General features: G+C 37.9%; 5 protein-coding genes across 8 annotated transcripts in view; 2 read left to right on the top strand and 3 right to left on the bottom strand.

Moving 5' to 3' along the window:
• The window catches only part of LOC121384171 (QRFP-like peptide receptor), a 102,130-nt gene extending 84,468 nt beyond the window's left edge, over window positions 1–17,662 (top strand). The window contains exon 3 of the mRNA XM_041514435.1: window positions 15,278–17,662. Coding sequence (XP_041370369.1) covers window positions 15,278–16,053 — 776 coding nt within the window. The 3' untranslated portion in view covers window positions 16,054–17,662. The remainder of the gene's footprint in view (window positions 1–15,277) is intronic.
• Window positions 17,663–37,668: 20,006 nt separating this feature from the next.
• On the bottom strand, window positions 37,669–78,677 carry LOC121384356 (WD repeat-containing protein 6-like). 4 transcript variants are annotated; one of them, XM_041514717.1, is made up of 26 exons: window positions 78,607–78,677; window positions 77,427–77,541; window positions 76,675–76,773; window positions 75,097–75,178; window positions 74,490–74,556; window positions 73,734–73,846; window positions 72,597–72,744; window positions 71,713–71,940; window positions 70,462–70,524; window positions 70,240–70,287; window positions 69,700–69,804; window positions 66,680–66,753; window positions 65,683–65,828; window positions 64,175–64,302; window positions 63,454–63,639; window positions 62,270–62,434; window positions 61,436–61,510; window positions 58,276–58,455; window positions 55,195–55,258; window positions 53,659–53,724; window positions 51,687–52,671; window positions 48,658–49,097; window positions 46,877–47,023; window positions 44,084–44,181; window positions 39,650–39,717; window positions 37,669–37,940 (listed from the first exon to the last, which is right to left on the bottom strand). In XM_041514717.1, the coding sequence occupies exons 2-26, from the start codon at window positions 77,521–77,523 to the stop codon at window positions 37,856–37,858; spliced, it is 3,957 nt and encodes a 1,318-aa protein (XP_041370651.1). In that variant the 5' UTR covers window positions 77,524–77,541; window positions 78,607–78,677; the 3' UTR covers window positions 37,669–37,855. The 4 variants fall into 4 exon arrangements, 3 of the variants coding, with proteins under 3 accessions (XP_041370651.1, XP_041370652.1, XP_041370653.1); XR_005959378.1 differs by lacking the exons at window positions 37,669–37,940; window positions 39,650–39,717 and having other exon boundaries at window positions 48,654–49,097; XM_041514718.1 differs by lacking the exons at window positions 73,734–73,846; window positions 74,490–74,556; window positions 75,097–75,178; ... (1 more) ...; window positions 77,427–77,541; window positions 78,607–78,677 and having other exon boundaries at window positions 71,713–71,957; window positions 72,597–72,696.
• Window positions 78,678–78,774: 97 nt separating this feature from the next.
• LOC121384358 (estradiol 17-beta-dehydrogenase 8-like) lies at window positions 78,775–97,107 on the top strand. The gene is made up of 8 exons (XM_041514720.1): window positions 78,775–78,842; window positions 82,159–82,278; window positions 83,735–83,922; window positions 86,520–86,615; window positions 89,576–89,661; window positions 91,390–91,517; window positions 94,094–94,168; window positions 94,793–97,107. Exons 1-8 carry the CDS (start codon window positions 78,797–78,799, stop codon window positions 94,807–94,809), a joined length of 756 nt encoding a protein of 251 aa, XP_041370654.1. The 5' UTR covers window positions 78,775–78,796; the 3' UTR covers window positions 94,810–97,107.
• Window positions 97,108–105,233: 8,126 nt separating this feature from the next.
• On the bottom strand, window positions 105,234–122,343 carry LOC121384613. Its single transcript, XM_041515072.1, has 6 exons — window positions 122,208–122,343; window positions 120,720–120,786; window positions 118,960–119,020; window positions 115,784–115,947; window positions 113,563–113,760; window positions 105,234–105,555 (listed from the first exon to the last, which is right to left on the bottom strand). Exons 1-6 carry the CDS (start codon window positions 122,265–122,267, stop codon window positions 105,320–105,322), a joined length of 786 nt encoding a protein of 261 aa, XP_041371006.1. The 5' UTR covers window positions 122,268–122,343; the 3' UTR covers window positions 105,234–105,319.
• Window positions 122,344–129,570: 7,227 nt separating this feature from the next.
• Window positions 129,571–136,365, bottom strand: part of LOC121384827 (tetranectin-like) — a 9,694-nt gene continuing 2,899 nt past the window's right edge. The window contains exons 4-6 of the mRNA XM_041515416.1: window positions 134,799–134,962; window positions 132,188–132,376; window positions 129,571–129,878 (exon numbers count right to left, since the gene is read on the bottom strand). Of these exons, the coding sequence (XP_041371350.1) occupies window positions 129,640–129,878; window positions 132,188–132,376; window positions 134,799–134,962 (592 nt within the window). The 3' untranslated portion in view covers window positions 129,571–129,639. The remainder of the gene's footprint in view (window positions 129,879–132,187; window positions 132,377–134,798; window positions 134,963–136,365) is intronic.

The following is a 136,365-nucleotide window of genomic DNA, read 5'->3' as shown; positions in this document are numbered from 1 at the left end:
GATGAAACAACATTTTAGTAGGGCCCCGCACATGTTTCAGTGCTGGTTCACTGACACTAGTTCATCTTAATTATAGACATTCAGTGGTAGATGAAACAACATTTTAGTAGGGCCCCGCACATGTTTCAGTGCTGGTTCACTGACACTAGTTCATCTTAATTATAGACATTCAGTGGTAGATGAAACAACATTTTAGTAGGGCCCCGCACATGTTTCAGTGCTGGTTCACTGACACTAGTTCATCTTAATTATAGACATTCAGTGGTAGATGAAACAACATTTTAGTAGGGCCCCGCACATGTTTCAGTGCTGGTTCACTGACACTAGTTCATCTTAATTATAGACATTCAGTGGTAGATGAAACAACATTTTAGTAGGGCCCCGCACATGTTTCAGTGCTGGTTCACTGACACTAGTTCATCTTAATTATAGACATTCAGTGGTAGATGAAACAACATTTTAGTAGGGCCCCGCACATGTTTCAGTGCTGGTTCACTGACACTAGTTCATCTTAATTATAGACATTCAGTGGTAGATGAAACAACATTTTAGTAGGGCCCCGCACATGTTTCAGTGCTGGTTCACTGACACTAGTTCATCTTAATTATAGACATTCAGTGGTAGATGAAACAACATTTTAGTAGGGCCCCGCACATGTTTCAGTGCTGGTTCACTGACACTAGTTCATCTTAATTATAGACATTCAGTGGTAGATGAAACAACATTTTAGTAGGGCCCCGCACATGTTTCAGTGCTGGTTCACTGACACTAGTTCAACTTAATTATAGACATTCAGTGGTAGATGAAACAACATTTTAGTAGGGCCCCGCACATGTTTCAGTGCTGGTTCACTGACACTAGTTCAACTTAATTATAGACATTCAGTGGTAGATGAAACAACATTTTAGTAGGGCCCCGCACATGTTTCAGTGCTGGTTCACTGACACTAGTTCAACTTAATTATAGACATTCAGTGGTAGATGAAACAACATTTTAGTAGGGCCCCGCACATGTTTCAGTGCTGGTTCACTGACACTAGTTCAACTTAATTATAGACATTCAGTGGTAGATGAAACAACATTTTAGTAGGGCCCCGCACATGTTTCAGTGCTGGTTCACTGACACTAGTTCAACTTAATTATAGACATTCAGTGGTAGATGAAACAACATTTTAGTAGGGCCCCGCACATGTTTCAGTGCTGGTTCACTGACACTAGTTCAACTTAATTATAGACATTCAGTGGTAGATGAAACAACATTTTAGTAGGGCCCCGCACATGTTTCAGTGCTGGTTCACTGACACTAGTTCAACTTAATTATAGACATTCAGTGGTAGATGAAACAACATTTTAGTAGGGCCCCGCACATGTTTCAGTGCTGGTTCACTGACACTAGTTCAACTTAATTATAGACATTCAGTGGTAGATGAAACAACATTTTAGTAGGGCCCCGCACATGTTTCAGTGCTGGTTCACTGACACTAGTTCATCTTAATTATAGACATTCAGTGGTAGATGAAACAACATTTTAGTAGGGCCCCGCACATGTTTCAGTGCTGGTTCACTGACACTAGTTCAACTTAATTATAGACATTCAGTGGTAGATGAAACAACATTTTAGTAGGGCCCCGCACATGTTTCAGTGCTGGTTCACTGACACTGCTCATCTTAATTATAGACATTCAGTGGTAGATGAAACAGTTCATCTTAATTATAGACATTCAGTGGTAGATGAAACAACATTTTAGTAGGGCCCCGCACATGTTTCAGTGCTGGTTCACTGACACTAGTTCAACTTAATTATAGACATTCAGTGGTAGATGAAACAACATTTTAGTAGGGCCCCGCACATGTTTCAGTGCTGGTTCACTGACACTAGTTCATCTTAATTATAGACATTCAGTGGTAGATGAAACAACATTTTAGTAGGGCCCCGCACATGTTTCAGTGCTGGTTCACTGACACTAGTTCAACTTAATTATAGACATTCAGTGGTAGATGAAACAACATTTTAGTAGGGCCCCGCACATGTTTCAGTGCTGGTTCACTGACACTAGTTCAACTTAATTATAGACATTCAGTGGTAGATGAAACAACATTTTAGTAGGGCCCCGCACATGTTTCAGTGCTGGTTCACTGACACTAGTTCATCTTAATTATAGACATTCAGTGGTAGATGAAACAACATTTTAGTAGGGCCCCGCACATGTTTCAGTGCTGGTTCACTGACACTAGTTCAACTTAATTATAGACATTCAGTGGTAGATGAAACAACATTTTAGTAGGGCCCCGCACATGTTTCAGTGCTGGTTCACTGACACTAGTTCAACTTAATTATAGACATTCAGTGGTAGATGAAACAACATTTTAGTAGGGCCCCGCACATGTTTCAGTGCTGGTTCACTGACACTAGTTCAACTTAATTATAGACATTCAGTGGTAGATGAAACAACATTTTAGTAAGACCCCGCACATGTTTCAGTGCTGGTTCACTGACACTAGTTCAACTTAATTATAGACATTCAGTGGTAGATGAAACAACATTTTAGTAGGGCCCCGCACATGTTTCAGTGCTGGTTCACTGACACTAGTTCATCTTAATTATAGACATTCAGTGGTAGATGAAACAACATTTTATGACATCAAGCACCGTCACATTTACCACCAATGGGAGGACTGGTAGCGTTCACTGTGCTATGAAGAGTTGAGGGCATTTCGAACTTTGAAGCAGTCGGATATATTTGATGTACTGCTAACTTGAGCATTAGCGAGAGGGATTAAAAAAAAAAATGAAACGTGCAAAGAATATTCACAAATAAGAATGAAATAATTTAATTTAAAAGAAAAAAAATAGAATGGCATCTGAAAATAATTTTAGTGTACTTAAATTCAATTTGCGAAAAAAATAGACTCTTGTTGACACAGATTAAACAAATTTAAAATTGTTTTCGTTTAACAACATTGCTAGAGAACTTGTTATAGGTTAGTGGATGTCAAACATTCCGTCAGTGTGAAACCTGCTACATTTTTCTTTTATATGCATTTTCAATAGACAGAACGACTGATGTAGTTCCAGCCGTCTACTCGAACAGTGCGCTAGTGTGTCGTTAAACACACGTGCATTCCTTTCTTCTTTATTAGTCCTGCATGACGAAACAATGTGGGCTTTTATTCTAACCCAGTCTGTGTTATTCCTGACAGTGGCCATGAAACGAAGAATTCCCCAGACTCGCGCTCACAACACGGGCCAGACTCGAACAGAATGTGATGTTGTTGATTGTAATTCACAGTCTCACTAGACTATATATTTTATATTACAGAAAGTCAACGTGAAATACTGCTTGCTTTAAAAGGGAGAGAGAGAGAGAGAGAGAGAGAGAGAGAGAGAGAGAGAGAGAGAGAGAGAGAGAGAGAGAGAGAGAGAGGGCGGGAGGGGATCTAATAACAGCACTTTATCATAGACATGGCAGTACATACCACAGCCTTTCATGTACCAGTCGTGAGGCATTGGTTGAGATCCCGCGGCCATCGAGCTATATCCCGTTCCTGCATTCATGATGACAAAACCAACAAACCTCTATTTTAAACGCAAATATTCGCTTGCTCTTCCTCTTCCGGAGGTAGTACATGTAGTGTAAACCAGGGCTGAACAAACATTATTTGGTTGGGTCGTACTGTTTGTTTTGTCCCCCCCCCCCCCCACACACACACACTGCCAACGTCCCTTTCTTGTCTTTGAATTCCATTTTACTTCTGCTCGATCTGGCAGTTTCAGCCAATCTGATTAAAACCATCTCTACTGGTCCACGTATACTATAGTTATAGACCAGTGTAGCTGGTTTTAATCTAGTCTGACCACTTCGGAGAGTGATCACTGGTTACGTCTGTCATTGTTAAGAGGCACCACCTACTATACTTCACTACTACCGGTGGTCATTGAGTAGTGCCGTGGGACAGACCAGTTGTGTTAACGACAGAGGTCGAGGATGTCTGTTGGGTGCAGGAAAGTACACAGGGGGAGACTGCACCCGTGGAGGACGTTGAGACGGGTGGGCGACAGTGTCGACAGCTTGGACGTCGGAGGAGACTGACAGAACAGGGTCTTACGATAATGAAAAAGATGCATTCATCAACAAATCAAACGTCTATTTTAAACATTACAGAAAATTATCACAATTTATTATTATGGAATGAAAGGTAAATATTCGATTAGCCTATCGGACAAGGTACAGGTAGATTGTGCACTGTAATGAAGTGTTTGGGCTGGATCCGACCATTTGTGACATACATGACTATGATGCCAACTCATCCCGGTGCTTTGACCACTGTGTATGATTTAGGTATAACCCAACCAACTTCTAAAAATCAACATGGCTTACTATATAATGAAAAAAGCCCCCCCCCCCCCACCCCACCCCCCCCAAAAAAAAAAACCAAACCCAAAAACAAACAAAAACAACAACCCCAAAACCCCACAAAAACAACAAGAACACACATACCGAATCGAAACATACCAGGGCCATATCGAGCGGGAAAAGCACGGGCGATATTTGTCTCGGAAAATCATACAGAAAAACTGTAATTTTCAGTTTAACGGTGTACTTTTTGTCAGGATGGAGAAGATCCTATAATATTACATTAATACTGCGCCCCGGTTCTTTTACCTAGCTGTCCCAGCTGGTTTAGCCTGGGTTTGGCCCTTCCATACATGTTCCTTTTCACAGTATAAAATAAAGCAAAATAAGTGGTTAGATAACTGTAAACCAAATCAGTTATTAAGGATAGCCTAGACTACAGAGTGACCAAAAGGCTTTTGTGTGAACTCGTGTGGGTCTAACCGTGATAAACCATGGGCGGATCCAAGGGGGGGGGGGGGGGGGGGGGACCAGGGGGACGCGTCCCCCCAAAAAAATTTTCAAGTGCCCTCAAAATGTCCAAGTGCCCTTTTTGTTTGTAGAATTTTTTTTTTTTTAAGTAAACAATAATTATATTGTAGATAAATGAAATCAAGATTTTCGTGTACATGCGCAAGCTTGCAGATATGTGTCTGTGTTATTGAGTCTCAATGGGGCCCCATTGAGGTTCTAACGCGAGTGACGCCAATTTACTTCATTATTGCTAGTATATTATGACGTAGAACTGTAGGAATTCATATTAATTGTAAATATCAAAACTTGTAGTAAGGTGCCCTTTTGACGAGTCAATGTGCCCTTCTTTTTTGGCCCCCCCCCCCCTGAAAATATTTCCTGGATCCGCCCATGTAAACGTACACCCGTCGTGCACGGCCATTTTGAATCACGGTCTTTACTTGATGCCTGTACTCACTTGTTCATGTGCGTGTATGATTGTCAGCGTGTAATTGCTAACGCTGCGTGACATTGTCGGCAAAAAGCTTTTCTTTCCAGTCCACCACTTTCGATTATAGATTGGAAATAGTCATTGCCTTGCAAACACCTACAAGGTGCGACGAACACGCAAGGTCCTCTTTGCAGTGTGTAATTAACAGAATTTCCAAAACAGAAGGCCAAAAAATTAGAAAACCTCAGTAGCAAACATATGTCATTCGAAAAATGTTTCAACCTGTAATCTGAATATGTTAGGACTACACATATACACACTCAAACATATAAGCGCACGTATCGTGTGAGCGCACACTCAATTTGTTTATTTAAAAAACGTTTAATCGAAACAGCTATAGCTAGAATGCGCTGCGTATCAAATTAATGGCTTTTATGGAAAGGAGTGTTTTTGTTTTATTTTTAAATGACAGAAAGCATTCATTTTATTACGACATTCGGCGAAAAAAGTTTATTTTGTTTAACGACACCACTGGAGCACATCTATTAATTAATCATCGGCTGTTTCAAAGGAAACCCGCTACATTTTTTTCTAATGCAGCAAGGGAACTTTTATAGGCTTTTGTCCAGTTGTGGTGCACTGGTTGGAACGAGAAAAAAAAACAATCAGCTGAATGGATCCACCGTGGTGGTATTCGGCGAGTGCAGAAAGAATATTGGGGGGGGGGGGGGGGGGGGGAGAATGTTATCTACGAAAAAAGAAAAAAAAGAAAAAAAAGGCATAGACACTGATGACGGCAGACGCAAAATGACGTCCCTGGCTAATGAAAGACAAAAGTGGTTAGCTTTACAGTATAGATATAACTAGAGGGTTGCTGCTATTTTAGTTTCCGCGTGTTCTGATCATGATGAAGATTTCTTAGTTGATCAATACCAACCTACGGTTTAAATGGTTCTTCACCCGAAGAGAGCTTTATGGGGTTCTCTCCGTCAGTTCCCCTCATGGGCATTAGTTTGACCAAAGGGGCGGAATCTAGCTCAGTCGATCGAGCGCTTGCGTCATAGGATTGAACCACCTCAGTGGATCCATTCTTTGATGTGTTTTCCCCGTCCCAACCAGTGCCCCACGACTGGTATATCAAAGGCCGTGTTATGTGCTGTCCTGTCTGTGGGTAAATTCATATGAAAGATCCCTTTCTGTTAATGGTGAAAATGGAAAGAAAGAAAGAAATGTTTTATCTAACGACGCACTCAACACATTTTATTTACGGTTAGACATATGGTTAAGGACCACACAGATTTGAGAGGAAACCCGCTGTCGCCACTACATGGGCTACTCTTTCCGATTAGCAGCAAGGGATCTTTTATTTGCACTTCCCATAGACAGGATAGCACAAACCATGGCCTTTGTTGAACCAGTTATGGATCACTGGTCGGTGCAAGTGGTTTACACCTACCCATTGAGCCTTGCGGAGCACTCACTCAGGGTTTGGAGTCGGTATCTGGATTAAAACTCCCATGCCTCGACTGGGATCCGAACCCAGTACCTACCAGCCTGTAGACCGATGGTCTAACCACGACGCCACCGAGGCCGGTTTAGTGAATTAAGCCCCTGACCTAAATTAAAGTTGACTTTAATTAAATTATAAAGTTTATTATAAACTACCCACGTTTACGATGTACTGGTTTTGCATTGTGACGGTAACTGCCTTTGTCTGACATGGGCCAGGGAAGTCAGACTGTGCAGTGACATTTTATCTCCCTGTGGGGTCTGCAATAACGTTTACTAAATTAAAGTGCCGTATTAGTTAATGGATTTATTTGAGTTATTACATACTAGTATTTGCAAGTTCAAATACTAACGTTCAATTCCGGGTATGTTACTGAAGTTCGCTCATGTTATTGAATTTGATTTTCACGCCGTGGTGTGCATACTCTCTCTGTATCTCTGCCCCCCCCCCCCCCCCAACTCTCTCTCTCTCTCTCTCTCTCTCTCTCTCTCTCTCTCTCTCTCTCTCTCTCTCTCTCTCTCTCTCTCTCTCAGTACGTATATTTACATACGTCCAGCTTTTGAGTGCGACCAACACCATGACCCAATTTTTCAACTAATTTCTTTCCTTGTTTCAACAAAACGACATTATCTCTGTACATCTCTTGACTTATCTCCGAAAGCTTGGACATTCATCAGTCTTATGTAAGTCAGTCGGCGATGGGATATACATGGTGACAGGAAAGGTCGGTACTAACTGCCGGCCACATAACATGGCCGGTTCGTAATGAGCAAATAGAAGGGATGAAATTGATGTTATTGAGCCTGCAGCGAACAGAATGTATCAAGCTTTTCGGATTTTCGTCCAGATAAATATATAATCAGGATGGGTTTTAAAGCATTCGGTCCGATGGGAGGATTTTGATCAAGTGTCGACATGATCAGACGCAAGATGGTGGTGAACGTGAATATATTCATGCCATGCAATACGTATAGCTATCATCATACCCTTCATCTATTTACGACGAGAGACATATATGCTAATGGCCAGCTAGACCAGTGATCCTGCACATTGACTTGTCGATATCCACTTTGTCACAGGGTTGAGGCATCAGTATCCTCACTTAGCGCTCATCTGATAAAGACTTGGTCATTTTTATCGTTTAACTAATTTAGATTTTTGCAGCATATCATCTTTTTTCTATATTTTGTTTGTGTTCATTTTAAGAGGTTTAGTTCCAACACCAACAGAGCATTTTGATACGTTTGTTGCCGAGTATCATATCACATCCATGCACAGCAAGATCTTCAACGCAGCAATTTCCACCGACTCTGACATCTTCTTGCTCCAATGCCCGCGTGTACGAAGCACTAATTTGCATTGTTTGTCCAGATTCAAAGACAAATAGCTTAGCTTGCTAGAGGGTGTGCACCACCATCGATTTCGACAGACAATAATACTAACATGTGGACATAACTGCTACATTCAATGTTTTAATCAGCATTAATTAGGGCCTTAAAGAAAATCAGAAGACAAAATAGGGGTTACGTTAAAGTTTGTTTTGTTTAGCGACACCACTAGAGCACATTTATGTGTTTATCATTAGCTATTGGATGTCAAACATTTGGTAATTCTGCCTTCGGAAAGAAACCCATTACACTTTTCTGTTAGTAACAAAGGATCTTTTATAATGTGCAGACAAGATAGCACATACCACCGCCTTTGATATACCAGTCATTGTGCACTGGCTGGAACAAGAAATAGTCCATTGGATCGATCCCAGATGAACCGCGCATCAAGCGAGCGTTTTACCACTGGATTACGTCCCGTCCATAACGGGTTAAGTTTCTAGTTTCAGAAATAACGGGAAGCATCTTTAATTTGACTAGCCTAGATCCGCACACATATTGTTATCCTGTTTTCAGCAGTGCCCCGCACCTTCCAAGCACACTAGTAGCTGGGAAACTGACAGTAGTTTACATTATTTTAGAGAAATGTACTGACTATGACAAGTTCTGTCACGTATCTCTCTAGCAGCCGGCGTGGCCCTGTGTAATGCGACATGCAGTTCGGTGCACTTTGACCTCTGTCTCGGTGACATGCTATTTGGTGCACTGCTATCTGGGGAGGAAAGATTCAGCAATTGATATCAGTCAGTTAGAGATTATTCGAGCGAAAAAATCGACTATGACAGATCTAGGTCTTTAATTAAACTGAAGTGCGCTATGTTAAGTGAACGGGACTGTTCAATCACAGTTTCACAAGTCCAGTAACGCTGTACAACATTAGTGTTATAGGTGACAAAAACTGAACCGTTGTGAATACTACTGCTGCGTCGTGAATACACGTACTTTTTTCTGTAATAACAGAGAGAGAGAGAGAGTGAGAGAGAGAGAGAGAGAGAGAGAGAGAGAGAGAGAGAGAGAGAGAGAGAGAGAGAGAGAGAGAGAGAGAGAGGAGAGAGGGGGGGGGGGGCGGGGGTAAGAACGAGATATCGAGATCACAGCACAATGGTTTTTAATTCAGTAATATATGTATTAGACATACAGAAATTTATCATTCTCTCCAACTCACACATTCTTTGCTTACAAAATGTTTAATATTCAAAAAAAAAAAAATCCTAATTCGTACGAACATATTACCCCCAGTCACGTTTTCAAAATCAAACAGTCAATGGCTTTGTGCAAAATAAATATACACATTGAAATTACGCACCAGAAATTAAGCTTTGACCATGCGACTTTTACTTCGGAAATACTTGTGACCATTTCGTGGATACAAAACAGTTAAATTAATATTATGCACGAAACTGTATGATAATTAACCATGGAGATGGAATCTAACTGATGTACCATTCAGAAGCAACGTATTCCATGTCATCTATCTTGGTGAATACCCAGTAGATACAGAATATGTAAAAACTCTATATATTTGGTTTAAACCATGTCGGCACGGTCACCTACTTCTAGGCGCGGTTGTGGCTGCAATACAATCCAGGTGGTACCTAATTTCTAGGCTACAGATTTTCCAAGCTATCTTAGCGCTACTATATCGTAAAACCGTCATAAGCTACGACGTTACTACGAGGCATGCCATAGAGTACAACGATATGTTTTACGATATCGGAGCGCTAAGATAGCTTCGAAAATCTGGGCCGTAGCGTATATATTAAGTAGCTAATTTATTGCTTTAAGCAAATCCCAGTAAGCTAAAAACCTTGTATTCAATCCCATGATTGTATTAATAAGGAATATCGTTACATTCTCTAAGGATGGCAGGTCTGAGTGGAGACCGATGAAACCTGTAATCTTTGACACGGCCCCAGACGCTTGGCGGTGGAACACTCGTCAATATTATTACTGGCACCAACATGATTAGGTTACTGGTTACAGAGATTCCGGTTTGGATACACTAATGGTTTTGTTGTTCATGGGAGGTGGAGAAACAAGATGGAAATTTGAACTACGATAAATTTCATAAACGCTATGATGTTTTACCTGAAATATAGAAATGTGATTTATCCCGAAATATGCGAGTTGTGATAAGTAGCGTTAGCACAGTTTGGTACATTAATGAACTATGACCAAGTCCGTTAGCGTCAAAAGGAACCGATGAATTTGGATGTAACTATATACTTTAACTTATACTAAATCAAAACATACTATTATGTTTTAACCCATACCAACTGTCATAAAATAGTTTACCAAAAAAAGTGAATAAAAACAATCTTAACAAATTACAGTCAAATTATATGATTAAATCTCACTTTTAATACAGAGGTGAAGACAGAATGTTAGAACAGCCAAGGTATGCAGCCTCATCTGCATTGTTTCTGATAATGCAATTTGCGTGTGCTTTACCTTGGCTGATCATACCTTTATAAAAAAAAAAAAGATTTAACCTTTGCACTTTGATAGTAATTTATAAAGAAACCTTTTTATTTATTCCTATTTTTCTTTCTTTAAAACATGTTATTTGAGTTGGTATGGGTTTAAAACTTACAATGAATTGACGAAAATGAGACTATAAACAACTTTAATTCGGGGAGGGGGGCAAAAAACAACCACCTAAAAACATGATTGGAGCGAGAATGGAGTGTTTCACTTGATATATATTATTAACGTTTTTCTTATCCGTGAATACGGAAATTGATAATCTAAACCATCAAATCTAAGTAGAGTATGATTTCAGTTAAAACGGTTATAATAGTCAAAAAAATATACCTTAGTGTATAAAATCTAGGGTATGTCCCTTTAAAAAATTGGAAATTAAGAAAAAATACTATATGTTAAAAGTATTAAAATCGGGATTTTGTGACAGCCATTTTGATTTCTTTTCCAAATAAAATGCATTGGGTTTTTTTTTACAGCAAGTTGTTTCTATTTGTTTCTATTTTATATTACATATGTTATAATAGCTAACATTAAAGAAGCCGCATGCCAATAAAACATTTGTAAACCGGCTTACTGAAGATGAACGAATACCTGTGTGTGTGACGTATTATATTTCGAGCTTCATAAATTTGAGGAGAGTATTATTAATATCATCTACACCTCGCGGTGAAAACAAAAGTGGGCAGTGATTAATTGCTCCCCTAACTTAGTTTTTGGAGAGCCATTTGAGATATTGCCATATTGATACCATATAAATTCACACGCTAAGGGAAGGTACATATTATTTACAGTAAATTAGCCTCAGGGGAGCGAGGTCCGATATTGTCTGCTGTAGAGCAACGGAAATGTGTTGGACTGTAGTTAATAGTGTTTGCTATCCCACGTGAATACAATTAACATTTACAATCCATTCATTATTAGACACACTTGTAGTCTGTGGCACTATTTCATAATAAAAACTAAATTCTCATTTAATTGTGGCCAAAGAGTAGTCATCATAGCCCCATCTTCATAAATCAAGGCCAATATTCGTTCCTCGTATTCAGCCGTGATACATGTAGTCAAGATTACTGATATCCACTACTAGCGCCTCTATTGGCAGAAAATTTGTAACACTGATTATGTCTCTTACACGTTGACATCGCTGACCAATCACAGCATCGGTAACATGTGACAATCTTGAAAGCAATATCAGTGTTCGCCCGCCAACATGGAGTTTACATAACAAGGGAATCTATAAGGAGCGTTGCGATTCGTTGCAATCAGATCTCATCGCATCCAATGAAATTTAAGCATTTTGTGGCACGATTTCTGGACTACATGTATCAAGGCTGAATTCTCGGAACCGAACATACGGGTACTTCGACCCCTGGCCGCCATTGTTTATCACGTGACGCGGTGAAGCTTCTCCTTAGTTACGTATGGTTTGATAGTGAAATGAGGCAACTTTGGTCGATCATTTACAACAGTTAACGGTCACGATGCCTAACACATGTTGTGCAGTTGGCTGCATAAACCATAACATGATGTTAAAAAAAATATCGTTTTACAAATTTCCAAAAGAAGAGACTAGGCGCCGCTTGTGGGTAGGGTCATTAAAACGACAAACCTGATGGAATTCCATGGCTTCCCTCACATAATGTGACTACGTTGACTTTAATGTTGTTGCTTGTTGACATCAACAGAGATTAATTTAGCAAACAAAATGGTTAAAGCATGTGCAGTAATAAAAATCCCACATTATACTGTAAATAAAATACACAATTCCATCGTCTTCCATGACCCCCCCCCCCCCCCCCCCCCCCCCCCCAAAAAGATGCATCCAGTTCTTGAATAAAGAGCATATTCCTTTATCATTAAATTTGTGTGGTCTTTATTTTTCATTTAATCTTAGTTGCTTGGATATTATCTATACTTGTATTTATTTTGCCATACCACAGCTACTACATCTTATTTTTTATTTTTTTTATTTTAAAATAAAAGTTTATACTGCTAAATTACACACATATAATAATAATAATATAGGCCTAAATTCTTGTTTAAACTTTAATATATATTTGGGGGGGGGGCAAATGTGTCTGTAGCAGGCCTGCAGTAAGAAAATATAGGTCGTCCCCCCCCCCCCCCCGTGTGTTTACTTTGGTGCAGAGGGTAAATGTGTGCGTGCCTTTGTTTCAGTATATATATATATATATATATATATATATATATATATGTATATGTATATGTGTGTATATATATATATATCTATATATGTATACATATACATACATACAATATATATATATATATATATATATATATATATATATATATATATATATATATACATACATACATACATACATACATATACATACATACACACACACACACACACACACACACACACACACACACACACATATTAGGCTAGTGATTTCCCTAGAAATTTGTCAAGGCATGGTAGACCAAACACTTGGGGCATTTTCACCATTTTCGGGGCACTTTTTTTCATTAAAAATACACAAAAATTAATTGAAATAAACATTAATGTAATATATGTGCTTGCTTTAATAAATGAATGGCAAAAGATGTAAAAGGCATATTTTATTAATTAATAATACCTTTTTGGGTGTTTTATAAAGGCAATTTTAGAATTAATTAGTGAAAAAGGCTTATTTAATCTCAGGGCAGCATGGTGCTGATTAAGGCAAGATGGTGCTAGACTATTGAGGCATGGTGCTGCACCGTGCTTAAACAAGCTAGGTAAAACACTACACATACATATACATAAATCTAAAAATACATAAAAATCTATTCTATTGTGGATTAATGTAATTTGGTGGTTGTGGTACATTTGTAAATTTTACTTGTTCAAGTTAGAGGACTTACCTTTTTACATATATATGTAGTTTCATGGTATTCTACAGTTCAGTGTGTGTTTGTGTGTGTAATCTGCTTTAGAAATTACATGCAATAAAATGAATGGTCAACTGCCATATCTGATATTTGTTTTCCATTTTGAAAACACTGTTTGACATGGAGAATATAGCATTTAACCGTCTCATTCATATATTTTCCTTGAATATGCTACATAAGTGCATCTACATGAGGTAATTTAACCCGGGTTAAAAGCAACTTAGGTTAAATATGTGTAGTCTAGTAGAAGGCATACCGATATAGATCAGTTTATTAACAACCATATTTGCATCCTTTCTCCAGCTGTATACTATTAAAAATTAGTTTTGTAGATATTACTTAAATTGAACTGCAATAACAATTCCAATACAGCACAAGACTGAACAAGAAAATATCTGCAATATCCATTGTGACTAGATATAAAACACCACCAATATTATATATATATATATATTAACCATTATTTACTCACGTAAGTTTTTGTGTTTTATTACTAAATATACCAGGTTAAACCCTATTATTAAAACATTTGCATGTTTGTTCGACGAGGTAACACTTACATGTATGTTTTATTAGGTTGTAGACCTCGACATGAAAATAACTGAGGGAACTGATTATTTGCTCCCTAATGTAGTTTATGGGGGGCAATTTAAAATATTACCATATTGATACTACATGTATATAAATTCACATGCCAAAGGAAACTATATATTATTCTCCTTGAAACTAATCTCAGGTGTGATGGGTAAGTAGAGAGAGATATTGCTCCCCCTAGATGTCTAGGTCTGAGGATGGCTATATTTTATTATTGCTATTTTTTGTTGCCTGCATTCAACCGGTAAGGAAGGTCAGCATCATGTGGTAATTTTGCAATCTGTAAAAACAAAAGCATTTCATTATTTCAAGAAACTGTATTTTGTTTTAAGAATAAAAGAATGTATTCAGTGGAACATTATACTGTTGCCAATACATCTATATTTAATAAGATATGACAATAATACTATTGTAATTTTGAACTTGTAGTAAAGTAACAACTTTGCCATTGTTTAATTATTACATATTATTTGGAAATAAAATAATTATTAAATCATAAAAATAATTAACTTAATCATGCATACAAATTTTATTATAAATACAAATTATATATTTTGTAGCCCACATCATAATTATTATATTAATAATTATCTTATCATTTCAAAATTGTTAAATTTATAATTAACATTACCTGAAAATTGCATCAACAAAAATTATATTCTGCCCAACCTGCCCTGTCCCCCCGACATTCAAAGTACACGGAAACACATCGGTACTAAATATAGATTATACTAATTCAGATTCCCGTTGTTCGTTTCTCTTATATGGCAACCCAAGCTGTTATAATACACATAAGACGTATTGCAACTATGTGTTAGCTACAGAAAATAAATGACAATATGTAAGGCATGTAAAAAGTTAATATGATAACTTTACTCTATGTAAACCAGTAATCACTAAGGCTTTGCTTCACCCCCAAAGACCCGGATGATCGGTAACTAGGCCGTGTGACGTCACGCCGGTTCCGAGAATACGAGGAACGAATATTAGCCTTGATTTATGAAGATGTCATAGCCCTTGCTTTTTGCTTTTGTAATCTTGTCAGACCAGTTACGTAAACTGAATTTGTGTGTTAATATCGTTATACATGTTCTTTTTTGCAGGTAAACTGGTGACGTTCTCTGAAAATCTGGTGACCCACGCCTCCATCACTATCATCGTGGCTGTTAGCTGTGGCCGATACTACGCCGTCTGCGATCCGCTGCGCACCTACTCCACCGGAAGTAGGTCGAAAACCATGATCACGATGATCTGCGTGTGGGTGGTGGTTATCGCCGTGACGTCACCCTTCTTATTCATGGCGTCCACGCGGCAGACACTTCACCACGTCGACCAGGAAATGGTGGACGTCTGTGAAACCCCGATCATCTACACCTGGCAGAAGATCTACACAGTTTTCATCTTTTTCGCTTTCTTCGTCATCCCGCTCGCCATGCTCATGTACATGTATTCGGTGATCATCCACCACGTGCTCAGAGAGAACACGGTCGCCGGGAACGACTCCGGAAAACTCCAGGCGCACAAGTCCCGGAAGCAGCTTGTGAGCATGCTCATCGGAATAATCGTTTTGTTCTTCGTGTGCATTCTCCCGTTTCGAATTGTGGCGCTGTGCATGATATTCACCCCCGTCAATCTTGTCGGCTTGATGGGGATGGAGGCTTTCCTCAATCTCATCGCGTTTGCCCGCGTCCTGGTGTATATTAATAGCGCTGGAAACCCGATTATTTATAACATATATTCACAAAAATTCCGAAATGCTTTCAAGAAATGCCTTGGCCTGCGGGCGGCATCAAACCGCGGATACATGAACAGAAATGCTACCGTGACCAGCTATACGTTCGTAAAACCGACTGCTGGAGTACAGAGCGATTCCGTGTAGGCGCAGGACGGTTGCAGACTGATTGCTCAATAAATGCTAACTTCGTCATGGGCACATACCATCGTAACAGTCCATTATTATGACAAGAAAAACTCAGGAGTGTCAACAGCAATAGTGGATCTAGCACAGCGGGTCTGGAACTGTCCTGAACGGCTGGCCTAAACGGACCCCAAGGGCGTTACCGGTGTCTTAGTTGCAAATATATATACACGGTGACGATATTAAACTAAAGGGTCTGCTTATCTAAGAAAAGGCTGAATTTCATGAATCCCCGATAAAACCTACAACAACATTCTTCATTTAAAAAATGATTAAAAACCGGGATGTTTGGACCTGGGCACAATCTGGATCCGTCAGAATATTTAAATGAATGCTATATCATGCAACGATATGTACTATCTGACGATCTTAACATTCGTGAAATCTCAATTGTATTCGTGAACTCTCGTAAACCAATCACCGTACAAGATGATCCTCAAGACATGACATTGTCTCCGTGGGGTGGGGTGGGGGGGACGGGGGGGGGGGGGGGGTGAGAAATCATTTATATTCCAGGCCACATGTGAGCACACGGCAGATATTTCATAATGTGTCGTGCATTCAGAGAAACTGTCACAGCTTACTTTGGAACAGATCGTTTACAAAACTTACATTTAGTCGATTCCGGATCGACATTTCCGTTTATATGTCGATTGTGTGGTGTAATATCTCCGAATGACAGACGTGACTTCCTGTAAGCGAAACTGTTTAAGCGAGTGCGCCTCACACACCGCAGAAAGCCTGTCACCAATCTAATTTGGAGCCCTGCTTAGGTCGGAAGATTAGCAAGACTATGAATGAAAAAGTGATTATCTGGCGAGTCCTGAGACCATTATCTCAATCCATCATTAGATAGGATAAAGCTGGCGGCCATTTCCGCAATAGATAGTTCTAATAACGTTTGATGACTTTCCACGTCTGTATAACGCTACCGAGAGGTCAAATTGTGGCGGTGCAGTTCTAAAATGTCTCCTTTTCACACTTAGACGTTTAATGTGATATTTTAAACAGATACGTTGTCTACGATTTCTCAGCCTCTTTACATTCCCACGAAAACGATAACCACTACTGTCATGATGCTTCTATATAACAGCAGGCTTCCTCTTTGCGATCGGTTTTAGTTATGATTTTAAATTTGACATAAATACTGATGGAAAGAAATAGGGGATCACATCATCACAAACAGGAAAGAGTGACTGGAATCAAAACACTCATCCATAGTTAACGCCACCACTAGAGCACATTGATTAATTAATCATCGGCCACTAGATGTCAAACGACATCCATAGTGTCAGGAAGTTTTGTTCATTGTTACTGACTTTCAATCTGACATTAGTGTCATTCAGTTTCACGTTAATATTCTTGTTCTTTATACATACATTACAACGATAATAGTGAATTGAAATTCGGTCTAAACTTTGTTTTTATTTAACCACGAGAGCATATTTGGTCCTCCCACTGAACACATGTTCTCATATGCTGTAGAATACGGCATGGGTGTAATAAATTATTGTCTTGTATTGTCTTGTCTTGTCTTGTCTTGTATTGATTAATTAATCATCAAAAATTGGATGTCAAACATTTGGTAATTCTAACTCGTAGTCATCAAAGGAAACCCGCTACATTTTTCCATTAGCAGCAAGTGATCTTCTATATGCACTTTCCCACAAACGGGAACGCACATACCACGGCCAGTTGTGGTGCACTGGTTGGAACGAGAAAAAACCCAATCAGTTGAATGCATCCACCGAGGTGGTTTGATCAGTCGGGAGTTCAACCGAATGAGCTAAATCTCGCCCTCGGTCTACAGTACCAAGTGATCCGTTATTTGTTTCTTCCGGTATATATTTCAGCAATACTTTCTGGGGAGGTCATTTAGATTTGTCTGCATCCAGGCCCGTCGGATATAATTTTGAACACTCGGAGTATACGTATGGACACTTAATTGTTTTTGTCGGTGTAATTCTGCACTGAGCTACTGATGTGTGTCCGGGTCATGCTGTTTCCCCGGAAGGAGGTTGAATTGTAGATGCCCTTTGGTGCTTTGTGGTCATAAAATGGTTCCGACAGCCCTGAGTGTTGTAAATAATAAATTCTGTGTCGGGACATCTATAAATTTTACTTTCTATTTATTTACTTTCTAGCTTTCTTTTAAAGGTGTAGTGTCGGCAATATTCGCAATTAATAGTACCTACTATAGACTGATCAGTCATCTTTATGACAAAGTAATAGACAAAATGTCCACCTGTCATACAGGACATTCTCAGGACATGAATTCTGACATCGATTTGAAATATGAAAAAAGTCTTTGAGTTTACTGAACCTGAAAACGTTTAGTTAAGTTTTATTTATATAACAATACAGGTACCTTTGTCAGTAGATATACTTACATTATATACATTTCATTATTAATGAGTAAGATTAATTTTGGTCAACTGTCGTACAGGATTTTGTTGTTGTTTTGGTCACCAGTCATTTTTTACTCATGGCTATAATATGTGAATATCTTTATAAAAGTGTTTTTCTTTGCAATTTCAGCTATAAAATGTTCTGGTTTGGTTGGTAGGTAAGGTTTTTGCAATCACGTTATTTTTGGTTAGATACTCAATAAAATGTTTCAAACCTCTGTAAATATGGCATTTATTAAACTGTAAACCATACCAACAAAATTAAGCCATTTCCAATGCACTTCCCTAAAATAATTAACTAATAACATAAGCTTAAACAGAAATGGTCTTTTTGATGCCATTGACGTTTGAGAAGAGATGAGATCCGATTTTAACTTTTGAACCAACGGCTCATTTTCTTAAGTATGTCATCTTCCGTGTAGTAAATCTTGTCCGGGTTGTGGGGACTACTTGAAATAGTTACCTGCATCACCTGCGACTTAATTTCCTGGTCAAAGACAATTGTATATCTCCTTACCCATGGATATTGTTCACCATCGTACAAAGGCTGTGATATGTGCTATCTTGTATGTGGGAGTTGCATATAAAAAGATCCCTTGCTATTAATGAAAAATGTAATGGGTTTCCTTTCTAAGACTATACGTCAGAATGACCAAATATTTGACATCCAATTGCAGACTATAAATAAATCAATGTGTTCTAGTGGTGTCGTTAAACAAAACAAACTTTAACATTCTAGGTGGAACTGTTTTGTTTCCTGTCCCAGTCAGATGTCCTGTATGGTGCCAATAAAAGAATCATCCCTGCTCCTCTGTAGAAGCAGTGTAAACTAATCTGTCTTAAAAAGACACTTTCTAATACTCCCTTCCGTTTAATACAGGTATGACTGTATATACAGCGTAATACATTGCTCAAGACAATGGTATCCGGGCCACTGCCACGTGCTATGGACTTTAACACAATACCAAATCGAAGTTTCGAACAATACACATCGAGTGCACATTTCATTTCAACACGATTGAAAAGCAAAATGCCGCGAATGTTACAAGATGATAGAGGTAGGGCTATTGCTCTAAGTATGCAGAGGCAATAGCAACGGCGGCATCGCCCAGCAATTTGGGTACATGAATCAACAATAGCTCATTTAGTTGGGCGTCTCAGAGCCACAGGAAGATTATCTGACCGTCCCAGGAACGGATGTCTACGCGTTACGTTACCACGTCAAGATAGAAGCATATGTCTCACACACCTCCGTAACCGATTTCAGACGGCTACGGAGACGATGTGTCAGGTTGTAGCCATTGATGGTTGCCCAGTGTGTCCACGAACGGTTAGGAATCGGTTGCAGGAGTTCAACTTAAGGCCACGACGTCCCTACTTTGGTCCGCAACTTGCACCTAGGCGACATCAACGTCGATTGCAATGGCTGTGTGCACATGCACCAGATCGGTTTCACTTGGTCCACTGAAGTCGTGTGCTATTCACTGATGAGTCTCGGTTTTCGCTTTACGATGGACGACAACGTGTATATCGACGTCAAGGTGAGCGATATTCAGACTCGTGCGTTAAGGAAAGCGACAGATTTTGGGTACGGTCTATTATGGTTTTGGGGAGAATTTCTCATGACACGAAAACACTTCTTGTGGTCATCCAGGGCAATCTTACAGCCGTAAGATATCGGGATCAAGTCATCATACCTCACGTCCTTCACTTCATCAACGATAACAATGTCCCAGTACTCGACAGATCACCCTACAGTCCAGATTTGAACCCGATCGAGCATTTATAGGATGAGCTGGACAGGAGGGTCAGGAAGCGCGTCAACGTCCTAAACAACATCGCTTAGCTCATGCAAGCCCTTCTTCATGAGTGGAATAACATCCCACAAAGGACCATAAACAACTTATCGGGTCAGTAGTAAGGAGAATTAGAGCAGCGACTGCAGCCGGGGGTGGGCACACACACACACACACACACACACACACACACACACACACAAACACACACACCACGTTTTTGGACCACAACAAAACTTGTCAAATTTTATTCAGTTATGAAGACATAACCTAAAAATCTAAACAATGAAATAATCATCAATAAAACATTTGAAATATTTATCACCGAAAGATAAACTTGCGTTTTTTTTTTTTTCGACAGTGAGGAACGAGGTCGAGCTGTTGGTGGTTAGTGAAAGAGATGTCGGTGTAATGATCTTATACTTCTCAAATGAACATTAAAATTGTCTCTGGGTATTAGCCGATACCAGGTTGCGAACCCAGTATCTACCATCATCACGCGGGGTGTATTAACCACTCTACCACCGAGGTAGGTAAACGTGGTGTATTCTCATGCGCCAACAGTGGGTTCTGCTACTATAAATAACTTGATAATGGTGTTGCCTCTTAAAACAGATGGCTGCTTCATAAGTGATCACTTGAGAAAGTTTGACTACAAACTTGACGGCAAAGATTAATCGAACTGCAATGCATTCATGGATCAGTGTCATTGAATGCGGTAAAACACCACTCGGGGAAAAACGCACGAAATGACTATATTCTTAGCCAGTCTGAATATGCAAAGCTTCGAGTATTTAAAACGTTTTTGTTTTCTACTGTAAGATTGCACTTTTGCTCTTTTACATGAAACAAGATTCTCAAATGACCTATACATATGTAAGAACAAACGATTTGACAGCTGGAATTATAAATTCCATGAAACAAGACTTGCACATACATCTGTACTTGTACTTACAATTTAATGTCATGGCATTATTTAAAGGGACAAAACCACGACGAACCAACAAGGGTCTCTGTACGGATAAATCAATGAAGGAATGAATGAATGTTTAACGACACCCCAGCACGAAAAATATATCGGCTATTGGGTGTCAAACTATGGTAATGCAAACAAATAAAGTGACGATCAACATAAATATAAAAATTCAAGATTTAAACAAAAACACAGTTTAAAGAACTGTGGGAAAACACAAATATCACAGATAGATACTGACTTTTACTCAAAACTGTTGTGCTGTATTGGCCATTCTCAAAGAGAATGTTACACCCCTGCACCACGGTGAGGTTGCAGCACGCACAGGGGCTGTACGGATAAAGACAATATGATATATATGTATGTATACATAGACGTGTGTCATTAATGTAAATTCATTACAAATATATCCTACCAACTTATGTAACTAGGCCAAAGGAGGCTAAATTACAAGGGGGTGGTAGTGTAACTTTAATGTGATGTAGACGTACAGATGTGATCCTTCTGTAAGATGGATATGAATGACAGTTTGACAAAGCTATTGCAGCATGCAGTTCTAAACCAGTCACATTACCAGATGTTTCACAAGTCCTTGACGCCTCCTAGATAGCAGTCATAAGCGCAGTTTTAACTATCAGGTCCCCAGAATGAAAAAAGCTAATGTTTACGGTCAACAGAATGTATTGCACAAAACCTGGATGAAGAGCGACTGCTGCAGTGTTAACGTTTATCATCCTTTCTTGCGATCATTTCCATCGTTATGTGAGCCGTAATCTGGACGAAATCCTTCTTTAGCAATGTCGCAGCACGTTGATTTATCATGGACTTTTAGGTGCTGAACATGTGAGTGATCTTTGCATTATCATTTGCACAGGCAAGACAGCACATACCACAGTTTTATATGACAACCAACACATTGATTGGAATGGGAAATAAATCTACCGTTTCACTGGGGGAGAGAGCATGCGGAAGGCTTTTGATTGAAGTAGAATCGATTGCCGTCATTTAACCTCGTACTCATCTGTCTTCGACAAAAGTTGTCTATGTGGCGGTAACGGGTTTCTTCTTTAATTGTGTAATCTAATGTGCTACGTGTTGTTAAATAGAATTCTTCCTTGACAATGAATGGGATCGACCCTATGACTTGTCGTGTGTGGGATGTGTGGGAAGGTCAGTAGTAGATCAACATCAAGATCGTTGTCGATGGTCAGGCAGTGTAAACGAATCCTTAGAAGATACATTGTATCAATAAGAGAACTGTTGAACATTCAGATACTTCAGCCATCAAAGTCAGCAATAAGTAGATTATATTACTTCTGTATTTAATCAGTGGCATTTTAAATTATTTAGTACACCATCTAGGCGTCAGCTGGATTGTTTAAATGTCATTCGCGATGTGTAAATGTCTTTTTTTCGTATGTTTTTCCCCCACACAGACGATTTTGTGAGTAACAAATTAACAAGTTTGTAATTTAACCTTCGGATGTGTGGCAGAGAGTACAAAATCGGGTTCAAACAAATATATCTTGACAAATCTATTTTCCTCTAAGACGTTTTACATATTTCTGAAGCTTTGCTATGCTATAATTAACATGTACTGTTGTTGTTGTTGTTGATGTTGTTGCTGTTAAAAAAGAGTTTCAAATGAGTATGGAAAACCCATAATAATAAGCCAAAAGCATAGATCTAATAGTGCTGTCTTTGTATATCATTGCTATAAGCACTGTAACATTTTTCAGTAGCAGATCTAATTGTGAGCAGGGGGTGGATGGTAACGGAGGGAAGGAATGACAAAAATATCCACATATTCCTATTAATGTGATATGCAAAATACCGTGTATTTAAGATAGTTGAAATAAAAAGAATTTAACTTCGGAGTAAAATACTCATAAAGTGAACTCATACAATAGGATTTCAAAGACCCAAGGAATCCATAATCATTTTCAGTTCTTTCTGGATCTTATGTTGACCACCAAACACCAGAGACGACCATGGATGTCCTACTGTTGTAGTATTGTCAATCACAGCACACTGTTGTTTACTGATATGTTTCGGGTGGTTGTCTCTTCTTTTTTTTTCCTTTCTTTTTTAAACGTTGTTGCTGTTATAGTTGTTGTTTTGGGTTTCTATTAAGTTTGGTTTAGCAATAATAACATGCTCATGTTTTTGTATAACAAGAAATGTGACTAATAAATTAACTGAACTAAACTGCAATTCAGTGTTTCGCTTTATACAGAAGCATATTGGGCTTAAGATTTGGCGCACTGATCACGTCATCCCGTTTAATATTGAGTTTAAATGTCTAATGTCGATGCCAGCTCTATCTGAGCGAGCCCACCACTAATTTCTGTGACAGGGTTCCGAGACGAGCTTCGACCAATGAATACTGTAATTATCACAACTGTTATATAGATTGCTTTGACGAGCTAAAGAAAAACAAATCAAGACAACAAAGAGATGGCTTTTGGTAGAAAAACCAAGGATTTATTGAAGACTAACATTTGTCGAAGTGGGAGACGGGGTGCGGAGATTTTTCGTTTTAATGAAGTGACAGTTTCTCATTACATGACAATTTCTTTTTTTCAACATCCACTCCGTAAATAGAGCAGTATATGTCACTTCGTAAATCTGAAGACGTGGCTATTTAGCCTTACGTTTTATGCGCAGTGTCGACTTTGGCGATAAACATTGGCTTTTGTCAATCTAACAGTCGCTTAGTTGCTTGCCGTTAGCCTGCAACAATCTACAATTCAGGGGTTCGTACAAAAACACCTGCAACCCTGGTTGTAGTCCGTAATACATGTAGTAATTACCTCATTATCAGGTGATTTACTCGAAACTAACCCTGCATGGTAGGCTTCGTACACCCATTGTAAGATGTTTCAGCCTAATTACATATTTTAACGAATAAAATTGCGTACTAAATGTAGTATCTTTTTTATCAGTGTCTGTATATTTGGTGTGTTTTTGGTCGTTCTAACGTTTGCAAGTATCCCAAATACTGGATATAGTCTCCCAGTCATTTCATACGTATGAATGACTATATATATATATATATATATATATATATATATATATATATATATATATATATATATATATATATATATATATGTATGTATGTGTGTGTGTGTGTGTGTGTGTGTGTGTATATGTATAGATAGATAGATATTATGAAATAAAATTATGTTTGATTTGGTACAAACACTAGGACGATCAGAACACATTAATGTACAACCACTGATATTTTATGCCGAATAAAAATGTATTAAAGTGGAATTTAGTCATTAAAACATCTTTGTTAGTCGGCAACATCTTAATAATGGCACCAAACTGAGGACAGTTCCTTCAATAAATCAATGTGCTGTAGTGGTCTCGTTAAAGAAGATAGACGTTATACCAAACGAAAATTCCTTTCTTTTTTAACCTTGTAACATTGGGTTGTTCATTGAGCACTTTTCTTCTTATTAGCCTTAATCAACCTTCATAATCACTGTCTGTCAAAACATTTACAAAAGCTGCCAGGTTTTACATATGGTAATGGTTCAAATCAACCACTGTTATGGAAATAAATTTATTAGAAGAATGAAAATGACATTAACTTGACGTTCATCGGCATACTAAGATGTCAGTCCCTCGACAGAAGTCAGAACATGCTCGTATTGCCTTTGATCTGTTCCGCCATTATTCCACATCTCAAGCGATTCGAAAACACGTCTGTGATGCTGGAGAAATCTGTTCGCAGTTATTTCAATCTGGAAAATAATTACACTAATACAGCTTCTTTTGTATCCTAAGTTGATACGTATGGGAAGTTGTATGCTTGGGAATGAGAAGACTGTCTTTTTATTCCGCAAAACATTAGCACAACCAAGAAGCGAAAAAAAAGTATCTTAAATTAAACTGAATTCCAAGAAATGACAGGCCATATATGAAGGAAAAAAATTGATACAGCTGAACCACACATGCATGAAACCCACAAAAAGAATCACTCTGACAGATATGCTGCAGTCGCTGTCATTCATCTGATAATCTGATCTTGGAAACAACTCGTCTAATTTCAAAACATGAGCTTCTTCCATTGATTCAATAAGCATTGAACTCCATTTACTTGTATTCTTGTTTTACTAAAGGGCGTTATCAGTACAAGTTATGCAGAACGAGAAGTGGGAGTAAAACTAGAGTATTACAAATCGTTGTTACAAGATGTACAGAGAGAACGTGCCTTAAAGGGACATTCCTGACTTTGCTGCATTGTAAGATGTTTCCGACTAATAAAATATTTCTACGAGTTAGCTTACATATTAAATACATTTTCTTGTTTAGAATATCAGTGTCTGTATATTCAATCTGTTTCTGGTCGTCTTAATATTTGTAAGAAGCCCAAACTGGAATTTGTCTTCAAATAATTTCGTACGTACGAAAAAACTATATTTTAGCAAATAAAATTAAATTTAACCTAGTACAAATATTAGAACAATCAGAAACACATTTAATATACAGCCAATAATATCTGATGCAGAAACCTATATTTGATATGTAATTATAATCGTTAAAAAGTCTCTGTTAGTCGATAACATCTTAAAAATTGCAGCAAACTCGGGAATGTCCCAGGCGAGATATAGCTAAGTGGTAGAGAAATCGCCGGATTTGAGTATCTACACCATACCTATTTATATCATGTGTAACAATTACCGGATTTGAGTATCTACACCATACCTATTTATATCATGTGTAACAATTACCGGATTTGAGTATTTACACCATACCTATTTATATCACGTGTAACAACTACCGGATTTGAGTATGTACACCATACCTATTTATATCACGTGTAACAATTACCGGATTGGGATTGTCAGTGTTTGGTATTGTCAGTCATATAACACACATATTAGGAACGATGTAGTCTTGTGGCGTGGCAGTTTTCTACAGACGACCGAAGCACCTGTCAGTGATTTATGACAGCGGTCTAGGTAGTGACAAAATCTTCCTTTTACTTTATCTTCAGTAGGCCTAGTTAATGGTTAAATATAAAAGTGTGCCCCCCCCCCCCCCATTACCCCCCCCCCCCCCCACCCCCCCACACCTTTGGAACCTTTCTACGCCACTGAACATGATTTTAAAAGACACCCACCCCCGGATTTGTACGATTTTAATATAATGGAGATGAATTTTAAGACCTGATTATCGTAACAATGGCAAATTGAAACAAATGAAACATCGATTTCTGAGTACTGTTACGTTGATAATGATTGTAAATTGTCTCGCTAAAATATTCTGAACTAAGTTAACTAAGTTACATAAACGTTCATTAATTTATATTCTTCTTTGATATCAGTTTATTAATTGATTTTTTTATATGAAACAAAACAATTACTGTTTTACATTGTAACACCAATCTCAAGAGGGGGTGCCGTATTTGTTTAATCCTGCGCTCTCTATATGTATTGGCAGGATTTGGTGACTAAGTAAATTTCTGTTTGGTCACTGACAAAACAATATAGCTTTCTGGGACGGAACTACCTTTACACTAGTCATGGTCAGCGAAGGAATGTTGTATTGTTCAAAGTTACTTATTCGTTCATTTCCATTTGATTATTTTGATTTTTAAAACCGTTTTGAAGACAATTATTATTAAAGAAATAAGAAATAAATTGCTGTTATTTATTAAGAACTATTTTGTTTGTGTGTATAGCTATTGTAGGCGAAAAGACATTCAACACGAGTGGACATGTGACTGTGGAAAACGGTAAAATGAAATAAAAAAGTAAAATGAAATAAAACGGTAAAATGAAATAAAACGGTTCATTTCATTTCAGGATTGCATTATAAATAAAATAACTGGTTACTGTCCTAAAGGGACATTCCCGAGTTTGCTGCAGTTTTTAAGATGTTTTCGACTAACAGAGATTTTTTAACGATTGTAATTACATATCAAATAATTAAAAAACATCTGCATCAAATATTATTGGCTGTATATTAAATGTGTTTTTGATCGTTCTAATATTTGTACTAGGTTAAATTTCATTTTATTTCCTAAAATATTGTTTCTTCGTACATACGAAATTATTTGAAGGCAAATTCCAGTTTTGGCTTCTTACAAATATTAATACGACCACAAACACATTGAATATACAGACACTGAAATTCTAAACAAGACAATATACTTAATATGTAAGTTGAATTGTAGAAATATTTTATTAGTCGGAAACATCTTACAATGCAGCAAACTCAGGAATGTTCCTTTAAGTTATCGGTCTCGGATCAGGTCGAAATTTTCATGTCGTCCTTCAAGCACACGAAGTAAGAAAAAGAAACAACGCTCTCTAAAGACAGTGGGTAAGCTGGGACCTCACAAACGAGTTCAAGAGGATCAAGCGCAACTCTAGACAATGCAGCTTGTGTTTAGAAGAGAAGCTGATATGACCATTCTCCGCGGAAAAGGGGAACACAACTCACCAAAAAACTAAATCTTAACGTATCTCCAAACGTCATAACAAACGCTCTTTAACGTCATTGCAAACGCTCTTTAACGTCATAAAAACGCAAGATAAACATTAACGACATCTTAAAGCTATATAAGCACCGCCAGTGGTGTATTGGTTAAGCCACAGGGTATAAGGTACTGGGTGCGCATTTCGGTACCGGCTCCCACCCAGAGCGAATTTTAACGACTCAATGGGTATGTGTAAGACTATACCGACCTTCTGTCCTAGACAGACAACCCAGATACCGGAGGTGTGTGCCTAGGACAGAGTGCTTCTCTTCAAATGTTAGCTTAAAAACCAAAAATTGAGAATGTTATCTACCATATTTGAATTCAGCGTACCCAAATTATGTAAAATCAACCGAATAACAAAATCTATCCTAAAATGTCATTCAAACGTTTTTGGGGGCATTTTCTGTAGATTCTGTACTATACTAAGTTGAAATTAAATGCTATAACCATGGTGCAATATGTATATTCATAAATATATTATCGCCAGGACCATTTAATCAACCACGATATTACCCCCAACACACACACACACCCACACCCACACACACACACACACACACCTAAAATAAATAAATTTATTACACTGAATTTTCGAGGGGGGAGGGGGGGTACACACGTAGCACAAAACCTTTGATATATATACATTTGAGTGTTTACATTGTGTGACTATTAACAATGCAGCATTCTGTGGTCGCTAAGACTGATGGCACATAAAGTCATCAGTTCACAGACGACATGATAATCGAATAACCTCGTTACCGAGACGTTCTATTATTATCCGGGGTCCAATCAAGGGAGTTCAGTTAAGATATATGTCTGACCATGAACGCATTTATTATATTATAACAATGAAATTGAATTATCAAACGTTGGTGTCGGGATGACAACGTCCCGAAAATAGTGCAGTAATTATACGGCTTATAGTAACTTTAATACACAACACACTGTCGGCTCCATTGGTTGCTTGGGGTTATCACTCCTTCAAGCTGCAAGATCGCGTGTATTACTATAAAGCATCGACGTTTATATATATATATATATTATTCCTCTTTAGTAGTGCTGGGATGTAACCAAGCAATACCCTAGTATATTGTGCCGTTATGTTTTCTAACCGACGCGAATATGGTTGTATGTTGATGGAGTCCATTATATTGTTGTTATATGGTTGTAAGCTAATGGAGTTCTAGTAGAACAATACCCCATTGTATTGTTGCTATATGGTTGCATGCTAATCGAGTTCTAGTAGAACAATACCCCATTATACTGTTGTTATATGGTTGCAAGCTAATCGAGTTCTAGTAGAACAATACCCTAGTTGTTATTTGTAGAACTCACACATATATATAGTTGTAAGCTAATGGAGTTCTAGTAGCCTATGTAATTGTACACCGGCCTCGGTGGCGTCGTGGTTAGGCCATCGGTTTACAGGCTGGTAGGTACTGGGTTCGGATCCCAGTCGAGGCATGGGATTTTTAATCCAGATACTGACTCCAAACCCTGAGTGAGTGCTCCGCAAGGCTTAATGGGTAGGTGTAAACCACTTGCACCGACCAGTGATCCATAACTGGTTCAACAAAGGGTTCGACAGCGGGTTTTCTCTAAAAAAAACAGTGTCAGAATGACCATATGTTTGACGTCCAATAGCCGATGATAAGATAAAATATCAATGTGCTCTACTGGCGTCGTTAAATAAAACAACAACTTTACTTTATGTAATTGTACATTAGTTAAACACTCGCCTGGTGCGCGGTCGGTTTACGATCGATCCCGTTGGACTATTTCTCGTTCCAGCCAGTGCACCACTATTCGTATACCAAAGGTCGTGGTATGTGCTATCCTCTCTGTGGGATGGTGCATATAAAAGATCTCTTGATACTAATGGGAAAATGTAGCGGGTTTCCTCTCTAATTAGTCAGAATTTCCAAATGTTTGACATCTAATAGCCGATGATTAATAAATTGATGTGCTCTAGTCGTGTCGTTAAACAAAACAAACAAAAATCTTTGGCCTGTTAATTCACATACCTACTTCTTTAGTTTTAGGCTACCACCATCAGTTTTTTTTTTTCTGAACTGAAAAATCTGAATCAGGAAATGACTGTCGCGAGTAATGTATTCCACAGTAATTTTTAAGAAAACCTTTAAGTGCATTTGGTGACACCTTATTTCAGTAGTGTAATTATCCCACGACCTGTGATGTAATTAGGAATAATTTAACGAATTCATGCCGACTTGAATTAAAGAGGGAGCTGAGAAAATTGTGTGCAGACATTTTGACAGCAATGGGTGGAAACTGAGGTTAATTGAAGTTCCGGTTGTAAAGTACTATAGCCTTCTCTGGGGATCTGTATGCTGATGACATGGTACTTCTTTCCGAGACGCCAGAAGGGTTACAGTCTATGTTAAATACCCTTGAATATTACATCACAAAATGGGATCTAACCATTGATACAACTAAAACGAAAGTAGTAGTCTTTAGAAATGGGGGATAAACTTAAAGATAACGAGAAATGGGATTATGAGGGTCACCAGTTGGAAGTAGTAGACGAATTTAACTATCTTGGATTGTTACCAAGTTATAATGTTAAATTTAATCGGGCACAGAAAAGACTGGCAGAACAAGGACGTAAAGCACAATACTGGATCATGAATATTTGTAATAAGAACTATTTTAACATTGAAACGAAGTTAGCGGTATTTGATACCTATGTAAATAGTGTTCTTAATTATGGATCGGAAGTCTGGGGTTTTTTCTCAGCACACGACATTGAGAAAGTGCACATACAATTTTGTAAACGTTCATTGGGTGTACATAATAGAACTTGTAATTACTTTGTTTATAGAGAACTGGGACAATTTCCACTAGCTATTATAAGAAAGCTGAGAATTTTTAAATATTGGATAAACCTTGGTAGTACCAGTAATTGCATTCTAAAAGCTGTGTACGAGGAAATGTATGAGTATGGAGATATTTGGCTAACGAATATTAAGCAGGAATTAGATACGCTTGGGCTAAGTTATATGTGGAAATCGACCTATACCCATATCAGTTTTTATTACATAATTAAAGAAAGAATATTTGATGTATTTAAACAAAAATCCTAGTTTAATAACAGCGTCGCCAAAAGGATCACTATATAAACACTTAATAAAGGAATATCAATTACAAACATATCTGACGAAGCCAATTGATTCACGTAATATAAAAGAAATAACGAAAATGAGAATTTGTGCACACAGGCTAAATATTGAAGCTGGTAGGTACACAAATATTGAGAGAACACAAAGAGTATGTACATTATGTAACATTAATGAGATTGAGGATGAGTTTTATTTATACGAAAGAGCATTAGGGCCACTCCGTGCTAAGAAAAAGTAGTATTATATCTCGAGATCTCGAGATAACAAGTCAAGATCTCGAGATAGTAAAGCGAGATCTCGTTTTATTATCTCGAGATCTCGCTTTATTATCTCGAGATCTCGCTTTACTATCTCGAGATCTCGACTTGTTTTCTCGAGATCTCGCTTTATTATCTCGAGATCTCGCTTTACTATCTCGAGATATAATACTACTTTTTCTTAGTACGGAGTGGCCCTAATGCTCTTTCGTACATTTTATTCTTCAGTGTCCAAGATACGAAACTTTAAAGCCGCACACCCTAGTTCCATTCAGCGAAAATAAATTATAAGTTGGTTAATCTACAAACCTGTAACACACTTAGATCACGTTTTTATCAAATGGAGTGAAAAAGCAGGTTTTATATCGATAAATACCATGGGAATCCCCATGTCCCAATTGCTTGAAATAATTTTGAAAGTTAGTATTCTGATGTCACCGGTAGATGTCGCTCGAAGCACAACAATGCCTACTTCACGAAAAATTTCACAGACTTGGGGTGCGTTTCTTTCACCTCCCCTGGACATGTTCCAACTGTTCTGTCCTGGTTGTATCCCCTCTCCAGATATCGTAAGACTTAGCAAAATTATTGGTTTTAAGGGTTTGTAACGTTTTGTATTGAGACACTTACTTGTCTGAACTTTATTGTTACTGAAAATGTTCACGAACTGTGAAGAAAAATCTCACAAATGAACAACAACAAATCGGATGTTCATTGCGCGAACCGTGCACGAGAAAACAAACCGAATCAAAATGATAACGGTCACGTGATATACCAACGTCTGTGACATTGAAATGGAAATATCCCCTCTAAAAATAGATTAGACCTGGTCTGCTCAACGGTTTTTTCTCAGACGTGCGTGCGATTTATGAAATAAGAAAAATGCATTTTGTGGTATTACAAAAATCAGGATTACCAAAAAACACTTCAGGTGAATGGAAATGTATATTCTAAATAATAAACGGTAAGTAAAGTGCTATTTTATTTGTGAAAAAATGGGTTTAATAGCGAAAAACAACGCCGTAATGGTTAACAACTAGCCGTAACTAGGGTGTGTCCCTTTAATGATATCTATATTTGTGTAACCCATATTGCCGATTGTTTATATATAGATATAGATGGATTGTTTTATCGGTATGTGTATGTATTTATGCAAGTCATTCTCCACCATTGTTCCGCACTATTGTACATAATATTGTATTTCATTGTTATAATGCTGATAAGTTGGAAAACTTAACGCAATAAAGAACTTGAACTTGAAGCCATACTAATTAACCTCCCTCAGAGGTTGGAACCAGCAATGCAGTCCAACTTGTTACCTAGTCACCTAATATGACAGACAAAGCAGACATCGCATTCTAAATCGTATCTCGGATGTCAAGAGGCGGATCCAGGAATTTGTAAAAGGTGGAGGGGGGGGGGGGGGGAGGGTCACAAGTTCTAAACTGGGCAAGTTTGAATTTGTCCGATTAGAGGTAGACCGTGTGTGTGTGTGGGGGGGGGGGGGGGGATACGGAGTTAATCAATCTCAATAACCATTTATTTTCATATACGATTCATATCAGAAATACATAAACTTATAATTACACAGTCTGTGTAATGTGTCAAATATTGAAAATTATTAAAGCCCTTATGGTGATAAGACTGACTTTATTAAGATCAATCGACTATAATGGCTGGATTGTTATTATTATTATAATTAAATGGTATTAACTGCTCTCTTACTCTGAACAAAATGTTGTGGGGGTTGAATTATTCTGAAGAAACGTGTGCAGTGTATAATTCCCATGAATTTGATTTTACTCGTATGTATATTTTGTTACAGATGTACAAAGCTGCACTCGGGTATCTACAGTTATACCTTGTACAGAAAAGCTCGCATTCTTGTTAAAATTAGTACTGCAGTCGCATTCACTTTGTTCGCTGGTCGCTTGTAATCACATACTTGACACACTGAACACTCCAACACGAAATAAAACAATGTACACTTATTTTTTGTAGAAGTGTTTGGTAACAAAATCAATTAATCGTGCGATATTGTGAAACCTTGTTCTTGAAAAAAATCCCTAGCAACGTTTTATATAATATTTTTTGTTGTTTCTACTTTAAAGGCCATCTTTATATAGGGACAAAAAGTAAATTTTAAGTAGGTTTTTGTTACGTCCCCTCCCCCCCCCCCTCTCTCTTCTCCCCTCCCTCTCTCTCCCCCCCCTCTCTCTCTCTCTCTCTCTCTCTCCGTGTGTCTGTGCGTGCATACGTGCGTCTGTATGTGTGTGTTGTCGCTGTTGCTGCTGTCGTTTTCAAACAAAACTAGATTAATTGTGAGTTTTTCATAATGACGTTTTTAAATTTCATAAAACTAATGGATATACAAGATATTTTATTCTGTAAAAATCTTGACAAAGATATTTGGTTTTTAAAATATTTTGTAGGTATAAATTATGATTTTATTTGCCGTTTTTCAAAACAAATATATATTTATTACAATTTTTACTGTGGGCTACACTATTTTTATAACCCGGTGGGCCATCACTGGAAAATGTTAATGGCATACTGTCACGGATTTAAAGACCTTATTTCTCTAAAAAAAATTAATAAATAAAAATTACATTAGTTGTTGGAACCAAATATAGCTATTGCATCACCTTAACTGAACTATGATGGAGTGAAATCCATGTCAACCCTCTCGGCAATTTTAGTTTTTGCATTATGGACCATTGCCATAATTCAATTATTTTTACAAAATATCATTAATAAATGGAGTATAGTGGTTATGACGAAAGATGGCTGAATAAATTACATTTAGGGACAAATCAAATTATTTTTGTTCAGGTAATACTTTGTTAGACCATTAAATAGGTCAGTGGTCTGTGACAATATATCTTTAAGGTCAAGGCCTGATTATCCATGTTACGGCTTCTGTTATATACACTTTTAAAATGTTACTTTATGGTGTATTAGATTAACGCATATTACCGTCAATTTTCTCGGGGAAATGTCCTTCGTTTTCATATCTTTAATGTGTATGGGCAGGGGGCAGGACCTAGCCCAGTGGTAACGCGCTCCATTGATGCGCTGTTGGGTTTGGGATCGATCCCCGTTGGTGGGTCCATGGGCTATTTATCGTTCCAGCCAGTGCACCATGACTGGTATATCAAAGGCCGCAGTATGTGCTATCCTGTCTGTGGGATGGTACATATAAAAGATCCTTTGCTACTAATGGTAACATGTAGCGGGTTTCATATCTAAGACTATATGTCAACATTAACAAATGTTTGACATCCAATAATAAATCAATGTACTCTAGTGGTGTCGTTAAACAAAACAAACAAACAAACAAGCGTATGGACATCGAAGGTAATGTTCCTACATGCGACAGAAGTAGAAAATGTAAGTTGGCTTCTCATAGTACTTGCGATATGCCGACACGCGACACAAGTCGAAAACGTACTGGCTTCTTATGGTACTTGTGATATTGAAACACGCAACAGAAGTAGAAAACGTACTGGCTTCTTATAGTACTTGCGATATTGAAACACGCGACAGAAGTAGAAAACGCAGGTCCGTACGCGGGAATGGGGGGGTGCGAGGGGTGCCGAGGTCCATCCGTGGATGTGTAAAAAAAATAAAAATAGTCCGACGATGTGACAATTTTACTTCCCAGAATGCAGGAAAATGCATCTCCTGCATTCTAGATTTTAAAATATTTCATTTTACCCCCGGACCCCCCTAGCAACTCCGGCACTTTGGGCCGTCGATTACGCCCCCCCCCCCCCCCCCCCCCCCCCCGATATAAATTTCTGCGTAAGGGCCTGAAATGTCCTGGCTGCTTATAGTACTTGCGATATGCGACAAACGATTAATGAATTGATGGATAATGTAATATGACATTAATGACTGGTATTCACGATACATTCACATGGAAACATGGCCAGTTATCATCAGTAATCGAGTTGCATTCGTAATCGAAAAGTTCACCCCCCCCCCCCCCCCCCCCCCATATCAAGGTCAGTATCTGGTGTGTCCACCATTGGCCCGTGAAGACGACGGGGAAAGGAGTACTCTCCTGTGGAAAGTGCATATAAAAGATCCCTTTCTGCATTAGAAAATATGTAGCGGGTTTCCTCTGATGACTATATGTCAAAATTACCAAATGTTTGACATCCAATAGCGGATGATTAAAAATATCAATGTGCTCTAGTGGTGTCGTTAAACAAACCAAAATTCTTCTTCTCTAGCTGAAGAAGATGCTACTTTACTGTGCCCTGATGACAGTTTTCTAAAGACCCTACTGTTGAAGAAAAAGGCCCGAGAATGGGTCTACCGATGGGTGGGTTCGATCATACCATCAACGCACCTCAGGCGATCGCGCTACCGACTGAGCTCAGTCCCGCCCCTCGTGTTGTCTGAAGCGAGTGTTAAATCTATATATTATATTCTTATTTTACTTGTGTGTAATATGATTTCAGTTATGAGTCGTATGACCTGTTATCAAAAGACTGGAGTCTTGTAACATAATATTAGCTTCATTGGCATTTATTCCAAATCTGTATTCATTCCCATGCGTCAAAGAACCGTGGACAGCATTTCATGAGCCTGCAAGACGTCAGCTGATTTTGGAAAGGAAATGAAACAAAGGCTATGAAATCGGTCTCCCGACGCGATTTTTAAACGCCCTTTGTAGGTTCACACACACACACACACACACACACACACACACACACACCTGCCCCTCCTCCACAAAAATGGGAGCCCGTACGTACACACACACATACACGCACATCAGAGAGAAAGATACAGACAAAGCAGGATAAACAGACACAATGGGACAAGAATACTTACGCACTTTGCATGAAAAAACCACAATAACCTAATTTACGAAAGGCGTTAATATCTAAATAGACGCGTGGGTAGGATTTTTTGCGGATGTGGGTCTAGACAGTAGTGGTGCTTGAGCAGGGGGATCCGCCCTCCAACCCCCCCCCCCCCCCCCCACACACACACACGCGCCTGAAACTTCCCTAATGTCATTATAAAATAGATCTTAGAATTTCATCCTCGCCCGCCCTGAAGATAAAGGCATGACCCCGTCTTTTGTTTTTTTAAAGGTTTGTTCATTTGTTTTTTTGTTTTATGTGCGGTATTTTTAAGTTGCGCACCTTTCCCTCGAACTTAAAAGTACCATGAAAATCGCCTATGTAATGCATGTTAGTATACTTTGGAATACCGTAGGTTCCCTTTTTGGACGCGACACCAATCCCTAGACAACCCCTGTATCCTCTCCTGTGTTGGTTTACATCAGCTCTGTTGCCTCTTTTCGTTACAGTTGACCGCTGTGCAAAAAGCAAGTTTTGTTACCAAGTTATTACTTGATTAATAACACATCGCTGGACTGTAATGGCCTTATGTCGAACACCGTTACTATTCTAAATTTGTGTTTTAAAGCAATATTGATATAACCTTGATCATTCATTGCAAGTCTCCCGGGGAGTTATATCGGTCAGTCTGGTATCAAGTTCTTTTAACACTTATTAGTTAACACTGGGAGGCAAATGAATTTTCTCTGGATATTGATTGAAGAATAAATGAAATCTATTAAATGATTAATATGTTCCATGATTAGAGCTGTTGTCCAAGGTCGCGAGTATTAATTTCAAACTGATTTGATGCTTTTTGACAGCATGTAAAAAAATAAAATAATAGTAAATAAAAAAAAATAAAACAATAATAGAATTTTTTTTTCTTCAAAGGTTTGAGTAATGACGCGAGTTTGTAGCTTGGTGATAGCAGTACTGCATATAGAACTGTGAGTCATAACATTAAGTTACCCACTCCGTCATTTATTGGCTTACTTTGGAAATGCTATGCTGCAATTTGTTTTCTTTGCTGAACTGGCCTCAGTGGCATAGTGGTTAAACCACAGGCATTAAGATTGCACACCACCATGCAATACTTAATGTATTTTAATGCAAATATTGCCCCAGAACAAATTCTATGTAAAATAGCATGATGTCACAGGGAATAAGCGACTACCACCATCTGAGTTTGACCTGTATATTAAAGTCTGTGGTATGTCCGGTCTGCAGGAAAGGTTTACAGGACCAGGTCTAAAACGTAATACCTAAGGTTCGGAGATTGCTAGTATGTTTTACTATGAAAGGTAAAGAATATTTGTCTAACAACACCTTAGCACATTTTAAACTACACTTAAACTAAATTACACATATATTAATTGCTATTGTCATAATTGTATTTTATTATGGTTTAGATAGAGAGGAAACCACACAGGTTATTCTTACAAAATAGCAGTATGGAATCGTATATTTTCTCTCACTATGTTTACTGTGTTTGAAATGAAGGATTCTTAATTTAATCTTAGCATTATCAAGTGACAGTACGTTCTTCAGACAAAATGATGTCATGAGCTCCCTTCCCAAATCCACATCAAAATGGTTTTTAACATACCCTGGTTACTAAGAAAATGAAGATAAGGCTTGATATACCAGATGTATATTTTATTAAAATCATTCGTCTTCCGTCTTCCGCTGTGTCAGCGAGCATAGGGTTCACGTTTTCTCTCCGTCTGATAGATTCCGTGACCTATGCCTCCACTGACCTCAGGGGTCAGGGGTCTGCTACTGTAACAGTTTTACATTGTGAGATTAAACATGTCACATCAGCAATAGATCAGGAAGCTGAAGTGTCGCTTTTCACCGAGTCAATGGTTAAAATGCTCAGACCTTCTCCACAGATGGCAACCTTTATTTTCCCCCTGTAATGAATGAGACAAACCAAAATTGACACACTGTGTAAAGGCAGTGAAAGTTTGAATTACTGTCATTGCCCGCTGTTAACAAGACTAACACTCCTCAAAACCTCAACGGTCTTCTCAAAGATGGAATGGACAGGAATGTTCATACTGTCCCAGAACATTGTTTAGTCAGCTGCTATTAACTGAAAGTCAGACATTTGGTGAAACCTAGTTCATTGTGGTGGAGCAGAAACCTGAAACTATTCCTTCTAATACTACACTTTATATGAATATATAGTTTACCACACACACCAGTGGTGTAAGAAGGTGCCAAAAGAAGGAGGGGACACATACACACACACACACACATATATATATATATATATATATATATATATATATATATATAAAATATATATAAACCATCGCTGCTGCTACTGGATCAAGAAAAGTGCCCCCCCCCCCCCCCCCCCACACTTCCTACGCCAATGCACACACAAACGCATGCACACACACCCACACACAAAAGGCACTTACCCAAGAGGGAGTCGATATAGGTTGTAACAACCCTCCATGAACTTCGAAGTGCCTTGAAAATCCAATGTTTATCAGATGGAATGTAACAAGTATATTTCACTTTAGTGGGGCAGTGGTAATACATGGGTCAGCTGGTGTTTTCCGGGGAGGACTACCTATATGCACCTAAATTCTACATGACACCTTTTTTTTGGCTGTGGACATTATTTTTTACTTTTTTCCCTACTTTGTGTTTTTTTTGCCATAGACATTAATTGTTAGAAATGCAAGAGTTGAAAACTGTAGGTGTCCCTTTTTAATGTGCACCCCTCTGTAGAAAGTCCCTGCATCAGTCTAGCCTCTGTACAAACACATACACACCAGCTGCAACCTATGGGTCACTGTGCCTCGGGCATACACACTCTGCCATCTTTATTATCTTATATAAACTGCAATGTAGTTGAAATAAACTGAATAACACTGATATCTGAAATATAGAGCACACTTAAGATAGCTGCTACTGGACTGCAATCATGCAAATCTAATATTTTTGTATAAAAAGAAGAGAAATTCATATAGCACTCTGCCTAAACCAGTATCAGTGTATTGTGGAAATCTGTCTAAATTGTATGGATTATGTTGGTCCAGACTGAGTAATAAGATTACAAACGTAATGTGGTTCAGTAACAACATTAGAAAATGTAATACTGTCTCAACTACACGAGCGCTATATGCCACAGTGGAAGAATGCCTGCTTGAGGTACAATGGGGTGGGGTGGGGGGGGGGGGGGGGGGGGGGGGGGGGGGGGGGGGTGTAAAATTCATACAACCCCCTCCCCGCCCCCAGTGTATATATTTACTGTTTCAACCACAGCTGCATGTATCAACCAAGGATAATTGTAAATGGTAAACCATACTCAATTAAGCCATTGTTCAGCATTTCTGATTTAATGCAGTCTATTTTGTGAAACTCATTTTATGCAAAAAAGAGCTGAAATCAAATCACTTCTTGTTAATCTTGTTGCAGCCATATATTTATACATATATGGTATTCCTTACAGAAGGGATTTTAATAAGCACTTCTTCAGAGAGGGCAGTACATACCATGTTTTTTAAACAATAAATCAGACCTTGAATAGCTGCAATGGAAAATAACCCACTGGGCTGACAAAAGGGGACGGACTCCACTATAACAGGAATATAATAAATCTCACCTGTCCTGCCATATGTCAATGTTGGAAACGTCAGAGACATGAATATATTTCGTGTCAATCAGTTTCACCTGACAAAAACAAACATTTTAAATTTACATAAATAACAATTCAAAGCTGATGTTTTATCAGAGTATTATATTTTAAAAACAAATGTGTTTCCGCATACACTTCATATTAAATGTTTTTAAAAGCCTCTATTCTTTTTAATTAATATATTCTTAGTGTTTGGTGTCCTAAAAGCTGTCATTTTGTAACTTAAAATGTTTTAGGATCATACTTCTTATTTTTTTTTACACATAAACCACATACCTGTACAAAAGAAAAAAAACTATGTGTATGTATATCCATATGTATTGATGCATGTTGCATACACCCACCCATACATCAGAAAGAATTATGCCTCTTCTAAGTTCTTTAATAAATTAAATTACTCTTTAAAATGAGCCGTTTTCCAAGCTAGTATACTACTCAAAAGAATTTAAGGGTCAAAAATGTATAACCAAATAAGTTTCAGAGTGTATTAGATTGAGGATGTAAACTACACCAATTTTTTTTTTTATTGTTCCATATTTACAAAAAAGCACAAATAAACGTCACTGTATACAAGAAAGTCACATGACATGCTGTCAAAGTTGAAGGTTGTCAAACATGGATTTTACACATTAGAACATTTGTTTAATAGTGTGTGAATCCACCCCTGGCGCGAATACACTCGACACATCGTTGCCTCATGCTGTTGATCAGACGTCTGAAGAACTCTTGGGGAATGGCCTGCCACTCTGCCATAAGAAGTTGACCCAGATCATGAAGGTTCGCCGGAGGGGCATGGTTATCCCGAACTCTCCTGCCTAATTCGTCCCAGGCGTGCTCTATTGGGGCCAAGTCAGGCGAATATGCTGGCCAATCCATCCTGGCGATACCTTGTTGTCTGAGAAAGTCCGTTACCACCCTGGCGCGGTGGGGTCTGGCATTGTCATCCTGCAGAACTGCCCCGCCGCCAATCTGCTGAAGGCCTGGGAGAACCAACGGCCGGATAATCTCATTCAGATAGCGGATTCCATTCAGATTGCCATCCACCACATAGAGGGGGGTCCTGTGGTGGATAGAGATGCCGTCCCACACCATGACACTGCCACCACGGAACCGGTGACGTTGTCTAACGTTAACGTCAGCGAAGCACTCCCCAGGACGTCTGTAGACACGAACCCGACCGTCGTTGAACTGGAGACTACACCTGGACTCATCAGTGAACATCACTCGACCCCACTGAACACGTTGCCACCGCAGATGAAGCGTGCACCAGTGACGTCTGGCCGTTCTGTGACGTGGTAGGAGTGGTGGTCGAACAGCCTGGCGACGGCAGCGTAGATTATTGGCTCTCAGACGATTGCGTATGGTTTGATCAGACACTCGAGTTCCAGTCGCAGTCCGCAGATTGTCACGTAATCTGCGTGCAGTGGTTGTGCGTTGACGTAGAGCCATATTGGTGATGTAGCGGTCCTCTCTATTTGTAGTGCTTCGGGGTCTTCCCGAACGTGGATGATTTCGAACAGAATTCGTTGCTTGGTACCGTTGCCACAGTCGGCCAACGACACTCTGACTGACACCAAGTCTCAGAGCAACTTTTTTTTGCGTATTGCCATCCTGAAGCCAAGCAATAGCCCTTCCTCGATCTTCGATAGTCAGTTGAAGTCGTACCATTGTTGAATTTGGAGTGTGCACCGTACACGAACGCAAGCTCCAATTATACGGAAATTCAGCATTGGGAACATGGAATACACGTGCAAAGCGTGCAAATGAAGTGCTTTGTGAAAAAGCAAGTTATGGGCACTTAGCAGACCTTTCGCTTTCGCCCTAATTTACGTGCAAATGTAAGCATGTTTTCGCCATTAGAACTAGTCGACAGTGTCAATGACAGTGGATTTTAATTCATTTATGGGTTGCTTAGACCCACTTTCGTTAAAATGGAACAATACCATGCGTGACATTATGGTCTAGCTAATATAATTGACATTCAGAAAATAATGTCGAAAATATCGTCTGACCCTTAAATTCTTTTGATATTTTAAAAAGCCATATATATTACACAGTATAGAAGGCACAGCAAAATGCAGACTGATAAAAAAAATAATACACAAGCCTCCCAGGGACAAGTTTATTCTTTGTAACAAATTCGCATTTCGGAGAGAATTCTCACACTTAACCCATTCTATGTTAAATATATCACAGGATTAGACAAATAATATTTCTCAAAAAAGTTAATAAAGAACTCACCTAAAATCAGAAGGAATATTACCAAAACTAATAACCCCAAATAACAAAATCCCTTTCAGTCTTCGCTTGAACAATTCAGTCAGTAAATTGCTATTTGTGTTATGGTGAAGTTTCATTCTAACTTCAACAGTGCGTGGATAGAATTAAGTATGTTATTAATGGTTGCCAAAGAGTATTTGAAAATCCTCAGGCTGTATCATGCAGTCAGAATATTTAATTATATCCTGCAATCACTCTATACATGTACACTGGCATGATATGATACCCATCTATAATTTATATATACTCGACTCAAGTATTTCAGACTAGGTAACCGGCCTCGGTGGCGTAGTGGCAGGCCATCGGTCTATAGGCTGGTAGGTACTGGGTTCGGATCCCAGTCGAGGCATGGGATTTTTAATCCAGATACCGACTCCAAACCCTGAGTGAGTGCTCCACAAGGCTCAATGGGTAGGTGTAAAACCACTTGCACCGACCAGTGATCCATAACAAAGGCCATGGTTTGTGCTATCCTGCCTGTGGGAAGCGCAAATAAAAGATCCCTTGCCGCTAATCGGAAGAGTAGCCCATGTAGTGGCGACAGCGGGTTTCCTCTCAAAATCTGTGTGGTCCTTAACCATATGTCTGACGCCATATACCCGTAAATAAAATGTGTTGAGTGCATCATTAAATAAAACACTTCTTTCTTTCAGACTAGATTTTTAATAACATTTTGGGTTATGATAAATATACAAAACTTGTGTTTGCATGTGACAAAATGTAGTTATTTTGTATGATGTCATTCTATAAAAGTCTTGTGAGGTTAATGGTACTGAATTTGCTTTCAAAAACGTCAATAAATAAGATTTTCTAACTATTCTTGTTTGAATGGCCATTCTAAACTTCACAGGAGAAGGTTGGTATCTTAAGGCAATAACCGGTTATTCTTTATAAAAATAGTAACAGATATTTGTCTTTATAAAGCTATTCAATTATGCAATATAATTTGTATTGGTTTAATGCTAAAAGGTTCTGTGCAGCAGAAAACTATGCAAATAACCAATTTATGTTATAAACTGATATGCAATAAAGTGGATTTGACTGTACATTTACCAGGGTTATAAAAAGGATTCTTCAATGATTTGTAAATGTGAATCCAAAAGGTGATATATCTCCAATGTTTGTTATTCAGAGGTTGGTGTATACATATATCCTGCAACAACTGCCTGTTTATATTGACCGATAATGATGAGCAAATGATCCTGCCACTAGCAACACAGGTGTGTCAAATCAACAGACATGTCACTAAACCATTCACTTGATCTACATAATCATACATTGTAACTGACAAAAACAAGCAGAATAGTTTTTGCCCTCAATTTTTTATGGATTAAGATAATAATCAGTTAATGACATAGGATATCGCAGGCATTACGCAAGACATCCCTATTCTTATGTTCACAAGATAAGGCACATCCAAATGATTAACTAGTTATTCTCTGTATACATGTAGCACTTACGATTGGCACAATTTATGTATTTTTGTTTTCGAAATTCAATATGTACAGAATATTCCTAAGTTTAGATAATTTTATCATCCTAATGTAATAAAGCCAATTGTTACAAACATGGAGACTGTACCTTTGGGTTCTAGTGTACGTCGTAGGTTAGCAGTCATTTAGTTAACACAATAAGTGTAAATATACATGTAGGTTAAATGTCATATATCCACTTTTTTTTTTTTTTTTTTTTTTTTACATGAAAGAATAAAATAGAATAGAATAGAATAGAATAGTATACACATGTAGAATAGAATAGAATAGAATAAAATTGAATAGAATAGAATATACATGTAGAATAGAATAGAATAGAATAGAATACACATGTAGAATAGAATAGAATAGAATAGAATAGAATACACATGTAGAATAGAATAGAATAGAACAAAATAGAATAGAACAGAATAGAATAGAATAGAATATAATAGAATACACATGTAGAATAGAATAGAATAGAATAGAATACACATGTAGAATAGAATAGAACAGAATAGAATAGAATTGATGTTTAATGACATCCCAGCATGAAAAATGCATCAGCCACTTGGGGTCAAAGTATGATATTACATGAAAGAAGTAATTTGGTTTATGTGTGATCAGGTAGAAACCAATTTACATGTACCTGCAATGATTTCCCAGTCTCTGTGATCACTCTCCAGACACAGACACGCTGGTCTATTGACACAGTAACTATGTGGTCGTCACTAACTATCCACGTGCCTAAAAACAATAAAAGTAATACATTCCCATGCCCATATCCATTCCTGGTTCACCCTGAACACATCACCTGACCTCACCAGTGACTGGGTCCTGAGCACAAGTACCTAAAACAAATACAGTGAAATTCCTGGTTCACCCTGAACACATCACCTCTGACCTCACCAGTGACTGGGTCCAGAGCACATGTACCTAAAACAAATACAGTGGAATTCCTGGTTCACCCTGAACACAACACCTGACCTCACCAGTGACTGGGTCCAGAGCACATGTACCTAAAACAAATACAGTGAAATTCCTGGTTCACCCTGAACACAACACCTGACCTCACCAGTGACTGGGTCCAGAGCACATGTACCTAAAACAAATACAGTGAAATTCCTGGTTCACCCTGAACACAACACCTGACCTCACCAGTGACTGGGTCCAGAGCACATGTACCTAAAACAAATACAGTGAAATTCCTGGTTCACCCTGAACACAACACCTGACCTCACCAGTGACTGGGTCCAGAGCACATGTACCTAAAACAAATACAGTGAAATTCCTGGTTCACCCTGGTTCACCCTGAACACATCACCTCTGACCTCACCAGTGACTGGGTCCAGAGCACATGTACCTAAAACAATACAGTGAAATTCCTGGTTCACCCTGAACACAACACCTGACCTCACCAGTGACTGGGTCCAGAGCACATGTACCTAAAACCAATACAGTGAAATTCCTGGTTCACCCTGAACACAACACCTGACCTCACCAGTGACTGATTCCAGAGCACAGTACCTACAGTGAAATTCCTCGTTCACCCTGAACACAACACCTGACCTCACAGTGACTGTCCAGAGCACATGTACCTAAAACAATACAGTGAAATTCCTGGTTCACCCTGGTTCACCCTGAACACATCACCTCTGACCTCACCAGTGACTGGGTCCAGAGCACATGTACCTAAAACAAATACAGTGAAATTCCTGGTTCACCCTGAACACAACACCTGACCTCACCAGTGACTGGGTCCAGAGCACATGTACCTAAAACCAATACAGTGAAATTCCTGGTTCACCCTGAACACAACACCTGACACCTGGGTCCACCTCAAAACCAATACAGTGACTGGGTCCAGAGCACATGTACCTAAAACAAATACAGTGAAATTCCTGGTTCACCCTGAACACAACACCTGACCTCACCAGTGACTGGGTCCAGAGCACATGTACCTAAAACAAATACAGTGAAATTCCTGGTTCACCCTGGTTCACCCTGAACACATCACCTCTGACCTCACCAGTGACTGGGTCCAGAGCACATGTACCTAAAACCAATACAGTGAAATTCCTGGTTCACCCTGAACACAACACCTGACCTCACCAGTGACTGGGTCCAGAGCACATGTACCTAAAACAAATACAGTGAAATTCCTGGTTCACCCTGAACACAACACCTGACCTCACCAGTGACTGGGTCCAGAGCACATGTACCTAAAACCAATACAGTGAAATTCCTGGTTCACCCTGAACACAACACCTGACCTCACCAGTGACTGATTCCAGAGCACATGTACCTAAAACCAATACAGTGAAATTCCTCGTTCACCCTGAACACAACACCTGACCTCACCAGTGACTGGGTCCAGAGCACATGTACCTAAAACAAATACAGTGAAATTCCTGGTTCACCCTGAACACAACACCTGACCTCACCAGTGACTGGGTCCAGAGCACATGTACCTAAAACAAATACAGTGAAATTCCTCGTTCACCCTGAACACAACACCTGACCTCACCAGTGACTGGGTCCAGAGCACAAGTACCTAAAACAAATACAGTGAAACTTCTCTAAACTGGACATCCATGGGACCAAGTGAAAAGTCTGGTATTATGGGGTTTCCAGTTTAGAGAGGTTCTGTTGTGTACTGATATTTAAAAACAGACCATGAAACAACATATGGTTTTGAGGAAATTCTGATGAACTGAGGATCCTGTTTTTAGGGGGAAGGGAACAGGATGGGGGATGGGATAGCATAAGTAAACAAAATCAATAGAACAAATATTTGTGCCATTAATGTCTCATTGAAATAAATATTTATTAAAGCCTTTCTATTAAACGTAAAGATTATATTCATGATCAGAAAAGCAGGAAATTGCATGGAATGAGTTAATGCTAATACAATGGAAGGGGTTAAAACTAACGACACAATCATCATCATATATATAAACAGAATGACTGATGAACCAGAAAATTATATGAACAGTTATATGTGATGACAGTATTGATAATAATGAAAAGAAGATATGACACACTACATGTATGTTTTTGAAGATAAAAACGGTACCACAATACAGGGCTCGAACTTAATGACGGCACCGACGGCAATTGCCGTCGTTGAGATATACATTGCCGTAGGTAGAGAGCATCACCGACGGCACTTTTGTGCCATCGGTAAAACTCCCCAACAATGGCAAAACGTATACACCGGGTGTACATTAACTGCCAATATTCAACACTTACTCGTTTGAATGTCTATATACAACAAAATACCCTTTCAATTATGTTTATTTGCTGCAAATGTCACGTTAAAAAATATATTGCCTAAAGACAGGCTCAAAATTGCCATCAGGTGGCCATTTCAGCCATGGCGATTATTTTTAAAACTGCCGTGGGAGACAAATTCTTAAGTTCGAGCCCTGACAATATTAACCTGTAATCTGAGCTGCGTGAGCACTGGGTTTCCAACACACTTGATCAGTTGTCATGGTAACGAGCAGCCCATCAACACCAGTGACTGTCACCACACATACAGACAGACAGTTGTCATCTCCACCACTGCAAATCATATACCGGTTGTCTGCAGGCAAATCAAGATAAATAATTTAATACCATTCAAATCATATACCGGTTGTCTGCAGGCAAATCAAGATGAAAAAGTTAATATGATTCAAATCATATACCAGTTGTCTGCATGCAAATCAAGATGAATAATTCAATACCATTCAAATCATATACCGGTTATCTGCAGGCAAATTAACATGAATAATTTAATACCATTCAAATCATATACCGGTTGTCTGCAGGCAAATCAAGATGAATAATTCAATACCATTCAAATCATATACCGGTTATCTGCAGGCAAATCAACATGAATAACTTAATACCATTCAAATCATATACTGGTTGTCTGCAGGCAAATTAACATGAATACTTTAATACCATTCAAATCATATACCGGTTACCTGCAGGCAAATTAATCAAGATGAATAATTTAATACCATTCAAACGGGGTCTGAAACACAACACTGTCTTGTAAACAGAGACAATTTTGATAGACATATATGAATGAATGAATGAATGAATTAATTAATTAACAGACAAATCATTGTTTTGAGGGAGGCTAAGTTTTGCCTCAATTTTAAAATGGTAATGCCCAAATCTGGATAACAATGTTTATTCATATTCGGACCAGGGTTTCAAATGAATCGCTAGGTGTGGTTTTTTTCCCCAAGGATTACAAACTAATATTGTGACCAGCATGATGGAAATACATGGTGAAATGGTTTCAGCCAGCTCATTTGAATGTCTAGATTTCATCCAGCACTGGAAGGGGGCAGTGGATCCCCTTGATCATCCCCCATCTCAGATGATTATGAGACAAATAAATGGATACATGAATTCAAATGAATGAACCATCAAGCAAATGAACGAATGAATATGGACTACATGTATTGGACATGAATAACGTAAGTATCTTAATTTTCAATTTATTATACAAGATAACAACAATTTGCCCACATTCCATTAAATGAGCCAATAAAGTCCACCATACACTAGATAACATATATGTACACATATTTATAATGGGACGAACATAACTGAAGAATATATTTAACGTATGGTTGTTATACAAGGTTGCCGTTAAAGTAAATTGTACAACAGTATTAAAAGAAAACAAAATCCAATAAAATCTATAAGGGAATAAAATGGCTTTGGTATTCACCTACTTTTCAACTCTCTCACATGTACACCATTCCCTCACGAATGCACTAAAATCTATATCAGTACAAAACAGCTTTGGTATTCACCTACTTTTCAAGATTCCACTAAAATCTATATGAGAATATAGTGGGTTTGGTATTCACCTACTTTTCAAGAATCCACTAAAATCCATATGAGAATATACTGGGTTTGGTATTCACCTACTTTTCAAGATTCCACTAAAATCCATATGAGAATATACTGGGTTTGGTATTCACCTACTTTTCAAGATTCCACTAAAATCCATATGAGAATATAGTGGGTTTGGTATTCACCTACTTTTCAAGATTCCACTAAAATCTATATGAGAATATACTGGGTTTGGTATTCACCTACTTTTCAAGATTCCACTAAAATCTATATGAGAATATAGTGGGTTTGGTATTCACCTATTTTTCAAGATTCCACTAAAATTTATATGAGAATATAATGGGTTTGGTATTCACCTACTTTTCAACTCCCGCACATGCAGACTGTTCACTCCCGACTGGTGACTCTTCAACACATGTACTGGAGTGAAATCTTCACCCACCAAGTGAGTGCCGGCTGGATTGACCGAGATCTGCACGGATCGGTCTGGGTGCTGGGTCACTCTAGACTTGTTCCTCGTGGAGTGACGACCAGGTCCAAGGCTGTTATCAGGACCACCAGCAATGTGTTCCTCCTGGTCGTGTCTCACATTCACGTGATGGATGTAACCATCACAGAGGGAAGTGACGTCCCAAATGGCAACTCGGCCATCTGTTGCTGCAGACAACAACAGCATCTTGGTGGAATGGTCTTGGCCGTGTCGAACAGGAAAGTGATGAACTTTTAAAACACAGCTTCCATGGTAACCAGACTGTTGCAAAAGGCTTAGAGATCTGGAGGATTCATTAAACCCCAAAAATCTGAAACAAGAAATAGAAATACTATTTGAGTTCTGTTAAGACTTGCATGATGAGCTCTAAAAGTTATGATCTCTTGCCAGTTATCGTAAAATCCACAAGCCAGAGGAAGATCCAAAAAGGACCCGTCCTCCTAAAAATATTCAAATTTGGAAAAAAAGCTAATTTACATATGAGATTTGTGTGTGTGAGTGTATTGTGTGTTAGTGTATTGTGTGTTAGTGTATTGTGTGTTAGTGTGTGTGTTAGTGTATTGTGTGTTAGTGTGTGTGTGAGTGTATTGTGTGTGAGTGTATTGTGTGTTAGTGTATTGTGTGTTAGTGTGTGTGTTAGTGTATTGTGTGTTAGTGTGTGTGTGTGTGTATTGTGTGTTAGTGTGTGTTAGTGCATTGTGTGTTAGTGTGTGTGTGTTAGTGTGTGTGTGGGTGTATTGTGTGTTAGTGTGTGTGTGAGTGTATTGTGTGTGTGTTAGTGTATTGTGTGTTAGTGTGTGTGTGTTAGTGTGTGTGTGAGTGTATTGTGTGTTAGTGTGTGTGTGAGTGTATTGTGTGTTAGTGTGTGTGTGAGTGTATTGTGTGTTAGTGTGTGTGTTAGTGTATTGTGTGTTAGTGTGTGTTAGTGTGTGAGTGTATTAGTGTGTGTGAGTGTATTGTGTGTGTTAGTGTGTGAGTGTATTGTGTGTGTTAGTGTGTGTGAGTGTATTGTGTGTTAGTGTGTGAGTGTATTAGTGTGTGTGTGTGAGTGTATTGTGTGTGTGAGTGTATTGTGTTAGTGTGTGAGTGTATTAGTGTGTGTGTGTGAGTGTATTGTGTGTGTTAGTGTGTGTGTGTGTGCTTTAGTGTGTGTGTGTGTATTGTGTGTGTGTGTTGTTAGTATGTGTGTGTATTGTGTGTGTTGGTGTGTGTGTGTTGTTAGTGTGTGTGTGTGTGTATTGTGTGTTAGTGTTAGTGTGTGTGTGACTGTATGTGTGTGTGACTGTGTCTCTGTGTGTGTGTGTGTGTGTGACTATGTGTGTGTGTGTGTGACTGTGTGTGTGTGAGTTTATGTGTGTCTGTGTGTGTGACTGTGTGTGTGTGTGACTGTCTCTGTGTGTGTGTGTGACTGTGTGTGTGTATGTGTGTGTGTGAGTTTATGTGTGTCTGTGTGTGTGACTGTGTGTGTGCGTGTGTGAATGTGCCTGTCTGTGTGTATGTGACTGTGTGCATGTGTGTGTGTATGTGTGTGTCTGTGTGACTGTGTCTATGTGACTGTGACTGTGTGTGTGTGACTGTCTGTGTGTGTATGTGTGTGTATGTGTGACTGTGTGTGTGACTGTGTGTGTCTGTGTGTGTGTTTGTGTGTCTGTGTGTGTGTGACTGTGTGTGTGTGTGTGACTGTGCCTATGTGTGTGTGTGACTGTCTGTGTGTATGTGACTGTGTGAATGTTTGTGTGTGTGTGACTGTGTGTGTGTGTGACTGTGACTGTGTGTGTGTGTGACTGTGACCGTGTGTCTGTGACTGTGTGTGTGTGTAACTGTGTGTGTGTGTGTGTCTGTCTGTGTGTGTGTGTGTGTCTGTGACTGTGTATGTGTGTGTGTGTGTGTGTGTGTGTGACTGTGTGTGTGTGTGACTGTGTGTGACTGTGTGTCTGTGTGTGTGACGGGGTGTGTGTGTGTGTGACTGTGTGCATCTGTGTGTGTGTGTGTGTGTGACTGTGTGTGTGACTGTGTGTGTGTGTGTGTCTGTGTGTGACTGTGACTGTGTGTGTGTGTGTCTGTATGTGTGTGACTGTCTGTGTGTGTGTGTGTGTGTGTGTGTGTGTGTGTGTGTGTGTCTGTGTCTGTGTCTGTGTGTGTGACTGTGTCTGTGTGTCTGTGACTGTGTCTGTGTGTGTGTGTTTGTTGGGACTATAATGCTGAAACTGTTATCAGGGTGCCTTATGTTTTTACGAGTTTGTCTATGTGTCCTTTTTCCCTTAGTCCTCCGCCAGTACTTACTGAATCTGTCTTTGTAAGCATATGAAAATAATTTGTACACAGACAAAGTCCTTTGCAATTTAGCATGTCTGCACTTATCTGCATCCGAATCTTTCAGCTGCTATTAATTACGAGTCCATACAGCCTCCAAAGGCACTACAGCTCCCAGGTTTGTCCTCTCCATGACAGGTGACCAGTTACTCATGCGAGATTTACACTTGCCCAAAAACAGAAAGTGGTGTTTTTGTGATTGCTTGTAATTGCTTTTCTTTAAAAAAAAAAAAAATTAAATTTGGGGACAGCTTGTCTTATATAAAATGTCTCACCAGGAATTATTTTCAGCAGTGCAATGGATTGCACTCCTGATATTTCCAAATGGAGAGGTCTCAAGATTACACAACAACCCCACCCCCACCCCCCCACCCCCCACCCGAGGACACACGGATATGTATCAAAAATAATCCAGTCATTTGGATTGCATGGGAGGGTAAAGATGTGTCTCTCTGTTTTCTAAATATGACATAGCAATTGTGAATTCTGTCTGTTTTATGACCAGTTATGTTATACATATGTTATATGTGAAAGCAAGTAGACACATTATTCTGACTTTAAATGATGGTGGTAAAACCTACACTACCTGACAAACCCATCAGAACATGCAGCTGCCACAAAGTGTAAGCCCAGATGGTTGCCTCTGTGAATGTCATCAGCAGAGAAGGCAGTGAGATCCAGTATTCTGGTTTCTGGGTCTGCTTTAGAAAACATCACCTTCCACGGCTTGTTCCCTCTGCTGTGTCTCTGATCCCCCAAGAAACAGTTTGCCAAATGTTCATACAAACAACCACCAGCATCATGTGACTTCGTGTGGATATCTCCATGGTGATGACCATGTCCTTTCAGTGTTGTTAATGTCGAACTTTTAAGTGAAGTTCTTGTACCCTGTGAAATAGTTTGATCAGGAACATTGCTATCAATTTCTGGTTCCTGTATTTCTGTTGGTGAAACACTGTCACAGAATGAAAAAGTCCTTTCAGGCACCTTCACTAGAGCTTCAACATCATCACCTTCTGTGCTGCCACAAACCTGTGACTGTCCTAACAGTGTTGGTGATGGATCATCAGAGTGTGTGGTTGTTCTATCAGGGGTCATGTCAGAAGGTCCACAGTCACTCAGTGAACTAGTCTTGTTGTGAGCATCACCGTGACTGAATTCCTCCTCCGACTTCACCGACAACAAAGAATTAATAACATCATTCTGTGAACTGTAACGTTCAGCAGGAGAAGCCATTGACGTCTTCTCGTCTATACAAGAACTGGAGTCGTCGAAATGTGGAGTTTTGAACAGACGATCTGTATAATTACTGTTGGCAATGCTGTCAAGTGACGCACATCCAGTCCGGAAGTGGACGCACCAGACTTGGATCTGTGCACGTCCGCCACCAGAAAACATGATCTTCTGTCCATAAGACTGATCATCTCCACATGTTACTGAATGTACTGATGACTGCGAGTCACGAGTGTCTGATTCCTTTCTGCAGGATGTACTCAGACAAAGAGCTCGAACACTAGACAGATGGCCCTGTAATGTGTGATCAACACGGAGCTCTGGAATGCCATTGTTATCTGCTATAGGTTAAAGGAAAGACATGCTCAAATTTTAAAACATAACTGGCTTATGAAAATCACCATACGACTGCAGACAATTTCACAGAACATCGTAAATTTATGTCTGCGATTAGCAGTTATACCAGTCATATGTTTACATGTGTTTCACATCTATTTTATGCAAAAAATGTCATCAATACGGATCTCTGTAATATTCTATTGTTCTCTTTAACAATGTGTTACAAAACATGGCTGAAGATCAAGGCAGCCGACCATGATTATTTGAAAGAAAAACATATTTTAGTGTATTTATTAAAACAATAGCTGTGTTTGTTATTTTTGCATAAGACAACAACGTTATATAATGGAGATGAAAGAAAGAAGTGTTTTATTTAACGACGCACTCAACACATTTTATTTACGGTTATATGGCATCAGACATATGGTTAAGGACCACCCAGATTTTCAGAGGAAACCCGCTGTCGCCACTACATGGGCTACTCTTCCGATTGGCAGCAAGGGATCTTTTATTTGCGCTTCCCACAGGCAGGATAGCACAAACCATGGCCTTTGTTGAACCAGTTATGGATCACTGGTCGGTGCAAGTGGTTTACACCTATCCATTGAGCCTTGCAGAGCACTCACTCAGGGTTTGGAGTCGGTATCTGGATTAAAAATCCCATGCCTCGACTGGGATCCGAACCCAGTACCTACCAGCCTGTAGACCGATGGCCTGCCAAGACGCCACCGAGGCCGGTATAATGGAGATGAGATACTGGAGCTTTAAATGCCTACGAGTTGAGTTTCAGCAAACAGAATTTCACATATGGTGTTAACAAGTAATAAACATAAAACCTCTACATCTGTTCGACATCTCAATATTCATACACATACATGGAAAGGTTGGGGTTTTAAATAATGATAAACAATTTTAAGTGAGTGATGGAAAAACCCAAATCCAAATGTGGTTAAAAAGATATATATATTGATGTCCAAAAAGGATACAGGCAACTGAAACAATGTTGATAGTAGTATCCTCACTACAAGTTGCCATCAAATAGACAGGAACACCTGAACAGAAACCAGAACTCAATTCAACTGAATACAAACATCCATCCAATTAACATATCAAACATACATGTATATGGTTACATAAATCAATCTGCACAATATTTCATGATCTAACTGAATAGTTACATGTGTAGGCGGTCCTTTAACATCGATGGCTGTATAATGTAAGTCAATTTCACGAGTATACAGTTGTCTTTTTTCCCTACCCATCCCCCACCTATAGTGTTCATAAAAAATGTTGACATTTCATTTCATTTTAAAAGCTTACACTAATTTTCTCCCTCCTTACCCCACCCCCAGTGTATGGACTGTGATTATCCCCTCCTTACCCCACCCCCAGTGTATGGACTGTAACTATCTCCCTCCTTACCCCACCCCCAGTGTATGGACTGTGATTATCCCCTCCTTACCCCACCCCCAGTGTATGGACTGTAACTATCTCCCTCCTTACCCCACCCCCAGTGTATGGACTGTAACTATCTCCCTCCTTACCCCACCCCCAGTGTATGGACTGTGATTATCCCCTCCTTACCCCACCCCCAGTGTATGGACTGTAACTATCTCCCTCCTTACCCCACCCACAGTGTATGGACTGTAATTATCTCTCTCCTTACCCCACCTCCAGTGTATGGACTGTAACTATCTCCCTCCTCACCCCACACCCAGTGTATGGACTGTAATTATCTCTCTCCTTACCCCACCTCCAGTGTATGGACTGTAATTATCTCCCTCCTCACCCCACCCCCAGTGTATGGACTGTAACTATCTCCCTCCTTACCCCACCCACAGTGTATGGACTGTAACTATCTCCCTCCTCACCCCACACCCAGTGTATGGACTGTAAGTATCTCCCTCCTTACCCCACCCCCAATGTATGGACTGTAACTATCTCCCTCCTTACCCCACCTCTAGTGCATGGACTGTAATTATCTGCCTCCTTACCCTACCTCCAGTGTATGGACTGTAACTATCTCCCTCCTTACCCCACCCCCAGTGTATGGACTGTAATTTCATAAAATGCTGATAATTGACAATGGTACATGTATCTTAAGACAGGTGGCTGCTTGATTGGAATTCAAATGATCACATTAAATATTTTATGAGTAGGTTTCATTTAGGATACATATCCATTATATAAAAAACAAAACCCACCATTATATCAAATAACAAACTAAAACTTAAAATATTAGTTTAAATAATGGAGGACAAAAACAGAATTATAATAATTCTGGTTGTCAACTTTATATTTCGTAAAAAAAAAAATCCATTTAATAATTTTAATTTAAAAAATAAGAGCAAACGCACGATTCGGTGGGGGTCTGTGTGTAATTTTTAAAATTGAAATTCACCAATGTTAAAATTAACTCAGACCTACTACATAAATGCATTAACTGTTTTTACAATTAATTTAAAATTAAAGATACTTTATCAATGTTGTTGTAAACAAAACAAGATATCTCCATTCCACACCTGTAGAATCAGTCAGCGTTGCGATATATTTGACATCACAGAGTGCTCTGCCATGAAAAGCAGGCTGAAAATAAAGTCCAAAAGCTATTAACTCAGATGCTATCTTCATGCTGAGACGGAGAGCGCAAAGGAAAAAAGTCACTGCTAATCTATACATGCATGTAGGTGTAACTATAAACCAAGTTTCATTTATAGTTTGTGTAAAAACTGATTTATGTTTAACTTTAATATTAACCTTTAATGTTAACTTTAATGTTAACTTTAATGTTAAAACTTTAATACAAATGTTGACACCATCGCCTTCACTGTCGGAAATGTAATATTTATATGTCGTCTTTTTACTTCGTAAAGGCAAGACAAAAAACAGTAGCATCAAACTTTTTGTGTGGGTTAGTCACATTAAGACAGTATCTAGAGATCCTGTTGAACGATGTTGAACAACCAAGAACTCACTGTATGTGCAGAAATTATTCTAAGATTGCAAGAAACTAAGCTGGAATCAAAAGTACCAAACGTTGTTTTTATAAAAAAAAGTAAACTTTTGTTTTATTTAACGACACCACTAGAGCAAATAGATTTTTTATCTTATCATCGGCTTTTGGACGTCAAACATATGGTCATTCTGACACTGTTTTTTCGAGGAAACCTGCTGTCGCCACATAGGCTACTCTTTTACGACAGGCAGCAAGGGATCTTTTATTTGCGCTTCCCACAGGCAGGATAGCACAAACCGTGGCCTTTGTTGAACCAGTTATGGATCACTGGTCGGTGCAAGTGGTTTACACCTACCCATGAATTGAGCCTTGCGGAGCACTCACTCAGGGTTTGGAGTCGGTATCTGGATTAAAAATCCCATGCCTCGACTGGGATCCGAACCCAGTACCTATCAGCCTGTAGACCGATGGCCTAACCATGACGCCACCGAGGCCAGTCCTTGTTTTTATAGGTCTACATGTAAGTACCTTGAACAAATTTTGTTCAATATAAATGGAATTTTTGTTGCTGTTGCTAATAATATAGGCTAGTGCTTTTTAATAGCAGCTATATACTGTTTACATGCTCTTTCTCAAATCAACAAAGGACAACAAATACCACATATGTGTGGAACCCTGTTAAACCTGACAGTATGTTTTTTTCTAAAAGTGTCTGGATTAATGGTATTTCTGTTGTTCTGAAACTGTATATAAAGAAATATTTGCCTTGATTGGCAAATCAGTACAAATAATTAAACAATAAATGCAGATTTAAATTTTAAAATATAAAGGTTGTTCTATGTGAACCAAACAGTAACCTACTGTAGATCAGTGCACCCTGTCAAGTTTAAGGAGAACTATCAAACGGGACCTACAATTAAACCTACTCAGAGGTGTGAGACCTTAATTTGTCGCCATTTTGGAATGTGTTACATGTAGTTGTCTACTGATGTTTACTGGCCATGGTTGAATGAACTCGGAGCAAGCATTACTTTTGTTTCTATTTAAATGATCTGTTGTATGAAATTATGTTCAATCAAGTGAAGTAAATTGTCTTTGTTTTGGATAATGGCCGTCCAGTTCCAGGAGCTGAATATTTGGATTAACAAACACATTTACAGAGTGTACAGTTTGTTTTGTACTTCGCTTTCCGGACTACAGGAGTCCACATTATCGAGGTCTCAGTGTACTAGATGTGGACTAACAGGTCCATCTAAGGGGCGTGATATCATTACTCAGTTGAAAACTCCAACCAATGAGCAATATCACATTTCTTAGCTTAGTAAAGCAGATAGACATGATTATTATTACCCACACACTTCAAAACATCTTGGTTCATATCATAATGACATGTCTTAATATGACCTGATAGCTCTCACCCCAGATGTTCATGTAACACACTATCATCTGATTTCAACATGTGCTTTGTCAGATTCATATTCTTATTAAGATTTCTGTGGGCCACACATCAATATTAAACTTTATCAAGGCAAAACATTTCACAGGAATTGTCATTCTATTTAAGTGTTAGTTATGCTAGTTTAAATTCATGCAAACTGCTAATCGGTTATGTGGTGAATCTTTACTCATTCTGAAATCACTTTACCAAGTAATGATTTACAATAATAAGAAAAACTATTTCAAACTTACAGTACCAGCTGGAAATACTGCCATTAAAATTTTAATTCATTGCAAGTATGAGTTCATTAGGTTACACAAATTTAATTCACATAACCTAACAATTGGTTACCTACCTAAACATTACGTGAATCGACTTCTGGTTACCTAAGATTCTGAAATATTGTCCCATTTAACACCCCTTTGTATCAAGCGTATGTGCCTAGTGAAACAATTTTCATTTCTCACTTGTAAAAGCTCATGTCAAATAAAACATTATGTCACAAAGGACATAAATCACACAAAAAGAAACCTGTTTAATATCCAACAAATATGTACTCTCTGAGAGGAAACTGACCTACTTATAATACTGAATACACCAGTCTTAATAATAAAACATTAGCGATAACGGAGAAACCACGTTTTACAATTACTTGACATTAATATAGAAAACATCAAAACAGAAATTCACAGGTAAATGTCATAAGGCAAGATCAATAAATATTATGGAATTATTAACTTAGCCATTACAGCAATACTGATTTTTAACCTTTAAATCAACCCAGTATTTGTTTTTCTGTTACAGGTGCAGCCACAGATCTAAGGGAAGGGCACTGGGTGTGTGAACTTTGAAGTGCCCACAATCTCCAGTGTATAACGGATGAGTACAAGGAAGTTTCTCTTTAGTGGCCAAGTGTTATAGTATGTTGATCATCTGGGTGGGTCGGTTCACAACGGCCTATATATTGTGCATGTTAGACCATTGTTCAACCTTGCCAACCTTTAAGATAAAGACTCACTCCATTTGTTTACGGTAAAAAAAACCTGTTTGTCTTTTAAACATATATGAGCAGTATTTTTAATGTCTTGAAAATATAAAATAAAAAATAAAATGTAACACTCCCCAAGCCCCCATTTAGAAAAGAAAATGGGTTAAAATCTAGCATTTAATGTACTTTGGAAAACTGATTTGCTTCAGAGATATACCTACCTTCAAGATACGTTGGCTTGAAGTGAGTTTTTTCTCGAACAAGATCACGTCTTTTGACTTGAGGTAGACAAACCGTGCGAGTGAGTTATCAATCAAACAGTCCCATGACCTATGACCTCCGCCACACTCCACCTCTATGACCTTCTCATTCTTCTTAACACTCCACACAGTAAAATAGGCCTGTCACAGGAAAACACAAACCACAGTGCAAACTTCAAGACAAACATTACTCTCAGAATATCGGGAAAAGTGTCAAGAATGGGAAAGAATACCTGGTGTAGTGAGGTGCAAGTAGAGATCACAAAAGCTGGATGGAGCTGGATAGAACTAGATCACAAGTCACAACAGTATCAAGAGGAAGGCTGTGACTCACTGATGACCAACATGTATGATGATCTACCAGGGTGAAACAATTTTAAGACGAAGGTGAAAAAAACGAAAAACAAGAAGAAAATGAGTGATTGTTTGAAGACAAAGTTGTTGTTTTATAGACAGCTGGTGGCAAATTGTGACTACAAGTAAATACCTCCATGTATTAAACAGATATAGCCACCTACTTTCATGACTACAAGTAAATACCTCCAAGTGTTAAACAGATATAGCCACCTACTTTTCATGACCAAAACTAAATACCTCCATGTGTTAAACAGATATAGCCACCTACTTTTCATGACCACAGCTAAATACCTCCATGTGTTAAACAGATATAGCCACCTACTTTCATGACTACAAGTAAATACCTCCAAGTGTTAAACAGATATAGCCACCTACTTTTCATGACCACAACTAAATATCTCAATGTATTAGCCACCTACTTTTCATGACCTCAATGTAAACAGATATAGCCACCTACTTTTCATGACCACCAGCTAAATACCTCCAGCTAAATACCTCCATGTGTTAAACAGATATAGCCACCTACTTTCATGACTACAAGTAAATACCTCCAAGTGTTAAACAGATATAGCCACCTACTTTTCATGACCACAAAAATATCAAATACCCACCTCCATGTATTAAACAGATATAGCCACCTACTTTCATGACTACAAGTAAATAAATGTTACCCCCTATGTACCTCCATGTTTAAACAGATATAGCCACCTACTTTTGACATGACTACAACTAAATATCTCAATGTATTAAACAGATATAGCCACCTACTTTTCATGACCACAAGTAAATACCTCCATGTGTTAAACAGATATAGCCACCTACTTTTCATGACTACAACTAAATACCTCCATGTGTTAAACAGATATAGCCACCTACTTTTCATGACCACAACTAAATATCTCAATGTATTAAATAGATATAGCCACCTACTTTTCATGACTACAAGTAAATACCTCCATGTGTTAAACAGATATAGCCACCTACTTTTCATGACTACAAGTAAATACCTCCATGTATTAAACAGATATAGCCACCTACTTTTCATGACTACAACTAAATACCTCCATGTATTAAACAGATATAGCCACCTACTTTCATGACTACAAGTAAATACCCTCATGTGTTAAACAGATATAGCCACCTACTTTTCATGACTACAAGTAAATATCTCAATGTATTAAACAGATATAGCCACCTACTTTTCATGACTACAACTAAATACCTCCATGTGTTAAACAGATATAGCCACCTACTTTTGACTATGACAGATATAGCCAACTTTTCATGTACAAGTAAATATCTCAATGTATTAAACAGATATAGCCACCTACTTTTCATGACCTACAATGACTACAACTAAATACCTCCATGTGTTAAACAGATATAGCCACCTACTTTTCATGACCACAACTAAATATCTCAATGTATTAAACAGATATAGCCACCTACTTTTCATGACTACAAGTAAATACCTCCATGTATTAAACAGATATAGCCACCTACTTTTCATGACTACAACTAAATACCTCCATGTATTAAACAGATATAGCCACCTACTTTCATGACTACAAGTAAATACCCCCATGTGTTAAACAGATATAGCCACCTACTTTTCATGACTACAACTAAATATCTCAATGTATTAAACAGATATAGCCACCTACTTTTCATGACTACAACTAAATACCTCCATGTGTTAAACAAATATAGCCACCTACTTTTCATGACTACAAGTAAATACCTCCATGTGTTAAACAGATATAGCCACCTACTTTCATGACTACAACTAAATACCTCCATGTGTTAAACAGATATAGCCACCTACTTTTCGTGACTACAACTAAATACCTCCATGTGTTAAACAGATATAGCCACCTACTTTTCATGACTACAACTAAATACCTCCAAGTGTTAAACAGATATAGCCACCTACTTTTCATGACTACAACTAAATACCTCCATGTGTTAAACAGATATAGCCACCTACTTTTCATGACTACAAGTAAATACCTCCATGTGTTAAACAGATATAGCCACCTACTTTTCATGACTACAAGTAAATACCTCCATGTGTTAAAACAATATAGCTACCTACTTTTCATGACCACAAATAAATACCTCCATGTGTTAAACAAATATAGCCACCTACTTTTCATGACTACAAGTAAATACCTCCATGTGTTAAACAGATATAGCCACCTACTTTTCTCCAGCGGTCTCCTACTCTCAAGGACAATGAACACCCTGAAATTACTCAACACACTGTTTAATATCAGTGGCCGATCGTGGTCTAGAGAATGTTACCAGAAACTATCAACACACAGTTATACATGTTTTATCAACAGACCTCGCCATGAACAAAACTGAGGGGAGTGATTAATTGCTCCCCTAACTTCAATTATAGGGAGCCATTTAAGATATTACCATATTAATACTATATAATTTCACATGCTAAGGGGAGCTAACAATTACTCTCCTTGAAGTAGTTTCAGGGGAGTGATGGGGATTGCGAGTGATAGCTCCCCTTCAATGGTGAGGTCTGTATCAATTTCAATTAGCAGCATGGGGCGTTCAAATGTACTTTCCAACAGCCTTTGAAATATAGATCATAGAAAAAGTCTGATCTACAAATATCATACATTATTCAGAAGTAAAAACATTTATCTAACCTCACAAACAACATAAACCCAGTGAAATAAAGTCACAGTAATCAACACAAGCAAAAGGATGTGCTGATACCACAGACAGACTTTAAAATGCTTACCGAATGAAAACCGTAGACCAGTAAATCGTCTTCAGTAATTTGAAGTCCATCGATCCATTCCATGCCTTTCATAACCTGCAACATGGTCACATTACATTTCACATCAACACATTTTTTTTAAAGTATTTTTTTAAATTCTTTCTTTGGTCCATAAAACTTTTAATTTTAAATATTATTTTACCTGCAATTTGCAAAACTATCAAATAGCTATAAAAGTATGTTGTATTATTACGTAACGAAATATACAGTAATTCAAAAAGTAAATCTATTAACTGGTCTCAACTTACTACACTATTAGATTCAGCAGACTCCTGAGGGTGTCAGTTAAAATATATTAACAAACTGCAGACTTCGGCTCTGTGTAACATTTATTGTTAATATGTCTTATATTATAATAAAATAAAGGTATGCTAGTCACCAAAGCAAGATGACTTAAAAGTAACATACCTCAGTTTGCCACCGTAAGAAGATATTTCCAACTAATACAGCCTTTTTAAAAATAATAATTACACATTAAATATATTATATTATTTAGAATGTCAGTGTCTTTATATCTAATGTGTTTCTGTACTCATCCTAAAGATTCAAATTTCATTTCATTTCATAATATAATTTCTTTTGTTTATACAAAATTATTTACAGGTAAATTATCATTAGGATGAGAAAAAACACCTTGCACATACAAACACTGATAATCTAAACAAGAAAATGTATATAGCATGCAATCTCAGCCATTAAATATGCTTGACTAGCCAGAAACCTGTTACAGTGGCAGTAAACTTGGGAAAGTCTCTTTAAATATTTAATGGTTACAACAAATAAATGGTCTCTGACCTTATTGCTGTTGAGCAGTTGGAGTTTTCCTTCAACAACCTTCCAGGTACGATAATGACCATCTCGTCCTGCTGTCAAAACATAGTTACCATGACGACAGACATCAGTGACACCACACTTTCCATGTATTTTTGGAAAACTACAGTCAGGAGGCTTTAGAGGTGTCTGTGGTAGAAAAATAAACTGCTGCAATCTCAAGTATTTTTTTAATATTGAAGAATTTAAAATAGATCATCGACTTTAAATTTTGTTTCTCATGATGTGCCATTCTTTGATTTCATTTGGCTGCTACTGTCAGTCTAGGTCACATACCAATACATAAAGAAAGACTTGGAGCAGGGCAAGTCAAAACACAATCTGATTAAAATTAGCTCTACTGGGTCTAGCCAGTAGATCTAACAGCATTGTGTGGACTCCCATGTCCACGTGACATTTCATCTATAAATAACAATTTAAATATCGACCAATTACATTTCGCCTTTTATAGCGTTATTCGGGAGCATACAAATTCTAAAAATATCGGATGAGACTATTTATGCAATAGGCGAACTTGTTGGTCTATTTCAACATTGAAAAAACAGGGGGAAAAGTGCAGTAATTATCTTTGGATTGTATACTAGTATAAACAGATTTTATGGCTATACCACTACGGTTTTTTTTTGTCTTGAAACAAATTTTATATAAAATTTTATTAGGCAATTAGTTTCCGGTATACTTCGTAATTCACCCGAATTATTTCGTATATGCTCGGCATTATCCCGAATGTTTTCAAATTCTTTTCAAATCACTGGCATGATTTTGCAAGTAAGGTTTTGATTGGTCGAAAGAAAAGTCAACTGGACATGACCTCCAACGGGCTGCTGTTAGATCCACATGAGCTAGATTGTAAGATCCACATGTAATAGTGGAGCTAATTTTAATTAGATTGGTCAAAACAGGACCAAACATTACCGAAACTATATCTTGGTGTAACTTTATCAATTTACCTTTCCACAGCCAAACATTTCACTTAACATCTAAAGTTAATGGTGGTTTTTTAAAATCCTAATTACAAACCTACTCCAAAAATAACAGCATGGTAAGTATAGCTTTTTCAATTGTGAAAGTTATAAACATACTTTAACATTAGTCATATTCTCCGATACTATTGGCTATAAATAAGAATGAATAAACTTGGCAGATACCAGCTGTTCTGGCTGGAGACTGTAGCAGTGAACTGTACCCCCCTTGTCACCACACACCAGCAGACCATCTGACCACATGGCTAAGCCGGCTGACACCCAGCGCTGCTTACAAGCTGGCAGGAACAACGTGCCCAGAGACTCCAGGTGCACTGACGTGTCAGCTGATTGGTGCATCTTCATTAGAACCTGCAATTTGATTGGATGTCACTTTAAACTTATAGTTGTATTAAACTAGACGGGTGGGTTTTTTTTTTTGGGGGGGGGGGGATAAAAAGTATATATTTATTTCTATATCTGAAAAAAGCTATCAAATGACAGATGTTTTCTAATATTTGAAAAGAGCAAACAAATTGCAGATGATTTCCTATATTTCATAAAACTATTGTGTACAACTGTCTAACAAAAACCCAACAACTCTCCTCCCCCAAAATCACCTAAACAAAACTTTCAGCTATTGCAAAAAAAAGGACATTAAATAATACTTGAAAGATCAATAAAGACGTAGTATAATACAAAGCTTCTGTAGAAACATAAGTATGGTGCGAGACTACAAAATAGGTCTACATGGAGAGACTACAGAGTACTGTATGTGTATAATATGTTATTAGGGTAGCCTAATAGTAAGACAAGTACATTACAATGGCTACTGAATGGCAAACACTTGTAAATCACCGACTTCTTCCAAAAAGGACCAGGTTGCAGAATGAAGCAACTCATTTACCATTACACCATCAGGCCCAGTGATTAACAAGTGACATTCGTTCAACCAGCACAGTCCAAAGATTTTTCCTGGAAAGATCTTCTCATGGTACAGAATAATGAGGCTTCTTTCAAAATGTGGTCTCTGTGCTGTAATATATTTACACTTGTATCAACTCACAAAATGGAAAACTAGATAGTGTTTGGTTTGAGCAAGCTACTGACAATTACAACTGTCTGTCACAAGGACTTTCTTTGACAAATGAATTAACTAATTGTTGTGCACATTGTAAAATATATTTTACTTGCTGTACTTCACTTTTTAAATAGGAACCCTGATTCTGTATAAAGAATTGAATCAATAAAGAATCAATGGGCAGCAAGTAAGGCATGAACTATTTGCCCACATTTCCGAAGCACCCAAGCCGTTTTTCATCATCTATCATTAAGAAGAGAAATGAAAACTGATACATTAATTACTTGATCCTGTGAGTGTCCAGTTTACCCAAAGGCAAAAGTTATTGTGACATGGATTGTTTGGAGTAATACATTTGTGAATGGATTTATGGATGTAAACCAGCTTGAAGAAATGCAACCAAGAAGTTGTTGCAGCAATTGCATGCTTTGTGCAAGAAACATGGAATATTCGGGAGAAATCCTGTCCAGTGTTCACCATAAAAGGCCAGACATTCAGTCGCAAATCATTGCCACTCTATGCAGCCTTCAGAAGTCCAGAAGTCAGAAAAACACCATTAGTGAACTGTTTAATGCAATTTCATCATGCCATGCCTCAGTGAAAATGACAGAGTCATAGAGATGCTTGAATCTGGGACCTCGTAGCGTGATGTCGCACATCAATTCAACATTCACAGAAACACCATATGGCACTTATGGCAACAATATCAACAAGACAACCAGGTCAGGGACTGTCCCCCTAACGGCCGACCACCCGTGACAACCCCTCGCCAAGACACATGGATCCTAACCACACATCTGCGAAACAGGCATTCCCAGGAACTTTCTCCAGCGTTTAGTGGCCTCAATGAGATGATGGTGCCAGGCCTGTATCAATGCTCAAGATGGACACACTCGCTACTGACTGTGTGAACTTCACTCTGGACCCCCTCTAGTGATGTGGCTCATTTGGATATGGCAGGTGCGTACTTTTCATGGACTATTGCTCGTTTCCATACCTTCTGACATTTCTCTTTCCATATTATAATGTTTGTGTGTCACAATAACTTTTGCCTTTTGGTATATTTGGAGTGTCAGCCAGGAACAAAGATTGAACACTGTTAGAGAGAGAAGTCTGTGAGGTTGAGTTACACCTATCGACTACTTCAGGTACTCGCTCTAGGATGGAGCTGATATGACTGCAGTATGATTAGCTTATTTTCAACTTTCTACTGATATAATAATTATTGTATTTTTTAAGTTGCCATTTTCAATGAGGTATTTCCATGTTAATAATTTCCACCTGGAATATTCAGTTTATGTGACATCGTGTTTAAGATTCTATGTTCAACGTACTCAGTATTTTCAGTGTTCCTGTAATGCTGCCGAGTGCTACGACTGCTGTACTGCGACACACAGCAAGAAGACTGTAGGATCGAAAATCTTCATCACGGAACACTTGGTGCCATGTTTCCTCGGTGATAAAGTAGCTGCACAGGATTCTAAATGAAAATAAAATAACAGTATTTATCCTATAACTTACCCATGATATCCATATCATAAACCCATGTGATAATTTACTTTATTAACCCGGTTAATAATGGTATGCAAATTTGCAAGGTCTCTAGGTAATGTGTTGCTGTGGATGGGTCATTTGCTTACAAGGTAACAAAACCCGTGTACCTGAGCGTAACGTTTTCAAAGATTTGTTTAAAATGCAGGACGTCAAACTAATCTGTGTTAATCGTGATGACGTCATATTATTGATGGTGGCGACTTTAGTACTGTGATTTACTAAAACAATTAACTAAAATGTTATTTTAGAAGTGTTATAGAATAAATAGAATTCGCTACTCATATTTTTTAATATGTAAAATATCAACCTCATCTAGTTAATCGGTATTTGTCTCGGCAGAGCCTCGACAAATACCGATTAACATAGACTCGGTTGATATTTTCCATATTAAAAAATACTCGTGATGAATCCTCTATATATGTTTTAAAAAAAAGGAAAAATACATAACATTATTTTGTTTATTATAAAAATGTTAATTTAGAATAATGGTCTAAAAAAATCATAGCTTAAGTTAATAGTTGTTTAATTAGAAACAAAGAATTCAAAATTCAAACAGAACATAAAAAGCAATTAAAAGCTTTTGAAATTTGGTTTGCTGATTTTTAAAAAATCTAATTTAACAACACTAAATAATGAATCAATATTACCATGCTCAGGAAGATTTATTTTTCATTCCTGTCATTTTAACTGTCCTGAGTTTTGAAAATCTAAGATTTGTATACCACGTGTACATGTCTGACTTGATGAAATGTTGATTGATACAGGAAACTGTTTTACCCTTCCATGGTCATGATGAGAATGGTGTTGAAATTCAGCAATGCTACAATCCGTGGGTGGTCATCTGTACTTCCCTGGAAGTAAACAATCAAAACGTGTAAACAATTATGTCAACTACAAAGTGTTATAACTGTCATTATTTAATCTAGCTTATAACAGATAATGAAAACAAGTAATATGTCATCAGGTAAGACAACCTGAAAAAGTTTGTTTTGTTTAAAGCCGCACACCCTAGTTCCATCCACCGAAAATAAATTATAATTTGGTTAATCTACAAACCTGTAACACACTTAGATCACATTTTTATCAAATGGAGTGAAAAAGCAGGTTTTATATCGATAAATACCATGGGAATCCCCATGTCCCAATTGCTTGAAATAATTTTGAAAGTTTGTATTCTGATGTCACCAGTAGATGTCGCTCGAAGCACAACAATGCCTACGTCACGACAAATTTGAAAGACTTGGGGTGCGTTCTTTTCACCTCTCCTGGACATGTTCCAACTGTTCTGTCCTGGTTGTATCCCCTCTCCAGATATCGTAGGACTTAGCAAAATTATTGGTTTTAAGGGTTTGTAACATTTTGTATTGAGACACTTACTTGTCTGAACTTTATTGTTACTGAAAATGTTCACGAACTGTGAAGAAAAATCTCACAAATGAACAACATCTGTGACATTGAAATGGAAATATCCTGTCTAAAAATAGATTAGACCTTGTCTGCTCAACGTTTTTTTCTCAAATGTGTGTCCGTTTTTCAGAAATACGAAAAATGCATTTTGTGGTATTACAAACACCAGGATTACCAGGATTACCAAAAAACACTTCAGGTGAATGGAAATGTATATTCTAAATAATAAACGGTAAGTAAAGTGCAATTTTATTTGTGAAAAAATGGGTTTAATAGCTAAAAACAATGCCGTAATGGTTAACAACTAGCCGTAACTAGGGTGTGTCCCTTTAATGATATCACTGGAGCACATTGATTTATTCATCATCGGTTATTGGATGTCAAACATTTGGTAATTCTGACATACAGTCTCAAGGAGGAAACTCACTACAAATTTCAATTAGTATCAAGAGATTTTTTATATGCACCATCCCACCGACAGGATAGCACATGCTACAGCCTTTTATATATCAGTCGTGGTACCCTGGCTGGAATGAGAAATAGCCTAATGGGCCCACCAACGGGGATGGATCTCAAACCGACTGCATATGAAGCGAGAGCTTTACCACTGGGCTACGTCCCGCCCCAGAAAGCTGACTTGAATGATGGTGCAAGTTGTAGTAGGGTGCTAAATCATGGGGTTTTACAGAGAGGGCTCATTTTTAAATCTATGGAAACATGCTAAAAGATGACTTGAATGATGGTACAAGTTGTAGTAGGGTGCTAAATCATGGGGTTTTACAGAGAGGGCTCATTTTTAAATCTATGGAAACATGCAGAAAGATGACTTGAATGATGGTGCAAGTTGTAGTAGGGTGCTAAATCATGGGGTTTTAAAGAGGGCTCATTTTTAAATCTATGGAAACATGCAGAAAGCTGACTTGAATGATGGTACAAGTTGTAGTAGGGTGCTAAATCATGGGGTTTTAAAGAGGGCTCATTTTTAAATCTATGGAAACATGCAGAAAGCTGACTTGAATGATGGTACAAGTTGTAGTAGGGTGCTAAATCATGGGGTTTTAAAGAGAGGGCTCATTTTTAAATCTATGGAAACATGCAGAAAGCTGACTTGAATGATGGTACAAGTTGTAGTAGGGTGCTAAATCATGGGGTTTTAAAGAGGGCTCATTTTTAAATCTATGGAAACATGCAGAAAGCTGACTTGAATGATGGTACAAGTTGTAGTAGGGTGCTAAATCATGGGGTTTTAAAGAGAGGGCTCATTTTTAAATCTATGGAAACATGCAGAATTATGAGCTATACTCCATGATTTCATCATTAATTTGAAATTATTTTCATGTCTAAATCAATTTGCTTTGGACACACATATGAACTTTTGGTAAACCTCTCAAAACCAGACCCTTACTAAACCAGAATACTCTCACAATAAGATGGTTTTCAGTACAAAACAAAACCTCTCTAAACCAGATACCATAATTCAAAACAGTGTCCGGTTTAGAGGGGTTTCACTGTATTTGGACTGTCGGTCAAGGACAAAGATTAAACACTGTTAACTGCTAGTGAGAAAGAAGTCTACAGCGTAGTTGTTTTACACATATCCACTAAGCAGTATACTCACTCAAGGGTGGAGCCGATACTAGGATATGAATGAAGCACATGCCAGCCTAAAATATCAGTCTGGTTCCTTTTCACAAGGATTAAACATACAAGAGGTAATACAGGCTCAATTCACTTCAAATGTCCTATAGATCTGGCATAGTTTTAAACAGCACACAGTGTTACATTATTACATTATTAAAGCCACTGAACTTAATTTTCGAGGTATGTACCTTTTTACAGATACTGCAAGCAGCAGGATTTACACATTGGAATTGTCAAAATTGGGAGATTTAAAATTCAGACTACTGCAAGCGAGATATCTTGCCCAAGTCCCCCAATTCATAAACACATTGGAATTGTCAAAATTGGGAGATTTAAAATTTAGACTACTGCAGGCGAGATATCTCGCCCAAGTCCCCCAATTCATAAACACATTGGAATTGTCAAAATTGGAAGATTTAAAATTCAGACTACTGCAGGCGAGATATCTCACCCAACATCACCCAAATCAACATACTGTACACTGTATACAATGTATTCCCCAATTCATAAACACATCGGAATTGTCAAAATTAAAGATTTAAGCTAACATTTGTAAGTAATAATCTAAGTTATGTTAACTGTAAAACAAGCTAACATATTATACACTGCTAAAAACTATAGCCTCAGTGGATTTAATATATGTAGTTTTGCTTATTGTAGTTGTTAACATATACCAGGCTAGTGTTTTCCTTTGTGAAATTCCTAATTAATAAACATGACACAAAAATATTGGAGAAACTGGGATTTACTTTAATGTTTTCTGGAATTACAAGACTGGATCCTATCAAACCGTTCTGTGCTGATTCCGAGTCCAGCTCCCACAAGCGTATACTGCCATCACCACCACCAGTTACCTACACAGGAAAGTGACATTAAAACAAACAAAAGTAAACTGAATCTATATTACCCGGTATATAGTAAAACATATGGAGACATAAAACATTAACGAAAGTCCAGACAATTTTAAAACTTCTGAAATATTGATGTGCCACTAATATTTGCAACCAACCTATTAAAACTTAATAATACATGAATAGATGGATCTCAATACACAGGGTCACTGGGTGTTTAGTGGACCAAGGGCAGTAATTCGCACAACAATGTGTAAGCAGAGTTATCTAAACTGGATGTGCATATGTTGAGTGGTGCTACCTAAAACTAAAACATTTAAGAAAGAAAAAGCATAGCCATATATTCATCTTAAAGAATAGTGGAGTTAAGCAATATAGGCGATAAAATCCTATTATGTCACCTACATATCACACGATCACACACTAAAACATACATACCACAAACTTGTCATCAACACTTGTGGCCAAACTCCAGATACTTTTACCCTGAAATAAAAAAACAAACCTCATGACTTTTATTAAGAATAGAAAACAATTCGAATGACACCCCAGCACATTGGTTTTATCAGTGGTTATTAGGGGTCATTCATATGGTAATGAGGACCTAAGGTTTAAAGTGTGAGATGAAATCTTCTGTTATCAAAACAAAGCTGACATTACCTTGTGTCCTTTCAACTTCTGAGTTATCTGCCACTGGTAATCCCAAACACAACAAGTTGCATCCTTAAAAAAAAAAAAAGTAAATATTAAAAACTTAGTATTAACAGAATAAATGTCATCAAAAATACATTACAAGTAAAGAACTTACACATTTGTTTAAGAATTGACCACAATTATTTTCGGGTTCATGCAAATATGAACCAAAAACACAATGTGCACACTGTATGACTCCACGTAGTGGGTCATACAAAAGTGTGCACATCAACCAAAAAATAATTGCGGTCAAATGTTATAATTAAATTTATATGCATACTTTAACAATACATAACTGAATTTATTTTGTTTAGCTATAAATATGCCTGTAGTACTGTTTGTTTAAACTTCACTGATACTTATGTCGCGTAAGAATGCAAACGTCCATTCACTATTATTTGAATCAGGTGACTTTTTAAATGATGTCATTTGGTAAATGACGTCATTTTGATAAGCAACGCCATTTTCTCTAGCTGCTTCTGTGTGCATTTTTACGAATCATTTAGTTATATTGGAAGGAATTGTACTATTCATGTTTAGTTTATATTTTTTTAATGTGAATGAAGGGAACGTGTCTAACATTTATGCTGTCGGGGAAACCGTTTATTTTTCACAACAGCTGTAGAGCAATGCTTACAAGTAAGTTACAGGTGTGAAGTTTCCTACATTTCTTTGGCCACTGAGCGAGTCTCATTTCATGATTAGCGCAGAGTTTTTTTCTTTTTTTTAATCAATGCACATACATGTCTACTTTGCTATTATAATAGCATTTTCCATTAATTTATCGTATACATTTTTTAATTGCTTTTGTATCTTTCACGTGTGTCTTCTTCAAAATATCTAAATATGGTTGCCTGAATAATCCGGCTTGTTGCACAAAAGTAGTGCGAGTCAGTGTGGGGAGGAGTAGTAGGCGTGATTTAAATTTTTTCAGTTCATCGAGATATGAAAAAAAAAAGTAAGCACCTCTGGACCAATCAGATTGCCGTAAAGAGAATTTAATTATATCAAAATAAATTGAGCAAAGCATGAGGTTCAAAAGAATGAAATCTGAAGTTTATGTTATCCGACACTGTGCAAATTTTTAACAGAATAAGAAATTAATATTGTTTTAAAAGCTGCAATTCATCCTCCCCATACTACTTCTACAAATACAAAATACAAGCAGAACATCTGTTTAATAACGAAAGGGACACTACTCTTCATGACAAATCTGACCTCTCCAATACTGACAAAGCAGTTTTTCAGCAACCTGATGTCCCAGACTCGAGCAGAGTGGCCATAGAGTGTTGCCATTGGTGATGAACTGACCCCCCGCCAGTCTTCTGCTGTTGGTTCTCCGCGTTCCGATGGAAATGTGAGCTGCCAAAGACGAATGCTGCGATCGTCTGAAACAGATGATATCATTCTCCGCTGTGGGTGATAGTCTATTCCAAATATTACACCCTGAAAGTAGATTATTACTGGCACACATATAGTTTGTAATAATAAAACAAAAACAAAACTTGAAAGAACACTCTAGCTAGAACATTGTTTTATCAGTGACCATCAGGTGTCTAACATTCAAGAGTATGATCCTGGTACATGTAATACTACTAATAGGGTGATGGCTAGCATATTAGCATAAGTTAGATATAATTAATTACAGTACCAGATATATCAGTCTTCTCTGATGATCCTGTATCAAATAGCATCAAATATATTCTCTGAATAAGATTTTCCTTTAATGTTCACTGATATATAATTAGGTGACAGTGACCTAATTATAGTATAACATTTCAGCTTCCCAGAACATATTACCACACCAAGTTTGCATCATGCACTATGGCAAATACTTGGTGGATAAAACATATTCAAGGAAGAAAGGAATGTTTCATTTAACAATGCACACAACACATTTTAATTATAGTTATATGGCGTCGTGAAAAAATATTCAGACATAACTGAACAGACATAATGTGTATACTACAAGTTTAAAGTGCTGTTGTATAATTATGACTACATGTGTATATAATATACTCCTGTATAAAATTATGGATTCATTTGAGAACATTTAGTAAATTGTGTCACTTTTCCAAACACCCATACATGAAGTAACTTACATCATGACCTGACAAGCGGTGGACAACTTCCTGTTTGTTGTCAGCTGTAGTGTGTCCACACATCGTCCAGAATACAACCTGATTGAAGACAGTCCCGGCTGCTAAAGTCAGACAGGACCACCGGCGTCCAATGAAATGAGCACAGTAACTAGTTATCTCATCAGGGAACATAACATCATGGAATGTAGACACTTACAATCCACATATTCTGCCAATGGGAAATACTTTTCTCAATCTTATTAGAAGTAGTTGAACAAAAGTAAAGTAAAGTTTGTTTTATTTAACGACGCCACTAGAGCACATTGATTTTTTATCTTATCATCGGCTATTGGACGTCAAACATATGGTCATTCTGACACTGTGTTTTAGAGGAAACCCGCTGTCGCCACATAGGCTACTCTTTTTACGACAGGCAGCAAGGGATCTTTTATTTGCGCTTCCCACAGACAGGATAGCACAAACCATAGCCTTTGTTGAACCAGTTATGGATCACTGGTCGGTGCAAGTGGTTTACACCTACCCATTGAGCCTTGCGGAGCACTCACTCAGGGTTTGGAGTCGGTATCTGGATTAAAAATCCCATGCCTCGACTGGGATCTGAACCCAGTACCTACCAGCCTGTAGACCGATGGCCTGCCACGACGCCACCGAGGCCGGTAAGTAGTTGAACAATGAAACAATATGGGTGAATTTACGAAAGATATTTTTCCACTATTGTCATATGTAACTTTCCAGAACAACCATGTATATTTTAAAATTTAAGATCCAGCAAATGTTTAGCCATGAACACAACTAAGTTTTATTTTGACTGTTTTTACGACTTGAAGGCGTATAAATAAACATGATATGATCACAGTGTGTATTTGGCTCAATGTTTTTAAAATTAAACATTAAATGTAAAAAAGGTAAACAGGTTTTTAAAGATAAATGATTTTTTTTAAACGTGAAATGGATAGATTTACATTTTTTTTCTTCATAAAATTAAAACGTCTAAAATCACTGTTTTATTAGTATATGTTATATAAAATTAATATAATATAACACCGCTGTTCTCCATATAAAACTGTTTTGTTTCACATTTTAAAAATGAACTGACTAAACAGTGATATTCGAGTGAGAAGAAGTAGTTGTGGATACAGTATACATTTCTCCACACACTCTTCTCTGTGCAGCTGAGTCTGTGTGACGAGGTCCCAGTGTAAGACGACGTTGTGACCCAAGGCTAAGGCAAGACTGTGAGAGTCTTCACTCTACAACAAGGAAGGAAGGAAATGTTTTATTTAATGACGCACTCAACACATTTTATTTACGGTTATATGGCGTCTGACATATGGTTATGGACCACACAGATATTGAGAGAGGGAACCCGCTGTCGCCACTTCATGGGCTACTCTTTTCGATTAGCAGCAAGGGATCTTTTATATGCACCATCCCACAGACAGAATAGTACATACCACGGCCTTTGTTTCACCAGTTGTGGAGCACTGGCTGGAACGAGAAATAACCCAATGGGCACACCGATGGAAATCGATCGTGCATCAAGCAAGTGCTGTACCACAAAACCAGACATTAATCAAAGTCAAACTTACAAAAGCAACCATCTCTTTTTATCAGTCACCTTCTTAAGACTGAACCTCCTTCCATTTTCTCAACTGTTTGTACGTTTAAAACAAATATATATATCATTACTAGTCATTAATTTCCTAAATATTTCTGATTTAAAAAAATAAACGGTTTTATTTTAATTTTGTATTTGTTTTTGTTTTATTTTTTGATGAAAAGAAAATTAATGTAACTGGAGAAAAACAGATTGTGTGTACTGTATAATTTGTTTGTGTTTATTCAAAATGATTCCAGTAATAAAAACAGATACATGTATTAAATTTGGCCTACCTCTCTCAGCCAGTGCACGTCCCAGATCCAGTCTTCCACCTGAATGATGTCATTAAGCAACTGCAAACTGAAGACAACACGTTTTGAACTACATGTATTATGTCAGTTTTCTCAAATTAATTGCAGTAAAAAATATTTTAATGTGTTTAAAATTGTTAACATTTCATTATGGAAGTTTAGTATTATTTAAACACTGTAGTATATTAATTATTTAATCCTTTAGAATAGATCAAACCACACTGATGGTCTTACACCACACTTTGATATCTTTTAGTTGCAATCATTAAACTAGATCATACTAGATCATGTATTATTAATCTCATAAAAGCTCTACATACATGATGCTTCTCTAGTGTTTAGGAGCAGAATATGTATTAAACAAAAAGTTAACAGTCTTGTGTGTTATAATTATAAGGTAGTATATAAAAACTGTAGTAGTGTTTGAATTAGCAGATGAAGTTGTAAGATGGGAAGCTGTGACTGCCATGAGTTATAACATCCAAGTATATAAGAGTTTAATAAATATACTATTAGTTTGCTAACTATAATATTGTACATGTAATTAGTATTGTTAATAAACTTCTGTCTAATGTTATTATTTCATTACCTAACCATGCAGTCCTCTGTGATAAACTTGAACAATCTGAAACACTTCTCGCCCCAGATGCAGAACACGTCAGACTCTGGTTCTGAAACATACATGGGAAAGGAATGTTTAACGACACCCCAGCACAATGTAAAATTGTTCTACTTGGTCTACACACAGCAACAGAAGACCCGCTCTACCACAACAAAGGATACTTCTTCCAATGACAGGTGTAAATCCGTAACGGGCTGGAGATGCAATATTTCTCTCATGAATGTCAAAGTTTGCCAGACATCCAGTGTTTGACAGATGAATGTAATGAACTGATTTCATTTTAGTGGGGAATGTGTAAAATCTTGGTCATATAGATGTTTCTGGGGAAGACTGCATATTATTTACACTTTTGAAAACTGTAGGTACCATTTCTATACAAGTGCTGTACACCCACCTCCCTCAAACAAATCCTGCAGCCAAGCAACATTTTTATAATACATGTACATACATATCTGCTTTCCCCATTGTGAGAAATGTCTTTCATATACCAGCCATGGAGCAATTGTTGGAATGTGGTTGTACAATGTTCATACTTGCCAACATTTTAGAATTAGAAAGTGGTAGGTGCACTGCGAAGGAGCTTGTGGAGGAGGGTTTGGGAGGGGGGGCAATTTTTGAAATCAAGACTTGCTGACCCTCCATCACTTCAAGGTGACTTAATTTACAAGTGGTGCTGAGAGTGATATGTTTCTTGTGTTTCGATTGGTCAATAGTTTATGTGTAGCCAACCAAAGGGCCACTTTTAGTTGTGAATATAAAGTTTCCCGCCAGAGGTCACAAGCAGAAACTGAGGGAACCAGGTTACCATGACGATGCAGCATAGGCTACTCTAGACCTAGTCACGACTCGCTAGCTGGAGTGCTGTCTAGTAACTAGGCCTACTGAAATAAGCTGGATTAATCATTATGTAAACCAAACACAATTCAAAGCTTAAATTTTCTTTCTTTTTGACTTTTGTTTTTTGCTGAAAGTGGTAGGAATGCTTTGAAATGCAGTAGGTGGTAGAACAGTAAAGAAAGCGGTAGGGTTGGCAAGTATGCAATGTTCACCACGAGTATTCATTTCACAAGAAACTGTGCATCAGATGATGTATTACTACTAAACTATATCTATTTAAGGACTGCCTGTTATTTCTTTTACGTTCATCAGGGTATGAACAAAACTAATCATCCGCAAACTGTGTGAATCGGCAAAGCATAAGTTTGTGGATGATTTTTTTTTTTCATACCCAGATGAACGTAAAAGAAATAACAGACAATATTTATAATTAAATTTGAATCATACAGGCTAATAATAACACTAAACAGTCATCATTTATTTTGAATTATTTGTTATCCATAAACAATAACACTCAATAAGAAAACATGCCCATATAAAATGACGTCATCAGATATGTGGTTCCCTGACGACGTAATTTTTACTTTCATAAAAAAAAATAACAAATTACTCCCATTGCAACATCTGGATCAATGGGATGACGTTACGTTGTAATGAATGTAACAGACATTTAATTATTTAATTTTGGTTAAAAAAGACAAATGTTACCTTTCTTTATACCATGGATGTTACGACAAGGAAAGGCGTAGAGAGAATAAACTGTGTTTGACTTGGAAACATCAAATACTTCAATGTTGCCACCAACACCTGACACAAAAAGAATATTAATGAAACAACAATAACAATAATAATAATGTAAATTTTCCAATATTCTTATAATTCACAACTAAAACAGCTTGCTTATGGTTGTTATTCAACATTAATTTGCTTTTGAACTAAAATTATCCCTTAAATATGTAGGCTATATAATTCTAGAAACTGATATGGAAACCTATTATGTACAATTATGTGTATACAGAGATATATGTACTCAGTGTTTTTGCCAGAAAGAAATTTTTGGGAATGGCACTATGGAATTGAATATTTATAATGTGTGTGATGAATGTAACCACAATCAACAGGGGGTATGGGGGGCCTCCCCCAGAAAGAAAATGGTTTAGGTTTAGAGTTAGGGTTAAGAAACTCATACAGTAACGATAACAGTCATTAACGTTGTCAAAAGGTCAACTTAAAAAAATAAAATCTGCAAAAATATTAGGGTATGGCACCATGCAAACCCATTTTACCCTCTGGCAGAAACCCTGGACTACTGCATCAATATAAAAGATTCAACTTGGAAATTGTATGTTTATAAGTAGCTACAGGTTTTTGTTTCTTTCACTGGATTAACCACTTATGGTGATTCAATGAGGACATCAGTTGACCTGATTCTATAAAATTTAAACCTGTCTGGTCCCTACCTGCCAAAACATGCGAGTTGTAGACACACACTGCAGTCACTTGCCCCGTGTAGAAATCCACAGACAAGCTCCATGGTGCTGGTTTAGGTCTTGCCATGTCCACACATGTACAGCACTGAGGACAGACATGTAAACAAAGAAAACAGGAGACACAATAGATTACAGGGAAAAGTGACTGAAAGTTGAAGTCAAAGAAACCCAATACCTCTATAGATGCGAAACGAACGGAACGTGACACATTGGTATTGGTTAACAACATGAAAGTTTAATGTCATGAATGAACTTGGGAATAACCAAACTAAAGCTCTGTGGCATCAGATTCAGGAAAATATTTGCATTTGATCGTCGACAATTGCTGAAGTATATTACACAGTCCTCTCTAGCCCTCCCTATCAACATATCAATAAGGGGAGGGCTAGAGGTGACTCGAGCTATGGAAGCCCATGCATACACCTATAATGCTGTTATATTGTAGTTGTTTGTTTAAAGCTGGTTTTAATTTTGTTTTGTTTAACATTATTTTTATCATTTGCTACTGGATGTCAAACACTTGATCATATATATATATATATATATTCTTATAACAAACCCGCTACATTTTTTCATCAGGTCAGGTCAGGTTATAGATTTTAATATGCACATTCAGAGTAAGCTGTTGTAGCATATGCCTGTATGGTCTCAGGTGTTGACTTACACTTGTGCAAGAGAGCACAAGTTGGGCTTTTTTTTCCAGTAGCAGTAAGGGATCTTTTATATCCAATTTCTCAGACAGCTAGGACAGCCTTTGATTTGCCAGCCGCGGGGCATGCAGTTAGTTCATCAAGATAAACGTCTCCGGCACGATATTTATTGTTATGTTTATCTAAATGTTAAAAAACGGGACCATAGATGTTAACCTTGGTGAACTAGCATGCAGTATGACATCTCAGTATGTATCAAATAAGAAATTAAAGACATTTTAATTGGCAGAGTGATTTTTATTAACATCATTAGATTGTAGTTTAGAATAGACAAGTATGTCTTTAACTTTGAAGGGTCTCAATAAATTTATGGTGAAAATTACACCATCAATTTTGTTGCTGGGTTTTCTAACAATCTGAAAGACAATTAACTTTTTTTACAATCTGAAATCAATATGTAATTACGAAACACGAATCATATATGATGCTGTAATGTATACCTGTGGCAATAATCACAACTAAAGTAAAAGACGTCCACAGATAACCAAGAACTGCACATGGCCGATTGAAGTATTTACTTGTTAAAATTACGTCACGGCCATTCTGATTGAAGGACTTTGCAGGGCTCTGGCTAAAAATAGAAGACGCTGAGGAAGTTCTAAGTTAAAAATAAAACACACTTTCTTCAGAATGGCGACAGGGGGATTGTTAGCTGGACGATTAGCGCTAGTATCAGGTAAAAATCGACATGATTGCAAAATTAATCATGAATATGATCTTGTACAACTGATGTATATGGCAAAAATTGCACAGCGTGTCAGTATTTGGTGTTTTTTGCATACACGCGTGAACGAATGTCTACGTGACCTGTTCATGTACAATGTTATCAAGTTGACATTCCAAGTTCCATGCGGTTTAGTAAAAGCAAATTATTATTATTATTGTTTGAAAATAAATAATATTCATTTGATGTGTCATCAGGTTGTCGACCATCCATACAATTCACTGACACACACAGACGATTGTTTGAAATAAAATAATTGTTTTGAACTTTAGTAAGGGTTCGATCAACAATTATGCGACGCCCGTTGCGTTATGTTGAAGGTTAAGTAGGGGTGTTACGTAACATTATCTTATTTTTATTTATAAAATAAATGCAGCCAATGATGATCATTTTGTTCTAACCGATATATATATATATATATATATATATATATATATATATATATATATATATATATGTATATTTTTTAGTAGGCTAGTCAATGACAAAAGATCTAAGCCAAATTGAACATCTTTGAAAACTTGAAAACGCAATATTAGTCACCGTGTGTCACTTTGACTGTGAAAGGAAATGGCAAAAGTGTTATGTAATTTTAAGGGGGGTGGGGGAATACAGAATGATATGATGTTATTAAAAGAAATAGAAATGTGTTAAATTTTTTTGAACAGTCCCTCAGAGTTAGGGGGAAAAGACTTTTAAAGACTGAGTCCACAAATGTTCTATACAGATTGAGCTTCTACAAAAGCTGCAAATTTCCTAACCCTAATTATTTTTATATGCTCATTTGCATTTTATTTTTTAATTCACAAATAATTACCAAGAAAATTCGCAGATCAAATTTGGGATTGGCCAACAGGCAAGTGCCAAAATTAAGGCCTCTCCTTACATTTAACAAATATTACATGTTATACATCAAGATGGCTAGAACAATATTATATTAAAGATAATAAGGATAGTTGGAGGGGGGGGGGGGGGAGAAGAGAGGAAGGTGTAAAAGAAACAAAGAATAAATAGCAAACAGTTAGAATGGCTAAATGGTTAATTGATCTCGAAATGCTTACTTTTAATAAAAAAAATTCTGAACAGATTTAAATATAGAGATATTATCTTGGACACTTAAATTAGAATCTCCAAATATTAAAGTATGACACTTGAGATTATAATAGTTCAGTAAATGGGTATTGCGAGCTGCAGTGTATGTTGGACAAAAACATAAAAAATGTTCAGCATCTTCAACTGGATGGCCACAAGTACAAGAAGGGGTATCTGTCACATGTCGTACAAATTTGTGACCATTCAAATCACTGGTACCCAAACCTTCATAGAAATAGGATAGAACAGCAGGGTCGTGTTTGTTCATTTGTATTTTAAACAATTGTTCCATAATTTTACTGCAGAAGGAAAGAAGGAGTTCGAAAACAGTTTTGTTTGACAAAAATATGTTTGTAGGTTCTCCGCATTATGTGTATGGTATTCATTGCATTCTGCAGCAGAGCGAGGTAGCTGTAAGGTTAAAAAAGTTGGTAACAGGTTTCTCTATATGACAATTGGTGAGATGTTCCTCTAACAGCACCACAAATTGCATGGAGAGCATCTAATTGGAGATTTTCAAGGGTGTTTGCTTGATAGAGGGTACAGTTGTTCCAGATGACGTCTGCATAGTCAAATATGGGAAGAATATATGATCTGTATATTTTTTCTAATGCCCTTCTAGATAACTTAATTTGAATGAACAAAGACAATTTATTATAATTTTTACTGGAGTTACCCACAATATCTTGCATACAGATGCATACAGGACCATCAAACCTCACATGTAAGAACAACATGGGATGGCAGTGTGTCGCATACTATTACTAGGTGACTGTGACCTACTTTTCACAGTCTACAGCACATAACAGTAGATTCTTGTCCAGATCATATCTTGCATACAGATGCATACAGGACCATCAAACCACATGTAGGAACAACTTGGTATGGTGGTTGGTCCAAAACAAACTGTTCATCCATCCCATTGCAAATATTTCACATAATTAGATTTGAATCATACCCGTAACATATTCATTAATATAGATATGGTTTTCCATCAAACTCCTGATGGGTGTATCATGTACCTCACCGGTACTCTTGTTGACAGAGTTATGCCCCTTGAACTTAGGAGATACAACAAATAATTTTCATGGAATATTTTTTTGCAATGCCTTAAGATATTGAGATTATTTTTTTGCAATGCCTTAAAATATTAAGATGAAATTTTGTACATACATGTAGCATTATCATGTAATGTTACAGATCAAGTTTAACTTTCATAGCAATGTATCCGGTATCAATTTTTCACAGAGTTATGATCCCAAAACTTGTACATGTAGTTCCTGTTTTTGACCCCTACCATCCTTCTGCCTGTCTGTTTGTTTGTCCGTCTGTCACACATATAGTTTTCCAGACATTTTTTTTATGTACAATGCCCCAAGATAAGGAGCTAAAATTTACATGTAGCTTTATTATGTACTAGCTGTTACAGATCAGGATTGACATTTTTATGGCAATTACCCATTTGTTACAGAGTTATGGCCCTTGAATTTAGGAGATACAAAAACTATGCCAGACTGCCTCAAGATAAGGAGCTAAAATTTACATGTAGCTTTATTATGTACTAGCTGTTACAGATCAGGATTGACATTTTTATGGCAATTACCCATTTGTTACAGAGTTATGGCCCTTGAATTTAGGAGATACAAAAACTATGCCAGACTGCCTAAAGATAAGGAGCTAAAATTTACATGTAGCTATATTATGTACTAGCTGTTACAGATCATGATTTACATTTGTATGGCAGTTACCCATTTGTTACAGAGTTATGGCCCTTGAATTTAGGAGATACAAAAACTATGCCAGATTGCCTCAAGATAAGGAGTTAAAATTTACATGTAGCTTTATTATGTACTAGCTGTTATACAGATCAGGATTGAAATTTTCATGGCAATTACCCATTTGTTACAGAGTTATGGCCCTTGAATTTAGGAGATACAAAAACTATGCCAGACTTTTTTCATAATGCCTCAAGCTAGTTTTTCAAAGAGTTATGGCCTTTAAACTCAGGAGATATGAAAATTTGTGGGGCCTGGAATGGAACATACATGTATATTGCTTTAGCAGTACTCTCAGGGTGCTTGTTTTCTTAGATGAATTGGGTCTTGCACTCAAGTTTTCACTAGCCATTCAAAAGTATTAGCCTGGAATAATGGTTGATATTTTTCTGCTGTTACAGGTGCAGGTAGTGGAATAGGACGAGCAATCTGTCAGGCGTTTGCCAAAGAGGGAGCCATTTTGGCAGCAGTTGATGTGAACAAAAACAATGCGGAATCAACTCTGTCTATGTTACAAGATGGTAAATGTTTCAAGGACACAGCAACACTTGTCAGTTTCTGTAAATCATAAAATAATAGCGATCTTAAAATTTAACAATATTCATATAAGTGACATATTAGCGACATCGTCATATCAGAAAAGAAAAAAACCAGTCTGTTATATGTTTGTTTAAATTTAATCATGAAATATTAGTGTTTTGTATGACCTCGCTAAATTTGCTAACATGTTATGCTCGCTGTCATTTCCTGTTTTACAGTATTTGAAAGTTAATAACAACTACTACTTAATGTTTTAAAATTGTTTAGTGATCTCAGAAACTTTTGTAGAGAATTGCATCTCAGACACTGTCAAAAAACATTGTAATTGACTATTTTGGAGGAAAATAACATTGTAACGTGAAATTTGTTTGTTTATGTGACGGTCAGTGTAAAGATTGTTTTGGTTTTGGTTTTTTGGTTTAACGACACCACTAAAGCATCAGCTATTGGATGTCAAACTTTTTGTAATTTTGACATATAGAGAAAACCCACTACATTTTTCCATTGGCAGTAAGGGATCTTTTATGTCCACCATGCCACAGGTAGGGTAGCACATACCATGGCCTTTGACCAGTTGCAGTGTACTGGGAATTTTTGTGTATGGCGCTAAGGAATTGAATGCAACGACAGTCAACTGGGGGAATGGGAATTAATTTTGTCAATAAGTTAACTTAAAAAAATAAAATCTGCCAAAACATTTGGGTATGGTGCCATACCCATTTTACTCTCTGGCAGAAACCCTGGCCACAATCAGTGGAAGTCTGCCCTGAAAAATGTAGGGTCAGAAAAGTGAAAGGAAGGTTTGTTTGATGAAACCTCAGCTCATTTGTTTGATGTCCTACATGATTACTTTACCACGAGAGAGAAAGAGAAAACCTTCTGCACCACATGCACAGGCAACTTCTATCAAAATAGTAGCTTGGGATCTTTTAGATGCACATTCCCATAAGCAGGACAGTTCATACCACAGTCCGGTTCCCTGTGGGGTTTAAGTATGCAAGATTTAATGTTCTGTGATAAACTAGTATCCTATAGTTACTTTTGATGTTTAGGGCAACCTTAAGAAAGGTTTTATGATAAAAACATTACCTGTGAGAATTGGGGGTGGGACATAGCCAGGTGGTAAAGTGTTTGATTGATGCAGGGTCAGTCAAGGATCAATCCCCATCAGTGGACATATTGGGCTATTTTTTTTATCGTTCCAGCTAGTGCACCATGACTGGTATATCAAAGGCTGTGGTATGTGTTATCCTGTCTGTGGAATGGTGCATATAAAAGATCCCTTGATACTAATGGAAAAAATTTGTGGGTTAATTTCCAATTAATTACCAAATATTTGACATTCAAAAGCCAATGATTAATAAATTGAAGTGCTCTAGTAGTGTCGTTAAGAAGAACCAAGTTGACCTGTGACACTTGTGTTTCGTGTGCCTGCAGGTCCCCATGCAGCGTTCAGCGTGGACATCTCGTCGTCAAGCGAGGTGAACGCGATGATGGCGCAAATCAAGTCGCACTTCTCGCAGCCTCTGATAGTGGCCGTGAGCGCAGCCGGGATCACCAGGGACCACTTCCTGCTGAAGATGGAGGAGAAGCACTTTGACCGCATCATGGACATCAACCTCAAGGTGAACGTCATTATGATGATGATGCAGGGAACATTTTGTTTTTAACATCTTGGTTAGCGACATTTGTAGTCAATTGAAAATTGATTACCAACTACTGTTATATGTTTTAAAATTGTGTAGTGATCTCTGAAACTTGCTGCATAGTGAATCGCAAAATGTTCCCTGTGATGATGATGATGATGATGATGATGATAACTGGTTTAACGTGCTCATATACCACAGAGGGTTTGTAAACATCAATTTTATTGTAACAAATATGTATAAATGTAAATTTTGTTGATATCTTTCTCGGTTAGTTTTACAGGCATTGATCGATGTCAATCAGGGAATGTTTCTCTGGGAATTCATCCTATTTAGTGAATGTTTTTGTGGGATTGTTTGAGCCCATTTAATATATTTAACTCGGATTGATGTCAATCTGTGAATGTTTCTCTGGGATTGGTAGTAAAATACAAAAAAATAACCTTTTAGTTAAGTTTATTTGTTGCAAAAGTCAGTTTGCAAAGTTTGAGCCTTGCGATTAAATTATACAATTTGGGAGTGTTATAATTGATATAAATTCACATAAAAAAAGACAATTGTTATTTAATATTTCAAGTACCGGGTATTTTGAAATTGAAAATGAGCTAACCCCATCTTTCATCATAATTTAATGTTTAAATAAATTAAACAGATTTATATTTCTTTGTTCAGATATTAGCTATACATGTCTGGCAATATACATGTACTGTAAATCAAGAAAGTTTTGCAAATTGCAACAAAGTATTGTGAAAACTACAAATTAAAAATGATCACAATACATTATTCACACAATAGTATGGTGACTTTGTTCCAGATAAAAGAACAAGAAGTAAATAAATACCTTACTTCATTGCATTATTTTATCATGTCATTCAATAAATGGAAACTCCTATATAATTGGATTCATTGCCTTGTGATAGCTGGTCAACTATACTGTTGGATCTTAATTAGGCTGAAGTTTTGTTCAGAGAAAGCAAACCCCATGAGTAAAATGATCCACCAACAGCAATTTTGACCCTACCTATGTCAATTTATTTTTAAAATGTGACTTAATTTGCAGCAAATAAACCTGACTGAAACGTTATTTTTCTGTATGTAGACGTACATGTATTTCAGATGTACAAATGTTAAATATTGGCAAATAATGTACACCAGGTGTATACATTTTGCAATCGTTGAGGAGTTTTATGGACAGCACTGTTGTGTCATCAGTGATGCTCCTGATCTACAGTAATTTATATGTCAGTCGTTGTTAAGTTTGGGTCCTGCTATTTCAGTTGTCTACTACAGGATACAATCCACCAACCATGAATGGGTTTGATTGCCAATTTTCAGGTCAACAGGCATTATTTAAATGTCAATATCTATCACTCTATATGTTACATGTAAAGCAAATAATTTAATAAGCCTATCCCTGTTATTAGTGTTAATTAAAACAACAGGCATCACACATAGCTTGTAAGCATTCAGTTAACGCAGAAGCATTTCGAATACATCCAAGTTAATTATGGTATCTTTGACTAGCAGCTGATATCACAATATATTTAATGTATGCAACAGCTGACATCGCACTACTATATGCAGTTTGTAGAAGCTGTCGGCATCTGACAATGCTTTCATGATGCAGTACATAATGGTTCTTCAGTAACTATATTCTAGAGGTTGCAGACCATCATTAATTACTCCATGCACTTCAGTACAATTTCAGGGGTGGGACGTAGCCCAGTGGTAAAGCGTTCGCTTGATGCACAGTCGGTCTGGGATCGATCCCTGTCGGTGGGCCTATTGGACTATTTCTCACTCCAGCCAGTGCACCACGACTGGTATATAAAAGGTCGTGGTATGTGTTATCCTGTCTGTGGGATGGTGCATATAAAAGATCCCTTGCTACTAATTGAAAAAAGTAGCCCATGAAATGGCAATAGCGGGTTTCCTCTCTCAGTATCTGTGTGGTCCTTAACCATATGTCTGACGCCATATAGCCGTAAAGAAAATGTGTTGAGTGCATTGTTAAATAAAAGATTTCCTTCTTTCAGTACAATTTCTGTGTCAGAATATATTTTGTGAAAAATATGTCAATATTGAGAGGGTCAGATGACTACTAGTTTTAGGAAGTACTATCCCTTGACAAGTACCTTGCAATAAATTAACAAGCATGTGTCGATTATGAACTGTTTCAGTTAGCCACCGTCATGCCAGAGCACTGCCTCATGATGCTGTAATGTTATACAAGTGTCAGTATATACCACTGCACAGTTTTTACCAGTACTAGATATAACAAGTAGGCTCCTAACCAAGGGGTTATTTAAGTACGACAGTTGTCAACTTACTTGTAATCATCAAAGAAACTTTTCAAAATGCGTATCAGAATTTTGTATTATTATTTTTTATGAGGAACCGTATTTCCTAAACTGGACTATATTAAGCTGGTACAAGTAACGACACAACAAATGGTGTGGTGCCTAAATTTAACGTCTTTACTTGTAGTTATGAGTTTTCCCTGTTAAGTTGGGCTTGTTGCAACAAGTACCTGTAAGTTACAACTTAATATTACTTAATGTTTACATTGATTGTAGGGTACGTTCCTCTTAAACCAGGCGGTGGGAAGAGCGATCCGAGATGCCGAGACCAAAGATGGATCCATCATCAACATATCCAGTATCAGTGCCCTGGTAAGGTTACAGAGTATACTTAAAACAGCATCGCTCTATAGTCCCTCCCACAGCGAACTCCTTTTTTCATACTATGGAATTCACTACAAGTTATTTATTTATGAGCCGATTGATTTGTAAATTGCATAACACTCAATTTTCTTCTTACACAAACCAAACTGAAGTTATTTACCAAAAATATTTTTATACAATGGGACGGACTCTAGGCGAGTAAAAACCCAGTTGTTTTCAAACAAAATATCAATCATTAATGAAATTTGTTTGCCAAATCAAAATAAATTGTTTTAGTTGTATTTAAAATTTACAATTGGAAAATTTGGCAAGCGCGGCAGAGCTATTTAAAATAGCCCTGCTAAAACAAAAGGCAGCTAGTGTAGAGGATCATATCTCTCTGCATTTGCCACATAGCTGAAGTCTATAACAGCTGCTTCATGATCACTATATTAATTAAAAGCTGGTGTGGTATATTTGTACTGACCCATTTGTTGCATATCAAAGAGCTGCTGCAGTGATTATTTACCATTGGCTAGGCTGGTTAATGGATTCACTGCCAGCTCAAACCCAGTAAAGAGGACACATTTAACACAAACCATTGTTCCATTCATGTGTCACACAAATTTAAAGTCATGCACACAAATTGCCAGTCAGTTACATGGTGAATCCATCCATCTTAAAATTGACAGTTACTGTTTCTACGATGATTTTGGACACTTAAATATACTGTATCAGTTGTTTGCTAAAAATACCTTTGTAATGTCATTATATACTAGAGTTGTACCGATACAGGAGGTCGCGATACAATAATGTCCCGATATACTTTGGTCGCTATGTGATACGTATCGCGATATTTAACTTTTCATATCAATCAATCATCGATAATTAAACAGTTTAGTTCAAGTTTATGAAACATGACAACCTAATGCTTGGGAATTCCAGTAATTGAACGTCGAAATTATGTTTTCATTGCTCTACTGTGCATGTTCGTAAGTTAGTAAATTTCTGCTTCAAATGTTTTACCCAAAATTATTAAAACATGAATGTATCGTATTGTATCGTGATACAGCTGTCCTGAATCGATCAGTGTATCATATTGTGGCCCTCGTATTGCGATGCGATACTGTATCACCGTATCGTTACAGCTCTAGTATATACATGTACATGTAGTACAGAACAGTCTTGTACACTGCAGGTTACAAACATTATTCACCAGGTATGCAAATATAATTCAGCAACCTAAAGTTACATTTATATTAGACTTTAGCCTGGGCTGAATTTGTCCCAGGCCAAATTTCGCTCAGACCTGGCGTTCACATTGAAAAAAATTCTGGTTTAAATTGGCACAAGCAAGTTTATAGCCTTGACCAGTTCAGTTTGACCCAAAACATCAATTCAGCCCATTATTAAAGGGACATTCCTGAGTTTGCTGCATTGTAAGATGTTTCCGACTAATAAAATATTTCTACGATTACACTTACATATTAAATATATTTTCTTGTTTAGAATATCAGTGTCTGTATATTCAATGTGTTTCTGGTCGTCTTAATATTTGTAAGAAGCCCAACCTGGGTTTTGTCTTCAAATAATTTTGTACGTACAAAAAAACATTTTTTAGGAAATAAAATGAAAATGAACCTAGTACAAATATTAGAACGATCATAAACACGTTTAATATACAGCCACTAATATTCTAAACAAGAAAATATATTTAATATGTAAGTTTACTCGTAGAAATATTTTATTAGTCGATAACATCTTAAAACATTGCAGCAAACTCGGGAGTGTCCCTTTAAAGTTTTATATTCAGCTCCATTTCTCACAAACTATATCAATAAAACCTTTTTATTATCCCCAGAAAATATATATGGTAGTGCCAGGGTTGGGGCCCTGGTATCACGACCGTATATTAATTTCATAGGATAAACAAGAATGCATTTAATATAAATACATAAGAAAATAAATACATGTAAGTTCATAAACCAATAAATAATCCCTAGCATTGTTTTTTGGCTGATAAGGTATATCAACAGCTTTACATTTACCTCTGTATTGGGTAATTAGCTAGGTCAAAACATAGCACCATATATGTTTGTAAGATTGTTAGTATTTATATGGCCAATATATCCCACCTGTTTGTGAAATGGTCAATATTGGCATAAATATAGCTTTTTTCAATATTTCTATTATATTTCATTATACATGTACTTACACATGTAGCTTCAGATTTTTTTTTATTTACTTTGGCATATTTACAACTACATGTATATAATATTTTGTTCCCCTAATACGATTGATGTGGTTTATGAAGTTTACATCTAGGAATGTTCATCTGATTGCATGTATAAAAACAACTTATTAAATTGAAGTTATAGTTTAATTAAAACATTTTGTTTTGTAAAATATTCACTGAGATGAACATCAGTAACAGCAATTAAGTTTATCATAGCCGAGACGCACAGTTCCACAGGATTCTTGTTAATAAGTTTATCATAGCCGAGACACACAGTTCCACAGGATTCTTGTTAATAGGTTTTATCATAGCCGAGGCACACAGTTCCACAGGATTCTTGTTAATAAGTTTATATCATAGCCGAGGCACACAGTTCCACAGGATTCCTGTTAATAAGTTTATCATAGCCGAGACACACAGTTCCACAGGATTCTTGTTAATTAAATAGTGCCCCTTTTGGAACAGTCGGTTCATTACTGTGCTCTTATTCATTTTATGTTGATGCATCCTCCACCCCCTTCCCACCCACCCCCACATACTTATTTTCAGCTTGGTATGACCTTGAATATATTACAAATGAACTACATAAATATTCACTTTGTACATATAACCTCCTATTTTTGAAACATAATAAACACCTAGTTTCATTTTAAATGAAAGAAATTCTTCCTCTTTGTCATTTTTCAGAAAACTTTGTTTAATTTTTTTACAATTTATTTTAATTTGTTAACAGAGAGGCAATATTGGACAAGCAAACTATTGTGCATCGAAAGCAGGTGTTATTGGTTTGACAAAGACAGCTGCCAAGGAGCTGGCTAAGTAAGTATGTGTTCAGTGGAAGTGGTGCTAGGTGTAGAACCAGCAACCCCATTTATTAGGTCACCTCAGCTGAAGGTTTTCATCTGTCATCAGGCATCCGTAGTTCATTATCGTTTAAAACTTTTCACATATTTTACTTCTTCTCCAAATCTACTTGACCAATTCCAACCAAATTGTGTAGGAAGCATGAAGCTTCCTTAATTGGCACATGGAGTTGGGAGCCCAAAAAGGGAAAATTAAACCAAATGAATAAAAAAGATCTTATCTTTCTCTCTGCTTCCAGAAATGCTATAATTGAATTGTCTTCATATACCGTATAACCAGACATTTTTGTGGTTTGAGAACTAAAAATATTTCGAGGTTTGTTATTTTCAAGGTTTGACAAGTCTCAAATGAGAATGTTTTTATTTTTGAGGTTTAGAATATTTAATATTTTATTGCATATACAATCACCATTAAAAGGTTCACGTCAACTTCCATTTGCATGATATCGCCAGTGTTTAAAGTTAACGAGTAGAGCACTTGCGTAATAGGGTATGCTAGTTATTAGCAAGACTACTGATCAGTCTTTTGCTTTTTATAAAGACATTTAAGATTTGTGTGAGAAGTTTTCTAAGTAAGACTGTGAGCTTGACATGTTTCATTCATACTCTTATGGTAAGCTGGCTTAGTATACTAGCATAGCGCACGTACCAGTATGTACGTATTTTACTGTACGGAATGTAATAACTTGTCTAGAATACACTATTCCCTTATAGTTTCCTTTGATATACCCATTGTGGCAAATGAGATATTTCGGTAAATTGTCGTTTATTAATGTGATCACAGTGAATATTTTTCTTAGAATTTGTTGATATTTTCAGATATTTTCAAGGTTTTATATTTTTGAGGCTGCCCACTTACATGTACCCTCGAAACTCATGAAAATATTAATGGAAAATTACATAGATGGTTTATCAAAGTTGTGAATTTCATTAATGTTGTGTCCCCTGTTTGTGCCCGAGGAGGGGTGAAGTTTACTACCTAGAGTTGTATAGAAAAATACAGTTAAACTTCTTCACAACTGCTAGACCATTTCCAACTAAATTTGGTGGGAGGCTTCACCCAGGGAGAAATTAAATCATGAATTTGGTAATTCTGTCTCCCCATGCCAACCTCCTTTATAAATGGGTGTCATTCATTCCACGAGTCGGGGTCAATAATTTACTCAGGTGACCGTTCAGGCCCATGCATGTTAAGGTCTAGGTTAACGTTTTGGGAAATGAAAGTCTAGTCATTCACAATTAGCAACATTTTCATGTCATGCAAACCATACGCTGGAAGGGAGAAGAGGGTTAATGCTAACTAAATGTTCAACACTAAAAGCACCGATCTCCATGGAAAATACATTAGGGTATTCCCCTGATTTTATATTCTATTGGGAATTTCTTTACCACCTTTCACCAATTTAAGTAATCATTTGTGGAAAATCCTAATGCACTACAAATTACAATTAGTGACTTACACCTGCAGATTTACTGCAAATGTTCATCATACGTTATGACTGTATTGACCTATGCTGCATCATGAAAAAGCACAGAGATAAATATAAATTAAATAGATTTAGAATCGGTTGCCAGTCATAAGTCAATTCGTTTATACATGTATCTAAAAATGAGAGGAAAATGAACTATTAGGGTACTATACTACACTGCCCTAACACTAACACTTCATGATTTTCTGTTTCAGATTTAATATTCGGGTAAATGCGGTGTTGCCAGGATTTATAGAAACGCCGATGACAGACGTCGTACCTGAACGTGTCAGAGATATCGTCAGTCTGTTGATACCGCTGGGGAGGTTTGGGCGACCTGAAGGTGAATTCCAGTGAAGACATTTTAGCTTCTGTCAGAAGCATCATTGGTGTACTGATTTCATATTAAAAACAAAATATTTTTCAGCACCATAGTCTTTAAGCACCATAGTCTGTAAAATAATGTAGAAATTGTTTATATTAATTTCTGAATCGCAGTGTCATCACTTTTGACTGTTTGTTGTGTAATTTTGAGGTTCATTATTTTTATTTATTATTCATATTTATTGCAAATGGTGAAATTTAACATTTTGTTAAAGTTTTTACTTATTTGTTTTAAGTCTTAACAACAAAACCAAAGATTAAAGTGTATCATGGCATTCTGATGACAGTTATATTGCAGTACATACATGATTAACTTGTTGTTTTATTAAAGACAAATTAACCTAGTATAGTAAGTTATTGTAACCTAATAGCCAGGTAGCATTTTGTTGAGTATCACATCATAGTTTACTAGGCATGTTTCAGAAATCCCTAAAATGTTAGATACCTTGTTGTAGCTGCCAATCAATTTCCAGATTGATAACAACAGTGTCACTAATTAAAATTTCAAAAAGTGTTCCTTGATAGCTCTGTATTTTGGGATGTAGTAAGAAACATAAAAATGTACATAAATATCTGTCACAAATGGTCAAGTTCAAGGTGTTTAGTGTTCACGTTTAGAGCAAGCTGTTGTAGCACATGCTTGTCATGGGCGCAGTTAGTGCTGACTTGCCTGCTCTTCCATCCAGGACAGGACGTCACAAAGTCATTCATTTATTCATTCATTTCAACTTATTTTCGTGCTTATCAGTATATTCAATTAAGGTTGAAGCATGCGCTGTCCTGGGCACACATCTCGGCTATCTGGGCTGTCTGTCCAGGACAGTGGGTTAGTAGTTAGTGAGAGAGAAGAGGGTGTAGTAGTCTTACACCTACCCATTGAGTCATTAAACTCGCTGTGGGTGGAAGCCAGTATCGGGATACGAACTCAGTACCTACCATCCTTAAGTCTGATGGCTTAATAACTACACCACCGAGGCCAGTGTCATAAATGGAACTGAAAGCGTATTATGTGTATGGGCTGTATAATCAGCAGAATGTTGTTTACTTATAATTACTATTTCCTGATTCTTTTTATACTTAAACACCCTCTTCCACCCCCACCCCATTATTATAGGCTGTGTATGACTATATATATACCTGTATTTTGATTTATGTTATGTTTGTTTTGTTCCTATTTCAATTACTAGTCTACTTGTAATGCAGTACTATAGTTTTGTTGTTCCTGTCTCAGATGGTCGTCTTGTAATGCAGTACTATAGTTTTGTTGTTCCTGTCTCAGATGGTCTCCTTGTAATGCAGTATTATAGTTTTGTTGTTCCTGTCTCAGATGGTCTCCTTGTAATGTAGTACTATAGTTTTGTTGTTCCTGTCTCAGATGGTCTTTTTGTAATGCAGTACTATAGTTTTGTTGTTCCTGTCTCAGATGGTCTCCTTGTAATGCAGTACTATAGTTTTGTTGTTCCTGTCTCAGATGGTCGTCTTGTAATGCAGTACTATAGTTTTGTTCCTGTCTCAGTTGGTCTCCTAGCTTGTCATGTAGTACTACAGTTTTGTTGTTCCTGTCTCAGATGGTCTCCTTGTAATGCAGTACTATAGTTTTGTTGTTCCTGTCTCAGATGGTCGTCTTGTAATGCAGTACTATAGTTTTGTTCCTGTCTCAGTTGGTCTCCCCACCCCATTATATAGGCTGTGTATGACTATATATATACCTGTATTTTGATTTATGTTATGCTTGTACTATAGTTTTGTTGTTCCTGTCTCATCTCCTTGTAATGCAGTACTATAGTTTGTTGTTCCTGTCTCAGATGGTCTCCTTGTAATGCAGTACTATAGTTTGTTGTTCCTGCCTCAGATGGTCGTCTTGTAATGCAGTACTATAGTTTTGTTGTTCCTGTCTCAGATGGTCTCCTTGTAATGCAGTATTATAGTACTATAGTTTTGTGTCCTGTCTGTTGGTCTCCTAGCTTGTCATGTAGTACTACAGTTTTGTTGTTCCTGTCTCAGATGGTCTCCTTGTAATGCAGTACTATAGTTTTGTTGTTCCTGTCTCAGATGGTCTCCTTGTAATGCAGTACTATAGTTTTGTTGTTCTTGTCTCAGATGGTCTCCTTGTAATGCAGTACTATAGTTTTGTTGTTCCTGTCTCAGATGGTCGTCTTGTAATGCAGTACTATAGTTTTGTTCCTGTCTCAGTTGGTCTCCTAGCTTGTCATGTAGTACTATAGTTTTGTTCCTGTCTCAGTTGGTCTCCTAGCTTGTCATGTAGTACTACAGTTTTGTTGTTCCTGTCTCAGATGGTCTCCTTGTAATGCAGTACTATAGTTTTGTTGTTCCTGTCTCAGATGGTCTCCTTGTAATGCAGTACTATAGTTTTGTTGTTCCTGTCTCAGATGGTCTCCTTGTAATGCAGTACTATAGTTTTGTTGTTCCTGTCTCAGATGGTCGTCTTGTAATGCAGTACTATAGTTTTGTTCCTGTCTCAGTTGGTCTCCTAGCTTGTCATGTAGTACTACAGTTTTGTTGTTCCTTTTTCAGAAGTTGCAGACACCTGTGTCTTCTTGGCCTCTGATAAAAGTAGATACGTCACAGGCGCCTGCTTAGAAGTTACAGGTTTGTATAACCTTTAACAGGGATTGTTCAGAGATGACAATCCTCCAAGATATTCATGGAATTCCTGATTTGTTTTCAAATTTCCTTCCTCATTACAGCGTAATTTTAACAGGACCTCTTTTGGAAATTTGTACCGTACATAATTTTTATATTTTTATGTTAAAAAAAAACCCACCATGTTATAATAATATATATATTGTTGGCAATATTTATAAGATTAATTTGACAATGTCATATTTGAACAGGCTCAACTGCTTCCAAATGTATTATTTGTGTGTGAGAGAGCGTTTGTGTGGGTGTGCGTGCATGTGTGTGTGTGTGTGTGTCTGTTTGTGTTTGTGTGTGTGAGTGACTGTGTGTGTGTGTTTGTGTTTCTGTGTGTGAAAGTGAGTGTGTTTGTGTGTGTGCGTGTGTGTGCATAGTTGTGTGTGTGTGCATAGTTGTGTTTGTGTCTGTCTGTCTGTGTGTGTGTGTGTGATTCAAAGATGTATTATAACTAAATTCAGTTTGGCTGAAATCAACATCTGTTGCTTCTTGATGACAATTTTTTTTTATGTTGAGTGTGCTCAAATAAGAACATTTTATGTACGTGTTTCTGTACATATATTTTAATTTCTATTTCAGGTGGCTTATACATGTGATCAGTATACAGCGTGTTTATACCCTCCAGCTACAGACAATGAAAAATGATGAAATATTTAATCAGTTAAATCCTTGATATGTACGTTCACACCAGAATTTGATATGATATGACCATGGACAGTGTATCTGTGTACTTCTTTTAGTTAGCCTTACCATGTTAGTAACTACAGCTTTGTCAGAGTGAACTCCCCTTTACTAGCATACATGTATTGTTCTCTGCTTAGTTCTCAAAGACGGGAATCGTATAAGGAAGAGTTCAGCAATAGCCTCTGCCATGGCTGGCTGTTTGATACAGGTCAAACTGTACTGCTGTATACTGTAAATCAGGAAATGGTAGCGAGTGTAAAATTTGAACGAATTTAGCGATGGTGTACATGACACTGGTTTTTAATGTTGCTAATATGTTTCTTATTTGAATTGTTTGCTAAATTTTTAGGTCGCTAATATTTTATGGTTTACAGTATCCGATGATTTGAGAGAAATGGTCTCACATGGCCTCTTAAAGGTGCTATCTCAAGGTTGCATAATGGTGGCTTTCCACCAAAATTAGTGCACCACGATTGGTATGTGCTATCCTGTCTGTGGGATGGTGCATATAAAAGATCCCTTGCTACTAATGAAAAAATATAGCAGGTTTTCTCTTTAAGACTTTATGTCAAAATTACCGAATGTTTAACATCCAATAGCAGATGATTAATATATCAATGTACTCTAGTTATGTCGTTAAACAAAACAAACAAACAATTTCGCTTTGAAATATAATCATTTTACCTTCAACTCTATATCCATAACAAAACATTACATTTAATGTGAATAATTTATTTTACTAGTAGAATTTTATTGACAAATCTTTAGTGGTTGACCAGCGGAATTGGGTATGTTCAGTTGATGCGAATTACAGTCCATAGCATTGTGCCAGGAAGATGTTACAAACCAAAATAGGCCGTCTTCATGTAGCTCATCTGTCTATGATGGCCATATCTAGTTAAGTTTTCACATTTTCTGGACTTGCCGATTTCAAGAAATTTGTTTTGATTTGATAAAATAGGAATCTAGTCACACTGAATGTGTTTACACACAGAGGGCGGGACACAGCCCAGTGGTAAAGCACTCTCCTGGTGTGCAGTCAGTCTGGGATCGATCCCTGTTGGTGCAGGCCTATTGGGCTACTTCGCATTTCAGTCGGTGCACCACAACTAGTATATCAAAGAACGTGGTATGTTCTGTCCATGATCCTGTCTTTGGGATGGTGCATATAAAAGATCCCTTCCTACTAATGAAAAAATGTAGCTGGTTTCCTCTCTAAGACTATATGTCAGAATTACGAAATGTTTGACGATCAGTGAGCTCAAGTGGTGTCGTTAAACAAAACAAAATTTTTAACTGTACCAAACAGTTTCAATATCCCTGAGTTATTTTTGTGAACATTATGCATGGGATCAATTAATATGTAGGTAGTTGTTTATTACAAATAAATGAAAACATGGGATCAATTAATGTGTAGGTAGTTGTTTATTACAAATAAATGAAAACATGGGATCAATTAATAGGTAGGTAGTTGTTTATTACAAATAAATGAAAACATGGGATCAATTAATAGGTAGGTAGTTGTTTATTACAAATAAATGAAAACATGGGATCAATTAATATGTAGGTAGTTGTTTATTACAAATAAATGAAAACATGGGATCAATTAATATGTAGGTAGTTGTTTATTACAAATAAATGAAAACATGGCTAAACACTTGTAACTATGATATCGTGCCTTCAAGACAGGTGGCTGCATAATAGAGATAGTCATTTGAAAGTACAGTCAAACCTGCTCTAGTGGGCACCTGTATTAAGAGGCCACATTTGTATTCTCCCAAAACATATACTATCATAGTATAAACTAATCTGTGTTAAGCAGTCAGCCACTTTTTTATATTCCCTTTGGTGACTTTAACACCGGTTTGACAATAGTTTTAAATTAACTGATCGCTGGAGTTTTTAATGTCATCTCAAAATAGGGGTGTTTTGTGGAGATTTTAAAAATAATGTTTGCTAACATTTGTACATTTGAGATTGATCAGAATGGCAGAGCCTATTTTTAGATCCTTCTCTGTATAATACAACAGACATATAAAGTTACAAATAATCATTATGACATGTTGCAAAATAACATGTCTGCACAAAACAACATAATATTAAGTCATTTTTGAGAATTAAGTCTTCTAATTGTTTACCTCTAGTATTTATGTCATCGCATCCCCACAAAGTGTGGTGAGCATTAAAATCTCCCATGATAATAAAGGGAGCAGGGAGTTGATCAAGAAGCCCTTGAAAGTCCCTAGTGTTAAAATTGTAATGGTTTCGAGGGGGTAAATAAACTGAACAGAGAGTAATAGTTTTATGAGCCGTGACCTTTACAGCCACAGCTTGTGAATTTGACTTTAATATGACTTCAACATACTTATTTTGTGTCTTTATGTACATAATGTACTCTTTGAAAGAGTAACGGAACCAATTTGCTTATGCTCAATAACCATTTCTGTTTTTAAAACTGCATGCCAGTATGTCCCAATGTTATAGAACTCGTCTCGACCGGATTTTGGTTTAACAAGTAAAAGAAGATCAGTACCAGTGTATTATTATCATACTAGCTACTTAGCTTGAACTACATGTCAGGGCCCGTGCTTATAGAACTGTTTGAGACCAGACTCTATCTATAATGACATCACACACACAATTTGTAATGTGTTGTCATGATGTTAGTGTTATAAGCACCAGGCCAGGTAATGCAGCTAGTAAATATATGTCAAGAGATTGGATACTACATCTAGCAACTGTGTGAATCGTGAATTAAGTCTTTGATTGTCCTAGATTAAAGCATAGCCATACAGGCTTCCATTTTTGTTGGGGGGGGGGGGGAGGACAGGCTGATTTTTGCCTGAATTAAAGGAACGTGCCCAAATCTTGATAACAACATTTATTCATATTAGCATTACTTGCAAACAGCTATATAGGGTTGCAAACAAATCACTACGCATTTTTACATGGATTACAACTAATATTGTGGGTCAGAATGATGTAATTAAATGGTGAAAAGATTTCCGGCCAACTCATTTTGTCAGAATACTGTTTTTGGCAATCCTTGTACGCCTATGGGTTAAGGTGCATTTAAATATTTACTGGTAATTGTGGTTTTTGAAATACTTGTTTGTTTTTTATTGTTTTATTTTTTGTTTCCAAAATATTTATAGCCAAATTCATGTACAAACAAAATTAAGTTATTTAGAAATGTTTTTATTACGTCTGCTCAATCATGAGACATAATTTTGTAAATACCAGTACACTTTTAAAATTACTTGGTCCTTTTACAACATTGTAATCTGTGGTATTTCTGTCTAAAATTACAAATGTTTCTTGCTTCAAATAGTAATTTTTCCATATGATCAGGTGAACTTTTTTCCTGACACAAATTCGTCACATCTGATAACTAGTAAATCCTTATGTTTGTTAATTAATTCCTGTGTTCTGAATTATCAGACATGCAGGAGGTAATATCATCAAAATCCTAGTGGTTCCAAACGGTCATAACAAGACACTGCTCTGAGCATCTGTAGATATTAAAACAACCCAACACATAGGAATGAATATTGTAAGCCAAGAAGCTGAACACTTCAGCTAGAAGTACCATGCTATGTTTTCAGATAAATATGTACCTTTAATATGCATGTATCTAAGGCTGACATGTTCTAGATGAACTTTAGTGACAACCAGAACGTCTTGTTTTCCTCCACATGCATGAATGCAAGCTGTTCACTTCCTTAGTCTGATACATTTATCTTGGAAGGTAACCAGAAAGAACGATGTGTTCCAATTAACAAACTGATGTCAGGTGTGAAATCGTCTGTTGGTCTGAATGAAGTAGGAACATGTGCAAGCATATCTGCAGTGTATCTCATTAGGAATCCACAAACAGGGTAGCACACAGTTTTAAACAGGTGTTGCAGGACTTCTAGATTATGGCAGCCCCACTCCCATGGCTGGTGATATTCCATGTTGGGCTAATAAATAGCTAATTTTGCCATGCCCGACGGCTAGTGAATTGTTTTTGGTCAAAATTCAAATGCTGCAGTTAAGTCTATTTTGTAATTTGTCAAATGTTGCAGTTAAGTCTTATTTTGTAAATATGAATATCCTTCCCACTCCCCAACCCCCCAGTGTTAGTGTTATTAAGCTCTATCTCCCTCTTTAGGTGACATGTCTGATTATTACTATTAATTAGTAAAATTGTATTAACTTAAAGTAAAGTAGGGCTAGTGAATTTTAATCATGGCTAGTACATTTTTTTAATCACTGATCCCACGGCTAGTGGATTTTATAAACATACTAGAAGCCCTGGGGTGTAGTGAGAGCTTTATCAGGAAATCGGTGTATGCTTGCCAAATTAAACTTTAAATTGCATTTGACCAGTGACAGATAAAACCCTGATTGCAGCATTGAGGCGTTGTTAATGTTATAAAACATGTTCTTTACACTCACAGTTGGGTAAGATGATCTGGGCATCTACTGAGCCGTATTAGCTAGTGCACATGCTGACAGGCTGACTGGGCCCAGGCCTAGGAAGCCAAAGTTTAATCTGCCTATCCCAAACATTTTCTAATCTAAATACTAGAGTCTACTCTGTATTACATATGACCCTCCCCCTCCCATCCAATTGCACCCCTCGTGAACATCCACTTAGCCATGAAAATTAAGATGTAATTTAAAATTGTTGGTTGTGTATGAACACAATAAATTAATTTGTCAGTATATTGTTGATTCAATCGGTCGTTATATTCTACTACAGTAGTCCCCATCAGGTAAGGCCTACCATTCTTCCACAATATTAAAGTCTTATCTCAGGGGAAGTTATTATTGAGGAGTTCATTTATATGTCAAATCAATTCTAGCACCACAGCAAAAGGTTTTTATAGAGGGGGAATCCCTATTCGGACGTGCCTTGTCTGAGGAGGACTGCTGTTAGTAGTGCAGTACGCCCAACTGGGGTAGCTATCTGGCTACAGCCTACCCAGTACATCATATTATAATTATGGTTATTGGGATGGTGGCAAAAATATCTGTGATCTAGTCTTGCCAAATACGTTTCTGGGTATTTAGATGTTAAACACGGTTTTTTTAAGCATGCAAGAAAAAAAAACCCTGAGAAAGACAGGCTTTGTAAATTCGACCCTATATGTCATGGGGTTTTTTTAATACTATTAGTACTAGAAGCAATGGAAATCCTTTGTACAGATGTGAGGGAAAATAGTGTGACTTTTAAAGTTTGTTTGAGTTGTATCATGTATGTAGCAGGTTGGTGACAGTGCCATGACTAGCGGGTACTGAAGCAATATCAGAAAGTGACAACATCATTAAAACTTGGTTTATAGTTGCATCTATGAATGTTCATCGCAATGCTTGTTAAAAGAATTTAAAATTTAATACATTTTAATTCACTTCTTTCAAAGTGTTTAATTTGTTGAACTCCAGAGGCAAATAATATGCATTATTTTTCTATGGTATTTGTGCATTTAGGTCTATTTCTAGATCACTCAAATTCTAATAATCCTCAGGCAGGAGATGGCAAAACATTGATTTTTATCAAGAATACTATTAATGAAATGTACATCATTATTTGTAATAAAGAGTGCCTAATGCATTATCTTGTTTTCAAATTAAAATAAATAATTAAGCAACAGTATATAGTTTTTTTATTCTTTTTAAATTGCAATTGATGTGTGTGTGTGTGTATGTCTGTGTGTGTGTGTGTGTGTGTATGTCTGTGTGTGTGTGTGTGTGTGTGTTAAAACGGGCACCATCTGTCCATCAGTCCATCTGTTGGATAATATTTCTGGAGAACCGAAACCATTCAGGATAACTTCATAAAACATTGTACACATATCAATCTAGTAATGCTTTTTGCTATAACGAAGTTTTCATTTTTGATAGTGTTCCTGGTACCATGAAAACAAGGTATGTTAATGGTGTGGGAGTTATACATATAACAGTCTGGAAGTCGTCATGCAAGCCAACTGTCACCTATAGCAAATGTAGAAAGAACTGCAATTAAAATAAGCCTGTGCTGTTGTTTGAAGTGTTAGTTTTGGAGATGGTGAGTAGCTGACAATTCTTCAGTGGATGATTCACGATAGACACAGCTCTTAGTTGTACATAAAACAATATATAATGTCCTTAAACATGGACTTGTGTGAATAAAATTACAACAGTAACCTAGATGCGAAGGGTTTTTTAAAAGTATAGAGATTCACGTCACTCTACCCACCAAGATGTAAAGATGGATTTCACTTCCACAACATCCTGAGATGTAAGATACACTTCATTTTCCATCCACAGAGATGCACTGTGCTTTTTTCCAAAACCAGGAGATTTAGAGATATGCACTTCACTGTTCACACTCAAATAGCTAAATTCGGAGATGGACTTCACTGTTCACACTCAGATAAAAAAGAGATGCACTTCACTGTTCACGCTCGGAGAGAAAGAGATGCACTTCACTGTTCATACAGATAGAAAGAGATGCACTACTGTTCACACTCAGATAGAAAGAGATGCACTTCACTGTTCACACTCACAGAGAGAAAAATATGCACTTCACTGTTAACACTCACAGATAGAAAGAGATGCACTTCACTGTTCACACTCATAGAGCGAAAGAGATGCACTTCACTGTTCACACTCATAGAAAGAGATGCACTTCACTGTTCACACTCACAGAGATAAAGAGATGCACTTCACTGTTCACACTCGGAGAGAAAGAGATGCACTTCACTGTTCACACTCACAGAAAGAAAGAGATGCACTTCACTGTTCACGCTCACAGATAGAGATGCACTTCACTATTCACACTCGCATATAGAAAGATGCACTTCACTGTTCACGCTCACAGATAGAAAGATGCACTTCACTATTCACACTCACATATAGAAAGAGATGCACTTCACTGTTCACACTCACAGGGATAAAGAGATGCACTTCACTGTTCACACTCACAGAGAGAAAAATATGCACTTCACTGTTGACACTCACAGATAGAAAGAGATGCACTTCACTGTTCACTCATAGAGTGAAAGAGATGCACTTCACTGTTCACACTCATATAGAAAGAGATGCACTTCACTGTTCACACTCACAGAAAGAGATGCACTTCACTGTTCACACTCAGAGAGAAAGAGATGCACTTCACTGTTCACACTCACATATAGAAAGAGATGCACTTCACTGTTTACACTAGCTCACAGATAGAAAGAGATGCACTTCACTGTTCACACTCACAGACGGATATACTCCAAGAGGTAAATGGCTTTAATCAGAATTTTAGGTAAGGAAGGTTTGACAAGCCTACTTTATGTAAAAGTGGTGCCGATTCCAAAAACAGCAGTCTTATTGACCCTACTGAAGACAAAATTGCCATTTTGACCGGTTTTTTGGCCCACGATAGCTAAAATCATATCTCTGTTATATGATTGGTCTGGCGTTACCATATGATATCTAATAAGCCTCTGAATATTTTATAGTAATATTTTGTTTTCTAAAGCTCACCGTAGAATAACAATCGACTGCGCTCCAAGCGAGCGCTTTACTACTGAACTACGAACCGCCCTTTATAAGAATAGTCTGTGACAGATGTTTATTGCCTTGAAACCGATGGTAACCGATCAACTTCCAATGCTTTCCGTTTTCCTGCACTTCACACATCAAAATACTTATTTTACTAATTTAGTCAATAACTACTAATTTATATATATGCCATATATGTTGTTAGTTCGCCACGAACATGGTGAATAATTGTTGTGTGAAGGGGTGGATCTAATTATACAGTTATGCTAAAAAAACTAAAAAAACTTAATATAATTGTATTACTTTTGAAAAGGGCATCTTGTCTGAAAGTGTGGGGGGGGGGGGGGGGGGGGGGGGGATCGAACACCCCCTTGTATCCGCTACTGACGAGGTTGATATTTTACATATTAAAAAGACTAGTAGCGAATTCTATTTATCCTACAACACTTCGAAAATAACATTTTCATTCAATATTTAGTAGACTACACTATCACATGGGTTTATTACATGGGCATCATGGGTAGGCCTATGTTATAGTTAGTCTCTCTCTCTCTCTCTCTCTCTCTCTCTCTCTCTCTCTCTCTCTCTCTCTCTCTCTCTCTCTCTCTCTCTCTCTCTCTCTCTCTCTCTCTCTATATATATATATATATGTGTGTATATGTGTATATATGTATATATATATATATATATATATATATATATATATATATATATATATATATATATATATGTATATATATATATATATATATATGTATATATATATATATATATATATATATATATCATCGACGTCCCAAACTACGTTCACCTAACGACATACTATGCTACATTTTTCAGTTACGATACTTGCCTGAGTACTCTGAAAATATGTCCAAATGTCCGTGCAGCCCCCTAGTCAGAATACTCGGACTATTACATGTCCAAATGTCCGTGCAGCCCCCTAGTCAGAATACTCGGACTATTACGTGTCCAAATGTCAGTGCAGCCCCCTAGTCAGAATACTCGGAATATTACGTGTCCAAATGTCCGTGCAGCCCCCTAGTCAGAATACTCGGACTATTACGTGTCCAAATGTCCGTGCAGCCCCCTAGTCAGAATACTCGGACTATTTCGTGTCCAAATGTCCGTGCAGCCCCCTAGTCAGAATACTCGGACTATTACGTGTCCAAATGTCCGTGCAGCCCCTAGTCCCTAGTCAGAATACTCGGACTATTACGTGTCCAAATGTCCGTGCAGCCCCCTAGTCAGAATACTCGGACTATTACGTGTCCAAATGTCCGTGCAGCCCTCTAGTCCCTAGTCAGAATACTCGGACTATTACGTGTCCAAATGTCCGTGCAGCCCCCTAGTCAGAATACTCGGACTATTACGTGTCCAAATGTCCGTGCAGCCCCCTAGTCCCTAGTCAGAATACTCGGACTAATACGTGTTCAAATGTCCGTGCAGCCCCCTAGTCAGAATACTCGGAATATTACGTGTCCAAATGTCCGTGCAGCCCCCTAGTCAGAATACTCGGACTATTACGTGTCCAAATGTCCGTGCAGCCCCCTAGTCAGAATACTCGGACTATTACGTGTCCAAATGTCCGTGCAGCCCCCTAGTCCCTAGTCAGAATACTCGGACTATTACGATACGTGAAACAAAATCGATTGCAATCAGTTCACGTAAACAAAATGTGGACCTAAAAAAAAAATTTCTAGTAAACAAAACTGAAGCACCCACCAGTAAACAGGAAAGAGTGCAACGTTCGTAACAGCGTTCAGGCGCATGCGTTTGTAAAAAGGATAAATTCAGTTTCTCAAGCGTTCCAGTCCGGTCCGTGTTTTACCAACACCCATGAAGGTGAAGGCATAACGTTTGTACCAGTGAATCGATTGTAAACTATCAATTAACACAATTTATACATCTAAAATGATTTACAATTGTTACGAATGGATTTTTAATACTATTCACTACAGCAGAGGCACATAAATGTAGCACAACTGAACACTGGGTTTAAAAGTCTTTAAAATTAAATGATTTGACTGTGTTGGTCTGGCACGTGTGAGGTCATGTGACATGTACCAACTGTTAATTCATCTTCCTCCATTTCAACTCAATTTATATGAATCAAGTGGACGCCCGGCATCGGTAATTTGAAGGAATAAACAAAAACGCCGTGACTTAGCAAAATCAATGGTTTTAAGTGTTTGTAAAGTTTTGTCTTGAAATACTTACCTGTCTGAACTTTATTGTTAATGAAAATGTTCACGAATTGTGAGGAAAAAAGCCCTAATATGAATGCCAAGCAGACGACAACAAATCGGATGTTGATTACGCGTACCGTGCACGAGAAAACAAACCGAACGGAGTTAGAAGCATAATGCAGTGAGGGGCATTGACGGGTCATTCTATTTATGGATTGTTCAGTTGACAATGTTCTTTATGTAATTACATGTCAAAATTGCAAATACATATAATAGCAGGCCTACATTAGTCATGCTACACAGACGAGAGCCATAGTACGTGCACACAAACAGCAAATACGACAATCAAAGACAAGGTGCATACCCTTAATTAAGGTTCTATTTAAGCACAAGTGCGGCACAAAAAGATATCGAATTCATCGGTTTTCCCCAATTCATTTAAGAATGTTTTAATACATATAATATTATTATGCTATACACTTCTTTTCATTTATAACTTTTATTCAGTTAATAAATGTCTACCCTGGTGTCATTACCTATCAATTTATTTTTTTCTAGGCTGGTTTAGTAATATAATTACTATCAATTTAATATAAACTATAATTACAAATCAACTGCTGAACGATAACTGAAATTACTTGGTTTTACTCCGACCTACAATTTGGAAAGTTGTCGATCGGTAAACCATTTTATTAGTTATTTGTTGAACATGCTACTAGCCACCCATGGTCGGAACAACAAGCTCACAAAGAGCAGCGTCAATTGTTTTTGTACACTTCTGGTCAAACCAGCGATGGTGTTTCCCTTGATTCAAGGACCCGCAAGGTTGGTTGGTGTCTGGCTCGTCAGTTGCCCAGTCTGTGAAGGTCGCTGGGGCATTATTCCCTTCCCACACCCACTGGTTTCCTACGAACTTCAGGCCGATCCACAAGCTGCGGTCCTTCAAAGTCACTACAAAGAGAGAGCGAGAGAGAAAGGATAAAACCTGGGGCATGTGTAGTGTGTGGATTTCGGGGGTCTAAAACAGGGGGAGTATACTGGGGATGGGGAGGGGGGGGGGGAGTGCTCTCCCGTAGAAATTCGATTGCCCCTAAAAATACAGCATCTTACAAATGAATATCGTTAATTGAATTTATAATCATTTAGTGAGAGACGTAATATGTTGGTCCAGTTTTGGAGTATTGTCATTTAATGCATGCTTGTGTACCTTTGAATATTGTAGTGCCATAAAAGTTGCTCTCCATTCCCGAATACTGTAGGTACCCTGTTAAAACATTGCATCTCCTCCCTGGAAAAATCCTCCACTCTGCCCTTGTATTTGGGGCGTAGGGTCGAACCCAGTCAACGGGGACATTATGATTTTCATGCCTTAATCATAAGGTACATCAGTTAAACGTCATGGTACGTAATGTCCTGTTTGTGAGAGTGAATAGTTACTTGTTGCTAATGGGCAGATCTGGCTGTTTCCCTCTGAAAACTGTGTTGTAATTATCAAATGTCTGTCCCCCAATAGTCGATAATAACCTAGTGACACCGTTAAACAACAACAAAACCGCCCACAAAAAACAACAAAACAAACTGAAAACAAAACAAAACAAAACAACACAACAACAACGACTTTACAACAACATTAGCAGCACTCGGTATATGCTCTAGATAACCTAAACGTTCTATAGACTTTTTCTTCTTGCTTCCCCCTCTACTACTCTTTATTACATTATCAACATTATTACTATCGTTATTATTATTACTTATAAATCATTACCTCTTATATAGCCTACATTTCCATGTTTTGTATTTTCTCATTTTTAAATGTAGTTTTGTAACATATTTTATTTATATATTTTCAACACTACTGTATTAATAACCACGCAATGCATTTTGTATGTTTCAGCCAATGGCTGATTTCAGCTTCGGCAAACTAAAGTGATTGAATAAAAAAATAACAACTGTAACACAGCAGTTACTTAATACAGTGGTGAGATTTCATCAGAGCACTAACTGTAACACGGCAGATACTTAATACAGTGGCGAGCTTTCATCAGCGCACTAACTGTAACACTGCAATTACTTAATATAGTGGCGAGATTTCATCAGAGCACTAACTGTAACACTGCAGTTACTTAATACAGTGGTGAGATTTCATCAGAGCACTACTGTTACACAGCAGTTACTTAATACAGTGGTGAGATTTCATCAGAGCACTGTTACACGGCAGTTACTTAATGCAGTGGCGAGCTTTCACCAGCGCACTAACTGTAACACAGCAGTTAGTTAGTACAGTGGTGAGCTTTCATCAGAGCACTAACTGTTACACAGCAGTTACTTAATACAGTGCTGAGATTTCATCAGAGCACTATTACACGGCAGTTACTTAATGCAGTGGCGAGCTTTCACCAGAGCACTAACTGTAACACAGCAGTTAGTTAATTATGTGGTGAGCTTTCATCAGAGCACTAACTATAACACTGCAGATAGTTAATACAGTGGTGAGCTTTCATCAGAGCACTAACTGTAACACAGCAGTTACTTAATACAGTGGTGAGCTTTCATCAGAGCACTAACTGTAACACAGCAGTTACTTAATACAGTGGCGAGCTTTCACCAGAGCACTAACTGTAACACAGCAATTACCTAATACAGTGGCAAGCTTTCATCAGAGCACTAACTGTAACACAACAATTACTTAATACAGTGGCAAGCTTTCACCAGAGCACTAATTGTAACACAGCAGTTACTTAATACAGTGGCGAGCTTTCATCAGAGCACTAACTGTAACACAGCAATTACTGAATACAGTGGCGAGATTTCATCAGAGCACTAACTGTAACACAGCAGTTACTTAATACAGTGGCGAGCTTTCATCAGAGCACTAACTGTAACACAGCAATTACTTAATACAGTGGCGAGCTTTCATCAGAGCACTAACTGTAACACAACAATTACTTAATACAGTGGCGAGATTTCATCAGAGCACTAACTGTAACACAGCAATTACCTAATACAGTGGCGAGATTTCATCAGAGCACTAACTGTAACACATCAATTACCTAATACAGTGGTGAGCTTTCATCAGAGCCCTAACTGTAACACAGAAGTTACTTAATACAGTGGTGAGCTTTCATCAGCACTAACTGTAACACAGCAATTACTTAATACAGTGGCGAGATTTCATCAGAACACTAACTGTTACACGGCAGTTACTTAATACAGTGGTGAACTTTCATCAGAGCACTACTGTTACACAGCAGTTACTTAATACAGTGGTGAACTTTCATCAGAGCACTAACTGTTACACGGCAGATACTTAATACAGTGGTAAACTTTCATCAGAGCACTAACTGTTACACGGCAGATACTTAATACAGTGCTGAGATTTCATCAGAGCACTGTTACACGGCAGTTACTTAATGCAGTGGCGAGCTTTCACCAGCGCACTAACTGTAACACAGCAGTTAGTTAGTACAGTGGTGAGCTTTCATCAGAGCACTAACTGTAACACTGCAGATAGTTAATACAGTGGTGAGCTTTCATCAGAGCACTAACTGTTACACAGCAGTTACTTAATACAGTGCTGAGATTTCATCAGAGCACTATTACACGGCAGTTACTTAATGCAGTGGCGAGCTTTCACCAGAGCACTAACTGTAACACAGCAGTTAGTTAATTATGTGGTGAGCTTTCATCACAGCACTAACTATAACACTGCAGATAGTTAATACAGTGGTGAGCTTTCATCAGAGCACTAACTATAACACAGCAGTTACTTAATACAGTGGTGAGCTTTCATCAGAGCACTAACTGTAACACAGCAGTTACTTAATACAGTGGCGAGCTTTCACCAGAGCACTAACTGTAACACAGCAATTACCTAATACAGTGGCAAGCTTTCATCAGAGCATTAACTGTAACACAACAATTACGTAATACAGTGGCAAGCTTTCACCAGAGCACTAATTGTAACACAGCAGTTACTTAATACAGTGGCGAGCTTTCATCAGAGCACTAACTGTAACACAGCAATTACTGAATACAGTGGCGAGATTTCATCAGAGCACTAACTGTAACACATCAATTACCTAATACAGTGGTGAGCTTTCATCAGCACTAACTGTAACACAGCAATTACTTAATACAGTGGCGAGATTTCATCAGAACACTAACTGTTACACGGCAGTTACTTAATATAGTGGTGAACTTTCATCAGAGCACTACTGTTACACAGCAGTTACTTAATACAGTGGTGAACTTTCATCAGAGCACTAACTGTTACACGGCAGATACTTAATACAGTGGTGAGCTTTCATCAGAGCACTAACTGTAACACTGCAGATAGTTAATACAGTGGTGAGCTTTCATCAGAGCACTAACTGTAACACATACGTTACTTAATACAGTGGTGAGATTTCATCAGAGCACTAACTGTAACACAGCAGTTACTTAATACAGTGGCGAGCTTTCATCAGAGCACTAACTGTAACACAGCAGTTACTTATACAGTGGCGAGCTTTCATCAGAGCACTAACTGCAACACTGCAATTACTTAATACAGTGGCGAGCTTTCATCAGAGCACTAACTGTAACACAGCAATTACTTAATACAGTGGCGAGCTTTCATCAGAGCACTAACTGTAACACAACAATTACTTAATACAGTGGCGAGATTTCATCAGAGCACTAACTGTAACACAGCAATTACCTAATACAGTGGCGAGATTTCATCAGAGCACTAACTGTAACACATCAATTACCTAATACAGTGGTGAGCTTTCATCAGAGCCCTAACTGTAACACAGAAGTTACTTAATACAGTGGTGAGCTTTCATCAGCACTAACTGTAACACAGCAATTACTTAATACAGTGGCGAGATTTCATCAGAACACTAACTGTTACACGGCAGTTACTTAATACAGTGGTGAACTTTCATCAGAGCACTACTGTTACACAGCAGTTACTTAATACAGTGGTGAACTTTCATCAGAGCACTAACTGTTACACGGCAGATACTTAATACAGTGGTAAACTTTCATCAGAGCACTAACTGTTACACGGCAGATACTTAATACAGTGGCGAGCTTTCACCAGCGCACTAACTGTAACACAGCAGTTAGTTAGTACAGTGGTGAGCTTTCATCAGAGCACTAACTGTAACACTGCAGATAGTTAATACAGTGGTGAGCTTTCATCAGAGCACTAACTGTTACACAGCAGTTACTTAATACAGTGCTGAGATTTCATCAGAGCACTATTACACGGCAGTTACTTAATGCAGTGGCGAGCTTTCACCAGAGCACTAACTGTAACACAGCAGTTAGTTAATTATGTGGTGAGCTTTCATCACAGCACTAACTATAACACTGCAGATAGTTAATACAGTGGTGAGCTTTCATCAGAGCACTAACTATAACACAGCAGTTACTTAATACAGTGGTGAGCTTTCATCAGAGCACTAACTGTAACACAGCAGTTACTTAATACAGTGGCGAGCTTTCACCAGAGCACTAACTGTAACACAGCAATTACCTAATACAGTGGCAAGCTTTCATCACAGCATTAACTGTAACACAACAATTACGTAATACAGTGGCAAGCTTTCACCAGAGCACTAATTGTAACACAGCAGTTACTTAATACAGTGGCGAGCTTTCATCAGAGCACTAACTGTAACACAGCAATTACTGAATACAGTGGCGAGATTTCATCAGAGCACTAACTGTAACACATCAATTACCTAATACAGTGGTGAGCTTTCATCAGCACTAACTGTAACACAGCAATTACTTAATACAGTGGCGAGATTTCATCAGAACACTAACTGTTACACGGCAGTTACTTAATATAGTGGTGAACTTTCATCAGAGCACTACTGTTACACAGCAGTTACTTAATACAGTGGTGAACTTTCATCAGAGCACTAACTGTTACACGGCAGATACTTAATACAGTGGTAAACTTTCATCAGAGCACTAACTGTTACACGGCAGATACTTAATACAGTGCTGAGATTTCATCAGAGCACTGTTACACGGCAGTTACTTAATGCAGTGGCGAGCTTTCACCAGAGCACTAACTGTAACACAGCAGTTAGTTAATACAGTGGTGAGCTTTCATCATATCACTAACTGTAACACTGCAGATAGTTAATACAGTGGTGAGCTTTCATCAGAGCACTAACTGTAACACTGCAGATAGTTAATACAGTGGTGAGCTTTCATCAGAGCATTAACTGTTACACAGCAGTTACTTAATACAGTGGTGAGATTTCATCTGAGCACTAACTGTTACACGGCAGTTACTTAATACAGTGGTGAACTTTCATCAGAGCACTACTGTTACACAGCAGTTACTTAATACAGTGCTAAGATTTCACCAGAGCACTGTTACACGGCAGTTACTTAATGCAGTGGCGAGCTTTCACCAGAGCACTAACTGTAACACAGCAGTTAGTTAATACAGTGGTGAGCTTTCATCAGATCACTAACTGTAACACTGCAGATAGTTAATACAGTGGTGAGCTTTCATCAGAGCACTAACTGTAACACTGCAGATAGTTAATACAGTGGTGAGCTTTCATCAGAGCATTAACTGTTACACAGCAGTTACTTAATACAGTGGTGAGATTTCATCTGAGCACTAACTGTTACACGGCAGTTACTTAATACAGTGGCGAGCTTTCATCAGAGCACTAACTGTAACACTGCAATTACTTAATACAGTGGCGAGCTTTCATCAGAGCACTAACTGTAACACTGCAATTACTTAATACAGTGGCAAGATTTCATCAGAGCACTAACTGTTACACGGCAGATACTTAATACAGTGGTGAGATTTCATCAGAGCACTGTTACACAGCAGTTACTTAATGCAGTGGCGAGCTTTCACCAGAGCACTAACTGTAACACAGCAGTTAGTTAATACAGTGGTGAGCTTTCATCAGAGCACTAACTGTAACACTGCAGATAGTTAATACAGTGGTGAGCTTTCATCAGAGCACTAACTGTAACACATACGTTACTTAATACAGTGGTGAGATTTCATCAGAGCACTAACTGTAACACAGCAGTTACTTAATACAGTGGCGAGCTTTCATCAGAGCACTAACTGTAACACAGCAGTTACTTATACAGTGGCAAGCTTTCATCAGAGCACTAACTGCAACACTGCAATTACTTAATACAGTGGCGAGATTTCATCAGAGCACTAACTGTAACACATACGTTACTTAATACAGTGGTGAGATTTCATCAGAGCACTAACTGTAACACGGCAGATACTTAATACAGTGGCGAGCTTTCATCAGAGCACTAACTGTAACGCAGCAGTTAGTTAATACAGTGGCGAGCTTTCACCAGAGCACTAACTGTAACACAGCAGTTACTTAATGCAGTGGCGAGCTTTCACCAGAGCACTAACTGTAACACAGCAGTTAGTTAATACAGTGGTGAGCTTTCATCAGAGCACTAACTGTAACACTGCAGATAGTTAATACAGTGGTGAGATTTCATCAGAGCACTAACTGTAACACAGCAGTTACTTAATACAGTGGCGAGCTTTCATCAGAGCACTAACTGTAACACAGCAGTTACTTATACAGTGGCGAGCTTTCATCAGAGCACTAACTGCAACACTGCAATTACTTAATACAGTGGCGAGCTTTCATCAGAGCACTAACTGTAACACAGCAGTTACTTATACAGTGGCGAGCTTTCATCAGAGCACTAACTGCAACACTGCAATTACTTAATACAGTGGCAAGATTTCATCAGAGCACTAACTGTAACACATACGTTACTTAATACAGTGGTGAGCTTTCATCAGAGCACTAACTGTAACACATACGTTACTTAATACAGTGGCGAGATTTCATCAGAGCACTAACTGTAACACTGCAATTACTTAATACAGTGGCGAGATTTCATCAGAGCACTAACTGTAACACAGCAATTACCTAATACAGTGGCGAGATTTCATCAGAGCACTAACTGTAACACATCAATTACCTAATACAGTGGCGAGATTTCATCAGAGCACTAACTGTAACACAGCAATTACCAAATACAGTGGCGAGATTTCATCAGAGCACTAACTGTAACACAGCAGTTAGTTAATACAGTGGCGAGATTTCATCAGAGCACTAATTGTAACACAGCAGATACTTAATACAGTGGTAAACTTTCATCAGAGCACTAACTGTAACACAGTAGTTAGTTAATACAGTGGCGAGATTTCATCAGAGCACTAATTGTAACACAGCAGATACTTAATACAGTGGTAAACTTTCATCAGAGCACTAACTGTAACACAGCAGTTACTGAATACAGTGGCGAGATTTCATCAGAGCACTAACTGTTGCACGGCAGATACTTAATACAGTGGTGAACTTTCATCAGAGCACTAACTGTAACACAGCAGTTAGTTAATACAGTGGCGAGATTTCATCAGAGCACTAATTGTAACACAGCAGATACTTAATACAGTGGTAAACTTTCATCAGAGCACTAACTGTAACACAGCAGTTACTGAATACAGTGGCGAGATTTCATCAGAGCACTAACTGTTGCACGGCAGATACTTAATACAGTGGTGAACTTTCATCAGAGCACTAACTGTAACACGGCAGATACTTAATACAGTGGCGAACTTTCATCAGAGCACTAACTGTTGCACGGCAGATACTTAATACAGTGGCGAGCTTTCATCAGAGCACTAACTGTAACACTTCAGATAGTTAATACAGTGGCGAACTTTCATCAGAGCACTAACTGTTACACGGCAGATACTTAATACAGTGGCGAGATTTCATCAGAGCACTAACTGTTACACGGCAGATACTTAATACAGTGGCGAGCTTTCATCAGAGCACTAACTGTTACACGGCAGATACTTAATACAGTGGCGAGATTTCATCAGAGCACTAACTGTTACACAGCAGATACTTAATACAGTGGTTAACTCACTTGATGTTCTGATCGTATTAACCATCAGGGCATTCTTCTCCGGCGTGTCGAGAGTGATGAGGGAGCCACCATCGGCTGTACAAGCCGCTTTTGCGTCTGCGTAGTTCAACGTGTTGCCAACGACACGGTAGCAGATGGCTACGCAACCATCGGCAGATTCAACGAAAGTGAAGGGTGCCATATTGTTATTGCAGACATCTGAAAGAACAAATTAGAGCTCAATGAATGGTATCGAATATTCAGCCCTATACTACTGGCATTGGCCTTGGTATTAATCAATTTGTGTCGGTGGGCCCATTAGGTTGTTTTACGTTCCTGCCAGTGCACCACGACTGGTATATCAAATGTCGTGATATGTGCTGTACTGTCAGTGGGATGGTGCTTATAAAAGAAGATTCCTTGCTACTAAGGGAAAACATTTTTCTCTCTAAGACTATGTTAGAATTACCAAATGTTTGACATTCAATAATGATTAAATCAGTGTGTTTTAGTGGTATCGTTAAACAAAACACACTTTAATTTTTACTTTCATTAATTTGTTCTGTTCGCAGAAATTTGATCTTAAAGGGGCGTTCTTATTTCTTATTATACGATCAGTCGCAACGACGTGTCGCATGCGATCGAATCGTACTGTGAGAACACAATGGAACGACTTTAGGCAGATAGTACACACACACACACACACACACACACACACACACACACACACACACACACACACACACACACACACACACACACACACACACACACACACACACACACACACACACACACACAGACACACACAGACACACACACACACACACACACACACACAGAAACACACTCACACACACACACACACACACACACACACACACAGACACACACACACACACACAGACACACACACACACACACAGACACAGACACACACACACACAGACACACACAGACACACACACAGACACACACACACACACACACAGACACACACACACACAGACACAGACACACACACACACACACACACACACACACACAGACACAGACACACACAGACACACACACACACAGACACACACACACACACACACACACACACACACACACACACACATAGACACAGACACACACACACACACACACACACACACACACACACACACACACACACACAGAGACACACACACACACACAGACACACACAGACACACACACACAGACACACACACACACACACACACACACACACACACACACACACACACACACACACACACACACACACACAACACACACACACACACACACACACACACACACACACACACACACACACACACACACACACACACACACACACACACATTTGTGAACTTTCATCACAAAGTTATCTCTTAACAATGATTGTCCCAAACCAGAATTACCTGTAGCTAGCTATCAATTTGTCAGTGTCTTCGACAATGACATGTATAATTTCAGTGGTAATATCAGCAACTTCAGGCTTTACAAACGGGAATTTAGTGTCTTGGTCTGTATTAACATTCGTACTTCATTTGCCTGCAACTTTCTACCTAATCTGAATGACACCCCCCCCCCCCCCCCCCCCCCCACAACCAAGTCATGGTTTTGGTCAGGTCGTGACTGCTACCACGAAGCACCAGCCTGTTGAGTTTATAGGTAGACTGTCTTTCCCCAGGATTGTTCATCTTTCCGAAGTAGTAAGACGTACTATGTGGAACTGAAGTAGTAAGACTTACTATGTGGAACTGAAGTAGTAAGACTTACTATGTGGATCTGAAGTAGTAAGACTTACTATGTGGATCTGAAGTAGTAAGACATACTACGTGGATCTGAAGTAGTAAGACTTACTATGTGGATCTGAAGTAGTAAGACTTACTATGTGGATCTGAAGTAGTAAGACTTACTATGTGGATCTGAAGTAGTAATACTTACTATGTGGATCTGAAGTAGTAAGACTAACTATGTGGATCTGAAGTAGTAAGACGTACTACGTGGATCTGAAGTAGTAAGACGTACTATGTGGAACTGAAGTAGTAAGACTTACTATGTGGATCTGAAGTAGTAAGACTTACTGTGTAAAGCTGAAGTAGTAAGACTTACTATGTAAAGCTGAAGTAGTAACACTTACCGTGTAGAGTCGAAGTAGTAAGACTTACTGTGTAGAGCTGAAGTAGTAACACTTACCGTGTAGAGTCGAAGTAGTAAGACTTACTTCTGAGTGGCGTGGAGTCGGGGCAAACAGCCATCAAATGGCTATTGGTGGTCGCCAGTGCTTGGTTGATGGCCGCTAGCTGCATTGTCTGGCTTTGTACCTGTGATGCAAGGGTGCTGATCTGTGTGTTAAGGTTAGACTCGGTCTGCTCCAGGTCCGATAGGCTGGTAGTTAGGAAACAAACAACGGCATATTTGTGTCATATCATGCAAATTAGAATACAGGTCTAAAACGTTTTTGCGGTTTGTTTTTTATTCCCCTTGTTACTTTCGTACGCATATATATATATATGTCAGTATTAATTACTTCATTTACTGGAGTTATATTATTGAATGCTTAATACTAAAAAGTTCTGCATTTAGTTTTTCATTTCATGCCTCCAACATTCGCAGAATAAAGACGCAAGTTCTTCTTCTTCTTCTTCTCTCTCGAGAGAGAATTATGTTCCATGAGCTTAAATTGTATATTCTAAATTTTAATTTAGAAAAATGCTCCACAATAATGTGTCTTGAAATGCCAAAGTAATTTAGTCCAGCAGGGGGATTTCTTCAAGGAGGCTTACTTCACAGTGATCATCAACAGCATTAACCCCCCCCCCCCCCTCCCCAAAAAAACCCACACACAAAACCCCACAAACAAACAAACAAACAAACAAAACCAAAAAAAACACCCCAATAATCACAGCCCTCCCACAATGTTACATGTGCCTGCAGCAGTAGGTCGTGTGGCCACCACAATTGTCAATGCAGGCTTGACAACGTCATTTCATAGACTCAGTAATCTTGTTCCCCGGCATAATTGGGAAATTGTGTCTCTCCTCCTCAAGGGCCAGCTGCAGCTGCCGAATGTCCAGCTGGTAAAAGATTTTGCACGTGAACACGTCTTCCAGGTTCATCCCATAGGTTTTCTATGGGACTGAGATGTGATGACACTACTGTCGAAGGCAATACTTTCTTGCATTTTTTAATTCAGAATGTCACACCCGAGCAGCATGCGGACGTGCGGCATCGTGTTCAGATGTCATATGCGGATGTTGTGGAAGACATGGAAGAAAAACCGTCGTGCACGGACGTTGTATACTCTCAGTCAGTTTGTAACAGTTTGGGCTGTGATTTGCAACTGGTGAGATATAATGGTGAGTTACAATCTGATTAAAATTAGCTCTACTGGGTCTGCCAGTAGATCTAACACCATTGCGTGGACTCCCATGTCCAGGTGACATTTCATCTATAAATAACAATTTAAATATCGGCCGATTACACTTCGTCATTTATAGCGTTATTCGGAAGCATACAAATTCTAAAAATATCGGGCGATACTATTTGTGCAATAGGCGAACTTGTTGGTCTATTTCAACATTGAAAAAACAGGAGGAAAAGTGCAGTAATAAACTCTGGATTGTATACTAGTATAAACAGATTTTATGGCTATACCATCACGGGTTTTTTCGTCTTGAAACTAATTTTATATAAAAGTTTATATTGCGATTAGTTTCCGGGATACTTCGTAATTCACCCGAATCATTTCGTATACCCTCGGCATAATCCCGAATGTTTTCAAATTCTTTTCAAGTCACTGGCATGATTTTGCAAGTAAGGTTTTGATTGGTCGAATGAAAGGTCCACTGGACATGAGCTCCAACGGGCTGCTGTTAGATCCACGTGTAATAGTGGAGCTAATTTTAATTAGATTGTGGTGAGTTATTGATCATTAAGGGTTCTGATGTTGATGTATATTTACAGTTCTTCAGATTATTAACGGTTCTGATGTTGATGTATATAAATTTACGATTCTTCTGATTATTAAGGGTTCTGGCGTTGATGTATAATCAGGGTTCTTCGCAACGTTGTATGAAGAAAACGGACCAAACCTGGCGAGCTTAGCGGATGAGTATCGGCTTTGCCCGCCCCCCCCCCCCCCCCACCCAAAAAAAAACAACCCCACAACAAACCAAAAAAACAAACAAAAACAAAAACAAAAACAAAACAAACAAACAAAACAAACAAAATCAAAAACATAAAAAATAATAAAACTATGAGGGCTCTTTTTGTTTTGTCTAACTGAAGAAGACCTTGTGTTGCTGAGCCCAGATGGTTTTTAATGACCACTATTTTAATTATACTGAACAGTACTGAAATGGCACCACCAAGAAATGTTTGGATTTCGAAAAGAATACCTGAGCAATAAATGTTTTTGTTGTGAACAGCAATAGACGGATGACTGATAATGACAACAAACAAAAAAGGATGCACAATCATTAATTAGTTTTAATTCATCTACGTATGAAAGACACGTCGGGTCACAATGAAAAGTCAGTAGCGCCTATGACCACCATCTGCAGCAACACAAGCCATGCAACGTCTTCTCATCGACCCGATAAGTCTGCGAATAATGTTCTGGGGGATAGCATTCCACTCCTGCTGTAGTGCGTTTTTCACTTCTCTAAGGTTATTCATTTGTGGACGACGTGAGATGCGTTGACCAAGGTAATCCCAAAGATGCTCTATTGGCGATAAATTAGGGGACAGTGTTGGCCATTCAAGCAAAGGGACATTATTGCTCGCTAGATACTGTGTTGTAACACGTGCTGTGTGCGCTCGGGCGTTGTCTTGCTGACATGTGTGCATATCCCGATGCTGATGAAAGAAGGAATGACGTGATCTGCTGGTATCTCCTGTGGAGTCTAGTGATTGTTGAATGGTGGCATCTAAACCGCTGTGCGATGACTCTACTCAAAATGCCGACTTGAAGCATGCCTAACGCACGTTCACGTTCCTCAGCTGTCAACCTTGCCATCACTTGTTTAACGTTCCCTCAAAGACTACTTCATAAATGAAAGTGACTTTTCAGAGACCATCTTTTATAGCCCCAATCAGCATGATTTGCACATTCAATTTACGTTTTTCATGCTATACATGCAATATGTTGTGTTTTGGTGTTGTGTTTCATGGAGTGTTCATGCAATGCTTTTTGTAAGTTATTCGTCGTCATGCATGGTCTATAAGGTAGTACGGTACTTATTCATTAAAATGTTTAATGTTGCTATACGCCCCATTCACATTTGTTATCATCAACTGGTGATGCGTTTTCAATGCTGTTCAGTGTGTAAACTAGGTATGTCCCTGGACTATGGACCTAATATAAGTAATATAAGTATAACATGTACACCTACTTACATGCACAGGCACGGGAAGTGGAAACGACGCGGGGTACCTCCATTTGCAAGATAGTTTATAACTAAAATAAAATTTAAATATTGAATTTATAATACCATATGGAATACACCTGTGGATACGATACCACGAAATATCATGATATTAAATTGCTAATACTATCTCACAAATTATAATTATAATCTCATATATTATATACTAGTTATCCGATACAATCCAATTAATTATAATGCAATTTAATCAAACTGTTTATAACTGTAACACTATATGAATAAAAAGTGGAATCCACAATTAAGTAGTGAGTTATTTAGAATATGAATGTCTGTACATTCAGTACGTATCTTGTTACCAAAGTCATATTCTGAACAATAAACGAAACGGAAATATCACTTTAGATTTTATAAAATATATTTGGACAGTGATTGAATTTGAATCTGATTAGTTTATGTGAATATTGAAAGTATCAATGCCTTGTTGACAGTCTGTTTACCAAATCAATTGTATCACGAACACATATTAAAATATTTTGCGTTTCTTTTGTTCATCAGTATAGCAGCTCAAACTGGATTTCACCTCTTAACAGCGTGTGTTATGAGATAAACAATCCCGTGAAATCCACTTTGAATTATGATTATCATTAGGACGACCTGCAAATGTTCTAAGCAAGTAAATGTCATCGTTAAATGCAATTTTAACCGTTAAAAAAGAAGTGCTAAATAAAGTCCATGCGTAGCCTACTAAAATGGAATCGTATCTCGAACCCACTCCCCCACCCCTCCTCCACACACCTACAATGCCCACCTCTCCCGCCTGCTCAAGTTTTTAATATATCCCCCCCCCCCCCCCCCCCCCCCCTTTCGATCACCACAATGCTAAAAGTCCTGCATACATTCCTGGGCGCGGTTACCGAAACCGCCGGGTCACTCATTTGGAAATGCTGAGCACTACTGATGAACACGGAATCGAGTTTTTGATGGGTCCGCAACCGCACCGCCCCACAACCGCACACACGAAAAACGGGCCTACTGTTAACACTAAAGTTAGGCCCAAATACCCTAGTTTCAATCCATGAAAACGGACGCTAAGTTTGAATAATCTACAAACCTGTAACACATTTGGATAGAGTTACACTAGAGTGAAACAACAGTTTGTGATGTTGAAACGGGGGAAATAGCCACTAAAACAGGCAAGAGCTAGTCCCATGCTCTTTGCTTCTAAGAAGTAGGCTACGTGCGTTTCTGGAATTAGGAAACATTTATCATTATATAGCATTATTCTGTACTGATGAGCTTTGAGCTCAAAGTCAGTAAAGAAACCGAAAAAATATATATTGCATGGGCGTACATAGGATTTTGAAAAGGGGGGTTCCAAAATAGATTGCAGAGATATCGGGCATATATTTCTATGTTGAGTAAATATAATAATGTCAGATATCAATGTCAGATATATTAAATTATAAAAAATGCGATTTCGGGTGGGGGGGGGGGTCTGTCGAACCCATCGAAACCCCCCCCCCCCCCCCCCCCCCCATGTACGCCCATGTATTGCGTGGCATAACAAACACCAGGATGACAATAAACACTTCATGTGTTCGAAAAAAAGTACTCTAAAGAATAAAACCTAAGTATTCTCTGATTCTAATTATCACAAACGACTTTAATAGTGAAAAATACGCAGCATTAATGAAAACTTAGGGTCTGTCACGTGAACAATTCCTCGGTAACAGTTCTGTGAAAACGGTAAAATGAACACTGTACACTCACGTCCGTTGCAGAGCTCAACGGAATTGCCATGACCTCGGTGACGTGGCCATCTGAAGTGATCAGTTGCCTGGAGAAAGAAACAAGAAAATTAAGGGCGTATAAAGATTTATTTTTCTTGGGAGACTAACGGGAAAAGGGCAGGTGGACCAATTCGTCAAAAGTACATCCCAATGAGAAAAAAAAAGAAAACGAAAAAGAAAAAAGAAAGAAAAAGGGACGCGTGAATATTTGTTAAACCGTTTTGTTAGGCTGAGTATGTACTCTATTGCACTAATATATATATATATATATATATATATATATACACACACACACACACACAGAGAGAGAGAGAGAGAGAGAGAGAGAGAGAGAGAGAGAGAGAGTAAATAATACATGAGTGACCGTTATATACCATTTATCTCACGAGTTGTTTTAAAATGTATCTAACGAGCGTAAGCGAGTTTGATACGTTTTTATACAACGAGTTGTGAGATAAATGGTAGTTAACGGACACAAATGTATTATTCTATTTCTTACATATCCTCAAAAACCAGGTTTTAAGCAAATTTTAATATCTTTTTCGACTAAAAGTTATTTACAGCCGTTGCACTTGTAGCTGACTTACGCGTCACAGACTCATGAATGTCAGGTTAACTATACGTCACAGTCTAATCGTACACGTACATGTGTCAACAACAATGTGTAACCAAAAATAACGCATGGTGTTCTCACCAACGGGTGTGTAAGAAATATATATATATGAATAACTCAATAAATCAACTCGCCATCCTAGCAGCGATTGATCGATCAGACACAAAACTATATACATATAATTAATTCTACGAGCATCCAAATGTTTCTATACTAATTATTTCTCTAAAAAAAATTCTACGAGCATCCCAAATGTTTCTCACTTTAACTACACCATGGCAGTGACTGTCAGCAGATTTTTTTGAAGGACCTTATAATTCTCTTTTTACAAAAAATCATTAATAAGAATGGTGGTTACATAGATGGTTGAATAAAGTCAAGGAACAAATCAAATACATATATTTAAGTAATACTTTGTTAGGTCATGTAATAGGTCAGTGGTCTGTGACAATATGCCTTTAATACGATAATAGCCGATTGCATAGCAACCGAAGACATCGTAATGTTTGTCTTGTCACAATATTCTCGTTGCTATTTTCGTACAAGGCACTCGTATAGTGTAGCGTCGTCTTAGGAGTTGTATATACAGGACGTGATTTGGTAGGACTTTCCTTTGGCACTGTCATGTATAAAGAACATTATAAAATTGTAATACTTATCATAAATAGTTAGGGTTAGGGTTAGTGACAGTGCTAAAGGAAAGTCCTTCCCGTGATTTTTAAAATCTTTTTTTAAAAAAGGGTTTTGTGTCCTGTTCCATTCTTCGATTCTTACGGGTAGAAGGCCCGATATATGTCACATTTTAATTAGTATCCTTTATATTTAGTCAAAAATATTATTAAACGATTTACTTACGGCGTGTATACCAAGCGTATAGACAATGAGAAAAACCAGCGACTGAAAAACGAAATTCATTGCTATGAGTACTGGTCTATTTGAGCTGTGTCGATATAGGTATCAGTGTAATTATATTACAGTTTTCACATGCCAAATGGTACGAGGATACACTCGCCTTTATCAAAATAACCAATAGGAACAGTTTATTAAACTCTGTATTTCTCTAATAGGTTGCACAATTTCAGCCTAGTGTCATGCTTTAAAAAAAAAATAAATATAATATTGTCTATCAGTTTAAATCCGTCGATTATTCGCTTGTTATCTGATTGCCCTACTCAAGCTTAGATATTATCGGTTAGTCAGTTCTACATTCAATGCTGTTGTTAGAATTTAATGGTTTCTATATAAACTTGTTTATTAAAGGGCCTGTCCTAAGTTTGCGGCCATTGTAAGAGAGGGGTTTTTGGCGACTACAATTACACATCCAATCCAATGTTTCTACGGAAATGTGCTACTGTCTGTATCGGTCACTTTTCATTTAACTTCTTAATATAACATTATATTTTTTCGTACGTACGAATTTTTCGGAATGTAAAATCTGGTTTAGTCTACCGCAAACATTAGGACGACAAGAAACATCTTGTTTATGCGGATACTGATATCTTTAATATGTAATTTTAGTCATCAAAAAGGATCTGCTAATCGTAAACATATTCAAGTCAGCTAATTCAGAAGTCCCTTTAATCTAAAACTTGCCGGTTATATTTTTCGTTAAAACAGTGCGTTATCATTTGATTGTCCATAAATATCACTATAATGTTATGCAGACGTATTTATATAAACAATGATTTTATTCTTTAAAAATGGAATTCGCTTTAAACAATGATATACATATGAATAGCAACACGGTCTGTCACTCCGGGCTGTTAAACCAGGTATGAAAAGGAATTCTTCCTCCTCTGGGCATGTAGAAGTACATCAGGATAATCGGTCAAAACAGTATGTTTTTCAACTGAATAATACAAAATATTGTGTTGAAAACATAACAAACTGGGTTGTTTCGTTTTTTAAATAATATGTACTTTTTTCTCTTTTTTTTTAAAACGCAATAAACATTTAATATAGAGAAAAATAAATGTTTGAACATGACAAACATATGTGGGTGATAATAAAATGAATGGTGAAGTCGCAGTTTATCACTACCCAAGACCGGGGTGTTCAGGACCCTCTTGTAGGCTGCCCCCCCCCCCCCCCTCTCTCTCTCTCTCTCTCTCTCTCTCTCTCTCTCTCTCTCTCTCTCTAACCAACCTCTCTCTATGTGTATGTGTGCTTGTGTGTGTGTGTGTGTGTGTCTCTCAGTCTCTCTCTCTCTCTCTCTCTCTCAGTTTTGCTCTCTCTCTCTCTCTGTGTGTGTGCGCACGCGTTTTGTGTCTGTCTGTCTGTACTGTCTCTCTTACACACACTCTCTCTTACACACTCTCTCTCTGTGTGTGTGTGTGTGTGTGTGTGTGTGTGTGTGTGTGTGTGTTTATCTCTGTGTGTTTATCTCAGTCTGTCTCTTTCTGTCACTCTTTCACTCTCTACGTTTGTCCCTCTCTCTATGTCAGTTGCTCTATGTCTGTCTGTCTGTATGTGTGTGTCTGTGTGTGTGCGCACGCGTTTGTGTCTGTCTGTCTGTCTGTATGTATGTCTGTTTCTCTCTCTCTCTCTCTCTCTCTCTCTCTCTCTCTCTCTCTCTCTCTCTCTCTCTCTTTCACACCCATTAGGCTATTTCTCGCTGCAGCCAGTGCACCACGACTGGTATATCAAAGGCCGTAGTGTGTGCTATCCTGTCTATGGAATGGTGCATATAAAAGATCCCTTGCTGCTAATCGAAAAGAGTAGCCCATGAAGTGGCGACAGTGGGTTTCCTCTCTCAGTATCTGTGTCTTCCTTAACCATATGTCCGACACCATATAGCTGTAACTAAAATGTGTTGAGTGCGTCATTAAGTAAAAACATTTCCTTCCTCTCTATCACTCTTTTCTCTCCGTGTCTCTCTGTTACTCTTTCTCTGTATGTTTGACTCTTTCTCTCTCTCTCTCTCTCTCTCTCTCTCTCTCTCTCTCTCTCTCTCTCTCTGTCTCTCTCTGTCTGTCTGTCTCTCTGTCTGTCTCTGTCTCTCTCTCTCTCTCTCTCTCTCTCTCTCTCTCTCTCTCTCTCTCTCTCTCTCTCTCTCTCTCTCTCTGTGCTTTATTTCAGATTAATTAACTACATTCCCAAACACCTGTTGCATAGAATAAGAGGACAGAAAATAAATGTTGATACCTTAGATGACGGTTCTTTAGTAACAAGACTGCAAACAAATAACAATTGTAAAGTCATATATAATTTATATGTGAATAAAATTCAGTCATTCATGTCTAACATGAGCTGCAAATGATCACAAAAACTTAATAATGACATTACTGAAACATTTCTGTCTCACTGTTTTGAAATGGCACGAAAAACCACAATAGATACTAAAACTCTGAATTTCCAGTTCAAACTTACGCATCGCATCCTAACAACGAATACTTACATAACTACAAAAATGTGGTATACAAGGTAACGATTTATGTACTTTTTACAGTGAAGAAGCGGAGTCATTAGAATAGTTATTTTTTCATTGCTCTCATTGTTAAACGTTTTGGCAGCAATTCGAAACGTGGTTTAAAGATAAAACAGGTTTGGTGGTAAATCTTAATATAATCGACATATTACTTGGGATTCCTTTACAGAGTATCTTACTGAACCACACACACACACACACACACACACACACACACACACACACACACACACACACACACATATATATATATATATATATATATATATATATATATATATATATATATATATATATATATATATATATATACAAGTATATACATGTAGTTGTAAATATGCCGAACGAAATCCAAAATTTTCTGAAGCTATAAGTACAGGGTTGTAGCTAACGGGAGGGGTGGGGGTGGCAAGGGGGGGGGGGGGCGAGGTTTAGATAACGGTGTAACAGGCGAGCTTCAGCGTTGTAACGTGATATTTTTTTAATCATACCAACCCCTTTCAAGTTATATTTTTGTAATATGTTTCAGTCAAAAACGGTATGGAAACTATTGATTTGAGCGTGTAGAAACTACTTCCGGAAGTCGGACAACAGCAGGTGCCCAAAAGCATCTTGGGATAGGCATAGTTAGCCTAAAAGTTATGTGTTTCCAAATTTTAAATAAAATACTTTGATTATATTCCGAAGTCTGTTGTGTCACATTACAATTTTTGTATCTTTTTCAGTGAAAATAAACTCAGGTGTGTGACCAGAAGAAGATATATAGGGAATAACTGGTTACTGTCTTAAGATATCGGCTTTATCCTGCGAAGGTTAGAATGGCGAATGCAGTGAGGCTCTGCCGAGCTGCATTCGCCATTCGTCCAGAGCAGGATAAAGCCGATATCTTAAGACAGTAACCAGTTATTTCTTTTATCCTGCAATCCTACAGCATGTATGTATGTATGTATGTATGTATGTATGTATGTATGTATGTATGCATGTGTGTGCGTGCGTGCGTGTGTTTCTTGGTCTCAAACTCCGTCTCTCTTTCACTAAACCTATCCTAAAAAGCCTGTCTGACGTTACTTCTAATAAGCTGTTTTGTATGTATGGACCAGTTGTTTATTTTCCTACCTACGGTTTCTGTTCTTTGTGTCGTTAAAGTTTAATGTTATGTCTTGTGATGTCTTGTGTTGTGAATATAGTTTGTTGTTCCTGTCTTGTCAACGTCTTGATGGGGGTTTTCTGGATACTGGCCGATTCATTTTGTTGTTCCTGTCTTGTCAACGTCTTGATGGGGGTTTTCTGGATACTGGCCGATTAATTTTAACAATTTCACTTATCAATACATGTTGTGTGATATCATTATTTGGTTCATTGTCGATGGTGAACGTGGTAAAACGTGGTATTTTTAACAGTGACGGATCAAGAAAATCCATTTGGGGGAGGGCCCCAGTGACATGAGGTGGAATGCCAAGGGAACTTTGGGGGAGGTTTGGGGGGATCGTAAAAAAAATGAAAATTAATATATAATAAAATTATAACTATCTAACCTCTGATTACCTCTGACGTATAGTTGATTTCTTGATTTTCATTATTACCAATTTGAGCTGCACCACATTCTTCCATGAATATATTTCAATTAAACTCATTCTCATATTTTTTTTCCTCTCTCAATATCTGTGTCGTCCTTAACAATATGTCTGACACCATATAACCGTAAATAAAAATGTGTTGAGTGCGTCATTAAATAAAACATTTCTTCTTTTCTTTTTCTCGATTTTGACAATTTCCAGGAAGGTCCATTAATCACTGTGGAACATTATTTATGTCAATCTTTTTCATTCTGTTGATTTTTTAGTCATTTTTATTATTTGAATTTGCGATTTACTGATAAAAAAACGTCAACTTTCAAATTTCACTTCTGACCCCAATCGTCCTTCAAAATCTTTGGTGATCATAAAACCTATTGTAATACTGAACTACCGGTTGTAATGTTTGGCGGTGGATCGGTTATGGTGTGGGGTGGTATAACTGACAGAACCCCTTGCATATTGGGCAAGGAAGGGTCACTGGTCAGTACTACCTGGACAACATACTGACACCCTTTGTCGTCCCGTTTGCTAGGCGTGTGGGTCGACGTTTTGTTTTTCAGGAAGACAATGCCTGTGCTCACCGTGCACGAATCGTCAATGCTCACCTCCATCAGCACAACATCTATCGAATGCCATAGCCAGCAATGAGCCCAGACCTTTTCCCCATTGGACACGTCTGGGACATGATAGGTAGACGTGTGCGCCAACGTCAAAGACCGCCGACCAAATTAGCAGAACTTGGTCAGGCAAGAGAAGTGGAACAGACTCCCTCAAATGGCCATTAGGAGACTCATACGCAGTGTGCCTCCTCGACTGAATGAATGTCTGACACATCGTGGCGGTATCACCCACTACTGATAAGAAAAAGTCAACTTTCAAATTTCACTTCTGACCCTAATCGTCCTTCAAGATCTTTGGTGGTCATAAAATCTACTGTAATACTGAACTACCGATCGTATTGTTTCCCCAATTAATTCACTATTATCATATAACCATTCCCCACAGCTAATATACCTTACAATTTTGGCAATTGTAAATTCTTATTAGAGTTCCACTACTTTTTTTTTGAAGAGTATATAATTTTACAGCGTCAAATGCCCCCGCCCCAACAGCATATCAACTCCTTAACACTGAACAAACATCATTCTAATGACATGACATATCAAACAACGTATGACCTGAACAACTGTAAATGTATATTATAAAACCATGATCAATATACCAGTCATATACAATTTATTTAACTACATACGATTCAACAATATATTGAATTATATCCAGGGGGAATCCAGGGGATGCGGGGAAGGGGAGAATCAACAAGAGCGGATCAAGAACTTAAATACGGAGGCTCGTGCTGTTCATTTCAAGCTGTTCATTTCTGAGATAACGGGTAGCGTCTATGATTACCCTAGTTCCGCACAAAATTCGAGTACCTTTTTTTACAGGTACCCCATACATGTTTCAAGAACAAGGCTACTTGACACAGTGGTACTAGATGAAATAAAATTGCATACATTTTTTGCTCAGATGAAACTTTTTTTTTTAGAACAAACACACTCGCATTTATCACCAATCACAGGACTTCTGGTGTTCACTTCTCTATCAAAAGTACGGTGCACCTCGAACGTCTTTGTTTTACATACAATTATTTCTACAAAATACAAAAAAAATGCAGTAATTTCTCTTGATTCAAAATTTTGTTATACCATTGTTAAATATAGGTTAAACTTCGATGTTTGTCTATAAGAATATCAAACGGAACGTTATTTTGAAACACACTATAGTGATGCTTGTGTTATGCAAATAGCTTTATGTATTGACAGTAGAAAGAACTTCCATTCAAAACATACACAAATTTGTTATAAATTGAAATAATCAAACTTTGTACCAATGGCGTAGCCAGCATAATTTCCCCAAATTTATTTTATTTTTCCCATGACACTGATATTTATTTTACAAGTCTCGGTTTGCCTTGGCGTTTTTTCTCTCTGGCTATGCCCCGGGGTACGTTTTAGATGTCCCACAGATATAGATGCACTTCGTTTCCCTACACGCAGAGATATAGATGCACACCGTTTCCCTACCCCAGAGATATAGATGCACATCGTTTCTCTACCTCAGAGATATAGATGCACATCGTTTCCCTACCCCAGAGATATAGATGTACATCGTTTCTCTACCCCAGAAATATAGATGCACTTCGCTTCTCTACCCCAGAGATATAGATGCACTTCGCTTCCCTACCCTCAGATATATAGAACATCACTTCTCTACCCCACTCCCTGAGATTGGAAGTCAATAGATGGCTATAACACTTCTCTACCCCACTCCCTGGGATGGGAAGTCAGTAGATGGCTATGGCGCTTCTCTACCCCACTCCCTGGGATGGGAAGTAAGTAGATGGCTATGGCGCTTCTCTACCCCACTCCCTGGGATGGGAAGTCAGTAGATGGCTATATCGCTTCTCCACCCCACTCCCTGAGATGGGAAGTCAGTAGATGGCTATAGCGCTTCTCCACCCCACTCCCTGAGATGGGAAGTCAATACATGGCTATAGCGCTTCTCCACCCCACTCCCTGAGATGGGAAGTCAATAGATGGCTATAGCACTTCTCCACCCCACTCCCTGAGATGGGAAGTCAATAGATGGTTATAGCACTTCTCCACCCCACTCCCTGGGATGGGAAGTCAGTAGATGGCTATGGCGCTTCTCTACCCCACTCCCTGGGATGGGAAGTAAGTAGATGGCTATGGCGCTTCTCTACCCCACTCCCTGGGATGGGAAGTCAGTAGATGGCTATATCGCTTCTCCACCCCACTCCCTGAGATGGGAAGTCAGTAGATGGCTATAGCGCTTCTCCACCCCACTCCCTGAGATGGGAAGTCAATACATGGCTATAGCGCTTCTCCACCCCACTCCCTGAGATGGGAAGTCAATAGATGGCTATAGCACTTCTCCACCCCACTCCCTGAGATGGGAAGTCAATAGATGGCTATAACACTTCTCTATTCCACTCCCTGAGATGGGAAGTCAATAGATGGCTATAATAGAAACATTATGGAGTTTCTAGGATCTACTCTAGTCTGTCCAAATTTTGCTGTAATCAAAACACGATGTTAATATAATAATAATAATAATAATAATAATAATGATCATTGTAAAGTACCCCATTCATATGTGAAGCGGTCTTCATTTTCTGAATAAATATACGCTATAAAATTGCTGTAAACTTTTATTCTATTAACAACTTCAGTTAACATCTTCAGTCAGCAAAATTGAGTAACTACATGGTAATTTCACAGAGGGCGACATTCGCAGTAGTAAAGCTGCATCCCCGGTCGAACCAGCGATGTTGTTGGACTCTGTTCAAGGACCCGCAGTTTTGTTGGAGACCGGGGTTAGGTTCATCGGGTTCGCCGTTCGCCCAGTCTGTGAAGGTCACTTGGTTACCATTTGCTTGCCACACCCAGTTATTATTGACGAACTTGAGGCCGATCCAGAAGCTTCTATCTTTCAACGTAGCTACAAAGAGAAAACAACACCCAATGTTTACATCGAAAGAAAAAAACACTGGAGATACAGGGGCGTGCGCAGGAAATTTTGCAGGGTGGGGTCGAGGTGCCTGGCGAAGACCGACACCGCGAGCGCCGCAGGCGGAAGCCCGTGGCGGGGGATTTGGGGGCCCTCTCCCCGAAAATTTTGAAAAATTGACCCCTTCTAGGGCTATTCTGAGGTGTTTTCTGCTGGCTAGCCGAGCTGCTTTCTGACCACATTCACAGGAATGTAAAAAATCGGGATATGAATTTTTTTTTTCGCCTTGAGCAGGGGGGGGGGGGGGGGGGGGGGGCACTGGTTGGAACGAAAAAAAAAAAAATCGATTGAATGGATCCACTGAGGTGGTTCGATCCTACAACGCAAGCACCTCAGGCGAGAACTCAACCGACTGAGATAAACCCGCCCCAAGCAGCAGACAAATTATGAAAATGTATATGATTTACCCATTCGCATGCACACACTTTACTTATATATGTAAAAATATTAGACCTCGCCTTTTAAGAGGCGCCATCATTTTGGACCCCCATCATTTCCCTGAGACTAGTTCAAGGACAGCAATTTTAGTCCCCACCCCCACCCCCACCCCCCACCCCTTAACTCCCATTATCATGTGGATAAAAAAAAAAAAGAGAGAAAAAAAAAGTACTACAAAAAAGATTATTATCCGAGCTTGTGTGTCGTACTGATTTTACGAAACGAGTGTCAGGATTTTTGTATTGGGAGAGCGAGAGTAATACATAAATCCTGACATGAGTTTCGTAAAACCAGTACGACACACACGCGAGTGTAATAATTTTTTTATTATCCATATTATTATTGTAAATTTTTTATATTAATAATAAGGCCCAAGGGCCGTCTCAAAATGTTTCAACCACAACTAGAAGGAGATGACGAAATGACGTCATATTTCACACGCACAGTCTGAGCTAGAACAGGGGAAGCAACGTCACGTTATGACACCGCTTCCCAAAATTACGTCATTACGCTTGTTACTACACGTGTGCTTCGTATGATTATTATTAACCCGGTTATGTTGAACCATGTGGATAATAAAAATGGATTAAATATTAATGATCAATATGGTAATATCTTTAATGACTACCCATAATATCTTAGGAGGCAATTTTCCCTAATGTGGTAAAAGGAAGCAAATGACATTTTGCTCAAAATGTAGCTTATAGGTCCGACAGTCTTGAGGAAATATGTTACATGTTCTATCGTAAGTGTGTAGCAATATCAATAGATCAAAATGGTTTAACAGATGTGGTAAAAAGAAGATAAGCAGAGGAAGCAGGAAGCCAGTGTCAACCAATCAGAATTAATATCTGTTATCTATGTATCTAATCAGATTTGTTTTTACCATATACGGTCACATTCAAGTATTGACACTCAACCACATTACATAACTATGTATTTGCACATTTAGCAGACAAGTATATATATACTCTGCGTCACTATTGAAGGGTCACTCATATTGTTAGTACTACACATGTTAACGATGTCCGTCCAACACACAAATTATGAAAGAAGGAATGTATGGTCTTCGTGGATTAGGCCCAGAGTGAGGTTTCCTGAGTAGTATTTGGATTTCAATATGAGTAATGGTACTTCCTGTTGGAGGCCACAACAAAATGGTAAAAATTATGCAAACACATGTACCTACTATCACCCCAACAAATGGGTTATCTCAACGCACCCATGTCTGAAATTCTCTATTTTGTGCCCGTGCAATGAGTTCTCACCATGGGTATACAAGTGTGCATGATTGCGATCGACATATTCACGCACACTTCAGCTGAAAATGCGTCGTGTTTTGACTAATGTTCAGAAGGGCAATGGTGTAGGTCAGATACAGGTGGAACACAGTCAACGAGAAGTTGCAATGCACTTTAATGTCAGAGTGTGATTGGGTGGATGAGGCAACGACTTCAAATGACTTTCGCTCGTTAGATATGTTTTATTTTCTAAAACAACTCTCTGTCCATTATTAAAGTTTGTTTCGTTTTACGACACCACTAGAGCACATTGATTAATTAATCATCGGCTATTGGATGTCAAACATTTGGTAATTCTGACACGTAGTCATAAGAGGAAACCCGCTACATTTTGTTTAATGCAGAAATGATCTTTTATATGCACTTTCCTACAGACAGGATAACACATACCACGACCTTTGATATACCTGTCGTGGTGCACTGGCAGGAACGAGAAATAGCCCAATGGGTCCACCGACGCTGTCCGCTATTACTAAGCAATCTTTACAGTGGTCGACTCACATGTTCTGATCGTATCGATCATCAAGGCGTTCTTCTTCAGGTTGTCGAGAGTGATGAGGGCGCCACCAGTCGCTGCACAAACCGCTTCTGCGGCTGCGTAGTTCACACTGCTGGCGCCGATGAGAAAACAGATGGCTGTACAACCATCGGCAGACTGTTCGAAATGGTAGTTGGAATTCGAGCAGCTAGCTGAAAGAACAAAACAGAGCTCATTAAGTGGTATGCACCCCGGGCAATTGGTAGTATTATTCATAGGCATTATTTCGATGAATGTGTTAATATTGGCTGAATTCATTATTTTGTTTGCAAGCGTAGTTGGGATCCATTGGCGGTTCCAGTAAATCAATTTAGGTGGGGGCCCAGTGACATGAGGCGGAATGCTGACATAACACTGGAATTACTCACACACTGTAGAACTTTACTTTTTAATTCTGATGACTGCACCGACATGTAAAAATTATTTCATTTTGTCCTGTCCTGATATTTGTATCTTAGCTGCCAAAACCTGTCATAGCATTCTTAAATATCGAAAATCCCTTTTATATTCTATGAGATGATTTATGTGTAATATTTTAAATGTATATATTTAAAATATCTTATTGTTTTATTTGTTCTGTCATTGTTTTAACTGTACTATATTTTATTGTTTACTTTATTTGTCTTTGAGATACTATAACCGTGATTATTTTCAAACCATTGGGTTTTGAACTGTCATTCATGCTTGAGTGTTCTATTTCGATTCTTGTTTAACTTGAATATATTAAGTTTGCCACTATGACAATACTTTTAGCGAATGGTCTCTCATAACTGTATAGAGTGGCTTATTACAATTTTATAATTTATATTGCTTTTATTTATATGCTAAATTTTATTATGTTCTAATGAGGTGAGACTTTAATAAACTATCTGTCTGTCTATCTGTCTGCCTATTCTCTGAATATTTTTCTCATCCCGGTCAAATCCCGCGACTCATGAAATGAAAGTCCGTGATTTGAGCTGTCCTGTCCGTGGATAAGTGAATGTAAAATACTCCTGGCTACTAATAGAAAAATTACAGGTTTCCTCCTCTAGTTAAAAAAAACAAACCTTTAAATGTATTCTAATCTATCTGAAGCAAACTGATTTTGCATCAGCTTTCTTTTACTTCATCAACTTTCTATTTGCATGGGTTTGAATAGTACATCTATTATCTCTTATTAGGTCAGCAACGTTAGTTTTTAAAAAAACCCTAATAATAATAATAAACTTGAATTATTATATTTTTCATTCATGGTTTGTGAAAGACCGTGGTATATGTTGTCCTGTCTGTGGGAAAGTGCATTTAAAAGATCTCTTGCTACTAATAAAAATGTAACGAATTTTCATTGAAGGCCGTGTGTTAAAATTTCGAAATCTTTGACAATCAGGCCCGTAGCATGGTGAACATTATTGGGGAAGGGAGCAATTCAACGAGCGCTGAAGGCTCGAGTTATTTGGGGGATCCGGGGAGCATAATTCAAAGGTTATTTGTCCGTTACTGTAACTCGCCGTTAATCTCGATCCGTTAGTCTCGCTACAACTTTTACATTCAGTCGAGATGTAAAGGTTATTTGCCCGTTACTGTAACTCGCCGTTAATCTCGATCCGTTAGTCTCGCTACAACTTTTACATTCAGTCGAGATGTAAAGGTTATTTGCCCGTTACTGTAACTCGCCGTTAATCTCGATCTGTTAGTCTCGCTACAACTTTTACATTCAGTCGAGATGTAAAGGTTATTTGCCCGTTACTGTAACTCTCGCCGTTAATCTCGATCCGTTAGTCTCGCTACAACTTTTACATTCAGTCGAGATGTAAAGGTTATTTGCCCGTTACTGTAACTCGCGCCGTTAATCTCGATCCGTTAGTCTCGCTACAACTTTTACATTCAGTCGAGATGTAAAGGTTATTTGCCCGTTACTGTAACTCGCCGTTAATCTCGATCCGTTAGTCTCGCTACAACTTTTACATTCAGTCGAGATGTAAAGGTTATTTGCCCGTTACTGTAACTCGCGCCGTTAATCTCGATCCATTAGTCTCGCTACAACTTTTACATTCAGTCGAGATGTAAAGGTTATTTGCCCGTTACTGTAACTCGCGCCGTTAATCTCGATCCATTAGTCGAGATGTAAATGTTATCAAACAAATAAATTATTGGGGGCCGCGGGCCCCACTCTCTTCCCCCCCCCCCCCCCCCCCCCCCCCCCCCCCCACGGGCCTGCTAATTGTCCAATTAGCTCTGGTTGTGTCGTTAAACAAAACACATTTTTATTTTCTTATATAATATGTTGACTAACAATTACCTTGTAAGGGCGGGGCGTAGCTTGATGCGCGTCGGTCTGGGATCAATCCCCGTCGGTGCCCTATTGAGCTATTTCTTGTTCCAGCCAGTGCACCACGACTGGTAATATTAAAGTATTGATCTGTCTGTGGGATGATGTATATTAAAAAAATAGTTTTCTACCAATTGAAAAATGTAGTGGGTTTCCTCTCTAAGACAATATGTCAAAATTACCAAATGGTTGATATCCAACAGACGATGGTTAATAAATCAATATGTTCTAGCGGTGTTAAATAAAACAAACTTTTAGCTGACCTTGTAATGCAGATGTGTCTGGACAAACGGCATTTACTTGTTGTACAGCAGTTGCCAAGTTTTGCTGAGCGATGACCATTTGTGCCGTCAGGCTTGAGGCCTCTTGTTGCAGCGTGCTGATTTGTCCATTGAGATCCGTTGTGGTTTGTTGTAGATCCGTAATTCTGGTGATACGAACATTTTACAGCATATAATCGTGTGTGTGTGTGTGTGTGTGTGTGTGTGTGTGTGTGTGTGTGTGTGTGTGTATATCTGTATGTATGTATGTATGTATGTATCCTATAACTTAGCTATAATATCCTTGTCATAAACAAGAGCAAAAGCACCTATCACATGTTACAAATTGTTTTCTACTGACATTTTCAGTCTGTTTAGAATATGCAGATCCGGTCTTTAGGACGAGAGCAATTGCAAACTTAGAAGTCTGAGTAATATAAAATTATTTTAAATATTAACAAATTTGTTAGATAATAGTTAAACTTTTTCAAACCTCTTCAAATGTCTGTACGGATCGTTGTCACAAAGATAGTGTTCCGAAAGGGGATCCCCAATTCCTTAATATTGGGTGGCCTTCCCCAAAAAGTAGTACCCATTTTTTACTGATTGCTAATTTGGAAACTATTCATACCAGGCTAATGATATTTTGCACCAGATATTATTACCCATTTTTGGTAAGAATGTCAAGTAATCCGATCGAATGTCTCATAAGTAGTGACAGATTCAAAACAGCATGTCATAAGATGTAATGCCGGAATCTCTTTCACCTATAGTCCATCCTACGGGGAACGCCTTTTTTCATACTATGGAATTTACTACAAGTTATTTATTTCTGAGCCGACTGATTTATAAATTGCACACAATAATAATATGCTTTTGTTATTTCCAAAACACTTTTACTTTTCTTCTTACGTGAAAACCAGTGGCGAGATTTAGCTCAGTCAGTTGAGTGCTCGCTTGAGGTGCTTGCGTCGCAAAACTGAACCACCTCGGTGGATCCATTCAGCTGATTGGGTTTTTCCCGTTCCAAACAGTGCACCACAACTGGCTAAAGGCCGTGATATGGTTTTCCTGTCTGTGGGGGAAATGCACATAAGAGGTCCTAGATACATTAGAAAAAAATGTAGCGGGTTTCCTCTGATGACTACAAGTCAGAATTACCAAATGTTGACCTGCCAATGGCCGATGATTAATTAATCAATGTGCTCCAGTGGCGTCGATAAACAAAACAAGCTTCTTACGTGAAACCAAACTGAAATTATTTACAAAAACACATTTTTATAGAATGATGGGACGGACTATAGGTGATGCATGTATTTCTCAAATGGAGTTCATTGAGGTGACAAAGTTACCCTTGAAGTTTGTTTAACTGGAGAAAAAAGGATGGGGAGGAAAACGAATATTGAAGACATTTTCTAGAAAACACTGGAAGATTAGTTCTGTAAACTATCTTACTACAAAGAATCAAGACGCTGAATCAAGAAGAGACTGAGGTAGTGTGACATATTGATAATCTTTTAAAGTAAAATAAGGCAAGTTAAACTTGAATCAGCTTTCTGGTAGTACATCC

This window comes from Gigantopelta aegis, chromosome 10, assembly GCF_016097555.1.
Source record: "Gigantopelta aegis isolate Gae_Host chromosome 10, Gae_host_genome, whole genome shotgun sequence".
Taxonomy (NCBI): Eukaryota; Metazoa; Mollusca; class Gastropoda; order Neomphalida; family Peltospiridae; genus Gigantopelta; species Gigantopelta aegis.
The sequence above is the reverse complement of the archived record's forward strand: the minus strand, read 5'-3'. Positions and strand labels throughout refer to the sequence as shown.

Coding starts and splice junctions, on each gene's coding strand:
- LOC121384358 (XM_041514720.1), top strand. CDS start 78,797: ATGGCGACAGGGGGATTGTTAGCTGGACGATTAGCGCTAGTATCAG. Junction 86,616..89,575: donor TATCCAGTATCAGTGCCCTG/GTAAGGTTACAG, acceptor ATTTGTTAACAG/AGAGGCAATATTGGACAAGC. Junction 89,662..91,389: donor GCTGCCAAGGAGCTGGCTAA/GTAAGTATGTGT, acceptor TTTCTGTTTCAG/ATTTAATATTCGGGTAAATG.
- LOC121384356 (XM_041514717.1), bottom strand. CDS start 77,523: ATGGCAAGACCTAAACCAGCACCATGGAGCTTGTCTGTGGATTTCTAC. Junction 70,288..70,461: donor AGAAGTTGAAAGGACACAAG/GTAATGTCAGCT, acceptor TTTTTATTTCAG/GGTAAAAGTATCTGGAGTTT. Junction 58,456..61,435: donor TGGTCTACGGTTTTCATTCG/GTAAGCATTTTA, acceptor TTCCTGTGACAG/GCCTATTTTACTGTGTGGAG.
- LOC121384613 (XM_041515072.1), bottom strand. CDS start 122,267: ATGAATTTCGTTTTTCAGTCGCTGGTTTTTCTCATTGTCTATACGCTT. Junction 113,761..115,783: donor CGACTCCACGCCACTCAGAA/GTAAGTCTTACT, acceptor TTGTTCTTTCAG/ATGTCTGCAATAACAATATG. Junction 105,556..113,562: donor TAATACGATCAGAACATCAA/GTGAGTTAACCA, acceptor CTCTCTTTGTAG/TGACTTTGAAGGACCGCAGC.